Consider the following 144,179-nt stretch of genomic DNA (forward strand, 5'->3'; position numbering starts at 1 on the left):
AAATTCTGATTAAAACCACAATGAGGTAAAACCATGTGCTCATCTATAGGATAGAAGTGAGAAAGATTGAAAGACAGACCACACCAGGGTTAGTTTGGACGTAGAGTAGCCATTGGTGGTAAGGGAAGGAAAATCAGCACAATTATCACGTAAAATCTGGAATTATTTACTAAAACTATATGCACATGTACCCTCTTATCCAGAAAATGTTGCTTTAGGCACACAGCCAGTGGGAATTTTATGCACATGTTCAAAAAAAAAAAAAAAAAGAAAAGAAACAAGAATGTTTATGGCTGTATCTTTCATAATTGTCACATTCAGAAACAACTCAGATGTTATCCACACAGAATAAATAAATTTTAACTTATTTACACAATGGGAAAATGTATAGGAAGGGAAACATGTTGCACAAACCCCACAGACGGCTTTCATTAGTACAATGTTCAACAAAAAGAGCCAGGCCCTCCCTGTCCCCAAACAAAACAGACAATGTTATTCTTTCATTAATTTTAAAACAGATGAAACTAGTTTATGGTGTTAGAAGTTCCTAATAAGTGGGGTCTCTGGGGTGTCGGCAGTGTTTGGTGCTTCCTTAAGTATTGCTTATGTGCACTTACTCTGTGGGTAGTCAGGGGGCTGGATATTTATTGTATATTTCTCTGTATGCATATTGTTCTCCTATGTCAAAAATTGATGAAAAATTAGACTGGAAAGATGGCTGGTTAAGAGCACTGGCTGCTCTTCCAGCTGACCCAGATTCAGTTCCCAACACCCACATGGCAGCCGGCAACCATCAACGACTCCTGCTGCAGGGATCTGATACCCTCTTCTGACCTCCAGCAGCGGCATGAATGCAGCACCCCAACTTACCTGCAGGCAATCAAATAGAAACAGAAATAAATAAATAATGATATACCCTGGTTTCTGAACTTGGCAATCCTGAAGCTGCATGGAGTTTTCCTACAAATTACGTGGCAATTCCATAACATAGACACATTGAAATACTTTTAAAATTAACAGACTTTACTTTTAAACTTCTCTTGGGCTTACTGAAGAATCAAATAGGGAAAATACTTTCATCTGTGCCCTAATCTGTACCACAAATAGACAAGCCCACGCCTCCTTGGCATCTAGCATCATCACAGAGGTATAATTTGTTACAGTTGCTGAGGGACACTGAGACATTACTACCCATTAACAGTCACAGTTGACCCGGGATTTATTCAGTTACATTGGTTACATTTAAATGCCCAAAAGTATAAAATTAGGAAAAACCTCATTTTGGTCAGATCATTTCAATTAAAGCCACAATGAGATACTACCACCTAGGTACCAAAGAGGCAAAAATGACAAAGATCTGCCATCCCAGTATTAGTGTGGCCGATAAAGAACAGACTGCAACCCTTTTACCCTGCTGGCGACAATGTAACCACTACCATGGGAAGCCCAGTCTTGTTACATTCTATGGATCTTAGCAGGTGTTCTGAGTTGATCTTGGTCCTCCTGCTTCATTCAGCATCTACAGTGATTATTCACTCCCACTGATCGGGTTTTTGTTTTGCTTTTGGTTTTTATTGGTTCTTGATGAATTTCACATCATGCACCCCGATTCCAAAAATCTCATGGTGGAAGCTGTAGTGTGTCACAGTGTGTCCCATGGTGTACCCTTTGTCCACACTTGTTTGCTTGCAAATGTTCATTGCAGTGACTGGTTGGTCTGGTATGAGGCCTCTGGCTTCTGCTGCTCTGTAAATACGGGCATCTCACTGGGACTCCTCTCGGATATCCTGTTGTTGCCTTGTGCCGTGAAGATCCTGTAGTTTGGGATCTGTAGGACGAGGCCCTTCATGAATTCCAGCATTTCATGGGTGGGGTAGATGTTGGGAAGGGCCAATCCAAGTCCCTGGATCTGGACCCAAGAGGTATCTGAGCTGGTCAGCCCACTAGCTCTCTCACTCTTACACCCTCAGGGCTGGCTCAACAGCAACCTCTGCAACCAGGGCCAGCTCTAGCCTGCCACCCTGGCAAGGTGCAGGGCATCTCTCCCACGTGATGCAGCTGGGGAGGGGCATGGACAGTTCTCCCATGGTCATGGATCTGGGGCCAGCTCTCCTGCCTGCCATGGGTAGAAAGGGATAAGAAGGAGAGGGATTTCTCCCTAGCCCATGTCACTCCATGACAGGCAAGTGGTAGAGCCAGCTCTCCCTGCCACCCCCTGCCCCCACTCACACCCCTGGAGCCAGCCCATCGAAACCTCTGCCACCAGAGTCAGCTGTACTATGCTGCCCAGGAGGATCAGCTCTCCTGGGGGCTGCAGCTGGTGAGGGGCAGGGCCAGCTCTCCTGGGTGCTGCAGCTGGTGAGGGGCAGGGCCAACTCTCCTGCTCTCATGATCCCAGGGCCAGGGAAGATCCAAGGGGAGGGGAAGAAGGGAACCCTAGTCCTAGCCACCACACAGGGGACAAGAGGTACGGACAGGTCTCCCACATTGCTACAGGACCAGGGACCCTGATGTGGCCTTTGGTGGCAGCACAGGACAGAACCCTGCCATGGTCCCAGATAACATCACCAGCTACTCACATCAGACTGTTCCCCACTACCCTCATATCTCCAGTTTGACCTCTCTTCATTGTGCCCACATCTGTCTGCTTCTCTTCCTTTTCTTCACTACTTACTTTCTCCTCTTAATAGAGCCCCAAGTCACGAGTGTCTGGGGTCATCTCAGGAGTGGTCTCAGAGTGCTGTGCCCCCACTCACGCATTATGGTGCTGGGCAGGGGTCATCTCAGGCATTATCTGCCCCCCATCCTCAGGCCTGCACTGTACTAGACTGTCACCAACCCACACCAGTAGCCCCAATGCAAGGGTTGTCAATCTCAAACTCACTCCCACGTACCTCAGATTCACGCCTGTCTGGAGCAGCCACCTACAGGGGCATTACTGATGGGTTTTTTATCATCTTTATTACCATAGTTCTGTGTCTCCTGGAGATGCTGTGAATTCCTTGTGCCATTCGTGAATGGCATAAGTGAACTAGCAGGTATATGAAAACGTAGGGTCAAATAGTTGAGATGTTCTTTTCCAGGCCTGACATTTCAGAGCTAGCCTACCTTCCACTTGTCTTCGCCAGCTGGAAAGATGTGTTAATGTTCTTGGGAGTGTTTGAGGGAACGCTGGCCATGTGCCATTCTGACCAATCTCCCATATTCAGGCTTCTATGTGAATCATGTGTTGATTCTGAACCGACATGCGCTCAGGAGAAAGATGTGTCAGCTCCTGCCCCATGGCTCAGCCATCTCATGAGGCTCAGCCACTTTTCTCCATGAGCCCTGACTATAGAACCTCTGCACAGAGGGTTGATCTCTGGCTTCTTCCACTGCATTCCTTAAGATGACATCTCAGAGGTGACTAACACCCTGATGGGAAATGCACACAGCTGTTCCTTCCTGCCCAAAAGGAGCGGGTCAGGATGGCTTCTGGTAAACACTTAAGACTATGGGGGAAATTCTAAGACTACATTTTGGTCCTTAAGAGTGAACTTTGTTGGACATGTTCATCCTAAGCACTGACAAGAGAGTCATTAGCTCACGTTTTAGTTACTGAAGATGACAACGTTGGGCACCATCCTTACTTCAAGGGGAAAAGGGCAGTCCAAAGCTGTTATGAGATGAGTGAACCAATATTTTAAACTGAACATATGGAAATTGCATAGCCTCCTTGTGGTTGCCCAGTTCACCATGTTGAGAACCCATCACAACAGCTTTGAGCTGCTTTCGATAATGTCGTTGACTTTACATCAAAGCACTGGGAAGAACTAGATCTATGCTGGGCTTGGTTTTAGTTATAACAAAAACAAAAAAATTATAGGGAACACTAAGAAAATAAAATCACTGAACATTCCAACATCCGTTTTTACACCTGTACTCACAACAAAGACGTTCTCTGATGGCTCTTCTGGGATGTACAACTAAGCAGTATGCATAAAAGCTGAATTTCGTTATGGCAAAATGGATGTGAATGCCTCGCACACGTTAACTCTGCTTTCTCCAGCTCTTCCTTTCGAAGCTCACAGGAGTCTCTCTCTCTCTCTCTCTCTCTCTCTCTCTCTTCTGTATCATTCATGTATGTTCTTAATAGAGGTTCCATCCATCAGGTGGCAAATTTTATTTTAATGTAGAGAATATATAGAATGACCCTTCTTTTCTAAAATATAGTTACCCAACAGGTTTCCATAAGCTGTAGGTTTAAGAGAAGTGGAAATCCCCACTCAGGCCAAGTCAAAGCTGTTCTCTTTCTGAAGGGCCCGTGGTTTCATAAATTTAGGTCATGAGAGCTAAATATATAACTGATGGAAATAGAATGCTCATCTGTGGATTTGTGTCACAAATTTGCGCGCTATTGGGACCCTATCAAAAAGGAGCCCTACTGGACATAGTGATGAACACCTTTAATCCCAGCAGTCAGGAGGCAGACGCAGATCTCTGTGATTTTGAATCTAATCTGAGCTACATACTATGACCTGAGGTCTAAAAAGTAATTCTAAATAAAATAATAAGAATTGGAATAAAAATAAGACAGTTGTTCATTCCATTTACTGAATCCTTTGTGTGATTTGTTTTATTCAGAGTAGATATACTGCCAGGTGCAGCATATGCATGTAATCCCAGCCCTTAGAAGGCAGAGGCAAAAGGGTTGGTGAGTTCAAAGCCAGCCTGGGATACCTAGAAAGAAATGGCTTATATTGAATGAAATACCTAGAATTAACGAATTAATAAGGGAAAACCTGATAAGTAGGTTGTTCTTACATGAAAACCATTCTTGACCATGAACTTCGGGGGTTTTTCTTTCTAGAACAACTAATTCTCTGAGTTAGACTGAGCCCTAATCTATATTGCTGCACAATATCCTAGCATTGTGCCTGTAGACAACAGAGTTGTGTTTTCACTATTCATCACATTTAAAGTCTACAGAAAACTCGTAATGAGTTCTCTGCTGTGTAAAGAGTTTATTTCTACAAATATGCCTACAGTTTTATATGGAAAATGGAATTACAAGGAGGCAGAAGGAGGAGAGGGAGCACCTCTGTTCCTCGGGACTATGAATTCTAGTTGGAACCATCCTCTCCTGTTGCATTTTATCAACGGCCTCCAGTTGGAAAAAGAAAAAAGAAATCTAGCAGTCCCAGAAAGCTACTGAGTTGATCAGTACAAAGCAGATGAGTAGCTGTCTTCGGAATAGTGCTTGCTTATGCTGGCTCACAAACCAGAGGCTCTCTCTAAGCCCCGCTTACGAACAAGCACTTAAAATTACTTCTCTGAAAAAGGTTCTGTCCATAGCTCTAAGCACCCCTTAAAACTACCAAATGTCAGTATGGCTTTTCCAGTTCCCTTACGGCGACGGACCTGCTTCCCCGTGGGCTAGAACAGGCTTCCCACAAACAAAATCAAGGAGTGCCTGTGTCATGCCTTTACCTGAAAATGTCTCGAGGTTACAGTTCTGACCTGTCACCATTCAAAGAGATTAGCAAGTCAAACTTTAAATGAGTTGGCAACAGAGCACCTAAAGAAAACATAACAATCGGTTACACGGTTGTAAAAACTCCAGAATCCAAAGAGCAAGCAGGAGCTTGTTTCTTTACTTTCCTATGGCAAAACGAGGTATGGTCCGCGTGGGAAAGCCAGGTCCTCACTTCTGATCATGATCTGAAGCAGGAGGCTGGGACAGGGTGTGGCTCAGTGGTGCAGCATCTGCCTGATTGGTAGGGGGCCCTGGGTTCCACCCCTCAAATCAAGAAAAGAACTTGACAGGTTAGAAACAAGGGCCTGGTCTTAACAACTGTTACATAAACTCACACTCCATAAGGAGAGTTAACTCAGCTCCTGATACCTGTCTGCAGGAACTATGCCCTCTGTCCCATCACACCCACTAAGGCCTAACCTACTAGATGAAGTTGAAGAAAAATACCTACTAGATGAAGTGGAAGAAAAATACCAGAAAGGAAGTAAAGGAGGTGAACACATGTCCCAGGCCTCCTTTCGGAAGGCTTTTGAATTTACTGTACCCCTTCAAACTTGGGGAACTCCAACCTAAAATGCCCTTTGTTCCCTCCCAGTCAACTCCCTTCCCCTTACTCCCACCTTCCCCAGACCCACCCCAGCTTGATTTTGTGGCTTTTATGTGGCCCTGGCTGTGCTGGAACTTGCTCTGTAGACCAGGCTGGGCTCAAACACCTGCCTCTGCTCCCCTAGTGCTGGGGATCAAAGGTGCCAACAGCCCTCGGCTAATGTTGCTGTATCTCTCCACACTCTTCCTAATGTTACTCTATCTCCTCACACTCTTGCTAATGTTACTATATCTCTCCACACTCTTCCTAATGTTACTCTATCTCCTCACACTCTTCCTAATGTTACTATATCTCCTCACACTCTTCCTAATGTTACTCTATCTCCTCACACTCTTCCTAATGTTACTCTATCTCCTCACACTCTTCCTAATGTTACTCTATCTCCTCACACTCTTCCTAATGTTACTCTATCTCCTCACACTCTTCCTAATGTTACTCTATCTCCTCACACTGTTCCTAATGTTACTATATCTCCTCACACTCTTCCTAATGTTACTATATCTCCTCACACTCTTGCTAATGTTACTCTATCTCCTCACACTCTTGCTAATGTTACTGTATCTCCTCACACTCTTCCTAATGTTACTGTATCTCCTCACACTCTTCCTAATGTTACTCTATCTCCTCACACTCTTGCTAATGTTACTATATCTCCTCACACTCTTCCTAATGTTACTGTATCTCCTCACACTCTTCCTAATGTTACTATATCTCCTCACACTCTTCCTAATGTTACTCTATCTCCTCACACTCTTGCTAATGTTACTATATCTCTCCACACTCTTCCTAATGTTGCTGTTTCTCTCCACACTCTTCCCTTTCTCCTCCCCTTACTCCCACTCACAATGGTTCTTGCAGTAAGCTCAGTGCACGGGTCCTGCAGGCACACTGATGATTCACTGTGTGAGGGGGAGCAGAGAGGAGCTTCGGGTCCCATCTGCAGCCTGTTGACTTTGACTGTCAGAAAGACATCCGTAGAAGTGGGTACGACAAGTCAGAAATGCTAATGACGCATCCTTAGTAGAGACGTTTGTATTGGATAGCGAATATGTGGCTCCTGTAATTAAGAAGACACTATCACAAGCCTTCTGTGGACCACCATGGGAGGTGCTCTCTCTTTGGCTTAGGGGAAAATGGACACAGTGACCTGGAGTCTGTCAAGGCTTGTCGTGTTTGGGACGCTGCTTTCTAAAGCTAGTGTGGGCTGTCTGGGGGAATCGGGACTGAATCACATCTTCAGCCACAGCTACCAGGAGTGCTCACAGAGTGACTGTAAAGTGTCCAAATTATCCAGATAACGAGGGGCAGCCGTCAGTCCAGTTAGTTGTAAAGAGGGTGTGTGGCTTAGGTGTGCCAGAGATAAAGGGTCTATCTACTGACATCCAAGGGTCCAACTCTGCTGATTTTGCTCCTTGAATCTTATTTAGGATACAATTACAAATTACACAAGAGTATTATCAATATTTATACTGAAGTTAATACCATTTGTGTTATAATGAGTTTTTTTTTTTCCATTGTATCTTTTTCTATCTTGGTCTTTGTTACTAAGGCTCTGTTGTATCATTTATGGTCTGATATTCTAACACCTCCAGCAGTGCAGAACCATTCACTTCATTTTACCCTCCACACAAAGAATATAAATAATGAATGGTGTCCTGAGTGTTAATAGACTTTGTTCCTAGAAAGAAGAGTTAATCCAGAATTTTCAGGGTACTTGGGAGCAGACATGGGCAACCCACACAGTGTGTCTGTGCACATTGGTCTTACAGACTGAGAACACAGCATCATAGAGGTCATGGTGGCTGCCTCTCTGCTGTGTCATCCAAACCGTTGTTCTTCATCCATTGTCCTCATTAGCGAAGAACTTAGAAGTAAGCATGACCCATTCCTTAGCTAATGGTGTACAAAGAGAAGTCTGACGTGGGCTTTTGAGAAGGGCTAATGGCTTCTAAGAAGACACAAAGGCATAATGCTGTTGTGCCCTGTGTAAAGAGCATCCTTGTATTGTTCAAATGCTGCATTCTCTGCCCCCATGTCTGGTTGCCATCTGGACATGGCATTGCAATGTTTATTCTGTCTCCTGCCTCACTGCTGTGTGAACATTGCTCCCCATTTATTCTCTGGTTTGTCGGTAAAAGATGATCAGCCAGTGCCTGAGAAAAAGAGAGAATAGGGCTGGCCTTTGACCCCAGCCAGGGGGAGGGAAGAAAGAGGAAGAGAGATAGACAGACAGACAGGGGTGGGGGGAGAAGAAATGATTCACCTTGAGGAAAGGGACCAGGAGCCACCATGAGAATATACCTTGAGCAGAGAGCCGGATCAATACTAAAATGTAAGGATGGGGATTTTGCCTGGGAAGTAGCCAGATTTGTTTAGAGGATTAGATTACTTACTGCTCAGTTATTATGCCATAAATCTTGCTAATAAATTAATAGTCTCTGTCTCATTTATTTGGGAACTAGTCGGGATAAAGAAAAATCATCACTTTTAAAAGTGTTCTACCAGTCCTTTTCTTTTTGAAGACATTATTATGGGATATAATGTGGATCTGCTAAAGCACCACAGCCACAAAGGTATCACTGCAAGAGGAGAATGGCAAATGGAGACATCCAGTGACAACCATACTGTCCTGTAAGTGTGTGTAGGTGCCACTGTGAAGAATAGATGTGAATCCATTCTAAGTGTTACCAGAATCAAAGCCATTCTCTGGAATTGCTCAACTTTTTTAAATAACCTGGAATCTTATGGAAACCAATATTTCCTCAGGGAGAACAGTATCAAGAGTCACCCATGTCAGAACACAAGGCAGACATTCCAGGCACCTTCCAAGTGACTAAGAAGAATCTAAGTATGTTTCCAAAGTCTTAGTTCAAGTATATAGGAAATATTGATTTTAAAAGACTCTCCTCATACTAGTCAGTCAGCTCAGTGATTCAGAGAGCTTGCTACTCTTGCAAAGGACCTCTATTTGGTTCCATACCCACACAAGAAGCTCGAAACCATTCATAAGTCCAGTTCCAGGCGATTCAGTGCCTTCTCTGGGCACCAGGCATACACGTGGTGCACATAAACATACAGGGGCAAAACTCACATACGCATAAAATGAAACAAATAAATTTTTCAAAGAAGTTTTTAGGATTTGATCTTGGGGTTGAGATGGGGCTGTAGTTCTGGTGGCAGAGCGTTTGCCTAGCACGCATGATGCCCTGCAGTCAGTGCCTTGCACCACAGAAACTAAGCGTGTTGGTGCGTGAGCATTACCTTAGTATGTAAAACGTGAGGGCTTGAGGATTAGAAATCCAAGCTCATCCTCAGCTACATAGTGAGGAAGAAATCAACCCAGGCTGCAGGAGACTATACCAAAGACACACTCACACACATCACACTCACACACATCACACTCACACACACTACACTCACACACATCACACACACTACACTCACACACATCACTCTCACACACATCATACTCACACACATCACACACACTACACTCACACACATCACTCTCACACACATCATACTCACACACATCACACGCATCACTCTCACACACATCACACTCACAGACATCACACTCACACACACATACATACATTTATACACACATTTATTCATACATACACTCACACATCACACATACTCACACACATCATACTCACACACATATCACATGCACTTACACACATTATACTCACACACATACACTCATACATACATACACCCACACATATACATATACATATACATATACATATACATATTATACATACACAGAGAGACTTTATTTGGGATAAAAACCAAATATAACAAACTTAAATAAATTGAAATCAAACTAAGTCTATTTGCTAGCTAAAAATAACTAAAGTAGCAATTAATAACAAAAAAATTAGAAAATTTCCAAACATTTCAAAATCAAACAGCTCGTTCATGTGTCAAAGAAAAGGTCACAAGAGAAATCACAAAATATCTTGAACCAAATGAGAACTAGAGCATGCAGTAGAGAAATTTGTGGTGTGCTGCGAAAGCTATACTTAGAGAAAAGTTTACAGCAGCACATGTAATGCTTGTAATGTTAGAAAAATAATTAATATCCAAATCAGGTGGCTACGTCCCCATCCTAAGAAGTAATGCACCTGGGTTAGGGGTGGAAGCTGGACTAGAAGTGTAGTTCAGTGATAAGGAACTTGCTTTGCATGTGCAATCCCAGGCTGACCCCAGACTTTAAAGGAAGAAGGAGAGGGGGATTAGGAAGTAGGTGAAAACCAAGGAGATGACTCAGTGGGTGGCAGCCCTTTCCAGACGAGCCTGGGGAACACAAGTCCAATCCCTGGGGCCCACATAAAGGTTGCAGGTAAGAACCGACTCCACCAAGTTATTCTCTGACTCCACAAGCACTCTGGGGACACGTGGCTGTGTATACACATTGATGCATAGACACATAGTAAAATGTATATTGTTTCTGACACTCAAGGACTGGGAAGATAGGTAGGCAAAGGTACTTGTCACCAATGCTGACAACCTGAGTTTGATCCCAGGAACTCATGGTGGAAGCAGAGAACCAAGAGTTGCCCTCTGACATCCACATACATGATGGCATGCATGCACACATGCGTGCACACGCGCACACACACATGCACGCACGCACACTAAACAAATGAGGGAATCTAATGTTTAAAGAATTTAAAACTCTTAAAAACAAAAATGTAGTAGTAAAACCAAATTGGAAGCATATTCTCTTAGTAAAATAATAAATGTATCAGAAGGCAATGAAATTTGGAGCAAAAACTACAAATAAGCTCAGTGATATTAACAGTTAATTAATTTTTTAAAAGATCATTGGGGGAAAAAGAATGGGCGTGGCCACTGGCAGTTAATGGCTGATGAAGAAGGGGAAGTGTTTCTTCAGTGGTGTAGCCACTGGCTAGTTGCCCATGCTCCAATAATCATTCCCACCACGATATGCAGAAAAACTGTAATTACATCGAGTGTGTCATAAAAAAAAAAAGGAAGATGTGAAGATGGGGGGAGGAGCTTGCAAACCCGTTTTTACTTTTTTATCTCATTCTGTTATTCTTATTTTTGTAATTATGGGGTGGAAACCTAACATTTCACTCATGTTAAGCAAGTGCTGTACTGCAGATGCCCCAGAGTTAAGGTGAGTCTCATTGAACCTGACACAGAACTCACTCTGTACAACAAGCAAGCCCTTTTTCCTAGACTCTCTGTCACAGTCGTGCACAATTTTCTATGCTGCGCCAACCTAATAGGGTGGTTTAGAAGTAATCTGCCAGAGAAATTTTGAATTTTTTTGGGGGGTGGGGGGAATGTGGGCTAAGGGGAACCTAGGATGCTCACTAAGCAGTTTGACAGTCAATTCTGGGAGGAACTCAAAAGATCAGAATGCCCATGGTAGACCATGAGGTTTCAGATGGCAATAGCTAGACTCCATTATGACTAGAGGCTATTTGTGTGACATTAAGGAAAAGGACTTGTCTACATTTTTTCACGCTCTGACACCTTGTGGGAGGTTGAGTTTAAAGGTGCTGGACTAATTAAACTGGTGAGAGAAATTTTGAGGCAGCTCAGCATTTGGCAGTGACGTGTGTATTTATTTACCCAAGTTTACAGTGAAAATTGTTAGCGCTAACAAGAGCAAAGGTTTGGAGGGAGAGATGTGTGAAGCTGAGGCCAAGGAGAGTGTGTGGCTGTCAAAGATTAGTTCATCAGATAGAAGCCATGTTCTTCACACTTGGGACAACAGCAAAGATACTGTCAGAGCATCTTAGAAATAGACTGGACTCGACCTATCACAGGCTCAAAGCCACCAGCAATTCAATTCACTGGAAAGAATTTGCATTGAGGAGTTTCAGGGCCCCTTGTTTTCCAGACTTCTCCATCTAGGTACTGGGAAGCTGAGGCAGTCACGGTCCCTAGGGGGCCTGGCTAACTCCTCAAGGTAGTAACAGACTCTGGCACAAATCAACTCGATTCTGGATTTGTAGGCAGGCAAAACACAAAGTTACGAGGTCATGGAGGCTTCCACCCAGGTTTAGAGGAAAGTGTAGTGTGTAGCTTAAAAAAAAACAACAACCAGCTACGCACCAACAATGGTGGTCTCCCCACCCGCAGTGGCCAGCCTGGAGCAGTTGTTTGCTGCTGCCAAACGGCGCAGGATTTTGGTTTTGCTTTGGTCGTCTACTTTTCTTGCTAGTCTTCTGTCCCCATCTTTGGAATGGAAATGTTTACTCTGTGTCATTGTATCCAGGACAGGTATTTGTATTTCTTTTTGAAGCTTACAGGAACTCAAGGTAAATGTTTGCTTTGTGTCTAAGAGGAGAGTCTGACTGTTGCTGGAGTTGTTAAGCCAGTGAGGGCTCCTAGAGATAGACGGAATGAATTTTGCATTAGAAGATTAAACAGGAGCCTTTTGAAGTTCAGGGGTGAAATGTTACGATTTAAGGGGGTATAATTAGGTATTAAGTTTACAAGGGCTAAACTCGGATGGTTAATTTTAGTCTTTGGCTGGCTTGGATTGAGAGGCTTAGGAGATCAATAAAAGTATCTCTGGATAGGGGCATTTCCAAAGAGGATTAACCGTGGTGAGAAGCCCCACCCTGAATATGAATGACATTATCCCATTGACCAGGGACCCATATGAGCTCAAAGGAAGGAAAAGAGAGTGAACTAGTGAAGATACACTGTGTGTGTGTGTGTGTGTGTGTGTGTGTGTGTGTGTGTGTGTGGTGTGTGTGTGTGTGGTGTGAGTGTGTGTGGTGTGTGTGTGTGGTGTGGTGTGTGTGTGTGTGTGTGTGTGTGTGTGTGTGGTGTGTGTGTGTGTGTGTGTGTGTGGTGTGTGTGTGTGGTGTGGTGTGTGTGTGTGTGTGTGTGTGTGTGTGTGTGTGTGTGTGTGTAGCCTGGGCTACCATGATTTCGATTTTGTCATACTATCCCCCTCTGCCGTTGAGAGGTATGGTCTCACTGCAAACCAGACACAGGAGCAGCTGCCATGGGGGATAACTGCTTCTCACTTAAGGTTTTTTTTTTTCTGCATTCTGTCAGAGACAGAAAGTTTATCACAAGCATCCAGCAAGGCCTGATCTGAGCAAAGTAATGAAATAAAACAAAGAATGTGACTCATACACAAAAGTCCTCAGAATGGTTCTTTGAAGCCGGAAATGATAAAACTTCTATAAGAAATATATCCAAAAAAGTCTTGTGAACTGTGTTAAGTAAGCAAAGATTTCTTATATACCATGACAATTCATAGTGGAAAAAAAATTAGACCATGTTTTCAGAAGACTCTGTTAGGAAAGCTGCAAGCATATTCAGGAGAAGCTAGATATTGACAAGGAATGTATATGCAGAATGTATAAAGAAGTATAAAATTTCAACAACACAGAAACAATCCAGTTTCTAAATAGACAAAATCTCTTGCTGAGTGGCGGTTACCCACACCTTTAATTTCGGCGTTGAGGCCAACTTGACCTCAAAGTGAGTTCAGGACAGCCGGGGCCACACAGAGAAACCCTGTCTGAAAACACAAAACAAACAAATCAAAAACCCTTACAAAGACCTCACCAGAGAACATACGTGAATAGCAAATAATCTTATGGAATGATGATCCACAGCTACTCATGACAGAACTATAAATTAAAATGATAATGAAATACCACTCCACAGTTACTGGAATGGCTAAAATCAAACAGACAATACCAAGAGCTGACAAGGACCTGGGACACCTAGAATTCTCTTACATTGCTCTTGGGGAGAGAAAAGAATGATGAAGAGAAAAGAAGGGATGTAGGGAAAGCATTGGCTTTGCCCTTTGAAGGTTTGCTGGAAAAACATGTCAATAAATCAACAGGAGAAAAGGTACACAAATGTTCCAACTTGCAGAACAGTGAATCGACACGGTGTGATTACACAGAAAGCCAGAGTCCCGTGTGTAATGATCTCATCACCAGAGAAAAGGATGTGTGGAGATATAGGTGATTCCGAAAGATGAGGTGCAAATGGACCCTGAGACAGAAATTAGCTTGTAAAACAATTCTCCTTGGATTTGAATGAGCCTGGGGAACAAGCACTGTCCTGTGACATAGTCCATGCAGGTAAAGTTGTATTCTTAGCCTCTCTTTCTGTAATCCAAAGTGGAACCTTAAGGTGGAAACAGAAAGCGAACACGTCCTTTTGGTTCAATCTGGAGGGTATGATACATAACGAAATATCACTTTCTACACCAAAGCTGTCCTTAATAGGAGAGGTGGTGGCAGGGGTGGGCGAGGCTGGGGGAGAGTTAAGGTCAAGGACCTTGATTCTAAGATATTTTTTTCCTAGTTCACCATGTAAAAACATCAAAGTACCACAATTTGAGATGCCATTTTCTGAATCCCAATAGTACAGTACAAAATTTTGTTTATGTCTTATGTCTAAATATGCATTTGCCTGGTCCATTCACGTCAAAGTACTTATCCAGACAACTGATACAACCCAAAGTCCATGACTATAAGAACATATATGAAAAACGTGTGCCAAACAATGGGAAATTACTCCATCGTAAAGTCGGCCTAATGATGCATACCAGAACATGGATGGCCTTCGGATATTGACAGGAAAGGCTATACACTGTTTAGTTCATGCGAATGGCATTTCTGGAAAAGGCAAAGCCAGCGACTAAAACCAGATTCTTATCTGTCAGGGGCTGGAGACAGGAATGGAATAAAATGGAAGAGAAGTGAATTTGAGGGTGTAAGAGAATTCTGTGCATCTTAAATGTGGTGGTGGTTAGTTACAGAGACAAGCATTTGCAAAAATCCCTAAGGCCTAAGGCTGTAGCTCAATGGGAGAACAGGTAAACACTGGGCCCAATCTCCAGCAACAAAACCAAGCACGTACGCAAACTCCCAGAACATCACTAAGGGTGGATTTCCCTGAATGTCAATGGCTGAGTGGCCCCCAAAAGCATCAGGGTCCTCAAAGTTGGAGACCACTGGCATCATTAGTTCAGGAACTTCTAGATGAGTGTTTTTAACCAGTAGCTCATTCAGTTGATGGGTGTGTACCGCACCGAGCCCTGATTCTCAGCCTGAGTTTATGCGCTGGAGACATGCCCGTAGGGAATATACTGTCAACCACAGGATAGATAATAGGGTGCGGCCTTTGTGTTAATGAAGAGAGTCTTTGTGTGAACACGTCTATGAAGGGCAGGCCCAGCTCCTGAATCATTGCCTACAGCACAGGGGAGTGATCACAGCCTGACTCAGGCTTTTCAGCATTTTGGCCTAAAAGCATAAAAAAATCTAGTAATTAATCCAGCTGTCAAGTAGTTTCCTGCTGTTTTGTTGAACTGTTTTTATTTCTTGTTCCCCAATAAGAATCAAGCAGAACACACATTTCAAACAACTTCTTTACTAAGGCATATCTGAGGTTCTGAGGGCACATCTTCCCCTGCCTGGGCTTTAGGCTCTGACAGGCTCCTGTGACATTTCTGAACAAAGGACATGAGAAGGAGTTGCCTGCCCTGGAGGCTTCACTCCACCAGGGTGGGTGGAGGAACACTGGGGAGTTCAAGACCACCAAGGACTCCCCATCCTGGCAGACACAAGGGTTCTCCTTCTCCCTCAAATAATGAGAGAATCTTTTATCAGACTCTAAATGGCCTTCTTCGAAATCTGTTTTGTGCTTCTATAACAGAATACCAGATCCTGGATAATTTGTAAAGAAAGGGATTTAATCTTGGTGAAAGTCTAAGATTGGGGGACCAGACCCTGGTGGGAGCCTTCTCCTTACTTGGCAGAGCAGATCACATGGGCAAGAGAAAAAGAGAAAAGCCAAGCTTACTCCTAGGCGGAACCTGGTAACCAAAGGTGGCACCGATCTGTTCATGAGGGCGGACTCCCGGTGACGGGATCATCTTTGAAGGCTCTCACCTAGAAACACTTCTCCGAGATTAAGTTTCTAACACATGACCTTAGTGGGACAGGCTCTGACCATAGCAAAAGCAGGCGATTGCTAAGGCGAGCACATCGCGCATTTTTCTTGAGTACATTGGGCTCTTTTGCTCAAAGACCCCGGATGTTAAATAATTAGAAATAAATATCAGGGTATTTGCCGGGTATGTGTCAGAAATAGCATATGGTAGTTTCCAACCACTTAGATGTTGTAGAATTGTTCTATTGCTTAGTTCCTATGTTTTTCAAGGCAGAAAACTGGGCCTTTTTTTTTTTTTTTTTTTTTTTAAGTCTCCCATTTTCAGTGTGATGGGGAGTGAACAAAAGAAGTCTGGAAACAAAAGTAATAAACCCGCTATTGTTTTCATATGCCCTGGAAGGTAAGCTCTAACACGGGGAGGCTGGAGGAAGATAACTTGGCAGGGAATGGAAATTGTTGTGGTTGGCGGTCTCAGTCGGCTTGGAAAAAATTCCAACCTTCTCCCAGCGTCTGGTGACTCCTGCAGCCCCGAAGCCATCACGAAGTGCCATTTAGCCTCGCTGTTACTGCCTCCCACACTGAGCTCCTTTGTAATTAATTATCATCGTGTGTGTGTGTGTGTGTGTGTGTGTGTGTGTGTGTGCGCGCGCGCACGTGCATGAGGATGTCATACATAGGCAGAAGTCAACATAGGCTACCTTCCTGAATGCTTTCCACCTTTTAAAATTACATTATTTAATTAATTTGTTTGTTTGTGTATGCGCGCACGCGCAAGAACATGGGCACAGATATCACGGACAATTTCCGGAAGTAAGTTTTCGCCCCCCTCCCATCATGTGACTCCCAGGGATGAGATTCAGTGCATCAGACACTTCAACCTGCTAAGCCCCGGCTCTAGCCTTTCACTCTGTTTTGAAACAGAGCCTCTCTCTGAACCTCCACCTCACTTACTCAGCTACACTGGCAGGCCGTTTGTTATTATAGTAAAGGAAGCTAAAAGCACAGCTGGGGACAGACAATTCAGGACACACTATAGGCGGGGAAAAGACCTCAAGGGACACTACTGTTCTTGGTGACGGTCTCACATCCTTCTGGTAAGTCAAGCTTCTCCACAGACTGTAACATATGTCCTTATCATAGGTTTTTATAGATGCGTTCTGTTACCCAGAAACCATGGTCGTCAGGGAAGTCCAGACAGGCGGATTGTCATCTAGGCCTAGCAGCAACAATTGCAAAGCACAAGTCATTTTTGTATTATTTTTAATTAGGGGATTAAAATTTTGTATTATTTTTAATTAGTGAATTAAAATCAGTGGATTTGCTGTTCAAAAAAAGAGTCGAATCATCAGATATAATATTGGAGTGGTTTCATAAAGTATATACAAAATCCCTAAAACTATTTTATTCCCCCCACTCCCTTCTTAATACTTTTTACTTTTATACTCCATCCCTTCCCCAGACAGGGACTCTCTGTGTAGCCCTGACTGTCTTGGAACTCACTCTGTAGTCCAGGCTGGCCTCGAACTCACAGAGTTCCACCTCTGCTTCCCAAGTGCTGGTATGTATACCCTTTATTTATAATTTTCTCTTAGAAGCAGTGTGCAAATGAATCCCCAGAGTTTCAGATCTTTGCATGGGAGTGCTAGAAACATCACCAGTGACAGATGCTTTATGGGAGGAAACTGGAGAGGTGGAAGGAATCTGCAGGACGCAGTCATTGAGAGCAAACAAATAAAGGGAAATGTGTGTGCGGGAAGATTTGAGAGGTGCTTCACAAAAGCACTCACCCAGGGCACCATGTCAGAAATGTGTCTGTCACAGACTGCAGAATCTACCTGTTCTCATGCTGCTCAGCTTCAAGGAGTCTGGTTGCATGCTGTCTACCTGCACTGCCTGTGAGCAGGCATCCTTTCTCCTCAGATGTCAGGGTTTGAATAGATTGGGTCAAGGGAGTGGCAGTATTAGGAGGTGTGGCCTTGTGGGAGTAGGTGTGTCACTGTGGGTGTGGGCTTAGGACCCTCACCCTAGCTGCCTGGAAGTCAGTATTCTGCCAGCAGCCTTCCGATGAAGACATAGAACCCTCAGCTCCTCCTGCACCATGCCTGCCTGGATGCTGCCATGTTCTCACCTTGACAATAATGGACTGAACCTCTGAACCTGTAAGCCAGACCCAATTAAATGTTGTCCTTTATAAGACATGGTGTCTGTTCACAGCAGTAAAACCCTAACTAAGACATCAGCCTATTTTAAAGTCATTAGATAATTTCAGAAATAGGACTGTTTATCCAGATGCCTTTTAAGGAACTTGGATTTGACTCCTAGCCAATCAAAAATTAATCAGCGCGAGGCTATAGGGATCCGAGGCTAAGAGCTCTTGCTGCTGCTGTAGAGGATCCAGGGTTGGTTCCCAGTACCCACAAAATGTCTCATGGCCTTCAACAACTCTAGTTCTAGGGGGATCCAACTCCATCTTCTGGCTTCAGAGGGTACCTCATGGGTGCAGTACACCTAGTACAGGCAAAACACTCGAGTGCATAGAATGAAAGTAAATCCATCTTTTTAGAGAATCGATCAATCAGTGACTCACTTGCATGGCTCTGGTTGTAGTCAGGAAAGACGGACACCTTTCCCTCCGGTGTCTTGGTCACTTCTGTTCCCGAAAGCAGACTCTCAACTTCCTCGCTTCAACAAGAATCCTTCATTTTCTGGTTATTCTACACCATTTCTAGTATCAAGAGTTTCACATATGAATATGAACAGAGCAAGTCTTTCTCTTCATGGACCAAAGCAAGTCTCACTCACAGCTTTGTCAAGAGCTGTGAGCTATGAAGCTGGGAGACATAGAGAGTGAATATTGGGTTTTCTTTTTCTTCTCCCCCAATGTACCTAGTGCAGGATCTGTAAGCCTGACATGCCCACACACACACAGACATGTAGAAACATGTGTGCTCACATGTACACATACACTTATTACTTACCCAGAGAGTTCAATGGCCTGATTTTCCATGAAATGTGGAGAATATCAGTAATGCTATAGGATCCAGAGAGTGGAAAGCCCCGCCATGTTTGTGCAATGGTTGCTTAGCATGTTTTATATAGTAGCCATGGTTACATAGTTACCTTAATAAACAGGTTTCTATATACTTAGGGTATCAATAAATCACATCAGTATCATATATAATGTTACCGACTTGGAAAAAAAAACCCACTGTTGGCAAAGTTTTAGTTTTTATTTTAGATTGCCCTTTGTAACCAGTCTGATTTGGTTGATAATGCCTATTCTTCTCCTTTTCAAAACGATGGGTGTGCCAGGCCCGGTGCTGCACACTTTAATCCCAGCACTTGTGAGACAGAGGCAGGTAGAGGAGTCCCATGTTGTCCTGGTCTACACAGCAAGTTGCAGATGAACCAGGTCTGCCTTATGAGACCCTATCTCAACAAAAAAATCATTGATTTACTTATATTTAACAATGTTTAAGGGTTCAGAGGTCAAGTGAAGCAGAGGTTCAGCCATCTTTGAGATATAACCTTTGATTGGAGTACCCAGCTCAGGATTTCTCCCTTCTCTGCCGTACAAACCAGGACATGACCAGTGAGCCTCTCAGCAAGCAGAAGTGATTCCAAGCCTCACAGCCGGAGTTCAAACCCCAAGACCCACAGGAAAGAAGAGAACTGTCTCCCAAAAGTTTGCTCTGACCTCCACAAGCGAACCTTGGCATGTAAACATCTCCAGAAGAGAGAGAGAAAATAAATAAATGTATACGATCGCTACAGGGATTGTGTAAGAGAATGTGTGTAAAATAATTGGCATATAATAGGCCCCGTGAGGAATTAGATTAGATGAGGACCCATTGCTGCTCTTCCCCGAGGGTCCACGATCTGAACTCTTGGAAAGCCCCTGTAAAGACCATACGTTTAAGAACGCTTTCCCATTACCAAAGCCCATCATGGCCCCTGAAGCCCTGTGTGAAGAGGGAACCCTGCTTCCCTTGCCTGCCGTCCCACCCTCCTCTGTACACAGTCTGTCCAGAGTCCACACACAATCTGGCCTCATCCCTGCTCCCCTCACAGTCGTGATTGTCCCCTCCAGAGCCTTGTTCTCTGCCCGGGCTCTAGAATACTCTAGACCTTCCCCTCACCTACGCCATCTCTGTCACAGAGCAATGTCTGTCAATGTCACTTCCTTAGCCCCACTCAAGACTATGGGTACTTCTATGCTTTTTAAAAAATAGTTGTCACGTTTCTAATTATATCATATTGTTTTCTCGACAACCACCCTGCGACACTCACCCCCCCCCACCCAGGTCACGTGTAAAGTCTTACCCACCCCACCCCCACCCCCGCCCGGTGTCTCATGAATGTATCTGTATTGGGATAAAATAGCCCTTAAGTAAGTGATTGATCTTAAAATGGGGACATTGTGATGGGACCTGATCCAATCTGACTGGTGGCCTCCCAAGAAGGAATGAGGGGCCGTGTGATCACTTGGTTTGGAGGATGAGACGGTCTCTACCCCTTTCCCGAGCATCATTCTCCATCATGGGATTCTGCTTTCTTTTAGGTTATCCTCATAGATCAGATCACCTCCTTCAAAGGAGCAATGTCCCTCCCACCAGCCACTCAGCCTCTTCGGTCTCAGGAATTTACCTATACATCAGTCTGCTGCCTGACCCAGCTGTGTGGGGTCTGTCTGGGCTAGGTTGGAAAAAAGAGGTCAAAGGCACACACAGATGGGAGAATCAGGTCTTGAACACACATTCTTCATGGTTCTTCCCAGAGCTCAGAACTCAGGTACCCTGGCCACAGGTCCCTGTGAGCAGAGACGTTACTGGACACAGCTGGGATTCGGGTACCTGATGTTGCCAAGGGAGGGAATTTCTAGGAATCGCTGGGTTATGGTTACTCTTCAGCTGTGAGGGTAGGGAGGAGTTGGGAAGGGTATTTCCTGTGGGCCAGCCCTTTGTTCCCCTTTCCCCACATGTCTATAAATGGTTAATCTACCTGAGCTGGCAGGGGAAGGTTTCTGCCCGTCTATAAAGTTTGGCTCCTGAAGGCAGATTTTTTTTTTTAAATCCAGCAAGTGTCAGATAATTGGAAGGGTGGAGTGAGGCTGCAAACCGCGGCGCACCTTTGTCAGGACTTGTTTTGGAAGCAAAACGCTGAAGGAAACAGGAGGGAGCAAAGAAGCGAACATTTTTGAAAGATCGCTCAGCTTTAACACACCTTGGCTAGGTCTGGATTTAAAAAAAAAAAAAAAAAAAATAGTGCCCTGGCAAACTTCTAGAAGAAAAGCATCCGAAGGAGAAAGAGAGAGGGGTGTCTGCTTGTAGCTGCTTCCAGTTCCTCCAGACTCGAAGCCAGGTGAGTTACAGAAATTCTCTCTCTCTCTCTTTCTCTCTCTTTCTCTCTCTCTCTCACTCACTCACTCACTCTCTCTCTATCTTTCTTCTTCCTTTCTGTTTTTTGCCTCTGAGATTTTGGTTGGAGGCTTGCTTTTCATTGTAAAATGTTTACTGGAGAAAAGATGAAATTCGTGTCTGGTGTTAGGGTCGAACCAGTTCATTGGTCACACATGCATGTTGCTTAGGCTTGGCTTTTTAAAGGAGTACCAAGGACAATCCATGTGAGGCAAAGAGACTGAGAGCCAGTGGGCTCTCCGGGCAAGAACTTTTCTCCATTATTATCACTGTTGCAAAGTGACTCACAGCAAACTGCTCCTGCCCGCTGGCATTCCTACCCTCTCCCTCTTCCCCTGGACAGCGGAATGGCTCAGGGGCAGTTTGAGTGCAGGTGAGTGGGGACCTCCTGGGCACAACCTTGGCTGCCCAGGCCTCTGCTGCCGGAAGGATCACATTAAGCTCTGGGGATTAAAAGACATGGTCGCTCATCCTGTTATACTTCCCCTGAGTTAAGGAAAAGTGAAATCTCTGAAGAGTGTAACGTTTTAGAGTCAAAGTGTAAGGGAGAAAGAGAGGGAAAGAGAGAGAGAGAGAGAGAGAGAGAGAGAGAGAGAGAGAGAGAGAGAGAGAGAGAGAGACAGAGACAGAGAGAGAGAGAGAGAGAGAGAGAGAGAGAGAGAGAGAGAGAGAGCACTGTTTCAATGTTCGTACTCTTTGATGGCCAATTTGGCCTTCTCCCCCCCCCCAAAAAAATCTAAACTCCTTTGAGTTTAGATTTATCAGTTCAGGTCTAAATGGACCACAGTTGAACTGATTGGCACATTATCCCTTCACTTTTGAAGCAGGGCAAGCCTTTGCTATCTCACTTCTCCCTAGAAGCAGTTACTCCACAGTCTAAAGTTTGACACCGTTACAGGAACTTTCTGGAAAATGAGACCTGTTCCTTCCCTCCTCCAAGTTCTTGGAGCTGAGGAACAGGTCTGAGTGGAAACTAACCCAATACTTGTCCATCTGCTGATGGACGCCCTCAGATAATTAGGGGTTCTACCTTGCTCTTAGACCTTGCAAAATACCACACAAATCAGACCAGCGTGTACCGGGTCAGATACAGTGAAACTCTGATTGCAGATACGGTCAGGCCTAACAGGTTACCAAACACAGATGTAACCAATGGAAAGAGGTCTGTTGGCAGTGCTTGGCTTATTTGTCACCATTAGTGGCAGCACCACGATGACCAAGGAGCTGACATAATTATAAGTCAGTGTCTTATCTGTGGCCATGAAACTTTAAGGTGACCAAATGTAGTAGGCAGCAAGCTTGCCTCTGGATGCTGAAGAGATTAAAGCCACAATGTGAGCACCAGGACTCTGGTGTTCCAGGCCCACAACCTGCTTGGCTCCTGTGTGCCGTCAGATAAATGGCCAAGGCATGATTTTTCTCATTCTGCAATGATTTCAGTGTTGCTTGAATGTACTTTAAAATGTACAGCTTATAGAGATTGGGGGTATCAAAAGGCTAAAGAAAGAAATACTTGTGATTCTTTAGCAGAATACAAGAGCATTTATTCCTAAAAGCTAGAGATAAAAACATGTGTCCTCATTATCCTCTCTGTCTCAAGAGTGGGTGTTTTGTGTGTCATTAGATGATAAGGTCAAGGCCACGGGTTGTTGTCACTGACCGTGTTGGTCCTTAGTTGTATGTGCATCAGACCACAGCCCTGTCTGAGCAGTTGTAATTGGATATGACACCATTCAAATAAAATGTAAAGGAGAAAAAAAAAAAACATTAATCAAAGTAGAAAACTGTTTTCAAGTTCTGTCTTCATACATAAGAGAGTCACATGAGGATCATTTGGATATTTCACACACACACACACACACACACACACACACACACACACACACACACAAACATTAGCCATAAACTAAGTATAAAGCAGTTGCTAAGAACAGTGGGTGGGCATGTTCTTACTCATGGGAAGCTAAGAAAGTTTGACCTCATATAAGGATAGAGAAGGATGCTTACTAGAGGCTGAGAAATAGAGGGGGGTGGGGAAGGACAGAGGTGTCTGATGGCTGACAACATATAGTGGGGGAAAAACTGGTTCACCTCTGCCATAGCACAGGGTGCAGGAGGGTTGGGTACAGTAGATTTGGGTGCAGTTGCCAATGATTTGTTATGTATTTTATAAACAGCTAGAGGAAAGGTTTGTAGGTACCAAGACTCTGAGATGGGCCTAAGGAAAGCAAACATTATTTACCTTGACTAGATTATTGCATGTGTACCTATACCTAATAATAACACGTACATTGGCTATATGACTTGAAAATACCTCTGAGAACCAGGCGTGGCAGCACATGCCTTTGATTCCAGCACCCAGGCAGAAGCAGGTGGATCTCTGTGAGTTCAAAGCCGGCACAGATTGCACACAGCAGGCTCCAGGCCAGCAGGGCTACATGAGACCCTTTCAGAAGTAAATAAAAACAAACAAATTTCAGGAAAAAAATAGAGACAGAAACTGGTATAACTTTGGAGTTAAGAATTTAAATGACCCACTCTTTTTTTGCCAGGGATGAAGCAGCCCCAAAATTCTAGGCAGTTAAGAATTATGCTAGTTCACAAAGCTTCCATGAAGTGGTACTTGGGAACTCCAGAGCACAGCCAAGGCTGCCAGGAACGGCAGGCTCAGGCACAAACCTGGCCGAACTCTCTTCTCCCTGATGTTACACTTTTAGGAAACTACAAGCTCTTGGAATGATTCAGACAGAATTCCTCTGAGGAAAAAAATCCTCTGTCCTGGGGGACAAACGTAGCCCAGGTCTGTGTCTGCGCCCCTCGTCCTCCAGGCAATCATGAACTCACAGAAAATCTCTTTTTATCTTTCATTTAAAATAATCCATTCCTGCTGTCTCCAACAGTCAGGCTCGACCCAGAATTGTACCGGTATAACACGCTAAGAGGGTAGTACACACCCACCTTGGGCAGGTTCTACCCAGAATGCACCAGGAAGCCACAAAGTAGCTCTCTCTTTGTGCCTTATGCAAGCTGGGGAAACTATAGTTTTTTGCTATAGAAACTATAGAAACAGAAGATTTGTCGTTACAATTCAGGGGGGCAGATGAACGGCCTAGGTACAGACAAAACAGCTGAATTGCGCAGGGTTAGCTCCTGAAGACAGGATTTCTTCAAGCTACCTCCCACCTGCCTTCATAGCTACCAGTAGAATCAGCCAATCCCACCGGTAGAATCTACTAATCCCACCGGTATCATGGAAATATCAAAAATGATCCATGTATAGTAAGAAGATTCCAACACTAAAATAAACAGTAATCTCAGGGTAAATTTCCGATTGATTGAGTACCATCCAAGATGGCCAACTATGGGCCTAACCAGCATCCATGTGTGTTGAAATATTTAATCTCAGGCTGGAGAGATGGCTCAGTGGTTAAGAGCATTATTGACTGCTCTTCCAGAGGTCCTGAGTTCAATTCCCAGCAACCACATGGTGGCTCACAACCATCTGTAATGGGATCTAGTGCCCTCTTCTGTCTGGTAGATAGCTACAGTGTACGAATCATATATATATAATCAAACCCCTCCTGGTTCATGGCTAATGGTCAGTTTGAAGAACAGTGATGGTGATAGTACCACAGACCTAGCAGAAAACAGCAGCTGTCCCGAGACTATTAATTCTCTTACTAAGGATCTCCAGAAGGACACCCATCCTCACACAGACTGGCATCTGCTGTCTTACTGGCTACTGCCAGACGTCCAGTGTGGTCAGCAGCCAGCTCTTGCCTTTAATGAGGCTAGACTCCCCTATTAGGCTGTTTATGAAGCCATTCCTCTTAGCTCCAGGAAGCATGCCTGTAAAGGCATTCTGTGGCATGTCAGATGCAGCTAGCAATTTTCCCATGATCGTTCATTCCTTGTCTGGAGCTAGGTTTTAAGAAATACCAATGAACAGGGAGTTGGCACATTCATCCAGGCCCTGAAGCTAACAATTGCCAGCCAGTCTTGGCTAATTTCACCAAGTCTCTGAGCTGCTCTCATTTTGTCATGGTCAAAAGGATAGTCACCTCAGGCTACATTATGGCTTGCAGAGATGAGTCTTAGACATGTTTGTCTTTCTGGCTTCCTTCTTTCATTACCTACAGAACAAAAACCTTCCTAAAAAATGTAATCCAAAATAGACCATATTTATTTCCATCCTTAGTTTAAAAGAAATTTAAATAACCTTATGGTTCCTCCTCAGTGTGCACACACACACACACACACACACACACACACACCCCACAAACAAATAAACAAACCAAAACCATGTTGTGGGACTGAAAAGACAGCTCATCCATTAAGGGCACTGGATGCTCTTCCGGGGAGCCCAGGTTTGATTCCCAGCACCCACATGGCAGCTCACAACCATTGTCACTCCCACTTCAGAGGATCCACACCTTCTTCTGGCCTCCACAGGCACCAGGCATGCACGGGGTACACAGATATACAGCCATACATAGAAATTTAAAAGACAAAACCATGTTGTAGGGTCCTCTAACCCCTGTGCCAGAGCAGTAAGGGAACCGGAAGCCATGAGGCAGGGGAAGAGTGTAGGAGAGAACTCAGCAAGGGGCAGAAATGACCCCAGTTCTACAATGCTGACAGCAATACACCAAAGATGAAGCTGGGGAGGAGAACAGAAGCAGAAGGGGAGCACCACAGGGGAAAGTGGTAAGTCCTCCCACAAGCTGAGCACTCTAGCAAGAAGAGCCCAGTCGGGGAATCCTTCCTGTCCATGCCTCTGTGTGAACTTCAGCCCATAGTCTACGGCTACCCCTTGTCTTCCCTGCCTGTTCCACCTGAGCTTAGGAACACAGCAGCCAAGAGCCTTTCCCTCCCACAGTCGGGTAAGAGCATTGTCCTGCTTGTGTCTGACTGAAACTCTCCAGGACTGTTCTGCTATGAGGAGCAAGCACACGTCACACTCTGGGAACTGGACCGATCTAGGCTGGTATAAGTGTGATTTTTATCCATCGAGCACTGTTCTCACATGCAAACTCTCTCTCTCTCTCTCTCTCTCTCTCTCTCTCTCTCTCTCTCTCTCTGTGTGTGTGTGTGTGTGTGTGTGTGTGTGTGTGTGAGGTGGGGGCTAGACTTGCTAAAACCAATGGCTTCTGTTCCTGTAGGTGGCTATGGGATGGATGTGACCAAGAAAAGCAAGAGAGATGGCGCTGAAGTCACCGAGAGAAGTAAGTGTCCGAATTTCTTTTTACACTGTTTTAGCTCACACTGTGCCTGCCACCGCCACTGTGTCTCCGAGTAGAGTCCCAAATAGACTCCACACCCTCTTCCAGGAGCACTCTGCTGTCTTTACTTTCACATGCTTATAATCAAACAAGTTCTGCATTGAGTTCCGGGATGAAAATTGACATTTCTGGGCCCAAGGTTGCGGCTCAATAGAGGACCAATGGCCCAGCATACACCTGCCCAGCACATACCTGCCTAGCACACACCTGCCCAGCATACACCTGCCCAGCACACACCTGCCTAGCACACACCTGCCCAGCACACACCTGCCCAGCACACATCTGCCTAGTATACATCTGCCTAGAACACACCTGCCTGACACACATCTGCCTAGAACACACCTGCCTAGGCTCAGGGTACTATCCTCAGTACCACAGAAAACAAAAGAGACATAAATACAGGAAAGGAGGAAGGGTGGGGGAGGAGGGAAGGAGAGATGAGAGGAGAGAGACAAAAGGATATTTCCCCCTGTTTTAGGGTTACTATGAGCAGGACTTTAATACATGCCTAATCTTCTGTGGTTTAATGACTGCCTAATTATCTGGTGTATGTAGTTCTTATCTACCTAGGGATATAGGGCAATAGAAATCTAAAAATATATTTTCACCTTATAATATGGGACTGACATAATCCTGGTCTCCCCATCCAAATGTACACTTAAACTGGAAGACAGATACACTTACTCTATGGAACTGTCCAAATGATAAATTGAGGGGTGTTTAAACTGTCCCTCCAGCAACTCTAAATTGGGAAACTTTTTTCACTTATCGTGTGATTTCCATTTATTTCCGACAACAACAACAACAAATTCTGGCTCCACAGGCTTGAAAAATAAGTTGTTTTTATGTGTCAAAAGAAATTCCTGGACAATGAGAAGTTACTGGGAGCTCAAGGGCCATTATTCAAATGGCGCTGCCACCTTCCTGCAAAGAACCATCCCCGTATATGTCTTGACCACTGTTTCCACTGCATTCTTAATCCCGTGTCTCCAGAAGGAAGGCAGAACTGACCGGAAGCCTGCCATGTGGGGACAGGGATTGATAGACCGCATGGTGGGAGCAGGTGTCAAACACTGGCTTCACGAGACACACAGTGACCTGAACTGTCTCCTTCCATCCCACATGTCATGTGTGCGTGCACTCCACACAGACACCTCCGTACACATGTGCACATATACAGGAAAAAAATCTCCTTCAAAGACCAGTAAGGGCCTGTTAGTGGCTCAGCCCGAAAAGGCTCTTAACCTGCTGCCTAAATTTGATATCCAGGCCCCATGTGGTAGAAGGAAAAAAACCGAGTCTTACAAAGAATTCTTTGATTTGCCCACACATGCCAACACACACAGTGGCCACAGCCGGATGAGGCCCCAAGTCCAAGAGCTAGAATTGATGGCCACAGTCAGACAAAAAGTTGCCTCTGGTATGACCTTGGGAATCCACCCCAACCTCCTGTTACTTCAGAGGAATGGGGTCCTGCTTCTGAACGGTTTTCCTCGGACACCCGAAGCTGTTAGCATCTCTGTGTGTACTAACCACCACTCAGCATTAGAGAAATACCATCGAGTGTGATCTGAGGAGACACTCCTGAATACCAGCCTCTGGGATACACACATGGCTCATTTCACTGACCTCAAAGGTGATCTATTCAGGCTGCCCTTCCTGTCCACACTCGTGAATGCCCTTGAGGGTTGCAGAATGAATCACAGCACCCTAGAGACACCTCCACCTTCATCAGGGTATATAGAGTGAGGTCAGCCTTGGCTCCAGCTGGCCTAAGAATCTTTGGGAAGGAACAGAGCAGAGATTGACCCTCTTTCATACGCAAAGCTAGGCTTAGCCTGGAGCAATCGGTGGAAGGCCTTAGAGCCAAGACATCTCATTCTTCCAATCAATGGATGACTTCCTTTGGCACCAATAGAAAATGTTATATTCTATGTACATTGAGCCCCATTGCTGTTGCTGTTCATATTTTCAGGTTCCTTGTCATAAAACACAGCTATCTATAAAACCTTTGTTGAGCCTATTGCTTTTAGCCTATGGCAGATACCAGGTCCTGCCATGATTCAGCAATGCCCGCACATCCCATGGCATCTCCTCTCTCCTTTGTCTCTTCCAGTTGTCACGGAAACAATAACAACGAGACTCACATCCTTACCACCAAGTAAGTGGCTCTGAGTTTGTAGATCCCACATGAAGGCCCTAATCTGTGATCGTGAATATGAGAGTTTACTTTCCCATCGAGAATATCTAAACTCTCTGGATTATGTTCCTTTGCAAGTGGCTTTGCTGATGTTGACTTAATACACAACAGCTACCAGCTTGCGCTGTGTGGTGGTTCACGGTTGGGGTGTACAGCAACTGCTTGCCAGTTGTTTAAGGTCACTCCATCACTCCCTCTAATGAGCCCACTTGCTTATTCACAGCCACACCCCATTCTTCTCTGTTCTCCCTGGCTGATAAGAACTATGTTGGCTGTCTATCTCTATGGATTTGCTATTCTGCTCAGTAAAATACTGGAAACCCTAATCTTCTGTGAGCACTCCACCTTAGTTCAGGACTTCCTAAGTACTGGTGGATTCTAATAGCAGAGATCCCAGCCCAATACCACCCCTAGGCATGGTGGGCCTTGGAGTAGGAAGGACCCACCTATCTATGGCATCCAGAGCAGGAGGTAGAAGCAAGCCAAGAGGAGCCCAGAGCCACGCCTGGCTCTTCCTGAACTTCTAATGGCTGTTCTGTCTAGGTCCTGGTTGGGCATTTGCAAGACGCAAGCCCAAACATCATCACTCAGCCGTCTGGGCTAATTTTCCTACCAAATAGCTTTCTGTGCTCCACCAGAAATTCACATTAGGCAGGACATTCACCCCAGACTTCTGTACTGAAAGCAAATAGGAGGAAAGGTCAGCTTGAAATTTGGAGTAAAAAAGAGACCCCAGCCAGCAGGATCCTGGGGAGGAAGAGGGCAGGCTCCCATAGAGCAGAGGACGAAAAGCCCCTCTGGCCCGGCTCCACCTTGAAACTGTCATCTGTTCTTACAGAAGGGAGTACCAGCAATGGATACGCCAAGACAGGCTCTCTGGGTGGAGGAAGTCGGCTAGAGAAGCAAAGCCTGACCCATGGCAGCAGTGGCTACATCAACTCAAGTAGGTGCCTATTGGTCTGAGGGGCAAGGTTATCTCAGAGGTGAGGAACAGCGAGGACCCACCATCTGCAGTCAGCGCATGTGCGGGACCATTACCCTGTCTATCACCGCTCATTCCACACACCCCTAAGAGTTACCCAAAGGACAAGGGAAGGTGAGACTCACCCTCAAACCATCAGCATTAGACCCTTACATAAAATGGGCTCGGCTTTCATTAAGTGTCCAGGACAGGAAACATCCAGGAAGCAGAGTCCCTCTACTTTAGCTACAGCTTTTAGGAAAGGCTGTGCATGTTTAAGGTTTACAATCGGACTACCAGCAAGGCATGAAGGGTGAAGGTTGAGCTGGTCTGCTGAGAGACTCCAATGACATGTAGTCCTGTGCCGCCATATTCCAATGGGTGAGCACCCAACGTGAGCCTATTGTTCCCCGAATGGCAATCTTTCACATGACAGCAAAAGGAAACAGAAGCATAACAAACAAACACGCGCACACACACACACACACACACACACACACACATCACCACCAGCAGCAGCAGCAGGAAGCCACTAAGATGTGGGAGAGAAAATAAAAAGGCAATGGAACATTCAGAAGGGCCCGCCCAGCGGGTTAGAGTCCAGTCCCTTTGAGCAGGGATCAGTGGTCCAGCATCAAGTCATCTCTATGGCATCCTTACCACTTCCACACACCCTGTGTGTATGAGGACATCCTACCTCTCAGTGTCTGCCCCAAAAGGCAGTAGCAGCCATGCTGCCTTCTTTTCTTTTCACAGTGTCCCCTGTAGTCCCCTACCCCTCTCACAAGGTTCTCCCTTGGCATCCAGGGGGTTATCTGGCTAACACTGTTGTGTGTTGGTATGGGTGCCCGGAGGATTTACAAGCCTTCCCACTTGCAGGCGGAAGCATCCGAGGCAATGCCTCCACTTCCAGTTTCAGGAGAGCTCACTCACCTGCCTCTACCCTGCCCAACTCTCCCGGCTCCACCTTTGAAAGGAAAACTCGTATGACCCGCCATGGAACTTACGAAGGTATCTGATCTCTTCCTGGTGTAACTTCGAGCATCCTATGCACATTGGCTTCTTGGCATCTCGTGTGTCTGCACCCCGCCCCGTCAAAGATGACTATGGAGGTGGTGCTACTTAAGCCTTGGCCTCCTAGTGACAGTCACAGATGGAGGGACAGGACAGTTCAGGGAGGGGAAGCCGTGGCATAGAGGACAGACAGTTCAGCACTAAAGCAGGCCCAGATTCTGTGCTCGGTTTAGACTTTAGGCTCTACATAAGGAAACACAGAGGTTTTTGAGTCAAACAGTGGATCATATCTGAGTCCCAGAAAGTTTGTCACTGTGGATAGGTGACAAGCTAAAAGGAAATCCTCAAGAGTGGAGAAAACTCTGGGCTGGGTCTCAGTGGAGAAGAAGAGCTGGGGGTGGGGAGGGGTAAGATAAAAGAGGCAGAGTTGGCAAGCTTTGCCATTGATGAAATGGGAAGGAAATCTGGAAATAGCCATCCCTAGGGTTTCCAATGCAGATTGGGTTCATGGTGGTGCCCACAGTGGAAACAGGAAAAACTCAGGAGGAAGGCCCTGCTTGGGTGAATTCTGCAGAGAGAATTCTCCTGAAACACCTCCAGCTGTGGAGGTTCACACTGATGTAGCTGGCACCCCTACCCACTACAAAGCCTTCTTTATGGAGGTAAGTAGCCATTTGTACTAAGTGGTCCATCTGTTCTCCAGGGAGCTCCAGCGGCAACTCCTCCCCTGAGTATCCACGCAAGGAACTCGGTAAGCCCTCTCCTTATTTTCCAGTGGAATGCTTTAACACTGAGCATGCACACCACACACCACACACCACACACACACACACACACACACACACACACAGCCTGAATGGTGGGATGCAGGGCAGGGATACCATGAGCCAATGGCTTCTTCTAAAGAGTTTGGCTCCTGCCAGCCTGCTTTCCTCTCCACTCTGAAGCATCCTAAGAGTGTCTGCCAGTCATGTTAGCTGACTGTCACCAGCATTTGCTCATGACACCGTTAAAATAGAAAGCTGTTTATACAAGCTTCATGCTAGGACACACAAGCCCCTAAAGCCAAGCAGTAACTGTAGAAATCCCTTTCTCTGTGGGCTTCACGGAGGCCTGCCACCAAGGGGGAGCAGAAGTCTCAGTGCACAAAAGAAGACACAGTCCCTCCTCCATAACTTCCTCCCAGGAGCCACATCGTTCACCTGGGCCACCCTAGGCTCTGTCTTCACTTGACCTTAAGTCTCTGGTCTGCATTCTTAGAATCTCAATGTACAGATGAGTTGGGGTTACACAGTGATTATAATTTTCTGTATTTGCTTACCTTGGGAAAACCAAGGCAGACTTTAATAAACAAATTAAAGATGTATCAGTCTTTGGGTCCATTTGGCAATGTTTTCAGCTGGTCCAAATGCATCACAAACACACACACACACACACACACACACACACACACATACCAGTCTAGATTTAGACACTTTGAAAATATCTCCAAGTGTCAAAAATATTCAACGTGCCAGAAACATGCCTAAGACCATATTTCTCTCTTTCTCAGCCTCTTCTTCAACCAGAGGACGAAGCCAAACACGAGGTGAGTACCACCACTGAATTCAGTTCAACTCACTCTGAGCAGCTAGTCCGTGCCAGCCCGGAGCCAGGAAGCCGAGCCCAGAAGAATGAGCAACGTGTAGCATCCCACTTCAGGAGCCTTGATAGAGCCTTGGCCAACTCCGAGAGCATGGGAAAGGGGTATCTGATAATGACCTAACGGGATCCGGTGACAGTCTGGGCGGTGCAGATGTCACATCTGTCTCACAGCTGCCCCCCCCCCCCTTGTGCTTTGATCACTGTTACTCGGCAAGATGAACAAAAGCCCCTCTTTTCCAAATTACTGCAAAAGATAATTTTGTAAGGTCATCATGTAGAAATGATGGAGGAGAAGCCACCCCAGCAGAGCCCAGAGTGACCACATGAGCCTTGTGTTGGGCGGTGCTGAAGGCAGAGTCCTTTGTGGGCTCAGCGTGTTTGCCTGTTTGCGTGGCCCGGTTCTTCTGCTCCACCGCGTCTCACTATCATCAGGAGCTTAAGTGCGGGCTGCCCCGCCCCCCGCCCCCAGCTTCAGGACGATTGTTAAAAGATGCTCACCCTCCAGCCAAAGCTAATACGGTTAAGCTGCGGGCTTACAGACTCCCTGTTCCGATGGCTAACTGAACATTGGAGGGTTTAAGAGTTCTTTTGCCTGGACCTTAAGTGAGGTGGGAGGCAGAAAGAAGCTGGATGCTGACAACTGTGAAGAGGGTGAAGAATGTCTCAGGGCTTCCTCGCTCAGCCTAGGATGTCGTGAAGTCTCAGGAGCCTAGGGGTGCGCAGTTGGCAAGTGGAGTGGGGAAGGGACTTCCCCTCTGTAGTGACACCCAGGTCCCCTGGTGAAGAGCTGAGAAATCACAAAGTTGCCCAGTGAGTCATGCTGTGCTCAGAACTCAGGGTCCAGGACAAGTGATACAGACTCCTACATTTATACCGTCCCTATCTCTTCTCTCCCCTCGTACAGAGAGCGAAATTCGAGTTCGACTACAGAGTGCGTCGCCATCCACCAGATGTAAGTGGTCGCTGTCCTACCACCATGAGAGTGTCTAAGAAACAGAGAATATCAGACACTGGTGCAGCACAGTATAGAGGGGTTAGGGACTATATTGTGCTCTCGCTCCCCCTCCTCCCCCCTTGCCCTCGCTCTCTCCTGCGCATGCGCGCTCATCAGTCATCATCCATCCTGTGGGTTTCCTGGATGTGGGCCCCTGGGTTAGGATCTTGAGCCAGGCTGCTGAGTCAGCTGTGATCCCTGGTTAGTAGTTCAGAGTCCACTCAACATGGAAAAATCACTCAACATCCATAGCTCAGTGTGAAAGGGGAAAACAGCCCAGGAAGATGGAGACAGAGGCAAGGCCCATAGAAGCCTTCCTATGCTAGGGGGTTGACTGAGGAGAAACTGGACGGCGGGTCAGGATTAGGGTGGGAAGAGAGAGCTAGCTAAAGACGCCCCACGGCAGTTCTCTATGGAATCCCAAAGGGAGGGTTCGATGAGAGACGCTTTGGGAGCCGAAAATGTGGGGTTTAACCTCATTTCCAATGTCAGACATTCACCAGTCTCGCACACTGGATACCATAGATCCCTCTTGCCCTTGTTAGAGGCTCCTTGGCAACATTTTAAAATTATCTTGACTTTTTGGGTGGGATCCAGGGATGAGGCATAAAAGAAGGAAGAGCCTAGGACCCCGAGCGAGGCTGACCCCAGAGCCTGACACCCAGCCACAGGATCTGACCCTTTCTCACCAGAGTCCTTCCAGGCTTAGGAATATTGATCCCAATCGATGGAGCTTTTTGGGGAGAGAGGCAGAGCACACCCCAGCACCTGCTGCCTATCCATCTGCTTGTTCCCTGCTCATTGTCCTTGCCTGATACCTTCCTGCTGGCCACTCCGAAGGGACACAAGGACCTGGTTCTACTAGCAGCTCACCTTGTTACAAATAGAACCATCCAGATAGACCTGAAACTGAAGTGGATATGCATGCAGACGCAGAGAAATGTTCAGGCGTTATAAACCTCAAATCCCTTTGACAATGCCAGGCAATGCCAGGCCGTCCAAGGTACCATATTCAGGAGAAAGACAACTGCTAGGCTAGTTTCTTAAAGAGCCTCGCTCTCTAACAACCAAAACCTGGCCAGCAGTGTCTCCCAGGCACAGTCACCTCTGTGGTGCCCAGTGAGGCGGAATCAGGAAATATCTTCCTGTATTTATGACTCGGTTAAGGTTACAAATGGTCAGGTTTATAACACTAATAAACTGGCAAATTTTAAAGTTATAAAGCTAGTGGAGAGTGTCCCCACATATGAAGCAGAAGGCAGCCTCTTTGATATCAGAGGGCCATCAGTATCTGTTCCCTGATGTTTGGACGTAGGAAAGGGCCTGATGGGAAAATCTGGGCTCATCTGCAGGGACAGAGCTGGATGAGGTGAAGCGTTTGCTTAAGGGAAGCCGGTCGGCAAGTGCAAGTCCCACCAGGAACACCTCCAACACACTCCCCATCCCCAAGAAAGGCACCGTAGAGACCAAAACGGTGACAGCGAGTTCCCACTCAGGTAAGCTCGGCAGCTCCAGCTCCGGTCTGCCACGGAAGTCATGGGGACAATATGGCAGGTGTGCCCTGAAGAACTCTTCAGTTTTGCCCGGATGGGAAAAGTACTGAGCGTCTGCTCTTCCTTACTGTGAAGGACTGGGCGGGGCCTTCTCGTCCACCTGATTGGCTGTCATCTGAGGAGGTGGTACCCAAATCCTTGAGATCCTCCAAGGTTCTGAGAGTGCTAGATGTGTTGGTGAGGGTTTCCCCAAAAGAAGACTGAAAGGAGAGTTTTACTGTTTTCATCATCGGGAACGGTTTATCCCGTGCCTACTGTGTGTCAAGCCTTGAGAGAAGGCTCTGAACAAGAGGATGTCATGGAGGAGAGGAGGGTCGCTGGGAAGCTGAGCAGAGGCTAGGGTCACGTGGGATGAGGAGTTCTCAGCACCCTTATGGAGTGTCTTCCATGAGAGAAATACTTCTCCGGATGACAGAAAGAGAAGTCAGCAGAGCCAAGGACAGAAATGAGAAAAGAACTGACATCTTCTGGGGGTTGGGGGGGGGGGTCTTGGTACTTTGACCTCCCTGTGTGACTTCCCTATAGAGCCAAGCCTCCGAGCATGTTGGCGACGGTCTGGCCAGCCCCCTCTCCCACAAAATAGGCAGAAATGGCGCCATATTTGAAGATCTGTGAACATCCTTGTCAGGGATAAAGTGCCATTGGGTCTGGTTGATGCACAGATATGTCCCAATGAGTATCTAAGCAAGGAAGCTGCTTCGATTGAGTCATTTTTATGCCTCCTTTGTCGGGTATATACCCCACATTTGCTGAGGATGACTAAAGGTAGCTCCTGAGTGAACTACCACTTGACATCATTGAAAATGGCTGGGCAATAAGGGAGCTGTCCCCATTGGTGGAGAGAGGCCACCAAGATGTTGGGGGAAAGAAGCTTAGAAGACATAATGAGTAGACACTGCAGGAAACTAATAATAATCAAACTTGCTTTCTACGCGATCAGATCTTGACTTCAGTCAAACGTAGGATGACTCGGTGCCTCAGGCTGTCCTGAACTGAGGGAGCTCCTGAGATATGGGACCTTCAGCGCTAAACTCAGGGAAGCCCCAGCAGGAAAGAGTTCAAATCGCTCCCAGTGAAGTATGTGTGTGTTTCTGTCCCCAGTGTCAGGAACCTATGATTCGGCAATGCTGGACACCAACCTTCCCCCCCATATGTGGTCTTCCACCTTACCTGCAGGGTCCTCCATGGGGACCTATCACAACAACATAACAACCCAGAGCACATCCCTCCTCAACACCAACGCCTACTCCACAGGATCAGGTAGGTGTGAGCGCAGACGGTTCTTTCTCCCTTGGGGACAGCTGCTGCTGCTGATCCCCCTTGCTGGGTGTCATCCCTACAGCCTCCTGGGAGGGGTTTTTATGGTCAAGTGGCCAAAGCATGTCACACCAGATACCCATTCATTTCAACTTAATCAATTAGACCCTAGTGGGTATTTTTTTCTCCTGAATGACATCCTAGATGGGCTGTCAGGCTAACTACAATGGAAAAAGGGTCAGAAAACCATGTTTCAGTGAGTGTGAATTGATTGTGGGAGTCTTGAACAACTCAATTAATTTTCTGAGACCCCCGCTCTGTAAAATGGAGTCCTTAACAAGAGAGCCATTGACTGGATCCACTTGTCTACGCCAGGTCTGGCCATCCAAAATCATCTTCGGCTAAGACCTAAGGTACCACAGGCTAGTGTCTGGTTCTCTGCATCAAAGAGCCAGAAGTGAATATTAAGGGCTTTTTTTCTTCTAACAACAGAAGTGTAACAGGACACACGAGCCAGATCCCACATTTCCCCTGACATTCCCACAGAGTCTGAGCTTTTGCCTTGCCCTGACCCCTTCTGTCACCTGCTTTCTCTTTCCCACTGTAGTCTTCGGAGTGCCAAATAACATGGCGTCCTGCTCTCCCACCCTGCACCCCGGACTCAGCAGCTGCTCCTCAGGTCAGAGTGTGCCACCCTGTCACTTTGGTTGTCCCCTTATGCTGTGTTGAGAAGAATTTGCTATTTGTGGCTATTTCGTGTGGATGAATGTTTCGCCTGCGGGTATACTTGCTCACCATTACCGGGAAGTGCCTGCGAGGGGCAGTAGAGGGCACTGGATCACCGGTACCTGGAGCATCCTTATGTAGGCACAGAGAACCATACCTGTTAAGGCAATCGAGTCAATCCCCTCAGACATGTCCACAGGCAGGCTCAAGGTAGACAGTCCCTCACTGAGAAGCTTCCCAGGTGACTCTAGGCTGTGCCAAGTAGTTAAGTGGACAGCCACAAGGCATGGAGTTGAAACTGGGGCAAGGATTTAGCAGGGTGTGGTGATGCCTTTAACCCCAGAACCCCAGAGGAGAAGCAGGTAAATATTTGAGTTCAAGACCATATTGATGTGCACAGAGAGTTCTAGACTGGACAGAGATATGCTGTCTCAAGAAGGGGTCTTCAAATAAACCACTTTAAATAAAGCTCAGTGGTCGTTTATATAGTGTGCCACCTGGGCCATTGCCCCTGTGCATCCCTGGGTTAGAGCAGAAGGGGCGTGGTGTTCAGCTTGCCTGCTCCTTAGCTGGAGCAGAAGACACGGAACCCACAGGAAGCACTAAGAGAATCCTGTAAAGCAACAGGAATTAAGTGAGTTTGTGAAGAGTAAGGTTTAAGAAGACTTCCTGAAGGAAGCGGGCTTAAGAACTAGGAAAAGACAGGAAATCAAGCCCCACACTGCTGGAGAGAGTTGACATCATCTCCTTCCTCTGGGCTGGTCCCTGAGCCACCTTCCCAAGGTTGGCCCCTGAGCGACCTTCCCAGGTTGACCAGCTCACTGGTGATTTTTCGCAGCACACGGTGTAAAGAAGATACACTCACTGTCTCGAAAGTGGGTGGGGCAGGGGAGGGTTATGCGATTGAGTCCGAAGGGTTGATAGCGAAGGTAGAGACCTGCCATGTTGGTGTTTCTCAGCTCCAGTGTCTGCATTCAGTTCCAGCGATGTGTAGCAAGTAGCTAGCCTTAGAGAGCTACAGGGACGGGATAGTTTAGGATTTCGAGGGAGGCTAATATTCGGCAGGCCCTACGTGAACTGCTGCTGTGAAGACTCAGGGCTCTTTCTCCGAAACAGTCGTTAATAACATTTCCTCTGGGTGGGAGATGACCCCATTACTAAGAGCAATGAAGACTGAAAGTATTACGGTCTGCCAGTGGCTAAAAGAGTTCTTACAAAAATGATCTGGGGGAAGAGGTTTCCAGGAGGCTTCCAGCACCCAGAGAATAGCCTTATCTATTCTCTGTCTCTCTCACAGTGTTTGGCATGCAGAACAATCTGGCCCCGAGCTCTTCTGTCCTCTCCCACGGCACAACCACCGCCTCCACAGGTTGGTAGCGCAAGTTTGGAGCTCGGAACTGGGAAGTGACAGCCCTTAGACACTGTGACCTACGGCATACTTTCTTACAAACATTAAAAACAAGGCCAAGTGGCCTTTTCCCTCTGAGCCTAGAGACACCAACCTTTATCCTTCACCATCTCAGATATGACTTAAATTCAGGGAGCCTGTAAGCCGAGGCCCTCACCCTGTGACTTCTAGTCCCACGTGTGTCCCAGCCCAGCTGGTCAGGACAGTTGTCTCTTGAGCTCACAGTGCAGAGCCCGCTGCCACTCAAATAAATCTCAGTGGTCGTTTTTATAGTTTTTACGGTCATTTCCTGTGTGCAGCCCTGGGGTTAGAACAGGAGAAGGGGCGTGGTGGTGTTGAGCTTGCCTGCTCCTTAGCTGGAGTAGAAGACACGGAACCCACAGGAAGCACTAAGAGAATCCTGTAAAGCAACAGGAATTAAGTGAGTTTGTGAAGAGTAAGGTCTAAGAGGACTTCCTGAAGGAAATGGGCTTAAGAACTAGGAAAAAACAGGAAATCAAGCCCCACACTGCTGGAGAGAGTTGACATTATCTCCTTCCTCTGGGCTGGTCCCTGAGCCACCTTCCCAGGTTGGCCCCCGAGCCACCTTCCCAGGTTGGTCCCCGAGCCACCTTCCCAGGTTGGCCTGCTCATTGCTGCTTTCTCTATTGCAGCATATGGTGTGAAGAAAAATGTGCCCCAGCCTCCCACTGTCACCAGCACCGGCGTGTCCACCTCTGCCAGTGAGTACTATTACCAGCTTCTAGGGTCCAGGTTGGCACACGGAAGGAAGTGCCTGATATAACACATGGTATCCTGGAAGAGAGGCGAGAACCCTTGGGTGGTTTGGGACCCACAAGCACAACTTATCCCAAAGGTCTCATGGATGTTTCTACAGAGATGAGCGTCCTCTTGGTGTTTTCCCAGGAGCAGGAAGCTCCGCCCCTCACACCCGCCTACTGTCTGTTACACTCCAGATGGCACACTTACCTGGGAACGGTTGCCCTTCTCCTGTTATGTGATATGCCTACACGATAGGTTTATCAGAGGCAGGGAGCCCAAAAGAAGCTGCCAGCACCTCACTGCTGTTTATAGAATCTTTATCACCTGGAGTTCACCCCATGCAATGAGCTATTTCTTCCAGGGCTTAGACCCTGGTGGCTTTCCTCCTAATTAGAGATTCATCCATTCAAAATAAAATTTTACTGACCACCCCATTGTTTAGTATAAGACAGTTGGGTTTTCCAGGTGTCAGGATAGCGAGTGGACAAGACTCATGGGGTGAGCAGGACAATAGCAGGGGGCACGCAGATGAGAAATGCACAGTACGCCAGACAGTTCCAGAGAATGACGTGATTCCTCAGCAAGCAAGTGATGTGGTAGACATGTAGTCCATGTATGAGAGAGTAGAGCTTAGCAAAAGCTTGCCCAGGATCGTAACACAGCTCTATCAAGTTAGTTAAAGTGCCTGGCTGGTGAAGGAGGCCACTACAAAATCAAGAAAGATCCTCTGTCTACAGGTAGGGAGATAGCCCCATAGACTAATCATCCAGCACCATTGATATTGGTCTAACCTCGAGATGGCCAGACCTAGCCAGTAAAATGCTAAGAGACCAGGAGCACCCCCATACACACTGATGAACCTCCTTTCCTTCCCCTTTCTCTTCTGTCCCTGTCTTCCCTCTCCTTCCTGCTGGCATCCTCCCCACCCCCATCCACTCCTGTCCCCGACAGCCTGCACCACCAGTGTCCAAAGTGACGACCACTTGCACAAAGACTGCAAGTTCCTGATTCTGGAGAAAGACAACGTACCAGCTAAGAAGGAGATGGAGCTTCTGATCATGACCAAGGACAGTGGGAAGGTCTTCACCGCCTCCCCTGCCAGCATCTCTTCAAGTAAGCCAGGGCGCAGGGGGAGCGGGTGGCACAGGCTTCCGGAGAAGGGCTTCTGAGGTGCAGGAGGTCCGATGTCCTTACAAGGTGGTTTGAACCGATTTAGTCATCAAATCACAGGGATCCCATCTCGATGGAAAAATACCTGCCTGGACCGGCCTTGAGTACAGAGAAGCCAGGCAAACTTGGGAGCTCCCACGGGGAGTCAGTGAGGAACAGGAGTCTAACCACATCCCACAGTGAGGGAGATTATCCCAGGAAAGTTGGACTAAGCTCTTCCAAGGATAACCTTGGTCTTCCCAGGGAGAGAGGTGGTCTGAGCAGGCAGGGAGGGTGGGGGGAGAACGGACCGCATTGTCACCGCTTCTGCGCACAGCTTCTTTTTCAGAAGACACCCTGAAGAAAGAGAAACAGGCTGCATATGCCGCCGACACCTGCCTAAAGGCAGATGTGAATGGTAAGACAAATCTGACCCAGCCCACCCAGCTTCAACAGAGCCCAGTCTCATTTCTTTGTCTTCTGGGACCGTAATACTCAATGTGGGGTAAACTGGGGAGCACCCAGGAGTGTTAGGAATGTAAAATCCATTCCTCCTCAGCTGGGAGTGGGAATGGGCGTGTGTATGTGTGTGTTACATGTGCATGTGTGTGTGCATGCTTACTGTGTGTGGTGCATGCGTGGCTGTACAGGTGGGAGGTCACATGTGGGGGTTCACTGCATGGGGTTTCATATGTGTGCAGTACACACAGATGTGCTTGTGTGATCTTCCACTCCTCATGTTCAGCTACAAACGTATGTACATGCTTTTAGGAGACCTAAATACTGTGTCCACAAAGAGCAAGGCCACCTCGGCAGGTGAGTAAGAATGGGGGGCCCTGCCATGACAGGATCTGAGGGGCTGGCTATGGTTAGTTGGATAGATGATTGCACACATCAGCTGTTCAGATGTGGCCTCCCAAAGGCCTGAAAGGAAGAAGGATAGAAAGGGAGAGGATAGGCCGAGGGCGGTGGGTAACCACAGAGCCACAAAGATGACCTTTTTGTCAGCCTGTGTGATCCCTGAGGCCCAGAGTACAAATAACAGGACAGGCCCAAGATGGGGCTGTCCCATGTTTGTCCAGCACCCTGCAGTTTCTTCACCTCCTCCCTTGCCTTGGGAGAGAAGGTCATGAAGTTCCCATCTCCCTAAGAGAAGTGCCAGCCTTGCCTTTTAAAATGTGGTTTTAGGTGCATGGTACTAAGTGGAACTCCAAGGTGCCGTGGAAACCACAAGGGTGAGCACGTCAGTGAGGCCTAGTGACCAGAACACGTAGGTTTAGGTTTAATCAGACACAGTCGTCATGACAGATGCTTGTGACACGCTTAACAATGAAGATGTTTTAAACCTTGTGCTGTGGGCTGAGTCCTCCGATGATTTCATTCCATAACCGGTTTTATAAAATGGGTCATCTTTGAACCTCATTTTATAAAGTGTCAAGGTCACACAGCCAAAGCTGGGGTTTTCAGACTTACCCCCCACCTGTGACCTTGTGCTCAGGAAAAGTCGCGCGTAAACTCAAATCCTCCTCCCCACATGATGTCACCAATTTTAAGATGGGCAGGAGCCTCCTGAATTCAACTCAATCTTCCTGTTTCTTCCACAGAAAACCACGGCTATGACCGAGGTGGAGGTAGCGGCAAAGGCAAAAGCGGAGGCGCCGGTGGCGGCGGCGGTGGCGCCGGTGGCGGTGGTGGGACGTGGGGGGCTGGACCAGCCTGGTGCCCCTGCGGCTCCTGCTGCAGCTGGTGGAAGTGGCTGCTGGGCCTGTTGCTCACCTGGCTGCTGCTGCTGGGTCTGCTCTTCGGTCTCATTGCTCTGGGTAGGTGTCAAGGCCACCAAACCCGAAGTCCCCAGCCCCTCTACCACTCCTAGGGACAGGAAGCCACAAGCATTCCTGAGTGTGGGAGCCACGTGGCTGGAGCGTAGTGCAAACCCAGTACAGACAGGAAACAGCCCCTCCAGGCACCTGCCCCAAGTCTTGAGATCAGAATGCAGAACACTGGGAAGTCTAAGGCCCTGGTTCCACCCCAGGCTCCTGCACTGGTGGCCTTAAATAAGGCCACACTGACCCCATGGTCTTTCTACCCGAGCATTTAACCTCTTCCTGGCTATCAGTCTTCCCACCTCCCAGAGGAAGGAGAACAAAGTTTGTTTGTACTTGGTTCCGGTGGTGACAGGGCCGGGGTTCCTTGAGGTTCAGAAGGATTTTGGGCCCTATGAGCCACAAGAATTGTCTCTGCATATGGACTGCTGAAATATGTACCCAGGGGTGTGAAGAAGGCCCCCCAGACCCAGGGCCCCAGGGCAAGTGCCAGACTCAGTTCTCGGTGATGGACCATGTGTGTCCCTCACAGCGGAGGAGGTAAGGAAGCTGAAGGCCCGGGTGGAGGAGCTGGAAAAGAGCAGGGTGCTCTATCATGACGTCAAGACGGACAGAAGCAGCAGGGACCGCCTCCAGGGTGAGGCACCCAACCTGGGACCTGGATTAGACAAGGCTGAACTGGGCGGCCACAGCCAGGAGGCCATCTGGCTGTTTGTAAGGAACAAGCTGATGACAGAACAGGAGAATGGTAAGTGCGGGCCAGGAACAAGGCCAGTGAGCCCAGAGCACTGGGTCTGGGGACACTATTCAGCCTCTTTCCCCTTCCCATTCTATATCCCTCCATTCATCTAAGAGACAAGAGGCAGCTGGGTGGGATCCCATTTCTCAGGGGGGAAAACTGACTCCAGGAGAGAATTGTTCAAGATCATTGGAACAAAAAGGGGGTGGGGGTTATATTTCTAATGGGTGGCTCCCACCTCTTCCCACCACCCATCCTGGGGTATGTGTGTGTATGTATGTGTGTGTATGTGTCTCAAGATTTGCTCTTTCTTGTAGGAAATCTCAGAGGAAGTCCTGGTCCAAAAGGTATTGGATTGGCCCTCCCTTTCCCGTTCTTATTCCTGGAAGGGAGGCATGTTCCCCTGGGATTGGAATTTTTTTCCTTTGTCCAAATGGAAGAGTGTGGGTACCACCTGTCTGTCTGTCTGTCGGAAGGCTCTGCAGTCAGTCAGATATCACAGCGGGGTCGGAAGCTTGGGCACCACATAGAAGAAGCCTAGTGGTCTGTGCCTGGGTGTCTCACATGTAGCCAAATGGCCGTGGCCCACGGGTATAAAAGTGGTTCTTAGTTATTACCCGGTCTCACAGTATTGTCTTTCTGCTTTTAGGCGACACAGGGAGTCAAGGGCCTAAAGGTAAGTATTCCAAAGATATTTTCCTTAAACACTGGAAGGTAAGGGATTAAAGCAAACAGAAAGCCCCTCAGGCTGAGGAAGGTGAATTAACCAGCAATAATCCATGCATGCTGGGAGAGGAGGTTCCCAATCCCATCTTCCCTTGCTGACACAAAGCAGCTTCTCTTACCTAATTTCACTGGGAGTCTTAGCAACTCTGGTATGGGAAGGAATTACCCGAAGACTCTGGGCCCTTCCCAGAGTCTCTGATTAAGTGGCTGTGGATGGGCCCAGGAACCTCTGTCTTTATCACTCCAAGGGATTCTGCACTCAGGGGTGCCTTCCCTCGGAAGCACCATTCCAGGAGACAGGTCCACCTCTGTCCTCGGCTCTGTTTGACCTGGGCTCCTCCGTTGCCAGCCCTTCCTTCCTGTTTGTCCCCCTCATGGCTCCCACACACCTCCAACTTCAGCACATACCCTGGCTCCCTACCTAAATCCACCTCCCAAGGCCTACAAGCCCACACTCCTGACCCTCCTTAGGATGGGAGCTTGGTGGTTCTGGAGTGCCCAGCCTGATGTGTCAGGTAAAGTGCAGGACTCCTGAATGCATCTGAACTCTAGAAGAACCTCCAACTTTCACTATAATTAGGTCCCAGACAATTTATGGAGCCTAAGGATGGGGGGGGGCGGTATCTGTGGTTTTAGCAATTTGAATGGAACTGGACATAGCCATTCCCAAGAGCCCCATGTGAATTCTGCTAGTGGCTCCTTGTGGAACCAGGCCAGACTCTCCATCTGACATCTCATTTCCTTTGTCCCCACAGGAGACCGAGGCCTTCCTGGGACCCCAGGTGTGTAACCTGCAGTGATCTCTGGTCCTGTTGGTTTGGGTGTGTTCAGTCCTAGCTGCCAACTTCAGGAGGAAGCACAAGCTGAGATCTTTTATATCCACAGGTACCCCTGGGCCCCTGGGCCACCCTGGCCCGGAAGGACCAAAGGGACAAAAAGGCAGCATTGGTAAGAGCCCTCTTTTCTCAGCATTATCTTCCTCCTCGCTCTTTTCTTAAGCATGTACTCAGTAGACCCTGTTTTAGAAGGCGGCAACGGTAACAACAACTGAGAAAGTCAGAGAGTGAAGCAGGAAATTTGAAAAAGGAGAGGGTGCGGAGGCACATACCTAGGGACACGTTCAGAACAGAGCCAAAGCCCCAAAGGGTGGATAAAGGGGGCTGGAAACTAAAGAGGCAAAAGGGTGGCCAAGGGCAGCAAAGCCACATGCAGCATCAAGGCAGGCGCAAAGATGGCTTTGCCTCCTGGTGAACCGAGAGGGAACTTACAGATTTGGGGCAAAGGCGGGATGCCAGGTACCTACCAGGTCACTCTCGTCCTGGGTTGAGCAAAGCTGCGGAGGAAGAGAAACAACATGGGCCTGGAGGAGTCTCTGGGCCACCTTTCTGTGAGGAGGGGCTGTCTGTATGGCATGGAACGCTAACCGTGAGGTTGACCGTCCTCACCTTTAGGAGATCCTGGCATGGAAGGACCCATAGGCCAGAGAGGACTAGCAGGCCCCATGGGACCTCGTGGTGAACCTGGGCCTCCTGGGTCTGGAGAGAAAGGAGACAGAGGTAAGAGGTGGTACCTACAGCAAGAGGATTAGCTACACCCCTCCTCCCTGTTCCGGCAGCATTGGCTGAGCACTTGCAGAGGTGGATTGTGGGGAAGGTCCGTGCTACACCCTGTAGGAGCCAGTTACTAGTGATGAAGTGTGGCCAGGCTGCCCGGGTCTGACCCAGGGCTAAGAAACAGTCTGTGATTTGGGTGGCTTACCCAGATAGAGAGGACAAGTGACCTTCCCAGAGCGGGTGAGGAACAGAGCCAGGTCAAAGAGGGGAGCAAAAAGCCACAGAGCAGGAAGTACAGCCAGGTGTGGGGTGAGACTGAGGCCTTCCAGCCTCTGGGGAGCAAAAAGCAGAATGTCTGAGTCAGAGAAGCCTAGAGCTTCAGGGAGCTGGGGAAGTTTTGAACTCAGCTCCTTAACCATAAGACTGACATTATGGGAAATTGAGAAAGACACCAAGTGCACTGGACCATTGACAGAGCAGGAAGCCTCCCTTCCAAACTCATGCCAAGGCAGGAGTTTCTCAGCAGGTGTCTGCCATTTCTCCTCAGGGATCGCTGGAGAACAAGGTCCTCGCGGCCTTCCCGGTGTCCCAGGTTCTGCGGGTCTCAGAGGTACGTCATAAAGACCAACCCAAGTTTTTCAGGGAGGGGCCACATTCAGAAAAGCAGGTCCTGGGCTTCCCAGAAGTGCTGGTGGGTAGCCCCAGATCTGTACAAGAAGGCTACAAGTGTCCCTCCACAGAGGAGTTCAGGTTGTCAAGACTGGGCGGTATAGCTGGGTGTGAGACAGATCACTGTTTCTGCTCAGTGACACATTATGTGTTGTCTGACGAGAAACCAGGCGATTTCTGCCTTGACTCGGACACAAATACACACACAACGAAGCGAGTGCTTGATTCCCAGCAGCAGCCTCCCTTCTCCTCCTATGATGTAGATACAATGTCTTAGAACAAGCAATGGTCTATGGACCCTGCCAAGCTGTGGCCTCCCCACAAGGGTCATGCCTGGACCCTCTAGTATACTGTCCTAGTGAGGCCGCATACGGCCCTTAGAATGAGCTCCTTGAACTTTCACCTGCCCTTGACCTGGGGTCAGTTGTCCCAGACAGTGCTTGGCCTTCTGATGTTTGTCTCTCTCCTGTTTCTCAGGTCCCAGTGGCTCTCCTGGTCCCCAGGGTCCCCCAGGTCAGTGTGCTGCTGCTTATAAATATACCCTGCTTCTGTGGTAGAGAAAGGGGTGATAAAGGGAAAACAAAACATTTTGAAAGCAAATGGCATGATCATACGAACGCTTTCTGGACATACAAAACAGAGATCTGCAGTGTAGTCTGTGGCTGAGTTTACGTGCCTTAGTAGGTCCTGTCCAAATCACTGCTGGACTGGTGTCAGGTCTGAGACTTCCCAACAGCTTCACCAACAGGAAGCTCCCACCCTTACTCTGTCTTGTCCCACATGTGCCAATTAACCCTTCCTCCCATCCTGTTACCCTGAGAGTTTGGGCTATAGCCAGTGTCTCTGTCAGGATCCTTTGAGGCATTCTAATAATGCCTGAGCCTAGTGACTGGCAGGGACCAGTGTGGGCCAGCAGAAGCCTGGGGAGCTGAGGGTGTCCTTGGGGAGCAGTGCCTGACTTCTGCTTCACGGTGTATGTGCATCCGTGTATATGTGCTGCCCAGTCTCCAGCTCTCTCAGAGTATCCAGGCCCAAGTGTACATGTGTGTCCGTCCCTTCCGAAGATGGGACACTGACCTAATTATATGTTACCCTCTGTTGGGCAGGCTCTGTGGGTCCCCAAGGGCTCCGAGGTGAAGTGGGACTTCCTGGTGTCAAAGGTAAGCGAGGGAAGGAGCAGGAGATAAAAAGCATTCTGTGGAGATCTCTCATTCAAGGAGAAGGTCCAGGGACTCAGGGTTCCTTCCGAGAGGGTCTCACGGACATGACCACAAGCCACCAAAGACAGGGAGGTGGAACCAGTATGGGGTGGGAAGCTGTCTTCAGAGATGCTGGCCCATCCCCTACAGGACTTTCTGCACTAAGGTACCTGTCTCCCTTTCAGGTGACAAAGGACTCGTGGGACCACCAGGACCCAAAGGTATACAGTTCCCACTGTTGCTCAGTCTTCTCCATGGTCCGTTCTGCTGCTAGGAGCCCAGACACAACCTGTGTACAGGGTCCAGGAGCACATATGGGTCTGGGGCTGAGAGGTCTAAGTTCATTCTTCCCCGACCTCTCAGAGAGGGAAACTGAGGCCCAAAGAAGGGAAGCAAAGTACCCACATCATGCATTGTTGAGTGGTCTTCACGGTGGTGAGGAGGCGCATTCGGAGGTGTCTGCCTTCTGTGTGCCCAGGACACCACAGCAGAGGTGGTGGGGGAATCAGGTTATAGGTGGATCATGGGTGGACCCCGCTCTTCCAGCATCATCCGTGAACTGACTCTCCGGCACCCTGCGGCAGAGCTGTGTCAGGAAGCTTTCCTTGCTCATAACTGATGGTTTTCCCCTGCCCCCTACCCCATGTTTCTTTTAGGTGACCAGGGTGAGAAAGGACCCAGAGGCCTCACAGGTCAGTCCTACCCAGGAATTTAACCCTTTCGTGACCTTTTAAGACCTAGCAGAGGGACAAATACGGAAGGACAGAATTTCTGTCTCAGAACCATCAAAGTAACTTCTTCTACTCTAAGCAAAACTCCGACAAAAATGAAATACATCGGGGATGGAGGCTAAGCGGGCGTCTAAATGCGATCCGTTTAGCTACAAACCGTGTCTGTTTGGTGCAAAGGTTATGGCTGTCTTTGATCCTTTGGGGGGAATCTGACAGGGAAGATTAAGAATCAGTTTCCAAAGCAGCGTGAAGTGTCAAGTGTACAGCACTCAGCCCCTCTGCCGCTCACATCCAGCCGCATGGCTTGGCCAGAAGGGACAGTGCTTTGACCATAAAGGAAGCCGGACTCATGCGTGTGCCCCTCAGATCAGCCATGGCTTCTGGGTCAGTCCGAACCTACTGCTGACGGGGAAGAGGTGGTTCTGACCTTAGTGGCAAAGCTTCATCCTCTCGGCTCCCCTGGGCGAGGCTGAAGCGGGAGCATGCGCACCACCAGTGGTGGGGGCATGCGAGCTTGTTAGCCTCCAGCAGCAGGTCCTTTGTTCTTTGCAGGGGAGCCTGGCATTCGAGGTTTACCTGGAGCTGTGGGTGAACCCGGAGCCAAAGGCGCAATGGGTAAGTGTCCCATGGTTTGGGCTGAGCATCCCTCCAGGTGCTCTCTAGCTGCAGGATTCTGGGAATTTCTCATTGCTCTGGAATAGGCGTTGCCCTCCTTCCCTGGCTACTTCCTGTCCACCAAGGACGTACAAGGTTTGAGGTTCCATAGAACCTCCAATAGACCCCTAAAAGATAGCTTCAAAGCCAGATTCAGGCCACCATCTTTTGACTAGCCATTACTGAAATCTAGACAGGGAAGCTTCAGGGAGCCTGCTGGCCTCAGCCTTGAGTCCCATAGAAGCTCATCTCTCCCCACCCCACCTCCGCAATGGGGATATGGCACTTTCACTACCATTCACTCACTAAGCATTAGTAAGTGCTCACTGTATGCTGGTCAGTAAACTGCTAGAACGTGGCATATTTCATCTCTGCAAGTTACGACAAAGCTTGTGAGTGGCGTCAGGGCCTAGGATACAACCTGAGAAGAGATGGTTTACAGCCCGGAGTACAGAAAGAAGAAGGGGCATTTCAGATGTTCCTCAAAACTTAGAAAGTGTTTAATCACAGCCAGTTTGGAAAACTGACCTCGCAGAGGTGCCGATGAGGGAGGTCCTAGAGGGCCCCACGTTGGAAGGAAGTTAGGAATATGCTTAGGGGACAGATGACAATAACCAGAAGGACCTTCACTTCTGGGTCCTCAGATGAATGAGGCAGACACTGCTCTGATGGTGCACTGGGGACAGGGTGTCCTGGACCATTCCCAGCAGAGAAATGCACCTTGGAAGAAGCTGCGAGGAGACTGTATTGGGGTGTATCACAAAGACAAGGCTCCTGAGGTTGGCAGCCATGGGCAGAGAGCGACATGAGCCTTCCGTCTAGGAGACCATGTGCTCTAAGCCTACGGGGACAGGAGAGAGCACTGAACAGATTTTACCTTTCTGCTTTGCCAGGTCCCGCTGGCCCTGATGGACAGCAAGGTTTGAGAGGTTAGTCACCATGCTGTGGTCTTTGTGGTCTCCAGCTGCCCTTGCTTTGCCCGCACATGCATGCCTGGGCCCTCCATCCCAATGACAAAGGAGCAGGCAGCAGTCTTGGTCACAGAGCTTCCTCTGTGCCAGCAAGCCGCTGAGGAAAACTCACTGGATCAGGGGCACTTTCCCAAGGAGGAGCTAGCCCGTATCTTATGCTCTCTGCAGGTGAGCAAGGCCTGACCGGAATGCCTGGAACCCGGGGCCCACCAGGACCCGCTGGAGACCCAGGAAAGCCAGGTAATGGAACAGGGAAGGGACACTGCGGTCCTGTGTGTGTGCCCGACTCAGGAATGTTCCCGTGGGTATGCACACCGGAGGTGGTAGGTACCGGATGCTGCCTTGTGTGTGTGTGAGCCTTATCCCCTTAACCCACAGCAGCTCAGCACAGAACTCTGACCCCAAGTTGACATCTCAAAAGGATTAACAGATTAAAGTAAGCAAGGAGTTCTAGAAAGGGGCATGAATGTCTTAAAATTGTACACTTGAACTCAAGCTCAGTATCTTGCCTGTCTCCTCCCTGGGGCCGTGCCCAGGCCTTCACTGGTACCCACCGGTCAGAGAGGCGAGGCCTTGTTAGCATCTCCACTGAGGGCCAAACAAGGGCAGGATTCTCAGGTCTGTGGGAAGAACAAGTCAAAACTAGACACGGCGACCATTCACCCAGGAACCCTGACTCCTCAGCCCGTGCTAGGCGAAGTGTAGTGGAGGGAGCAGTGGCAGCATTCCGCACCATGTGTGTTTGTGCACACACATGGGGAAGGGTGCTTTCTGAGCTCCTGGCTCGCCTTATGTCCCTGAAGCATCTATGAACTAAAATGGACTCAAGACCATCGCCCGTTGGAGCATCGGGTCATAGAGTTGCTCTCTTTCCAGAGATGGGAGGACTCCGGGTCAGGCCACTGTGGGGGCATATCCTCCTGTAACCTCTGACCCCTTCACTGCCACGCCCACCAGCTCTGCAGACAAGGTTGTGTTGTGTTGTGGCTCCTTGGAGCAGTCCTTAACCCTTCAACTTCTGGCCCTATGTCTTCTGCAGGTCTCACTGGACCCCAAGGACCTCAGGGTGAGTCATGTAGTCCCTCCCAGATGCCCTCTCCTCCCAGATGCTATGGCCAGTGCCTTTCTAGTTACATGAGCCTGTCCTTTCCTCTCCCATCTCCAGCAAAGCAGGCTCAGGTTCCATCACAGTGAGTGCCCCAAGAAGCACCAAAGGGGGAAACCTCACCCTACCCCCCTGCATAGAACAATGTAGGTGACATTCTGATATCGGGAATGTCAGATCCTGTTTTGCCCTGCTCTGTCTCTGGTGCAGGAACACCAAGGAAGGACGCTGAAGGCTAGGAATTCTCTTAGCCAGCAGATGTGGATTCCCCTGTAGCATGAAGGGGGTGTGTGCTCCCTTGCACACCACTGGCTCCCAGAGCTCCCTCTTGGATGGTGGCTTCGTCAAAGCCCATTGGCAAAACCTCTTCGGGTTTAAGAAATGTTTACCACACCCAACCCCTCACTTTCTCTAGTCAGACAAAGGCAGTGAAACCGAGCCCAGGCTACGCAAAGGCCAGCAACTGCTGCTATCCTGGACACAGCGAGTCCCACAGCAGTTAACAGGGAGAAGGACAGTGATAGCTTTGTAACCCAGGGTGACAGGAATCCCCCAGAGCCTCTGTCTGCCTCAAGCCAACCCTGTTGGGCCTCCATTTCTTAGAGACAGACAGGGTTCTGGATGAGAGCTCCACTCCCATAGCAGGTGATTTCAGGCAAGACCTGAGTGAAAACTGCCGCTTCTGCCAGACAGCCAGTGTGGCATCGATGCATCTGCCAGAGGGAAGAGAGGGAGGGGCAGGCATCCAGAACTGCAGGACCTTAATCATCCTGACTGACTTTTGTTTAATCACATCAGGACTTCCTGGTAGCCCTGGCCGACCGGGGACTAGAGGTACGTGATTTCTCCCAATAAGTTTTTTTCTTCTTCTTCTCACCAGCCATTTTTACAGCTGGGAGGGGCTGGCAGGCAGAAGGTCTGCTCTGACCAGAGCCTGGACCAACAGTGGCATCTAGTGGCTCCAAAGGTTGGCTGAGAGGTGGGAGCACTAAGACCCCGAGTCTTTCAGGCCCATTTGCTCTAGGCTCAGAACTGACACTCATTTTCCACGTCCCCAGGTCCTTGTGGCAGGAAGATGGGAAAGTGTCTTAGTCAGGGTTTCTATTCCTGCACAAAACATCATGACCAAGAAGCAAGTGGGGAGGAAAGGGTTTATTCAGTTTACACGTCCACATTGCTGCTTATCAACAAAGGAAGTCAGGACTGGAACTCAAGCAGGTCAGGAGACAGGAGCTGCTGCAGAGGCCATGGAGGGATGTCACTTACTGGCTTGCTTCCCCTGGCTTGCTCAGACTGCTTTCTTATAGAACCCAGGTCTACCAGCCCAGGGATGGCACCACCCACAATGGGCTGGGCCCTCCCCCTTGATCACTAGTTGAGAAAATGCCTTACAGCTGGATCTCATGGAGGCATTTGTCAACTGAGGCTCCTTTCTCTGTGATAACTCCAGCCTATGCCAAGCTGGCACAAAACCAGCCAGTACAGAAAGGAAGCTTGCTTGCCCCCAAGCTTTCCAACCCCCTGTTTGCCTTTAAAATACTCCTGTCCCCAAGGCTCCGTTCCCCACTAACCTGAGGCCACCTGAGACTAGATCCACCCTTTGTCCTTTGTCCTATCCCACTTGTGACTGAGGACAACAGGGATGAGGAAAGTTCTCTCTAGGAAAAGGCAAGTCAAAAGATCACAAAAGGGTCTGGTTGAGGCAATGCAATGTCCCATAGGCACAGAGTAACACCCTAGTTCAGCCCATCAGACCCTAGCCCTGAGCAAACCTAGGAGTGCAGAGTGCTCCGGGACACACACTCTTTTCTGTCCTTCCTCCTCATGTTCCTGAGCCTTGGCATTCTGACCATCACAAACACCCCCAAGCGGGACCCTAGGGGAGGAAAAAAAAAAGGTTTTAAAACTATTATTTTTAATGAGCAGTTGAGCCGAAAAGATCTTTGAGGATAAATGGTTACAGCCGTAATATAGGACAGACAAGTCCCTACTTCCCAGGCCTGTAGATCTCTGGTGGCTTCAGTCAGGCCTCACAGGTTTGAGGATAGCTCAAAGTATTCCTCGGGGACCTCGGGCTCTCCGGAAGGAGATTTACTATGGAGGCCTGGTTGTCTATTGAGTGTATTCTCACAGAACGTCCTCCTGACTTGGCCTTGAAGCCCTGCTCTGGAAACATGAGCAAATCCCACCCTTTTGTTCTCCCTGAGAAGAAACTAAAGCCACCCTTCTTCTGTGGTGCTTGATTGTCCACACACCTTAGAGCCCATGGAGAATTCCTGGTCAATGGAGCATCTTTGTTAGTTCTGGGAATAGAGCTCAAGCATGCTAGGCAGGCCCTTTCACTGAGTCTGGCTCCCAGCCCCCGGATGCACCGCCTTCTCTACCCCGTTGCTGGCCCCAAGCCCATCCATCATGGATTGTTAGTCAAGGGGTGCTGGAGTGGATATGTTTGGGGACACATGACTCCTGCGTCCTCTTCCTGGAAGTCCTCCACTCACACATTCATTTCTGTTCCTCAAGACTAATGACACAGAAGAGCCGTGACCTCAGAATTGCCCAGATTTGCCAATTGCCAAAGCTCTTTTCCTGGTGTCCTGTCCCATCACCCAGGGAATCACACATGGTGTCGTGACTTTTATTTACTCTCTGATCTTCAGATAATATTCTTGCCTACGGCCATCACAGGAAGAAAAGACAGTGTAGGGCTGAGAATGAGTCTCAGGTTAGCCTCATGGAAGAGCAGATTCTTCCATAGCCTTCCAGGAGACCCCTTCTCTGAGAGATGACCGATGCTCTGGGCCCTGAGTCTAAGTTGAGAGATGAAACGCTCAGTGTAGTGTAGGCTCCCTTCAATATTAAAATCCCATTAGTTCAAGGGCACGAGGACCACAGATGTCCTCAAAGGCAACCGGAAAGTCTGAAAATGATTCAAGCCAGTGATTAACCCTCTTGCCCGCTCCTTTTGTCCTCCCCAGGTGAACCTGGCGCTCCAGGCAGAGTCATGACCTCAGGTAGGCAGCCTAGAAGGGTTCTTCCCTGAGTTCTATTTGCCTGTCCTTTGTGGGCAATCTGCCTGAATGCCAGCAGGTGGCGGGGGGGGGGGTGCTTAGGGAGGGACAAAGGTGAGCACACACCACCATGTTGTGGCTCCTTGACCTGTAGGTCAGCACAGGGAAGGAAGGGTGTCAGAGGGATGAGAAGCAGAGAGCCCTGTCTTGTTGGTTTGCAGCCTACTGGGGTCCTGGCACCTCTGAAGGTGACCTGTATTTCATGTTTCCTTTGTTTCCAGAGGGGTCATCAGCAATCACTGTGCCCGGACCTCCCGGACCTCCTGGTGCCATGGGACCCCCAGGACCTCCAGGGACTCCAGGTCAGTCTGTTCTCCTGCTCTGCCCCCAGTCAGCAGCAGGCTGTGGATACAACAGATTCTAGTCGCATTGGTTCCAATCCTGACGCTGAGGGCAGGGACGGCGGAGAGAGAGCGGGAGCCCGTGCTCCTAACAGAGGAGCCGATCAGCATCTGCAGATGAGAAGCTGAGAGCCAGAGTTGGGTCAGTTACTCATCTAAGGTCACACAGCCCACGGAGGGCAGGGGAGGGCTTCCATCAAGACTGTTCTGTCTCCAGAACTGGAGCAGTTAGAATGAAGGCTCCGGAATTCTGTTTCTTAGAAAGACAATACAGCAGGTGTCTGCGGCCACCCAAATGCCAGTGTGCCACGAGGCGGAAGTGCCGCCAGGGCTGCAGAACTCTGTGGGAAAGCTGTGAGGCGGTAAAAGAGCCTCACAGTCAGGGTTATGTGTAGGCTCTGTGGGAACAGCTGCCTTCTCACAGATGTGAACAAAACCGAAAAACGCACTGAACTTAAACAAAGCACAGTGCTTAGATGTTAAAATTGTGAGTCTCCCCCATTCTCCCAGAATGCCTGTTATCTTGTTCTATGTTTTAATTATTTAAAATATTTACATTCAAAATAGTACACGATTTATACCCAATGCAAGTGTACCCCGCTCCTATGTGAGCATGTTCCAGTGAGTATTGGTTATTTAAGGGACCTAGATGCCCCCAACCAGTAAAGAAAGTGTCAAAAGAGGCAGCCATGCCCACCACAGGGTCCCCTTCCTGTCAGCCTTACAGGACTGGCCTCTGGTTGCTAATCAATAGATCCTAATGTAGCCAGCTAGTGCCCTGTGTCCCCAGGTACCTGCCCTTTCCTCTGCTTTGAGGGAGGGGCTGTGATTTAACCTTTTCTATAACCGTTCCCAGGTCCGGCTGGCCCGGCTGGTCTCCCAGGACAACAAGGTATGTCTCACTCTGTAAAATCACAGGCTATGGGTGAGGCTGGGGTGGGGTAAGGGTGGTGTTTAAGTCCCTGGATTATAGATGAAGGGGGGTGGGGTGGGGGAAAGAAATAGCAGGGCCTCCTGGACTCTTCATAGTGGGCCTCTCTTCACCACAAACCTCGCAAAGCCTCCACCTCCTTTTATCTCTCATCATACTTCTGAGAGGGTCAGGGCTTCTCAAGACAGGAGGCTCTGTAGTGTTCTGTACAAGGTTAAACAAACCACCATTTTCATAGGCCTTGGGCTTCAGACACCAGACTCTGATAATAACATTAATGTCTAGTGATTTGTCCAAGTATCAGGATATCAGTTGTCTTAGGGTTTCTATTCCTGCACAAACATCATGACCAAGAAGCAAGTTGGGGAGGAAAGGGTTTATTCAGCTTACATTTACATATTGCTGTTCATCACCAAAGGAAGTCAGGACTGGAACTCAAGCAGGTCAGGAAACAGGAGCTGATGCAGAGGCCATGGAGGGATGTTACTTACTGGCTTTCTTCCCCCTGGTTTGCTCAGCCTGCGTTCTTCTAAAACCCAGGTCTACCAGCCCAGGGATGGCACCACCCACAATGGACTGGGCCCTCCCCGCCTTGATCAGTAGTTGAGAAAATGCCTTACAGCTGGATCTCATGGAGGCATTTCCTTAAGGGAGGCTCCTTTCTCTGTGATAACTCCAGCTTGTGTCAAGTGACACAAAACCAGCCAGTACAACAGTGGTGTTTGAAAAACTGATCTAAGTCACCATGGGCTTTGGCCAAAGGCAGAAGTAGCAGCCATTGTTGCCGTGGCCCTGCTTTCTCCCCACATCAGTCTGTCTTTCCTCCTTCAGCTGGAATGCAGCCTCTCTTTCTCTAGGTCCCGCCCTTTCTTGCCCCGCCCTGAATCTGGCCCGCCCCAGAGAAATCTGCTGAAGCAGTGTGCACACTAACTCTGTGTCCTTCCCACAGGGCCACGAGGGGAGCCAGGACTTGCTGGTGACTCGTTCTTAAGCAGTGGCAGCTCCATCTCCGAGGTCCTCTCTGCCCGTGAGTGCAAACACTATCTATCCAGGAGGGAACAGAAGAGATGACAGTATTGTCAGGGCCTGGGCAGCTGCACCAGTGAGTCATGGAGAAGTGTCCCTGCAGAATGTTCTCTGCTCCATAGTGGGAGCTGGTGAGAACACATTGGGAGTGTGACTGGCAGGAGTCATCACAGTCACAGGAGCTCTGACTCTTGCGACCTCCTGTCCAAAAAGAGCCCACAGTTGGGCCTCCCACCTCAATGTTTGGGCTGTCAGCAGTAAAGATGGCGACCAACTCCAGCAGTGTGAAGCCAGTGCATTAGGGGGTTCAGCATTTGGTGGCATCTTGCTTGGTCTGAGCCATCCCAGCATCCCTGGTATACGGTGGAAGAAGCAGAGATTGAGAGAGGGTGAAAAGTTGCCTGAAGGAGCCAGCTAGATACGCGGAAGTGGGGATGAACTCTGGCTGGCTGACACAGATGTCCAACTTCTTACCCATCACTCCATACACCCGTGCTGTCAGCTGTCAGCCCCGCCCACTCTGCTTCAGAATGGCAGCATCTCAGCAGATGGGGGACCTAGGAGATGTTGTGCAGCTGGGGCACCGACTGCAGCCCAGAGACTAGCCATCTGGTAAAGGATTAGGAGCTTGGTGACAAACCCAGCCACAGCCTTCTGTTTCTATTTGCTTCTCTCTACAGAGGGCGTCGACTTCCGAGGTCCCCCTGGCCCACCTGGCCCACGAGGGCCACCAGGTAAGAACTCGTCGATCTTTAGAAGGTGGGGAGACATGAGGCACGTCATGAGGAAGCTCAGACCTCAGGGGACATACAGCCTCTTGAGGCCAGCACTTTCTCTTCCTTCTGCAGGGCCTTCCATCCCAGGCCCACCAGGACCCAGAGGCCCACCAGGTGAGAGCTCAAGTCCTTACTAGGAGGGGAAAAAGACAGGGGAGGTGGGAGACAAAGAGACCCAGAGCCCAGGTCCTTCTGGGCTGGCTTGCAGGAAGAGCATTCCTGACTTGCCCCCTGGTGGGCCTCTTGACTCACCTGCTGGCATGACTGAATCCTGGGTTTCTTTTCCTTAGGGGAAGGTGTGCCAGGCCCACCCGGCCCACCAGGATCCTTCCTGGCTGACTCAGGTAACACTGGGGACATGCAGCCACACCTACTCCTACCTCAGACCTAGCATGACTGTGATTCTGCATGGATCTTCTCTGAGGGGAGAATGAATACAGAACCACCACCCCCCCCCCCCCCTGCTACCTGCCACTAGTGGGGAAAATATTCGAGTCAGCCCAACTACACTGGCTGGAAGAAAGACAGCTAGCTCTGTCCCCGGGAAGTGACCCGAGAGGCCTGGTCACTACACTTGGGGATTTGATGAAGCTGGAAGGATGCAGGCACACAAACAGGGCACGGATGCTAACAAAGAAATGGGTGGAGTAAGAAAGTGTTGGCCAGAGCTCGTCCCCTGTGGAAGATTGTCCACCCGTTCACGCACCCACCCACCCATCATCTGCATTGTCGCTTTTCCTTCCATTCATTTACATGCTCAGCCCTTTGACCATGCAGACGTCCCCACATCCTTACAGGTCCATACGCACTGTGCCCAGTTCTGTGCTGGCTGCGGCTTCCTCAAAAGCAGCACATCACCACACCCTCACTGTTTCCTTCCTTGCAGAAACCTTCTTCTCTGGCCCCCCAGGTCCACCTGGCCCCCCAGGTCCCAAGGGAGACCAAGGTAAGAACAGTGTCTTGGGGAGCCCAGAAGCCAACATGTGTCCTCTGCCCATCTGCCTCATGGCCAAAGAAAGAGGAGGAGGGTGGTCAGGCAGGAGCTCAGCAGCCTGCAACATAGGGTAGGAGGAGCAGGAGAGAGGCAGAGGGGTCAGGGACTCTGCCAACAGTGTCCACCTGATTGGCTGTATGGGATGAGATGCCCCAGGTTCTGTCTGGAGCCCCCATGCCCTCTCACAGTGGCCAGTGGAAATCAGATTAGCTACTGGTGGGTGTCCTTGTGCAAGGCCCTCCAGGCTTCAGAGGACATCAGTGTACATCAAAATACAACTGGGGTAGGAGGTGATATAGCAAGAGGTGACCCTAAAGAACTCTGAGCTTGTGCAAAGTGTATCTGGTCCACACAAGTAGATCAAAGAATGACTGTGGGTAGTTAAACATGTACAAGTGTGTGTGTGTGTGTGTATGGCAGGGTGCATGCACGTGCACATATGTGCTCAAAGAGGGATGTAGGCACAGCAATTCTGGCTAAGAAGGCTCCCCAAAGATGGTATCTTTGCAAGCAAGACTGTAGACATGGAATGACCGTACCCACTAAGGCTGCTAAACTTCACTTGGGAGCTGCCCGGAGAAGGAGGTACACACAACACAGGGTTTCTTGATCTGGATTGCAGGTGACCCTGGTGTCCCAGGTACTCCTGGCATCTCTGGTGGTCTTTCTCACGGTAAGAACTAAAGGAGACCAAGTTTCCTCTTCCATCTGGCTCCAATGCGGACAGTGATCCTTCCTTTCTGATTCTCACGTTAGCTCCGTGGCTCCTCAGAGGATCCAGGCAAGCTAGAGCTAGCTACCTTTAAGGAAGCCACAAGCTTGTGGGGATGGAAGGAGAGGCACATGCAAATCCAACGTCAGCGGATTGTGCCTGGGGACTGAAGAAGAGGACGGAGCCCCTGGGAGGGCGGCATAGGTGGGGAGCAGACCGCAGGAGGACAGGAAGGGGCTGGACATCTGGCCTGGGCCAGCACCCAGCTCCGCCCCCTTGCAGATATGCCCCTTCTGCTTGCCACCATCCTAGTTCCTGTATGGACAAAGCCTCGAACCAGGCAGGGACACAAAGCCCCAGTCTGACCTAGAGTGAAGGAGCTGAGGCAGGAAACGTCCTCTTCCTTCCAGGGGCTTCATCGAGCACTATGTACATGCAGGGCCCCCCTGGGCCTCCAGGGCCCCCCGGGCCTCCAGGCTCTCTCAGCAGCTCTGGCCAGGACATCCAGAACTACATCGCAGAGTACATGCAAAGTGAGTGCTTGAGGGAGGTGGAAAAGGGGTGTTGGGGTGGTCATCTGTGTGGCCAGGCCCAGGTCAGAGAGCTCACCAACATACCTGTCCATTCATATGCCTCATCTTCACCCTACCTGGAAGTTTACATGCACACATATGCACATGAACATATTTTCAACTGTGTTCAGGCCCCTCCCACACCTGCACATAGGTGATCTGTTCAACGGATGGAGTCTTGTCAGTCCATACCTCATGGACAGCACAGGCTCGGGCGCTGTGTGGACCAGGACGGGCTCTCTCTCCTCCTCCTGTCATCACAGGTTAGTCCGATGATCTCTCAGCAGCCGGCCTGACTGGTTCATTCCTTGTTGGCAGGTGACAACATCAGGACTTACCTCTCAGGGGTTCAGGGTCCGCCGGGCCCACCAGGTCCCCCAGGACCTGCCATCACCATCACAGGGGAGACTTTCGACTACTCCCAACTGGCAAGCCAGGTCGTGAGCTACTTGCGGTGTAAGTGTGTCACGCTTCTTGGGCTCTGTTGTCCTCTTAATGAGTCCCCCTTGCGCCCCGAAGCTCATCTCTTTTAATTCACTAATTGTTCCAACTGCCTCCTGAATATGTATAACCTTTGATTCTACACTCATCATGGCTGGGCCACTGTGCCCAGCCTCAGCAGACCCTGGGTCAGACTGGGAACAGAGGCATGGCAAGGACACCACCATGTTGCCCAAGTACGGGCCCATCCCTGTTCACAAAAAGGGACCCTCCTTACCTAGTAGGAGTCAGGCTAAAGCATATTCTGGAACATGGCACTCGCTATGAAAAGCCAACATCTATTGTTGGCCCCTTCTGGCCTTCTGACCGCCCTAAACTGCTCCATTCATTCATCTCACCCATGAAGGTCATGACTAGCTGACTTGGCCTTTCAGTGTCTGGAGGCAGAGGGTCTGCTCCAAGACCAAGGAGGTCAGCCAAGGTCTTCTTCCCACAGCATCCGGTTATGGTGTTGGTTTGTCCTCTGCCTCCTCCTCAGAAGATATCTTGGCCATGCTGAGACGTGAGTATCCCACAGTGGGCAAAGAGTGGGGCCTCTTTGCTCTTTTCTGTCCTCGGGAGGGCACATGTATCCCTGAGTGAGCTGTGTAAGGGCTTGCTGCAAGAGGAAGTCCTCTGTGACAAGGAGCCACTTACAAATTGTTCTGTCTTGTGTGCTGAGTCACAAAGGCATCAAAAATGGGAGAGGGAATCCCCCAGCTTCCCCCACTACAGGCCCCTAGAGGCAGGCTGACCTCCCCTGACCAGCGAGTGCCCACCAAGAATCAGAAATTCCCAGCTGTTATTGTGAACCAGGCAGGTAGACCCAACTGGGCTTTTAGATTGACCCATAAGGCATCCTCTCCTTTCCAGGGAATGATGTGTGGCAGTACCTACGCCAGCACCTGGTGGGTCCTCCTGGTCCTCCAGGGCCACCAGGAGTCAGTGGAGATGGGTCCCTCCTGTCTTTGGACTATGGAGAGCTAAGCAGACACATTCTCAACTACATGTCAAGTGAGTGATCAGGAGGGCATGGAGTAAAGACACGGGCATCCAATACCACTGAGATGGCCCCACTGACCACCCCCACCCCTGCCCACCAGCTGCGCTGACTCCTCCAGAGCTGCTCACAGAAAGAGCAAGCCTGAGACTCTGCTCGGTGCCCTCCTCATTGGGTGCTACTGCCTGTTACATCTGCATCTCTCTCCTTTCTATCTCCCTTCCCTCAACCATCCTCTCCCTTCTTCAGACCCCACACCTTTCCAAATCACTACCTACCCTCCTCCCTGACATTTGTATCCGTCCTCCCCTGCCCCACTTGAGTCTCCAACCACTTGGGACCTTGTCCCCCAGGTACCGGGATCAGCTTTGGGCATCCTGGCCCACCGGGACCCCCTGGCCTGCCAGGAACATCCTATGAGGAACTGCTGACCATGCTCCGAGGTAAGGCCAAGCAGAAACATCCATCAAAAGGTTTGGGATGGAAACTGAAACCTTGGCTCAGACTGTGTCTGACGACTTGCCTGTTGATGTCCCAGGGTCCGACTACAGAGACATCATTGGACCTCCAGGGCCCCCAGGGCCCCCCGGGATACCAGGCAGCGCATGGTCCAGCATCAGTGTGGAGGACCTCTCATCGTACTTGCACAGTAGGACACTAGAGAACAGCCTTTGAGGGCATCCTCAGTCCTTTCTAGGGCTGCCACGGAGAACTGAACCCCCAGTGGAGCATGCACCAGGAGGGCCCTAGGGCCCTGGATAGGGCCACATGGCTGTGAGGAGCCATGAGGCTTGGTATGGGAAGAAATGGGAGCCCTTGCAGAGCTCCTAAGCCATGCGATGTCACTTAACAAGGACATAATGTGTCTTGCATTATGTTCTAACGCCTGGTGGTGATGAAGGTCTAGAACAGATGTGGGGTGAGGGGTGGAGGTGCCCCTTAAAAGCAGCCATTCCCAAATGGTGCCTAAAAGGGACCACCTAGGCCTTGCCCACTCTCCTCTACTCCACCATCCACCCCCCATCTCTTGCATCTAATCCATGGGGGGCCCAATGTAGGCCATGGAGGCTGAGAATCTAGCCTTTTCTACCCAGGGTCCTGACCTTCCTCTTTCCCTCCCCTCACACAGCTGCTGGTCTGTCCTCCCTCGCCGGTCCCCCAGGCCCCCCAGGTCCCCCAGGTCCTCGAGGGCCCCCAGGCGTCTCAGCAGCTCTGTCCACTTATGCAGCTGAAAACAGTGACAACTTCCGCAGCGAGCTGATTAGCTACCTCACAAGTAAGTACCTTGATGTTAGTCTCCTGTGCCCTCCCCCTAGGCCTTCAAGACTCCTATGCAGTCCAGACAAACCAGTCTCTTTGCTCACCAGCTTCCTTCTGTACATGTTCAAGGGCCTCAAAGTTCACTCTAAGGGGTGTGAAAACTCCAGAAGACCCCTAGCTCTCAACTCCTGTCCTTCACAGTCTGGGGTAATGCATCTTCTTTCTCCACAGGTCCTGATGTTCGTAGCTTCATTGTTGGCCCTCCAGGGCCCCCAGGGCCACAAGGACCACCTGGAGATAGTCGTTTAAGGGAAAATTACAACTGGGGTAGCAGCTCCTCAGCCAGAAGGGGCTCTTCCTACAGCTCTTCCATGGGCACAGGGGGAACCAATGGAGGCTCCCTGGGCGAAGGTGGAGCCTTTGGCGCAGGAGATGGGGGCCCCTACGGTACTGACATCGGCCCAGGTGGAGGCTATGGGGCAGCTGCAGGTGATGGTATATATGGTGCCAATGGTGAATCGTTCCGGGCTGGCTTCACTGGAGACCTAGATTACAACAAGCTGGCAGTGCGGGTGTCGGAGAGCATGCAGCGTAAGTCAGAGCCTGTGGGCTTTGGGGTGGGGAATGGGGGAGGGGGTACACCTCAGCATCCAGGCTTCACAGGCTGGCCCTCGTTTTTTTATGTACGTGGACTGTGTAGATAGCCACTCTGGAATCAGATGGGCGGGGACTGAGAAAGGACCCCCTATCCTAATTCTACACCATTTCAGTGCAAGGGACCCCAGTACTGACTGACACCTGAGCTGTGGAGAGCAGGGCACACAGCAAAGGGCTTCTTATACTCTGCTCAGAGGAAGTCTGACAGGAGCAGCTTTCTGACAGGCCTTTGTGGAAATTGTTAGCCAAGAGGTCCTTTCTCCCTTTAGCTACCAACACATCACGTAGTCCAACTTTCCCTGAGGACGATCACAGCAGGTCAGACCAGTCTGGTGAACAGAAAAGGAAGCTGCAGGGCTTTTTCCCTAGGGCGGTTCCATCTAGTTTAGCTGCTCTGCGTGAGGCAGTCTGAGGATACTGCCCCTCTGCTGTCAAGTGGTACCCTGCTTCCGACATTCGCACCCTGGTATTCTGCAGGTCAGGGTCTGCTGCAAGGGATGGCCTACACTGTCCAGGGCCCACCAGGGCCCCAAGGCCCTCCAGGCATCAGCAGGGTGTTCTCTGCCTACAGCAACGTGACACAAGACCTCATGGACTTCTTCCGAAGTAAGCATATCTCCATGGCTTTCCCAGCGCTAGCCTGCTGCTTGGTCTCACATGGGGCCTGACAAATACCAACCTGACAACCCCCTCCTCGGAGCCGAGAAGCCACAACCGCTGAAGCCTAGTTCTGGCTCCCTGTGCAAGTCCAGATGCCCCCACAACCTGTGTTGCTTTGAACCAACCCTTGACCTCCCAAGCCTCAGGCAATTAGTCTAAGGCTAGATTCTTTCCCTCCCTGCAGCATACGGCACTGTCCCCGGACCACCTGGGCAGAAGGGAGACGTGGGAACCCCAGGTCCCAAAGGTGAGTGACAAGAGGGTCACAGGAGCAGTTGTCACGCTACATCTTACTGAGGACTTTTGCCTGTGCTACCCCTGCGAGTCTGTACCCGATAACTAGTGTCATACATACCCTCTCTGTCCTTCTAGGTGACAGGGGCCCTGCTGGTCCACAAGGTCCTCCAGGGCCACCCGGCCCCCGAGGGAACAAAGGAGAGAAAGGAGACAAAGGTAAGCACCAGTGTGTGGCTTCTGCGGTTCTGTGGAGTGGAGGTCATTCGATTCTGGGCTAGCCTAAGAAAGTCAAGCAAAAACGAATGCAGAAAACGGTGTTGCCATGGCTGAGGAAAAGGGAGACCGGAGCTGTTGCTGCCGAGTGAGGAAGAGCCTGGTGACAAACTAGGGAGATCACTTGAAGGGGAAAAATAGGTTTTTCCTTTTTCTTTTCTTTCTTTTTTTTAATGCAGAGGATTAAAAAGCCACCTTTTAGCAACCACTGTTGGTATCACTGGTCCTACTAAGGGCACAGGCCATGAGGTGTTTAACTCCTACTCCTCTTTGGACTTTCAGGTGACCAGGTCTATACTGGGAGGAGGAAGAGAAGCATTGCCACCAAGCCATAAGCTGCACTTGGCAGAGCCATTGAGTTCCTGGACCAGCTCTTGGGCATAGGCCTATGTCCTGCTGAGACCAAGTCACCCAGCAACTTGTTTTACTCCGAACGAAATATATACACACAGAAAATTCAAAGACACACAATCCGAAACAGTTCCACTAGTTGGGTGGACCTTCGGCATAGCTGCAATGTTAAATCTGAGGCTTAACTTCTCTGCTTTATAGATCTGAGCTCCCTGGCTTCCTTAACACTTAGCTCAGGCTCCTGCCAGGCCTCAGAAGCCTGTTACATACATGTTGGCTGGGGGATCTTGGAGCTTTGCCTAAAAAACAAGCCCAGAAAATGGAAAATGGGATGGGGGCCTTTTAGGTGACGTGTGATTGGTTCTGTGACAAAGGCTGCTGTCAGCTCCTTCCTCCCCTGTCTACTCTGCACTCTCCAGTCACAAAAGTGACTCTTGGAACTAAAGAAACTCAGACGTTCGCTTCCTCAGGAGGCGACACTTCAGACAGTCACCATGGTACAGATGCCAATCACCTTCCCACTGGCTTACAAGCTTGACTGGCTGTACCTGTGGCTGTGTCCACAGGTGTGTTCCTGAAGTAACAATTATGACACCACAGTAGACCACAGCAAATGGGACAAGATGGGCAGTGGGCAAGGAAGGAAGAAAAGAGGGGGATACAGAATTCCTGATGCTGGGGGAAAATGGCTCCCACACCCCCATTTTGCACTTAGGAAATGGCATAAAAGACTGGGTACAGTTGGTTTTTAAGCACTTTTCACTAAACCATTTTATTTCTAAAACCATTTGTATGTAATCTGTAAGATGAAAAATCATTTCAATTGTAAAATTTTCAATTAAAAGGTTTTTTTTTCTTTTTTAATGTATGTTTAATCATGTGAGAACGTTAGTTTGGGGGATGAATCTGGGTTTAACAGGTCTGATTCTAACACTTTATCATGAATGGAAGGGGGCACTGGTTGTAGTTTAGACCCAGCCTTTAGCATTTTATCACTGAGCTCTCTAAAGGCAGACTTCTCAAAGCTACGACCTCAACTGGACACACCAGACAAAGCACTTTGTTTTCCCTAAGTTCCTTGAAATCTAAGCACATATACAACAAATGAACAAACTTCTTTGCAATTAATGAATGACTAGAAGCCAAATACATAGATGAAGATGTCTGTCTACTAAGGAAAACATACACGAAAATGCCCCAAGAAAATGCACAGTAAAACCGGAAGAGTCTGCCCCCAGCAACGGCAACTTGTTCATTCGTTACAAGCTGTGACTCTCAGTCACTGGGTAACTAAGCTTGGGTTTATGGAAACCTACTTCCACATCTCCGCTCTTCCAAGACAGGACTGACTTTCCTATGTTCTCCCCTGAGTTCCTTACACATCATCCCAGAGAATACACACAATTTGGATCCACTCCCACAAGCAGCTGCGAGCAGAACCAATGCATGAGCTGAGCTTCAGAATGCCGCACAGTCTTTTGGCTGTTATATCCTGATGGCCAACCAGCATGAGAATATTTGCAAATGATTTCATATGGACTTCACAACTTCAGATTACTTGCTTTCCCACCCACAGGGAAAAGAACCCACTGTGTTTAATAATAAATACGTGCAACTTTTAACTTTTAAAGAATTTATCAAGTTCATAATGAAGCCCTGAGAAACAGCACTTTTTACTTTGGAGCTCAAGTACTGCTTATTAATAATCCCTGTTACAAGGACGCCATCTGAACGTCTTCATGGAGTTGTGCACCCAGAAGAAATAAATGAAAGGAAGTCCAACTGTGCTACCTTCTCCAGACAAAATCCAAACAGAGGACAGCAGACATGAGCCATGCCTTCAGCTGGAGAACAGTGAATCTGAGCCGCTCCCATCACCGGGGAGAGACGGGAATGAGCTCGACGGCACAGAACACTGAGACTACAAAATGGCGCCAGGAGCTCCCGCCAGCCGAGCGGCACCCAGGCCAAGCCGGCGTCTACTGAGTGGTGCTGCCTGTATCAAGTGTAGCGTGTGGTTCTTCATCGATTTGAAACAAATAATGTATCCCAGGGAGAAGAAAAGGAAAGAAAGGCACATACACACCTACATGTCAACATAAACATTTTAAACATCTACAGGAAGAGTTTACAGGTCGGACGGTACTTACCAGCAAGGCAAAAGTTAGTTTGTCAGTAATGGGGGTGGGGGGAGAAGGAGAATATATCAGAGACAGCCAGTATCAATGATAAATATGGAAGGTCAGAAGACTGGAAAGAAGAAAAGTTTAAAAATATAACTAGAACCAAAAGGGGGGGAAAAGCTGTACAGTGTCTCAAGCAGGACAATCTCATTTTTAAAATTTTAATTAAAAAAATAATGATTCCCAAAAATAGATTAAGAAATAATTTTATTGTTTGACAATCCCATGATTGAAAAGGCATGTTTCTAATCCCAAATAGACAAGAAGCATAATGAGAAACAAAATTCTCTTTGAAAACGTAGCTTGTGAACTTATTATACTGAAAGAAGCACATTTTTAAGCTACAGCCAACATTTGAAACTGGTGACACACTCTACTCCAGGCTTTGTAGCAGAAATTTTAAAGCGTCACTAACACCATGTCAGCCAAAGAACAGCAGAGGCACTGACTGCTGCCTGTGACTTGACCTGTATCCTACACGGCGTATCCCAGAGGACCAGAGGCTGTCAGAGCAGATGCTCCCTTCTTCCACAGCAGTTCTAGGTGTTTTGTTCTGCAATGTTTCTAGCTATTAATCTGGCCAAATTTGGCTTTTTAGAAGAGTCTTTGTCATTGAATAAGCACAGTGTAGAATGGGGAAAGTATGAAGGTTTGGGGGACCGGAAAGAACAAAAATATCACTTCTGAGACTTGCTGATGCTCAAGAAGTCAGAGAGCCTCCATGAGGGCCTCATGTGCCTGAGAGCGTGTGCTTAAGAAAACACTGCTTAGAGGTAGGTCCGGTTCTGCTTCCTACTTAGTTCCAACCATGTCCTGTCATGTGAGAACCTTCCAATACTGTCAGCAACCTAAAAACACTCCACATCTCCTCCTTACGCACAGAAAGAAGTAAGAAAGAGCTTAATGTGACTCCACCTAAAACAACAGCTAATTCAGTGACCCACAGCCTGAGCTTCAGCATGGTTAGGGAGGAAGCCCTGTACTAGGGTTCTAGGAGCTGGACCTGCAGAGGTGGGGAGGAAGTGTGGCGCGTCCACAGCATGCAGGGATGGGGAGGTGAGTGTTAACAATTTCTTTTATGCACTGCATGGCACATTCTGCCACAGCAACCCATGAACCAAATCACTGTGTGAATGAATGCCTTTGCCCCTCAGCCCCTCCCCACCCATACTTCATGCAGGAAAGAACAATCACTATTATCTACTTGGTATAAGGCCTTAGAAGGAGTAGGCAAGTTTGTTTAGAAACAGCACATTCTGTTACAAAACACTTCCTATGCACAAGCTGAAGTGCTGTGCATAGTGTGAGTGTGTACCACTCACAGTCCCTGCACACAGGAAGGCAGCCATGCTTGAAAGAAAACTCCAAGCAGGAGCAGGGAATCTAGAGGGCAGGCTTCAGGGAGACACCCTTTACCCTCCCTCCCAGATACAATGCTCTGAATGTCAAAGAATAGAAAGGGCAGATATTCAGACCAAATCATGTCTGAGTTACCTGAATAAAACTGAAAAGAAAACCTGCTGACTGAAGAACTGACTTGTAAAAATTCAAAGGAGAAAGTGGTATGAGAGCCTTCCTCCCTCTCCCTCTTCAAACAAATCATTAAACACACTGGGCAACATAAAACCATCTTTTATCATAACAATATAAACAATTTCCATCATCTTCCTGAATATTACTTTATAAAGATATATATTTAAAGGCTTTCAAACAGTTTTCAACCCAGCATCTGAAAATAAAGCATTAACAGTTCTGTAGATAGTAACACATTCATGTGATAAGTGTATGAATTTACAACCATACATTATATATATGTATATATATATATTTATATAAAAAACAAAGTTGGCTGAAAGTTAAGGCTACCTACAAGGTTGTCCAGAAAAATTATGCTTGTCAAAATAATTATAAAATTAAAATTACACATGCATTTTTAAATCATCTAAACCAGATAAAGCTCAGCATCCAAAGTTTCAAATGAAGTGCAAGAAAGCACTATAGACATCTACAGCTTCTTACATGAATGCTGCTCTCACATTACACTGAGACTTCTACTTTTCACCAACCTCAAAATATAACTGAATACTGGTAACAATTTGGTACCCGGCACTCTTAGAAGAGAACAGGTTGCCAATGGCAGGCAGCGAGCATCATTCACAAATGTGCTGTTTATAACACTGTTGACCTGACATGTGGCTGAGATTCTGAACTTCAAAAGGAATTAAGAGCAAACATTTTCATCAACAATCACATGTACCAGCAACCACATGATAAAGACTTTAGGCTTTTTCTACTAAAAGTAATTAATTTAAACACGGAACAAAATAAAACCAAAATGCACTTGAATAACCTCATGGAAACAACCCAGTGTCACTTGGGGTGTGTGCCTGATATGAGTGAAAGTCCTTTGTGGACAAACTTTCTAAGACGAGTACTGTGGCTGTGACTATAGTCAGGGCACAGAGCTGGCCCAAGCTCTCGGTGGTGGGCAGAACTTGCTGAACTATAGGTTATTACTCAGACATTTTGAAACTAGTTCTTCCATCTTTCCAAACTTTGTATGTTTGTTTTAGGATGACATTTTCTACTGAATGGTAATATAAGCAAGTTTTTAAACCAGTGATGTTCAGTGAGAAGGGTACTTTGCCTGTTCATCAATAGGAAAACCCCATTTTACATATTTTTAAAATTTAGTATTTTAGGCACTATCTTAATAAAATTAGCACCTTAATAATTAGCTCCTACCCACACAGGCTAATGTTTGTGACAAATTACTGAAATAACTTTTCTCTTTTAAAAGATTTTGATCCTGTTTATAGTGATAAAAAATATAACTATGTACTGAATTAATAATGTATCTCTGTAACTCATGGTTTTTCTTTTTACCAAAAGAAAATTATTCCAATTCTGCAGCAGAATCCTATCTATAGAATTCAGCAGCACTGAAAAATTAGGTAAAACAATTTTTATTAATACTTAGTGATGTAACAGATATATTTTCCATAACTTTAAACATTATGTCTCTGGCAGTTTTCAGTAACAGTGTCTAAGGAATACAATATTTAAGGTCAATATACAAAATCACCTTAGGGAATTACTGCAAGATGCTATGTTGCCAACATGGCTAGCATCTATCTTAGTTCGTTTGCCCTTCACCTTTGTTTAACAATAAAATCCAAGGAAGAAAGTTTAAAAACCACCAAGAAGATGAAACAGGTGATTGTCTTTGTAGCTATACATACTGTGGAAGATGAAGAGAATACAATGACATACTTAGAAGCCAAATCCAGATGAGGACGCTTGCTGATGCTATGACCCAGTGGAATGTAAGGTGGGAATAGGGTAGAATTTGGAGATCCGGCTCTGCGCTGATGGATTAAGACATTCAGACTCCCCAGTCATTTTAAAGAACACTTCCTGTTCCTGCAGTTTCCTGGCAAACTCTTCTTCCAGTGTCTTAAGAGGAAAAAAACAATTATGCACTGTTTACATTGTACACAGAATTTATTCTGAAAACCAAGATTAAGCCACTGCCCAGGGTCTGGAGCAATGGCTCAGTGTCTCTTGCAAGAACCAGTTCAGGTCCTAGCGCCTACACTGGGTGGCTCACAACCGCCTGTAACTCCAGCTCCAGAGATCTAATGGTCTCCATAGGCACCTGCACCTAGATACAAATGCATATGCTTAACTTTTTAATCTTAAAATACCCAAAACTGAAAACAGAAACAAAAATAAAGTTCTGGCCCCAAACATTTTATTCAATACTTAAGACCACATACTTTGCAACAGCCCCAGGTTCAGGACTCAGACCAGTTCTGTGCTACGGAAAACAACTTATCCTGCTGGCATGCCACGTGAGCATCACGTGTAAGCAAGCAGCCAGTGAGACCTTTTAGAAAGTGTTACCTGCTTTTTGTGTCAGTTACTGACATGCATATCTTTCTTCCACATTCAACTACAAGCTGCATAAAACTAAGGTCTAAACTATATCCATCCTACATCCCCACAATGCACAGGTTTTTTGAGTGGTGATAGGTCACAAGAGCAGAGGCCTCCAAACGGGATTACTAGTCTTATTTTATTTTATTTTTACTGTATCTGCATTTATTTTATGCTGAATTTATTCCCGTGCCATGAGTTTGTTTCTTCAGTTTCTTCTGGAATACCTTTTTTTTTTTCTGTACAATCGCCTCTTCTGGCTTTCGAACAACCTGTTCCTTCTCAGTGAGGATCATCTCAATGGAGCAGAGGAAGCTCATGTGTGGGTTAATCTGGCCATGTGCTCTTGTGAGCTCTTCAGCGCATCTTAGGTGCCTTGTTTCTCCTGGATGTGCTCAGTGACTAGAGAATCTACATCTAAACTCTTTCACATCACTCTCTGCATTCTTAAGCATGGGCAGTGAAAATTCAGCACTCTTTTGGCCACTGTCCCTGTGCCCAGCCCCACTGTTTGGTCTGGGCACACCTAATGACTCACACCACTGGAATGGCACACATTGCTTCTTTAAAGTGACACCCTCTCATATACTTGGTGGCTTTGTGGATATGCATACCCTTAATGGCCTGGGCAGTTTCCCAGGTGTTCTTAAAGTGAACCTGAAGGTTTGAACCTCTGGATTTGCATGATTTTGTGGGGTTTTCTGGGTCAAGAGAGTAGTGAACTATCTTCAAAGTTTACCTCTGGCCTGTGGAAGAGCAGGATTACTATTCTTAAGGGGCAAGGAGAAAGCTCTTCCCTGAAGAAGAAGTGCGCCTTACCAAAACCTGGCCATGCCTGAATTCCAGACATGGACTTCTCAAGCCCTTATCTTCTGGTATTTTGTTATAGTGAACTGAATGAACAGATTCAGTGACTGCAAGGAAAAGTGCTATCACTTAGGTTGAAACAAAGTACAAGAAGGTTCCCCAAAGAGGTAGAGCATGAGCTCAGCCATAAAGCAATGGTTAGAACTGACAGACAAGACAGGCCGCAGCAGTGACACAAGCACACAAGGTGTAGAAAGAAGTCTTCCCATGCTGCAGCACACAGTGAGAAAGCTTACAGCACTGTATCCGTGCGAAGGCTTGGAAGTCACACTGAAGGAACTGAAGATGTATCAACACCTCTTCAGCTGCTCATGAGGATAAGTACCCTTCTGACAGCAGGCACATAAGAATAAGAAGAGGAACTAAGGTCAGAACCTGTGTGGACATGGATGAGTGAGTGCGGCAACAGAAGAGAGACTACGGACTGGAAAGGAGTCACAGTTAACATCTTGTTGAATGCCGAGTGCCACAGATTTCTAACCATGTGAGGCAGGTTTCTGATCTGGATGTCACTTATGAGAGAGGATGTAGAGAGCACACTTCCTGTTGGTAAGGCTACGGAAGGGAAGAAAGGTGAGATGGATACTGAGCTCAGTCTGGTGTCTGTCACCTTCAACAGCTGTGCACTGACCACTTAGAATGTGCCAACAACCCTAACGGTAAGGGTCAGTGAGCAGAGATAAACTCCCTGTTCCAAAGGGACTTATATTCTCAAGAAATTCAACAACAGAGAAACAGATCTGGTGGCAAAGAACATAATACAGAAAACCAAATAAATAAGCCACGACACAGAAAGCTGAGGTGGGAATCAAATAAGGGCCTCACACACAGAGTGGGAATGAGATGGAGAAGTAGGGCACCTAGAATACAAGGAAATGAGAGGGCAAAGTTCACACTGGTAACAAAAACCAGTGAGCTGCATGCAGTGGGCATGCCTACATCTCAGTACTGCCGAACCTAACTCAGGAGAACTGAAAGTTTGTGGCCAGCATGAGACACAAGCAAACCCTAGCTCAAAACAGTAATAGCACCAATGAGCAGTCCTGGCAATATAAGCCCCTGTGGACTCAAGTCCTGAGATACTAGTAGACACACCTCACTCCTTCAGCTGGTTTCCTATCTTCTTTCGGAGACTGGGTTTCATGAAGCACAGGCTAACCTTGAATTCATTCTGTAACTAAGAATGACCCTGAACGTCTGATCCTCTCGCCTCTACTTACCAAGTGGTGCATGTCTAAACACTGAGCACCATGACAGGCAAGTACCTCAACTGAGCCACATCCCCAGCCCTTAACTTTCTTAATAACCTTGATTAGGAGACAGCATCATCCTCATAAAATAGGGAAAATAGCCTACAAATAAATATTAAGTGTCAAAATTATACAGAATAACCAGTGAGAAGCCATACCTACATGCCTTTGTGATTTTATACCCTCCATCAATACATACTAATTTTTAAAAGTTTCAAGATGTCTTCTGTACAATGTCAGTTTTGAACTGTGGTTAAAACAAAGCCTGACACCTCTAGAAAATCTCTGGCACACAGTAAAAGCTAAGTACACTCTCACATGTGTGAAGTCACTGAGATGTACACCAGGCTGAAAGCCCACAAGAAAAGCAATGTCACAAGGATGGGAGTAGAGTGACAGCCAGACACAGTGGTTAGCCAGTACCATCAGGTCACCGGCGGAGGTAGTTACAAACAAGGGGATGGAAGAAAAGGAGAAACAAGCCATTCTTCTGTCTCACATCTTAAATTTAGTTCAAGGACCGTGTTACTGTGGCTCCAGCTGACACCCACAGACTGTGGTCTCTGTTTTCTCCTCCCTAATGCTCTAGACCCTGTGCTGTCTATAAGAACTATCTGTAATTTTCCACAAAAATAATATTTTTGCTCATTCTATTTTCTCTACTCATCCCACTCCCTTCCAGCCTACCCACCTGCCTCACAGTTCCCATCTCACCCAGCTTCTCCCTCTTCAGCCTCCTCACAGACCTCAGCTCCTCTCCTGTGCTCACAGACCTCAGCTCCTCTCCTGTGCTCACAGGCTCTGCTCCCCTGCAAACTGTCCTTTTTCTTTTCTTTTTAAGATTTATTTATTTTATGTAATGAATATACACTGTAGCTGTATTCAGATAAACCAGAAGAGGGCATCAGATCTCATTACAGATGGTTGTGAGCCACCATGTGGTTGCTGGGAATTCAACTGAGAACCTCTGGAAGAGCAGTACATGCTCTTAACCTTTGAGCCATCTTTCCAGCCTGCCTGCATCCTGGTCTAACCCACGCCTCAACAATGATCTCAACTTGCACTCATTGTTCATGAGATCCTAAACTCTGGGAAGAGTATACTGTCTTCATTTCTGTATCCATCCTTGGCGCTGTGCCTGACAGGGAGAAGTAAAGACCCAGTAACAGACAGTGTTGCACGGAGCACACAGGGCACCGGAAGCACAGCTTCCCAGTTACCTTCTTCCTGGGCCTCAGCTTCTCTCTCCACTCCTTTAGCTCTTGGCTGTGCTCCTCATCTAACTCCTTCAGTTTCTGAGTCTCGTGTTCCACCAACAGGTGGCATTTTTCATTCTGAAAATAAAGTTGGTATTAATTTTTTTTTTCCAGATGAATGAAGCAATTTTTTTTTTCTCCCTGAGAAAGGGCTTCTCTGTGTAGCCTGCTTCTGCTTCCCAAGTACTGGGAGCACTTTTAAACAGATACAATTTTCTTTCAAAGTAGCAAATTATTTGCTAACATCATGCTATTATGGAAGTTCAAATTCTCCTTTAAAAACTAAGTGCCAAAAGTTGTGAAATAGTCTGTTTTATAAGTGTATAAATACCTTCATTGTTTTTGAAACTTTTCTATCTTCTTGCAAAAATACTAAATATCATATAAAGTTGTTAACGTATAAAAAGGCTTAAGTAAAAATAGTTTAGGCCTTTGCTTATCTAGTTAGTAAAAATTTTGAAATTGGTAAGTATTCTACTCTAGTAAATTAACCAATATACAGATATCAAAATTACTTCTTTCTCTGGAAATGTAAGCATTCCAGGCACTCACTCCATGGACTATGTATGCACACAATATGAACTCCAAAAATAGTCCAAAGATTAAATCACTGTGTTACTACTAAACAAATATGTCCAAATGTTTACCTTTTTCATAAAAACAAAAACAAAACAAACAAAACAAAAAACAGCTGTATCCTTTTAAACAGGAAAAAAATAAATTCAGAATCTCAAACATGCCATCACTTAATACTAGGAGGCATAGTTAAAGACATTTTCAAAGACTATTTCACGGGTTTTAATTCAGCTTCATTGTTTACATTTATCTTGGTCATATGAAATAAAAACAAGGGTCTACGGCACTGCCCAGCTTTTCTTGCGGGTCTATACGGGCAGCACAAGCTTCTGATTCTAGCCTTTTCATAGCCAGCATGTTTGAACTTTATTTTCTCCACATTAGCCGTCAATTAGCCACATGCACACCCGGACCCTACATGTCCTGTTGTCAGGCTCCTGAACCTAACCTGCAGCTGGTGCAGTTCTCGGACGTTGGCTTCACACTGCAACTGAAGATCCCGCATTTGACTCTCATGTTTTTGGTGCTGAGCCATTCTCTCATTTTTCTGTCTCTTTTCTTCTTGTGCAGCAAACTATAAATAAGAAAAACAAAAACAATAATTTAGTTAAGAAGCAGTGTAATCTCTACATATTCTAGAGTGACAATTTAAGGAATTTTTACAAAGCCTGAAATACAGAACAGGAAAGCTATGACTCTACCCTGCAGCCTGTATGACAGGTAAAGGGAGAGGGACAGCCTTCTGACTTCAAGCCTCTGCGTTCCAACTGCTTAATGTCTCCAGGCAGAAGGTCATCAGTGGCTGTGCAAGTGTCACGGGCAGACATGTTTCTGACTGTAAAAGCTGTCCCCACGCTCTAAGACCTGTCACAAGAGAACACGCTTTGCTCTCTGTGGCCCCAAGTGGGAAGACTAGTTGGGTATATAACATGTACCCTGTCCATCCCAGGAACTTAAAACAACAATCACAAGTTGAGACTAAACAACCAAGCCCAATTATGAGGAACCTTGAAAAGTCATTCAAATGTGTTAAACCCTAAAAAAGAAAATCATCTTTTTTAAAATACCTGTTTAATTTTTTCACGGTCCTGGTCTGGTGTGGCTGTTGAGTTAATCCTCAAACTTTTTTTAAACATGGCCATTCGTGTCTTGGCTTCACTTCTTTGAATCTTAGGCAGTCTAGCTCGTTCCTGAGTCTGTCTGTTTTTCAATTCTTCAATAAGTCGCTGATTATAACGCTGCATTTGTTCTGTTTCCTGGGGATTTAAACAGATGTAAGCAGTGCAGCTATAACTTAACTCTCAGAACCCACACGCATTTATTACTGTCACTCTTCCTCGCTGCATAATGAGCAACAAAATACTGGGCAAAAATAATTCATAAGAAAAGCTATTAGATGACAGCAGTGTTACAGCAAAACTTTTCCCAATTTCAGGAAAGACATGGTTTGAATATGCTTGGCCCAGGGAGTGGCACTATTAGGAGTTTTGATGGAGTGGGTGTGGCTTTGTTGGAGGAAGTGTGTCACTGTGGGCGTGGGCTTTGGAAGACCCTCACCCTAGCTACCTGGAAGTCAGTCTTCTAGTTGCCTTTGGAACAAGATGTAGAACTCAAACCTCTTGAGTCTGTAAGCCAGCCCCAATTAAATGTTGTCTTTATAAGAGTTGCATGGGTCATGGTGTCTGTTCACAGCAGTAAAACTCTAACTAAAACAACATGTTATTAAGATACTTAAATCCCAACTGTAATCAGGGAGGGAAATACAAAATGAAGATTGTAATTTATAAGGTCTTTAAACCATTGTATAATCAACAAAAAAGTTATCAAAATAAAGCATAATCAATTACTCAAAACTCAATGGAATTTAGGGTAAAAGGTAGAAATAAAGCCAAGAATCCATCCTCTAAGAAATTGAACTTCACAGTGAAATAACTTTTAAAGTAAAATGCAAAAAAAAAAAAAAAAAACCAAAACAAACAAACAAAAGAAGTTCCCTTTCGTTCACCTTCTCATGGCGTTTAAGCAGCTGATGTCTCTGCATAAAATACTGATCTTTAAGTTGCTGTTTAAGCAGCTGGTGTTTTTCTTGTAAATGTCGCTCTTCAAGCTCCCAAATCGCAGCTTCTCGAGCTATAAGGAAGTAGTTTTCAAAATGTTACTCAGTTCTTTTAACTAATGCTCATCATTTTAGTATTTAATGTATTTTAGATATACTAACTTATACACAAATTGATATTCTAAGGTATAAAGAAAATAGTACCAATATAAATAGCATGTATTATCACTTTTTATTTAGTCTTAATGTCCTAAACTAAGGATGTCCTACTAAGAATGCCAAAATCCTACTTTAAAAAGAAAAAAAACTAAACTAATCTGTTAGGAGGAACAAGGACTTAAAATCCCATCCTATCACCCCCCCATGTGTATATATATATATGTGTGTGTGTATATGCTTACATAAGTAATTATAAGGCATAGTGAGTGTGTAAAATTATTCAAATAAATTTCTAGACTATCCAGAAGAAAATTATTTTTTGTTGGGTTGTTTGCTTTTTGCTTGTTTATTTGTTTGTTTGTAGGGTATTTGTTTTTGAAGTACTGAGATGAGCCAGGCCCTTAAATTCAGGGCACCATGTATGCACTACGTTCATATGCAGGGCACCATGTATGCACCACGTTCATATGCAGGGCACCATGTATGCACTACGTTCATATGCAGGGCACCATGTATGCACCACGTTCATATGCAGGGCACCATGTATGCACCACGTTCATATGCAGGGCACCATGTATGCACTACGTTCATATGCAGGGCACCATGTATGCACCACGTTCATATGCAGGGCACCATGTATGCACCACGTTCATATGCAGGGCACCATGTATGCACCACGTTCATATGCAGGGCACCATGTATGCACAGTATCCATATGCTACCACTGAGCTGCATCCCAGTCTGTGTTTTGAGAACACACTTACAGGCACTTCTACTCATTTCCTGAGAACTTCTCACGTATAACTTTATGTTTCCTTTTGCCACGCAAGCCTTTGCAGGGTTTCTGAGGCACTGTCGTGTGCACACACTGTGGACTCTCACATACCTCTCATGAGCTGCTGCTTGTTATTCAGGCACTCTCTCTCAATATTGGCCAACTCTGCCTTCTGCTGCTGGATGATCTTTTTCAGAGAGCCATCTAACTCTTGCTGTTGCTTCTGAACAAATTCTTGTTCCTAATAGACATGGTTAACCATCTGTTAATACAGTTACTGAATTAAACATTCAACTATCAATGTAGTAGTTATGTATTCTGGTATCTATATATTAGTGGTTAATAACGTTTCTTTCTTTCTCTTTTGAGGAAAGGTAATGAAGACTGACCCAGGCCTTGCACATGCCAGGCAAATACTCCGGCACTGAAATATATATATATATATTCTTCACTTAGAAATCTTTTAAGAGTATAGATATAACACAAATGTATTAGCTATCCAACACTAATCTAGAAAGTACTAGAATATACAACATTCTAAATTCACTATGAAAATGATACACATAAAAAGTACACATCCCATTCATAATTAAAATGCTCTATTTCATTAACAGCTTTGGGAAAATACCAACTTCCAGTTTCTGAAGCTGAATGTTTGCTATACTATAGTATAACTAGAACAAGAGTACATAAGGAGCTCCTTTTAAAAATAGAGGCAACAAAGAAACACAGATCATCACAATCTTTAACCCTATTTTTCTAAGAACTAAAACAAGGAAGAAATTCCACACCAGCACAAACAGAGGAAGACGGTGCTTTATCACCTATCCTGTGTCTGAAAGGAGAAGATTGAAGACTTAGTGAGAAACAATGCACAGCTGGGGAGATATAAAGTAGAGGTAGAAGAGTAAGAGACACCTTATGGATTCTACCGAAACATGAGACTAATTCCCTTAATAAATAGCTACTGAATGTCTACCATTTGCCAAATTTATACTTTAAAAAAAAAGGATATGTGCCCCTTTGGCAGTAATAGAACATGGTGTTTAGTACCAAGAATATACAAATAAAAAAATGTGGGTTTACACATTTTAGGACTGACACAATACTTAATCAATCCATAATCCTTTTCTCTTGTGCACCCAGGAAACAATCAAGTCCCAGCTCTGTTTCAGAACTATTCTTTGGTACTCTGGGTCACCACAGCCTGACCCTTAAGGCTCACAGGCAGGCAAGCTCCTCGGAGAGCTGGCTGATGGCACTGCCTCTGGAGCTGGTCATTTCAGGCTGTCGTGAGGGAGTACTGTGGAGCTACAAATGTTACCGCCATTTCATCTGTAGTGTCATGTGTGTTTTACTATAAATCTAAACACACAGTAGCACAAAGACACACAAGGGAACTGTCTCTACAAAACAATTAGCTACTTGACTACAGCAACTTCTATAGCTACCACAGCCTAAAAGCTTCTATTTATTTAATTATGTAGAATAGAGTCTTCTGGGTTTTATGAAAGGGACGTAAGATCTGTGTGCCACCTAAAAGGCAGTTATAACAAACAACAAAGCTATTCAAGCACCTCTTTTTCCTAGAGTAGTTTCTTCCAACTTCTGCTGCAAATGTCTATGTGCAAACCTGCTCGGTTTGCATTTAACCCAAAGGTACAGTAAGGAGTTTCTTTTGGTTAAGATTTTTATCACTGGTAAAAGATCACTGGTTAAAATTTATATATCTGCATCAACAGCTTAACTAGTGTATATGTCAACTTTACATTAGACTCAGAAGTCAGATATCCAACCATAGACCCGTGCAATAAACATGTGAAAACAAAAAGGTGATTAAGGGCTTCCAAGTACATGTCAGCCGTGTACAAAGACCACACTGTAAGTTCACGTCAGCTGTGATCATGCTGTAAGTACATGTCAACTTCTCTACAGTTTGTGGCCATGCTGCTGGACTCAAGATGTAGATTACACAAGGTGGGAGTGCAATTCAAAGAACTTTCTTGAGATACATGTGAGGCAGTGCTAGGTACAAGTTGACTCAGTACATGCTAGACTCTGTGCCAGGTACAATGTAATTAAAATCAATTTTTTTAAAAAAAAAGCCTTCAAAGTTCTCCAAGCTATTGGTCCCACATGCCAATAATCTTGAATCATTAGTCTCTTATGGCAGTGCCATATTTTTAAATTTTTATTTTTAGATTTATTTATGTGTATATGTACTTTGCCTACAAGTACACACATGCACAACGGACATTCTTGGTACCCACAGAGGTCAGTAGAGACATTTGGATCCTCTAGAACAGGAGTTACAGATGATCTGGGCTGTCATTTGGAGACTAGGCAACAGATACTGATGCTCTGAAAGAGCAGCAAGTGCTCCTAACTAGTAAGCCATCTCTCTAGCCCAAGCGGCAAACTTTTGAAGGCCCAAAATGAAGCACAGGAAAATCAAAACTGGGGACAAAGGTTCAGAAACCAAGCTTCACAATAAACTACTGACTGGAAGGACTGGGAAATGAAAAATCATTGTTAAGATGGCCGTTCAGAGCGGGCAAAACATGTCCTGTGCTGCCCCAGAAGACAAAATAAGGACCAACAAGTCCAAACCAGGGTAAGCAGTACTAAAGTACCATGTGCTTGCTGACCAGAGTTAGCAAGAAAATCAGGTTGACTCACAGCTGACTAAGCAAGCAGACAATACAGACACTAGATAAATATTTTTTTAATAAATTAAAATTTAAATAAATTTTAAAAGCTAAAAATATTACCTAAAAAAGATCCTTAGAGAGAAATTAATATACTTCTTTACTTCAAATAAATGTATTCAAATTTAAAATTATTGCCCATTCATTAAACTTATCAACTTCAAAATACATTTGTAGTGCAATTTGTAACTAAAAATTGCTCTTTGGAACAGGAACTAAGAGAAATTTCCCATTCTAAAATGTCTGCCATTAAAAATGCATACGAGCTTAATAAGTAGAAGTCACAAGAACCAACAAAAGAACCCAAACTAAGAAAGCCAAAGTCATTTCTAGCAACAGCCTAATAAACCATAAAGTCAATGGCCTTTAAAAGTACAAGCGCAAATTCTGATCAGTAATTTTGTATCAGTTAACCAATTGTAAGTATTGAAACTACAACTTTGTACCTAAAAACTATCAGAAAAAATTTACGACAAATTAAACTATTTGTATGAAATTTAATCACTTACTCAACAAATGTATTCAGAAATGGTAATGATCAGAAAAGAAATTATCAATCATAATTTCTTGCTTTAAAAAGTATCTGCCAATTATTTTCTGAAATTTAATTTGGGAATGAAGAAACAGTAATGGCTGAAATCAAGCTGCATTCTATCCACTCCAGTTGTATATTGCAAACAAAAAGTGGCATAATATATTGGCTAGCCTATCCTATGGCAACTGTGAGAAAGAATACAGTTTGGAATTTCAGATTTAATTTCAAACTACAGTAAGAATAACAGTACCAACATTGATACTTTATATTAACATATTAATATTTATATATTAATAAATAACACCAATAATATTTATTATTATTGAGAATTTGAATAAATGGAGACAAGTTACACAGGAGTAAAACCACTACTCTTACCATGGCTTTTCTGACCATATCCATAGTTAAGGCATCAAAATTATATACATAATCAAAAATGTCACTTCACACAAAGATAAAAATCTAATCACAGCATTCAATTTCTCACATGTGCAAAGTTTATAAAATTCTATCAGAAAAATACTTTACTTTTCTTAAAAATCATGACAATTCCGAGTTAAAAGTCTGTGGTGGGAAGGCAGAAAACAGAGCCCTCCAGTGCAAGTGTTCTGCATCCAGCTCTGCTGCTGATGCCATAGACCATTCGTCTGCAGCAGATCGCTAGTGTGCCCACCTTCTGCATCTGGATAAAGGACACTCCATCCCCCTATGAGGATGGTGCCAGAGAGAACCGGATGGGAACTCTCAGCATCACTGTTGACACAGTTTGTGCCAGACTACTATTACTGTTATTACTAGCATTCACTTCCAGTGTTCTAAATTTCTGTCAATGAAGTTAATGATGAAAGGCACATGTGAGTCAAAGAAAGCACAAGTAAGGGAAGGCACCTCCCACAGCACTCGGACTTACGTCCTGCATTTGGGCGTTGAACACTGCACAAGATGACAACTGAAAAGACTGAATCATGACCTGAGCAACACCCTGTGGATCAGAATACAATGACCTCCCAGGTGAGAATACAGATACCTGAATGGTTTTGTGTAAACGGAGAGAATAATTGGACAAATGTTGACCTTTAGGCCTAGGTCAAGTCAATTAACAAAGGGACCTATTCCCCATCTATAGAATAAAAGATGAGAACTAGGTTAGTCGTTTCCAAACGCTAATGTGCTACTCATTGTAAATCAGTAGACCTCCCTTTTAAAAGCTTGTCCACATAGATGACTGATTTAAAGACAGAAAGACAGGCAAATGATAGAGATAGAGACATAGTTAATAGAGAGATGCTAGAAGAAACAATAGATAAATCATAGATACATAGATGGTTGGTAGATAGATAGATAGATAGATAGATAGATAGATAGATAGATAGATAGACAGACAGACAGACAGGTAGATAGATAGATAGGCAGGCTTATAAATCAGGTTGTAAGTGGTGTTCTTAGACCTGTAAGCCAAAAAAAAAAAAAAACCCCACAAATAAATGAAATATGAAAATAAAAGAAACAAAGGGAGGGAAGGAGAGAGGAAGAGAGAAAAGAAAAGGGGAGGGGAAGGTTGGGACAAGGAACAGACAAAATCCTCTTTAGTCCACATAGAAGCATCTCCTGAGCCCTGCAGCCCTTGCTTTGAGTGAAAGATCCTATGGAACTATGAAAGCCTGTGGACTCTGTCAAATGAGTACTAACTCCATGGCTACAGAGCCCAAAAGTCTAAAACAGACTACAAAATTACCAGGTTTTAATAAACTTATTAAAGAAATAAATACTTTTGAAATGCTACATTCTAAACACTAAATTTATTGAAAGAATATACCAATTATTTTGTCTTTCATGAGAAAACATAAACTAGCCTCCCAAATTACATGAAAAGTCATTTTGGAAGGGTAAACTAAAGTAAAAGTATAGGATCGCTCAATTCATTCGACAATAAATTCTTATTCTCAATTCTTATGATTGATATACTTACGGAAATAAAACCATCTGTTTTGTCCTTTTTAAAGCAAAACTATATCATTCTTACTTATCTAGCTTGAGATCTAAACTAACCAGAAGTACATGTGTAGCTGGCAAAGACTCCCTTTTCACTTTGTTCACAAAGCAGATGAGTGGGCAGCCTGTGTGCTGTGTGACAATTCACTGTATGAACCTGGAGCTGGGGTTGTCTGGGCAGGAATCATGGTTTTACCACTTCCCAGACCCAGTGCATGTGTCATTCCACCTTCCAGGGCTTCTTCCCTCACCTCTAAGACAGGGGAACGCTCACTATTCTGAGACTGTGGCATCAGAGTTAAGTGTCAGGTACACAACAACTCCTATGTCTGTCACTGTACCCTTCAACTAGTCACCATACACCAGGACAAGACAAAGTGACTCAATAGCTTATAGCTAGAAAAATATTGGTTATATTCGCCTGAATTTATTAAAATTATAAATTCTAAGGTCATAGTTCCCTTTTGTCCATAGTATTAAAATAGTATCAGCTCTAAAATGACAACAGGCAAATGGTAGGTTTAAATATCCTTATTGCAAACGCACATGTGCACACATACACAAACAGACACACACACACACACACACACACACACACACACGCCCACATTCTCACACACACACTCACACACATACACACAAACACTCATATACATACACACACTCACACACATACACACACTCAAACTTGGTCAGTCATGCACAGTTTAGCAGCAGTCTATGCCATGGTCTCTAATGGATTTTTGTTACTTATGTGTTTCTTTCTAGGGTCCTATAAAGTCCAAAACTTTAAAAATAATTTGTTATCACATAAAACCACATTAAAAGGATAATATTTTGAGGTAACATAGAAATTCTGTTAAAATATTCATTTATTTGGCTAATTCATCCATCTTGTAAAAAAAAATATACTGTTCACTTAACTGTTAGATTCTAAACCAAAAATAAATATACTAAAAATTCTTTTAAAGTTGAGTATGTTATTGAACTTTTAAAAAGTAGCAAATGTTTAGTCTACCATTTAATAATAAAATTTATCATTTTTATTCTAAATGGCATTCTAATAGTCATTCCTTTTCTCAGCGTAGGTTTATATATTACCCTCCAATTCTCTCCTAAAGGTCTTCTAACAAGCACTGGAAACACTACTTAAAAACAAGCGTTTCCATCATCATGATAAAATCAGTAACAGTAACCATTACCCTAATGCATTCATTTCTTTTATCTGTAATCAACTTTAAACAGTTTAGTTACTTTCATATTAGCAATTTAAAGGTCATCAAGTATAAACTTAAAAAAAAAGATCCCACGAACTGACAGATGGGGAAAAGTTCAACATTAAATAATAATTACAGTTAAAATCTCCTCTTTCAACCACGGTTTGCTGAGCCAAGAGAAAAGGCTGCTTTCTGGTTTTAGTAGCATGAAGCTGCTGCTGTTACCTGAGCATGCTGGCTCTGTGCAAGCTCCTCTTTCCTGCGTTTCATGAGCTCTTTTCTTAGCTCTTTGGGTGCTTTCTCCACTTCATTTATAACCTACAGTATATAAGCATGCAGGAGGTGGGGAAATGATACTTTCTCCACAGAACACATGTGTACGTGAGCAGAAAGCTACAGATCAAGATTAACGTTGTTGAAAAGATTCCTTTCACCATGCATTTGCAGAAGCATTAGTTGGTAGGAGAGAAGAAAATACAGAGCATGCTCAATCTTGGTGCAGAAAGAGACAGTATAGCAAACAAAGGTCACTCCTTGCCTGACTGTCCGTTGGTATTAAGGACTGCTCACAGCACTGCGGCTGAGATAACAGTGACAGACTCAGAGATTACAAACATACCTACCCTTATGTGTGGGACTCTAAGCACATGAAAAGCTAATGCCTTTTATAAAGTGCAAACTGTACAACTGACTTGACGATACCAAAGGAAGATCCACTCCATGACACCAGGGTAGGAAAGGGAAGAAGCAAGTGGGACTTCAAATGCACGAGAGAAAAAAATCAATGGACATTATATCTTTCCATAGAATATACCATTTCATACATGGTATGGCAAAAGGAATATAGCAGACAACTTTTTGTAGGATTAGATAACATTCTCCTTGGTGAAAACTAAAGCTAAGATGGTCAGCTTTAAAATCAGTAACATAAGGAATCTTAAAGTTTAGTAAACTATAACTTGTTACACTAAACAAAATATATTTAAAATGAAGCATATTTTTTAATTCATTCTTTTGATCAAAAGCCTAAATGTAAATTTCACCCACCAGAAGCTTCAGAGTCCAGCTCTGAAAAACAAGCATGTGTTATGTAAAAGCACCAAAGAGCCCAGACTCCAAATCACCATGCGCCACTGGCACCCAAGAAAGAGGCTGATTTTGATTTAACAGTGTCCTTAAAGTGCCCAGCAATAATTCTTCATGAAACCAAATCACCAATTAAAGCAAGAGACTCCCAAATTGCAAGAAGTTTAGCAATAAAGAAAAAATACACAATAAGATTATTCAATATAAACACAATTTCAAACATAACTAGTTAACATTCCAAATTCAAAATAGTAACAGTAACTACAAACTTACTCATCTAGAATTAAATCTTTTAATTTAATGTGATACAAAGATTAGCCTCTCAACAAATGATCCAGAATTTTTTTTTAATTAACAAAGATTTTTATCATGGTATTTGAAGCAACTCCATTTGAAACGTAACAATAAAAATCTTTTAGAAATGCTAACTACAGCAGATAAAGCTACATACTATGCACATGTGACCTAAGGAAAGCACCAAGTACTTCGCTGTTAATGATCAGTTCTTGTTCAGTTTCCTTCTTAATTAAATGCTAAAGTCAGATGCTAAAATCTTGGTAACCGAGATGTGTAACAAAAGTGAAAATGCATTTCCTGGTTTGGTTGAAATATTTTCTTCCAACCCTAATAAAATGACCATAATTATTTTCCCCTGGGGTTGTTTATATCTTGAAAATGTAAATCCTTCACCTGCACTGAAGATGTAAAACAGATCATAAACTTATCACTGAAAATTTGCTTGGATGTATTTTATTTTAATCTAGGAGCAAAAGGATGATATGTGGAAAGCCTTGTTACTAGCTGAAAATAATCAGCTACAAAACATAGAAGCAGCTCAGGAAATCCAAAACCTTTTTATAATCACATAACTTTTTCCTAAAGGTTTAAGAGACACTTTTTTGAATATCAAGCTATTCAGTTTTTGCTTGGCGAAATGTCTTTTTTAAAAAAAAAAAAAAAAGGATCAATAAACCTAATGGAGAAAAATTCTAATGTCAAGTAAATTGTAAATGATAATTCTAGCTGCTACCAGTAAATACCAATAAGGTTAAGTTCTCTTGAAAAGATATTTCCAAAGAAGGCCCTAAATATTGCATTAATAAGGGGATAGCAGAATGAAATACAGCTTGGACTGTATTTGAAGACTTAAAGTTAAGACAGACATGAGCCCTCTTTTATTCTTGTGTTCTTGGTAGCAAAATGAGGATAATATCTGACTTCACTGCCAGCCTGTCTCTGTTTGGAAGAGAGGACAAAGGAACTAATAAATGAGTACTGTTCAGTCACTGCTGTTATTTCTAACTCCTCAGTCTGTGATTTGCATTTTAAAAAGCAGCTGTGGTAGGTAACAGTGGCTACCCTTACCTCCTTCTTGCGGTTTCTTAGCATATTCTGGAACTTGGACAGCTCCTTCTCCTGCTCTCCTTTGATACGCTTAGCTTCATCTCTCAGGCGGTTTGTGTGCTCTTGTTCTAGTCGTTCAATTGTCTGTTTCTGCTGCTTCTCTAGATTCTCAATTTCTTGGTCATATTGTCGCTTCTTACTCTGTAAAACAATGCAGTCACATTAAGTCATCAAATATTCAAGTATTATACGATTTTGAAAATAGAAAGAAATACTGATTATAAAGTATACAGGAAAGGAGGAAGGGAGGGAGGGGGGAGGGAAGGGGGGGAGGGAAGGAGGGAGGGAGGGAGGGAAGGAATGAACTAAGGAAGTTGCAGCCAGGCAGGGTGGCACACGCCTGCAATTCTGGCGCCTGAAAAATGGTGGCAGGAATGGAACACTATATACTAAGACACTGTCTCACAAATAAAGACAAAACATTTGCAAAAATCTATGCAAAAAAAAAGACATAATTTCTAAAATTATGAAAAACAGAATAAAAGGACCACAAAAGCACTGGGTGAAAATATCTCTCATTATTTTCTCAGGACCCTATTGCGGTGACCAAACATAAAATCAACAGTGCAACACACCACAGTCCTCAACACTTATTACAAGACTGCAAAGGATTATAATTTAAACTTCAATATTATTCTAAATGATATTTTTTCTTCTAATATACATTAAGCTAGATGTTTAACCTATGTTACTGAGATTTTGTACCACATTCCTAAATGCCCTTCCCAACTGTGGACACGAGTAAGAACCAAAGGCCTCAGCAGCAAGTGCACAGCACGTCACAGCAGCAGTTTCAAGGCCATGCGGGCCTAACTATATAAGCCAGTGAAGAAAGTAAACTTTGAAAAGCCACAAACTAGTTCTAAACTCAGCTGAAACCAGGCTGCCTTAACTTTAGAATCCAGACTTGGACAGTGTCTGGATGGTGAAGGTGTAGGCAACAGCTTTGAGTGGAACTCCATTTGCCCAAGAATAAGCTAACAACTGGTAAGTAGGACTTCACAAAACTAAAAAGCTTCTGATTAGCTAAAGAAACAGTCAGCTGAACAGTAGGGGCACAGAATGGGAGGGAACCCTTGCTGGCTCTGACTCTGACAGAGGATTAATATCCAGAATACACAACTCAAAAACAACCAACAACCCATTCAAAACTGAGGCCTGAGGCCTGAACAAAGACTTCGCAAAGAAATAAGTGATTAAGAAATAGTTCAATATATGTTCACTGTCCCTAGCAATTGGAGAATTACAAATCAAAAAAAAAAAAAAAAAAGTCCTTGAGTTTTTTATCTTCCCCCAGTCAGGATGGCAAAGACCAATGGAATAACTGACAGCAAATGCTGGAAGGGATGGTATACTACAAATTAATGAGAAAACAGGGAATAAAGATCCCTTTCTAGAAGTTTTCGTTTTCTAAAAACACCTCAGAAACAGAGGCCTGAATAATCCATCACAAAAGCAGAAAAATCTTCTACTCAGATATCAGTATCTGCAGCTACTCCAGGAGTGTCTCAAATATACTAGGCCTCATTCCCTGACACTACAACACAGAACCTAAAGCCTCACCAGCATCTCCTGCTCAAAGCGCCTGAAGATCTGCTCACGCTGCTGCTGCAGTTTCCCATTGAGCTGCTGCTGGGCTCTCTGCTCTTCCTTCTGAAGAAACCGTAGCTCTCGAAGTTCCTGACGCCTGAAAGAAGCAAATAACAAATTGGAGTAATACTTGAAATAAAAGCTTTAACTGTAGGATTTTAACCAAAAACTTTCAAATAATCTAAAATTAACCACGAATTTACTGGTTTCTCTATTCTTCAGTTTCCAGAAACAGCAAAGAGGTTAAAACTCATGTTAATTATATATTGGTTCTCTACTTACCTGAGAAACCGCAGTTCCTCGGTTTTAGAGTCACTGTCTGTAACTATCTTCGATGTTGTTACACTCACTTCTACACCATCAACAATAAATTTGCGTGTTTTCTTCAATGTTTTCTTCTGTCTTCTTGTCTCCTGAGTGAAATTTCACTTGGGGTTAGGCTTTGTATAAATATCACCCTTGAAAGATATTTTCCTCTTTAAAAATGAAAATGTCTCAACGGCCATAAATACTGCTCATATAAAGCAGTAGGAATCATCTGTGCAACAACTATATCATCTTATTCCTAAACTGAAAGCTCACATTCAACTTTGAAGATGAAAGAAAAAAATGTTTAGGTGAAATTGGACGTTCTGGTCATGTGCATACAGAACTTCCATGACACTTCATAATTAGGCAAAACAATAATAAAAATTTTATATAAATAAATAGGATGACTTCTACATATTAACCCTTTCATCTTTCATTCTGTGGGTTCTCACCCCTACAGGAAGACAATTACTTTGTTTACTGGGGGAGGAGGGTATAGTAAGCACTCAGGTGTCTGATGAGAGGTTGGGGAGATCCATATAAGACTCTGGGTAGAAACAAGAAACACAGGGAGGGAATGAAAGAAAAAACTGTGAAAGGAGAAGGGGAAGAGAAAGGGGAAAGGAGGAGACCAAAAGGGAAATGGGAGAGAAAAGGAGTGCCAAAAACAGAAAGTGAAAGAAAAGGCACGAAATTGAAAATGTGTAAGAATTCAAGTCTGCCTCCAGCACCTTCCAGCCACCTCTCACTTCTCCACCCTCCAGTTCCAGGGCCTCATGTTCCCTCCAAACCTGGACTATGGCAGCAGCCCTAACACTGACATGATTTAAATATATGTACATGTGTGTGCACACATGTGCACACGCACGCACTCACACCCTTCCTTAACCTATAAATTTCACATTTCTCCAGCTTCTACAATAAGGTATAAGCAACCAGCATTCCCTTAATTCTCACATCAGTAGCTACAGTGGAAGAGAACCAACTAAATATTCTGACCCTCAGGAGCCTTGCTAAACTTGCTAAAACTACATTCATATATGTGCAAAAAATGAGTAGGCTCTACCAAGAAGTCTAAAGATTACTCCCAGAATATCTCTCTCCAGTTCTTTCTGACTGCCTTATGACCCCTAAAGAATTAGTAGGGTTATTATTACACCGATATAATAGTGTTTTAAGGTACCAATAAACTAGAAATTGCCAAAATAACAAAGCAAAGCCAAACAAGGCCCCAGACACACTTACCTGCAGAGACACTGACCCACTGTCTTTAGTTTTGCTGAGGAAGCTAGAGATGGACAAGTTTAGGTCACTGCTGCTGTTCTCCACAGTGGACCCAGTCCCTGAGTCCGTGTCATTTCCCTTTTCATTTTCATGCTCTGGTGGCAGTATGGTCTCAGGTTTTGGCAAAGCACCCATTTCTCCTTTATTTCCTGTGTTTTCAGAGTTAATATTAATACTTGGTATTAAGACAGGGTGAGGCTCACTGGGCTGTGATGCTGCAGGAGCTTGGGGAAGTTTCTGTGCATTTTCTTTTCTCTCCAAATCGACCTCAGTAGCAGTTGCCTCACCTTCACTCCCTAGAGCCTGTTCCTCAGCACCAGTAACTACAAGTCTCTCTAGTTCCTCAATGCTATTTGACTCGCTGACTTGCTCAACTTCATCTGTCTCTGGTTCCTCCATGGTTGCCCGGGTGGTCTCCAAAGTGCTAGTTAACTGTCCCTCACCTTCACACACAGGAGACTGTTGCTCTAGCTGTTTATCCTCAATTCTCTCTCCACTAGGAGGCTCTTCCTCAGCACCACCAGCTTCAGGGCCCTCTGTGGGCTTCTCCCTTAGTGTCTGGCTAGGTTCCAGGGCTTCTTCCCCAGCCCCACTCTGTGCAGCCTGACTGTGCTCAGCAGCCTTCTGAGTATCATCTAGAGCCTCATTTGTTCCCACTTCACTGCTTCTATCATTGATTACAACTTCTTGAGTTTTATCATCTTTTCCCAATTTCTCTTGCATTTCTTCCTTTGTAAACCCAACAACTTCATTGTCAACTGCCTGAAAATCTACCTCTTTTTCTCCAGTCTCTTGAGAAACTAAGTTCATTGTTTGAATATGTATATCTTTAATTTCCTCAGACTGTTTATTCTCAAGTATCTCTTGATCTTCTTTATTTCTGTCTTCCTCTGGTTTCAGACAATCAGTGTTCCTTTCTAAAGTTACTATATTATTCTCATTTCTTTCACTGACTGAATTAACATCCACAGTTTGCTGGTCTTCTGCATCTGACAGAGCTTCCAGCTTGGGCCTTTTCTTCTCTCTGCCATTCTCATGGATTCCTACAGTCTGGTCGTCTAGTTCAGCCACAGTCTCTAAGTTAACATCATTTGCACGCTCATTAATACACTCCACAGCCTTCTCAGGTCTGTCAGTAGCGGTCAGTTTCTCATTAAGAAGTTTGTTGCTAAATTTATCACCAGAAGTACTGTGTTCAATTCTTTCTGACACAGATTCCAAAATACAAGCATTTTGTGAAAGTTTATCTTCTTCAGAGCTGGCAATGCTGAGGTCAGAGGAGGCACGTTTATTTGCAGGTATTGGCTACAAAAGATTTTATACATCATCAGTACAACAAAGCTCAAGATGGTCATCCAATAATATCTATAATATCCAATAATATCTATACCCAGATGATATTTTAATAGCTATATTCTATAAAATGTTAGGTTATAAAAATAACTTTGAAAAGTGACCATCTTCAATGATGAGCATGATGAAAATAAGTGACAAAGAAAACCTTGTTACGAGTGTCACTTCTTTTAACTGAAGGTTTTGCACTACACCCTCAGATCAAAACCTGCCTCTGAAATTCTCCTAACGAGACTCCAAATGTCACTGACCAGAGCATTCTCTGTTTCCTCATCATCATCTTCCTCTTTGCCATCTTCAACTTCTTCTGTTACTTCAGCCTTTGCCTCAGCAATCAATTCTCGGACTGGCTTGTTGGAATCAACGGTAACAAAGGGATGCTGTTGACCGTTAAAAAAAAAAGCATGCTCAATGATAACTGAAATGCATAAAGATCCTTCTGTGTTAAAAACTATAAAATATGAATATAAAAAATATATACAACTTCAAATATTATACCCGGAACAAAAATGGAGAGGGGAGTGAGCAAAATTAAAGATTGTGTGAGCTTGATTTTATTTTGTTTTTATTTTTTAATTTAGTTTTTATTTTTTAAAAACACTATTATTTTTTAGTGTATATATACATGAGGAAGTCAGAGTTTCAAGTCAGTTTTCTCTACCATGTGGTCCTAGAGAGCAAACTCAGTTTGCAAGCCTGGTTGCAGGTACCTGTACTGAGCCATTTTGCAGACCTCTGTGTTTTGTTTTGTTTTAAGTTTAGGGATCATTTCCTTAAAAGTAACTAAAAGAGGCCAGTGAGATGGCTCTGTGGGTTAACATGCTGGCTGCCAAACTAACAACCTGCATTCAAGCATCAGCACACACACTGGAAGGACAAGAATTCCTGAAAGCCACCCTGTGACCACCAAACATACACCATGGCATGGAAAAGCAACTATGAATGCGCATGTACACCCACAGTTTCATTACATTCATATCTACATAAATCTGTCAAAGTATTAGTAACAACTTAAAAAACCCTTTACATTTCTGTTAAAAGTATCTACAAATACTTGTTTTGCTTTTTGAAATGATCCTAATGTCAAGTAAAAGAGGTTTCCCTCATCTCTGTGCTCTCAGCTTATAACAATGTCTGTGTGGTGGCTACTCCTAGTTGTCAGTAACTGGGATTAGCTAAAATCCAAACTGCTAGGTAGACTTGAGAGGAATTTTTCTTGATCAAACCATTTGAAATGGGCCTACCCTTAATTCCACCTTCTACAATGGGAAGATCACCTTAAATCTGAACCACACCTTCTACTGGCAGCCTATTTAAAGGACATGGAAAAAGAAAGTTTACTTTACTCTGCCTGCTCCCTTTCACACTTGCTGGCAAATCCACTCTTTCCCTGGTGTCAGAGCCTACTTCTTTGGAATTCCATCACATACTGAAGACCAGCTGAAACATCCAGCCTTATGAACTGTACTACTAGATTCTTAAACCTTCCAACAGGAGACATCCATTGTTGCAATAGTCACATCATAACCTGTAAGTCACTCTAATAAAGCCTGTTTGTATAGCTAGAGATCAATTCTACTCTCCATTGGTTCTGTCTCTAGGGAACCCTACCGAATGCAGTCTGTTATGGGCTAAGATCTCCAAATTCAGGAACAATAAAATATTGGGAAGTGTGTTTATAAAGGGAAATAGAGATATACTTGTTAAAACAGAGCAAGGCAATTTTTCCCACACCCTATCCCAAGATAAAGAGGTCAGCTTAATACACTACCACATTGGCATTACACAACATACATCCTTACAGCAACTGCCCAAGATTTGTTATTCTGCTTATCTCTAATAATAAGAGATACTATAATGATACACTTTTATTTCAAATATAAGGAACAGGACCTACTTTAAAACAAAATCAAATTTATCTATCCATCTTCCATTTGTGTGTGTGTGTGTGTGTGTGTGTGTGTGTGTGTGTGTGTGTGTGTAAAATGTGTGATGTGTGTTGATGGTGTTCACTTATGTGCAGTTCACATGTGCATCATGCAAAGGCCAGGACAACTTCGGGTGTCATTCTTCCTTGGGCACCATTCACTTTCTTGTTCTTTCTTTATTTCTTTTTTCGAGACAGGATCTCTCACTAACCCTGGATAGCCAACATACCATGGAATGGCCCTACCTCTGCTTCCTCAGCACTGGGATTAAAAGCATGTGCCACTCACTACACCTGGCTTTTGAACATGGATTCTGGTGATACAGTACAGGTCCCTGTTTGGTCAGTAAGCACGTTACTGAATAACCCATCTTCTCAGTCCCCACATTTTAAAGCCAATACTATTAACTGTACCCTTAACTCTTGACATAAGAGGAACAGAAAAGATTCATGAGCTCGCTGCCTCAGCATATAAGGTGCTAGCTTTCAGTCACAGGAGACAACATGCAAATAGCTACAACAATAAAAAGAATGTAATTACACAGGAGAGACAATTTACACACTAAATGCCTGCTAATGATGACAACACATGTGCTCCTAAGCAATGTACACAGCTACATAATGGTTTTCTGCAGAGCACCCAAGTGGAAAGGGAGAACAATGTTATCACAATATCCTCATCTCACCTGTAACAACTGAGACGTCGTCCACCGAGCATCCACATTCTTTTCCAAGCATTTCTTTAGAAAGTCCTTAAAATTTGAAGACCTGCAGAATAAAATATCAACAATGGAATTTTTACTTAAATCAAACAAAATTCCTTATTAAATTATGTTTAGTTTCATTATATTTAGTATAGATTTGTATTAATTTAATAAGGTAAGAAAACTAGTAAGAGTAAGATTATGAAACATATTCTGTAAATATGTTAGATATATATCAACAGGTCACACAGGTAATCACTGAGATGCAGCTGTATTCTCACAAGTCATCAAAATGTAGCAAAAATTGTTTCACTAGGTTCAACAAATACATATCAACTATATATGGGCTTCACTGTCCACAGAACAGAAAATGTCTTTAACATAGAACCCCATCAATCAGTTATTATAATGGTTTTCATGAGCCTTAAGTCATTCTCCGGTGTTTTTATTTTTACTTTATGTATAGATGTGAGCAACTGCATTCCATATACCAAATATGTGCCTAGTACTTACAGAGGCCAGAAGAGGGCATCAAATCCCCTGGAATCTGAATTACAGCCAGCTGTGAGCCACCAAGTGAGTGCTGAGACTGAACCTAGACCCTCTGCAGGAGTAGCAATGCTCTTAATGGCTGAGCAATCTCCCCGGGTCCTTCAGGCTTAGAAACAGACCCACATCAGTTTCCTCACGGACAGTCTTTGTGCCACATTCTTAAAGACCCTAAGCAAACTAGAACAGAACATCGAGTTTTGGTTCTTCAATTTTTTTCTTTAAAATCGCTTACCATTTTGATGGCTGTGCTAATGTTGGGGGCTCAGATTTTGCTATTTTCAACAGCACTCGCATTGGATTTAACTCATGATGAGGTGGCTCTATCTCAGCCATTTCTATTAAAGTAATACCCAGGGACCAAACATCAGCTTTGTAGTCATAGGGTCTGTCCTTTGATGTCTCACACATAACTACTTCAGGAGCCATCCTATAAAGAAAGGAAAATGAAAGTTAAGATGTTTAAATAATAGTCATTACAAACTATAGTCAGGATAATGACTATGTGTGGACAAAGTAATTACTGCAGACACAACTAACAGAATAAATTCATAAAAATGAATACCTACCAATATGGTGTGCCAATAAATGAATCCCTCCTTTGAATTGTCCTGGTATTTTTAGCTGATACTCCAAAATCCGCTTGAAATAAATAATCATACAATAATGTTAATGACAGCTTTTAAGCATGATGAACTGTATTCAATGGAGTTAGAGGGGAGCATTTCAAGTCTTTAGTAAGGTCTTCCTTATTAAAGGTAAGCATAACAGAAAGCATTATCTCTGCCATTCTAATTCTTTTTTTAAATTTCTGTGTGTACTGTGTGTGCATATGTGTCTGCATGTAGGGTGTCTGCATACATGCTCATGGAGGCCAGAGGTCAATGTCAGGTATCTTCCCCTCTTCCTCCTCACCCTACTTTTGGAAATATTACTTCTTTATGAGCTTAGAGCTCACCATTTTGGCAAAACCAGCCTGGCCAGGGAGCACTAGGATTCTTCAAGGGTTCCAAGCATCCATCACCAAGCCCAACTTTTCTATGGGTTCTTGAGATCCAACATCAGGACCTCATATACCACACTAGGCACTTTACCCACTGAGCCATCTCAACCACTCAAATCTTAACCACCTTCTTTCTCATGTCTTTCAAAAATTTGCTAAATTTCTCATCACAAATACACTGATCACCATCTAGATACATTCAAATGATAGTGACAGTGATAAATTTCTCAGAACTGAATACAAAAAATAGTCACTCTAAATTAAAACAAGTATATACCTCAAAACAAATGCCAATGTCTCATGCTACAACTGAATCAATGGAGATACTTTCCTGTAGTGTGAAAAAACAGAAATTATACCAAAGTAACCTTTATGACAGCATTCTATCTCATCAGCACCATCATTAATCTGCACTACAAAAGTTGAGCACAGTGGTGGACACCTTGACCACAGTATGTCAGAGGTCCAGGCAACAAGATCAGGAGGCTAAAGTTACTCTAGGCTATACAGTAAGATTATCTAAAAATAAACAAACTTACAAAAAATTTAAAATCTTAATTACAAAGAAAACATGGGAAGCTTTATGGTTTCTGACTTAAGTTATAAAGAACAGTGCCATTGTAATTTTGTCAGAACTTCAGCCTACGTTTTTAGCTTAGAACTCAGAACCAACCAAGTATCTTAAAAATTGAAATAAAACGTTTTTATTTTTTTTGCTTTTGTCCCAAATAATCAAACAACTAAAGAGAATCTCTTCTTACAAAATTGTTAACTTACAGCAATAAAGAATGAATTAATTGATTGTAAATTTATCAAAAATAAATTTAAAATGGCATAATTCATTTTGAAGCCTCAATTAAAGAAAAAATATCTGGGTATCAAGGACAAATAAGCTTGAGGTGCTAGTCTTGGTGGGGCGCTTTCCTGGCACATGTGAGACATGGACTCAATACCCTGTAGTGAGAAAAGAACCCTGAACAAAGTAGACATCGCCTGACACCTGCTAATAAAGAACCACGTGTTCTCTCAAACGTGAATGGCATCAGGCTCCTTACCAAGCCTTTGCTTCATCCGCTCACTCACCAACTGAAGGAAATACATTCAGAAACTGCAATCACCACCACAGGATCAGCAGATGCAGCTGCAAGGAAAGCTACAGGTCTGGTGGCCAGATCCAGGGTCTGTATTTCACTCCTACCTCCACATGGAGTCTTTTAAGAAACATTTTCCTAACCATCCAGTCACTGGGAATTTAAAACCACGTGTGTACAGTGTGTCTGTTTGCATGCTGTGGACTATGAAGAAGTCATAAACCATAGTGACAATCTTTTCTTGGCCTCCAAGCAATCAAATACTCTTAGTTGGAGCAATGTTAACTTGATGAGAATGTGTAGAGAAGAAATGTGTAATTTATAGATGTCAAAGAAAAGTCAAAGTTTACATATGAGCAAATTCAAACTCTTGGGGATAAATAAGGGAAAACTGAGCCATAGAGAGACACAATGAGTGGTGATACAAGTCAACACAAGTGTGAAAGGGAGGGTGGGAACTGAGGTCAGACGAGCACATAGGCCTGGCCAGGTCTAATGTCTTCACCCGAGTCAGTATTTCAAAGCTCTTGTCTAAAAACTTAAACAGCTCTCCTTGTACATTTCTGTGTCTCTTTATGGTACAATAAGGATAAGTTAGCACACCCATGTCAGTGCTCCATCACGTGTGTGACAATGTACACACCCATGTCAGTGCTCCATCACGTGTGACAATGTACACACCCATGTCAGTGCTCCATCACATGTGTGACAATGTACACACCCATGTCAGTGCTCCATCACGTGTGACAATGTACACACCCATGTCAGTGCTCCATCACGTGTGTGACAATGTACACACCCATGTCAGTGCTCCATCACGTGTGACAATGTTGAATAAGACAGGTAGAATCAATGAAATCAACATCAACATGGCTTTTGAATAATTTTACTTTTTCCAAAAAAATAAATTTAGATAGCATTGGTTGAAATTGTCCAGTTTTTGTAAAAGGCCGTATCTTCTACTTGTATGTATGTGTGAGCTTAACTACCCCAACTAAAAATCTACATCTAATTCTGTATCTAATTTATATCTAATAAATGGCATTCCCCATTTATTCTTTTGGTATAAAAGACAAAACTAAATGCCAATCCTTTAACTTACTTTACTTTCAAACCTGAGGTTACCTGCTGGTTTACGAAGTGTACACCGGTAAAATAAAGTAAGAAGCCAGCATGGGGTGTTAGTGATGGAGCACTTGCTTAAACACACAGCTTTGGGTAGAACAATGTGGAACATCGTTAGATACGTTGTTGTAAAGATAAAATTGAGTTTAGTATTACATCATGTTCTAAATATAAAGCATTACAAGTGTTCAATATTTAAAAACTTACAGGAGGAAATCTTAACTAGTGTTTTACAAATTCATGCTTCTAAAAAGGAACACAACCTCTTTTACTTTCGAAGCATCACTGGGCATGTATACTTCAGGATGCTAGTGTTTACGGGAGCAGCTGGGAGTCTCCCCTGGTTTACACGTCTGGGTTGGCCAAAACAGCATCGTCATCCAAGCCACTGTCAGTTTCACAGAGCAAATTCAGATGTTTACATAACTCACCTAATTTAATGTCTCCATCTAAGGTAAAGAGAATATTGCCAGCTTTTAGATCTCTGTGGATGATTTTGTTGTCATGTAGGTAGTTCAACGCCTCTAATGTCTGCTTGCAAACTACTTGGATTTGGGACTCAGTTAATGGTCTCTCAAGTTCTATTAAGGAGAAAGGTAAAAAAAAAGTTTTTATTTTCATACAATGAAAATATACAGCTAATTAAATATTTCTCAGTGCATTTCCCCACTGTAATCATTCAAAGATGATCTGAAGTCATTTAATGTAAAAGAGCTAAATCTACAAAAATTATTTTCCTGACATATTTATCTAAAATATAATTAAGTTGATTTTCTTAATGTACTGAATTCTAAAATTACATTTATATAGCTATGGTTGAAATTCGAGGACAATTTAAGAATCAAACATAAAAAGATATTTACCAAGCATCACAGCATCTACTGCTCCCCCTGCACAGAATTCAATGAGGATCTGCACACAAATAAAAACATGTGTAATTAGGCCAAGTTTCAGAACTTAGCAAGAACAGACAAATGAAAAGCCACTGATTAATCTAGGCTATAGAAATAGTTCAGTGTCAAACATGAAGGACTTTTTGTCATCACCTATCAGTCTTTAGTGATGTTCCTCTCAGAATTCACAAGGAGAACATGTTATAGAAGTGTGCCTCCTTTTTTGTCTTCTTTCTTATTTTTGAGTCAGGTTTCCCTATGGTCCAGGCTAGACGCAAATCTGCAATCCCCCTATATCTACCACCAAAAACGTGTAGGCCTGTTTCACTACAACCAGTTATGCCCATTTTTATAAATAACAAATTTTAGCATCCTTTATTTTCTAAAATTAGCAAATATATATTGTTTGATCACTGTAATATTATTTATGCATTTAAAAGATCTTATTACTAAAATGTCTCAATACCTTCATTTTTCAATTAACTACAAAGTTAAGTAACAAATATATTGTCTATCATTCAATAAATAAATCCTGAAAAAAGCAGGCTTAAAGATTTATTTTATTTTTAGGTATGCATACATGTATGTACCTATGCCTGGATATATGAACAAAGGCCAGAGAAGAGTGTTGGATCCCCAGAAAACAGTTACAAGCAGTCAGAAACTACCTAACACAGATGCTGAGAACCAAACTTGGGCCCTCTGCAAGAACAGTGCATGCTCTTAAGCACTGAGCCATCTCTCAAGCCCTTTCCTCTAAGTTAAAAAAAAAAAAAAAAAAAGACACACAGATTCAAACTCACTGTCATGTACCCATCCTTTACTGCTAATAGCAGTTATATGATTATTTTATTTATATTAATGGCTCCTGTGACATTGTCCCTCATAGTAAACTAAATTTTTATTTTGTAATCGTATCAATATCTATTTCTTAAAATGTTTATGAGTTTTTATTTTGTAATATTAAGAAATATTCTGATAGAACCCTGAACAAGTATTTTATAAGACATCATACCAATAATAAGTATACTTTTAAAAAATATTTTAGCAAACTGTATAATTTCATGTTTTCCCTCTTGTTAAAAGTTTTTTGTTTTGATTTTGTTTTTTGAGACAGGATCTCTCTCTATAACCCTGCTGTCCTAGAACTAACTATGCAGACCAAGCTGGCCTCCAACTCACTGAAATCCAAATGTTCTGCCTCCTGAGTGCTGGAATTAAGGTGTGCACTACTATACCAGGCTACTATACTTTTTTAATAAATGTTTACTAACAACAATTTATTTTCAAAATTACATGATCTGAAAAATAATTTGAAAGCTAAATTCCTTATTTATCCTCTGGAGAACTAAACAAGCTCAAAAGTGAACTAACCCAGCTAAGCTCCGAACTAGCAGCAGCTAGATCCAAAAGTCTTTTGATTTCAAGCCAAATCTTTATTCTAAGAAAAACATCTAAAAGTCTATTTTATCATAAGCTTCCTTGGTAGGCTGGAAGGATGGTGCAATGGTAAAGAGCACTCACTGGGTGCTCTTCCAGAGAACCTAGGCTTGCTTTCTAGCATATATGAAAGTTCACAACTATCTGTAACTCTAGTCCAAGAAATCTGACGTCCTCTTCTGACTACCACAGGAACCAGGCATGTATATGGTCAATAGACATATATGCAGACAAAACACCCACATACATAAATCAATTATTTTTTTATTGTTTTTTTAAAAAATGCTGTTGATAAAACTAGGCTGATATAGTTATTATAGTAAATATTAAACTTTTACTGCTTAAACTACTTGTGCCTATTTTCTTAAAAATGAGCAAAATGTATGTAATTATAACCACTTCATCAAGATGTGAAGTTGAGCCTAACATTTAGCATTACTCATAGCTTATAGTATTATATGATTCATTAAAACTTTAGAATAAAAATTATAAATCTCACACACACACACACACACACACACACAAAACCTTCCCTTTAATCCCAGCATTTATGAGACAGAGGCAAGTGGAGTTTGAGACCAGCCTGATCTATAGAGGAAGTTCCAAGATGGCCAGGATACACACAGAGAAACATGTCTCAAAAAGAGAAAGAGAGAAGAAAAAAATCTCTCCAAAAATATTTAAAGTACTTAAATTAAAATTACATAACAGACATTCTGGAAATGTTAATATTCTTGACCAAGCTCTCCCACCTAGATCCAGTGTCCAATACTTATAATAAAATGCTATGATTTGAAATCTAAAGCTAAACATCCACTGAAACTTGCTAATAACTCTCACTGGCAGATCAACCTTCAATCAATACATATAACTAAATAGAAGAGGTAACACACAGAATGAGCTTCCACAACCTCTTTCGGACAACCCACTCATCTGGCTTCTGTGTAGAGGAATGAAAGCTACATACCCAAAGATTGTTCTCATAGTAGAAGGCATCTAGAAGCTTGACTATGTTCGGGTGATCACAAGATGCTAATATGTCAATCTCAACCATATAATCTTCAAGTTCTTCTTCAGATTTGGTGTCAATCACCTTTGCAGCAGCCAAAACATTGGTCTCTTTATTCTGGGCCTAAAAAATAAAGTATCAGAAATGTCTGTCACACTTTAAATGCTTGCTTTTATATTTTAATGTTTTCTTTAAAAAGAAACTGTTTAGGTTCTCATCAACACCAAGCAGCAGCCAGCACCCCACCCCGCCTCACCCCACCCCACCCCAGTCTACACCAGGCTGGTACATGAGGCGGCCAGTCAGCCTACATTAACATGCCACTATGGTTTTGTGCACAGCACACATTAATGCTCAGTCTTGGTGCTAACAAATGTGTAACAAACTATAGTCGCTTAGGAAACGGACACATTGAATTCCAAAGTGGCTGTGACATTTTGTGTCCCTACAAGTAAAGATACTGCTCCACATCCCAACGCTTTCCATGTGATTTCCAAGTCTCTTGGGTGTATTTCAAATTATAATTCACAACAGACATATGTGGGACATCTTTTTGGTGTTTATTTGTTCTCTGTATATTCTCTTCGGTAAGGTAGCTGCTCATATTTTATTTTGTTTTGCTTAATTTCTAATTATTGAGTTTTAGAGTTTTCTAACTTTTACCTCATGTTTTCTACAAACAGTTTCTCCCAGCCTTTGGTTTCTCATTCTCTTACACACTATTTTTAAAAGGTAACTTAAGCATAAATATTAATCATGCAGACTGGGTGAGGTAGCGCTCACCTGCAATTCTAGCATTTGGGAGGCAGAGATAGATAGAGATAGAAGAATCAACATTAGTTTGAGGCCAATTTGGTCTACACAGAATTCCAAGCCAGCCAGAGCTACAAAACAAGATCCTGCCTCAAAAAAAAAAAAAAAAAAAAAAAAAAAAAAAAAATCCCACTTTCTCTGCAGAGTTAGAGCTAAGTGCTTCCAAGCTTTACAAGGAAGAGGACAGCACACACAGCCCCAGTGGCTTTAGGGGCTCAGATTCTGCAGCTGCCACTTTTAAGCTATGTTGCTTATAGCAAATGTTTAGTTTCCTCATCAGTGAATTTTACCTACACTTCACAGTTTTTGAGAACTAAGTTAATATACACTAACTATATATAATATAGGCATTTAATATAATATCTTACATATATATTAAGAATTCAAACGTATTAGCTATTAATAGTAGAATTTCATCCTTAAAACAACTCCATGATATTTTATTACCCCTACTTCGAAGAAGAATAAACAAATAGGTGTGAAAGAGAATGTCCCCCATAGGCTCACAGGGAGCAGAATTATTAGGATGAAGTTTGTCACTAGGATGTGCTTTAAGGTTTCAAATGCTCAAGTCAGACCCAGCATTGCTTCTCCCTTTTTCAGCACTCCCATCTGCCTACATGCTGCCATGCTTCCCCCACCCCCATGACAATACTGGACTATACTTCTGCACTGTAAGCCAGCCCCAGTTAAATGTTCTTACTGAGAGCTGCCAAGTCATGGCGTCCCTTCACAGAAATGGAAACTCAAACTAAGACACTAGTTCACAGGCTTCCTTGGGTACACAGCTTAGCAAGAAGTAGTGACAGGATTAAGTCCAGATGTTTCAGATTTTCACATTAATTATTATTTTCTAAAAGTACTCCAAATACATCACAAGGGTTACTTTCAACTATAGGCCTTGAAAAATATCACACAAAAAATTCTCACCATCCCCATTCCTGAAAACAGAGTTTTCAGTATTTAAGGCAAGCAAGAAAGATGCCTTTTCTCTGTACACCAAAGGAAACATCTTTTTCTTTTCTTTTAATTTTTTAAAAAGTACTGTTTTTATGTGTGTGCTTCTATAAATTTGTATGCACTCGTGTGCAGGAACGCATGGAGGTCAGAAGAGGACACTGGATTCCCTGGAGCTGAAGGTACAGGTTAAGAGCCATTATATGGATGCTGATCCCATTATATGGGAACTGAACCTGGATCATCTAATAAGAACAGTAAGCAATATTAACCACTAAAGCCATCTCTCTAGTCCCATTTTATTCTTAATAGAATGTTTTTAACAGAAGCCATAACCCAGAGAATCACATACAGGCAGACCTTGTTTAAAATAACAAAAAACAAAAACCACTGTCTTTGTAATTGTACATCATTGTCCAGCTTCCCTCAGCTGCAGCTGACAACCTAAAACCTGAAGCTTATGTATGTTAACACTGGGTTAATGTTATCACTGGGCCCTGGTTCCTTTAGGAGGTATGTATGAAAAACCTGTGTGAAGTTTGTATGCTTTTCTCCTAATAATACATCTTAGATCAACTTGATTCTCAGACCCAGTCAGGATTCTAAAGTACAGGTTCAGTTCCAACAGCTTACATCCTTTAGGTTTTTAGTTCTTCCTTTCTTTTCCTTAGTCCATTTTGCTGTTTTCTATTTTCCTCTCCTGTAGCTGAATAATTTCTTATTTCCAATGTTTCCAAATTAAAGGTTTGAGTAAGTAGTAGGAGCCAAGATCTGGGCTTGCTGTTGTTATAGTTGTTTTACTTTTTAATTACATCTTAAATACTTTGTGTGTGTTAACAGTGAATATTACCATGTGTACATATGGAGGTCTCTCCTAGCATGTAGGTCTCAGGATTCAAACTTGGGTACCAGGCTTTGTAAGAAGTGTCTAATCTTGGGGTTCACCCAACTCAAGATCACTTTTTTTTAAAGGTTAGGAATCAGACCTTAAAATACTGATTAGGTTTTATGTTTTAATATTATGTGTTATTGTGTTATCAAAACTGCATTATTACCTTTAAAAAATATGTAATTTTTAAAAACTACTAACAGTCACTTCTTGTCCCTTCTGCTAAGACCACATGTGAAAACTACTAACAAGTACCGAATGAGTAAATAAATGCATGTTCAGATCCTACTCTTTACAAGCTGGGCATGGTGTGCACGCCCTTAATCCTGGCACTTCGAAGGAAAATACAGGAGCATTTTCTCTGATTTCAAGGCAAGCCTGGTCTACATAGAGTTCTAGAACAGACAGAGCTGTATAGTGATGTCATCTCAACAAACAAACCCCCAAGACCCCACTTTTTACACATATGTCTATATTGAGAATTCAAATAAGAGAAACAGCAGAAGTCAGAAGTCAGGCCCCGCACCATGTTCACTGCTATGCAGCCTGTGAGCTGGTGAGCTGTCTACCAATGCACGGAAGTCGTAATCTGAAGCTTAAGGTATTTTTAGTTAGTTGTGTCTTGTCTTATTTAATACAGAGTTTGGGATTGAACCCACAGCCTTGAAGATACTAAATACATGCTCTATTAGCCCTACATAAAAGACTTAATGAAGTAACTAAACAAATATTAATAAAAGAACAGGATAACAAGTAGTAAAAATTAATTTAAAATATGGCTTCTCTTGATAAAAGGTTTCAAGGATCAACCACGTCTAAAGTCATTATATCTATATTTACGTAACTTAACAATATAGTATGGCTACTTTACATAAATAGAGAACTGTGGGAAAACATAATTCACCTGAGTTCTCTGTACTGATTTTATGTTCTAAATCAAGGAGGGTAAAAATTAGACTCTTGTACACTACTTTTTTTACAGTAGTTGCATTTCCTGGGTGGTGAGAAATTTTTAAATCCTATTTTATTTCTACAGTTCTACATTTCCTGAGACTACTTAATATTTTTTATAACAAGCAAATTTTAATAAGAATCTCAGCTGAAAATTTAAAACACCTAAAAGAGAGAGAGAGAGAGAGAGAGAGAGAGAGAGAGAGAGAAATTTAAATGCTCTACAAAGAAAATCAAGCTGATTCCAGCCCCATGAAGGTGTGAATCTAAAGAGAAACCCCAAACATGATAAATATAAAATAAATTGAAAAAAAAATTGAAAGACAAAGATGAAACTCAATCCCTAACACTGATTCTGTTAATTTGGCCATTCTGATTCTGGGGGTTCAAAGGCAAAGGGTACTTTTTTTCCACTATCCAACAAGTGCTTAGACCCCAACTGTCCTGAGCATAAGGACACTTAAAATGTCTACCAACTCTCAGATTACATCACTGTCCTGAGTACTTCACAGATTGCCGACTCTGAGCCACCTGAACATAGTAAAGGCAACACTGAGAGATAAAATATGGAAAACTGAGACATCAAGGATAGCAAGATATTTATTTAAAAATAAAATAAAGGTATGCTACCTTCTAGAATTAATTTAAGAAAAATAAATGCTTTCAACATTTAAGACTCTTTGTTGCAGGCTGGAGAGATGGCTCAGTGGTTAAATGATAAATCTTTTTTAAAAAATGCTTATAAAAGACTCTTAGTTGCATTTACAACTGCACTGTAAAAAAAAATCTCAAAATTAATCAAGAAGACAAAAAAGCTATACAAGTGAAAACAACCAAACACTACTGAAAAAAATACATTAAAAAACATGGAAACAATGTATGCTCATGGATTAAATACATGTTGATATTGTTGACAGATTGCTATACATTTGATATAAACTCTATCAAAATCTCAAGGTTTTTTTCAGAAATAAAAAAGGCTATCCTAAAATATGGAATTTCAAATAACTCTAAATAGCCAAAACAATCTTATAAAAGAAAAACAAGTAATTCCTTATTATTACTTACTACAAAGCTACAGTAATCAAAATAGGCATGGGTATGAAGACAGAGCGATTAATGGAATCTCAGAGAAAAGCCTGGCATGTGTGGTCATGATCTTCAACAAGGGTGTAACAGATGGGGAAAGAACAGGCAGCTGTTTCTATAAATCATGCTAGGAAAATTAGTATCCATGGGCAAAAGAAACAGGTTGGTACCTTATCCAGTATCACATACAAATTTCAAACCTTTAAAAAATCTAAAGGAACACCTAAAACTATAAAACTGAGAATACATTAAGGGGGGCCAAGGAGACGATTCAACATATAAAAGTCCCTGCTGCCAAGACCAGAGTTGATCCCCTGGACCTATAAAGTAGAAAAAGACTATTCCTGAGAGCAGTCTTCTGACCTCCACATGTCTCATAGTGCACACTCGAGCACACACACACACACACACACACACAAAATAAGGTAAAATGCAACTGTTTTTAAGAACACACACACAAAAAAAATAAGTAAAATGTAATTGTTTTCTAAGAATACATGAGATGAAATACTTAATATTTGAAAATTACTCCTTGGCTGTGACACTAACTGCTCAGCAGTTAAGAACACATACTGTTCTTACAAAGAACACAAGTTCAGTATCCACATGATTCAGGCAGCTCACAACAGTTCAAGTGATTCAACACCAGGGATATCTGTACTTTTATGCACATACCCCACAAACATGATTAAAATAAATTGTTTAAAATTAAAACATAATTCAGAATGAGCAAAGAAGAACTGAGGAAAGGCTCAGTCAGTAAAGTGCTTGCCATACAAGCATGAGGACCTGAGTTCAGATCCCAGCACCCATATAGAAGCAGTGCTGGGGGCAGACAGAGGAGACCCCAGGGAATTTCAGGACAGAAAATCTAAATCGAGACCAGAAGTTCCCAAACTTCCTAATGCTGCCACCCTTTAACATTGTTCTTCATGTTATGTTGACCCCCAACCATAAAAAAATTTTTTTGATCCTTCGTAACTGTAATTTTGCTACACTTTGAATCAGACTGTAAATATCTGTGTTTTCTGATGGTGTTAGGCAACCCCTGTGAAAGAATCAGTCAACACAAGCCTAAGGGATCACAACCTACAGATTGAAACCTGCTGATCTAGACAAATCAGTAAGCAAGCAGCAGGGTTCAATGAGACACCATTTCTTACAAAGTATGGTGGAAAGCTACTGAAGAGACACCAAACACAGACTTCTGGCCTACACTCACACTTATACACTCACATGAAGTCGTGTGCATCCAAATACATACACCATGTGTACATAGATATAATATATGTATGATAAATAAGCAAAAGACACAAGATTCCTTCAAAAAAGATATGGGAAAAGCCAATAAGTATATGGTACACGCTGAGCACCACTAATTGGAAAAATGCAGAGAAACTACAACAAATACTACCTCACTCATTAGAGTGGCTAACTCTTAAAAGGAACAATATTGGAAGAAAAAAATGTGGAGAAGGCTGAACGACTGTACACATCTGGGAGAGTGTAAAATTATACAGCTGACTGTAAGAATCAGCATAGCAGGGAGAGATGCCTCAGTGGTTTAAAGCACTGACTGCTCTTCCAGAGGCCCTGAGTTCAATTCCCAGCACCCACATGGAGGCTCACAACCATCTGTAATGAGATCTGATGCCCTCTTCTGGTGTGTCTGAAGACAGCTACAGTGTACTCATATATAATAAATAAATAAATCTTAAATAAAAAAGAATCAGCATAGCAGCTTTTCAAAAAGCTAAAATAAAATAATAACTGGTCCAACACTCCCACAAGTTTCAAGAAGGTAAGCATACACTTTTCTTCATAGAAGCATTATTTACAATAGCTAAAATGTAGAAATGACCCAAAATCCAATCCACAAAGAATTGGCTAAATCAAATAGATGAATATATGCAGAGGAATATTATTTAGATTTTCAAAAGTGGAAATGAATTTTTGTTATGTTGTTTATTTTGGGAATTTTGTTTGTTTGTTTTCAAAACAGTATTCCTCTATATAGCCCTAGCTGTCCTGAAATTATCAATTGAAAGATTAAGCAGGCCTTCAATTTAGAGATCTGCCTGCCTCTTTCTCCTTAGTACCTGGATTCAAGGCATGCACGATCACTACTTGGCAAAAAAAAATAAAATAGTAGAAATTCTGAAATGACTGAACCTAACTAAAAACAAGGCAAGTAAAAGACGCCAATCACAAAATTATATATACTATATGATGTAATTAAAGCAATCAAAATCATAATGGCTGCTGAGGGCTGGAGAAAGAATAAAAGTTATTGTCTTTAAACAGTAAGAATTTTTGTTTTACAAAGTGAAGAGCTAGGTAGCCAGGTAGGAGTGGTGAACATTTTTGTCATATTTAGGCCCACTGAAGAGTACATATAAAGAACAGTCAAGGTATACCAGACACAGTGATACATGCCAGTAATCCCAGCATTAGGAAGGGTTAGCAAGAAGAACTGAAAGGTCAAGAACAGCCAGATATATAGGGTAAGAGCCATACCAGACTGGGCTACATAGCAAGATTCTGTCTCAAAGTCTATTGTTACACAACGCCCCCCCTGGAAAGAAATATTCCAGATCCAATAGGTAAAAGTAGAGAGGTAAAGATGATAAATACTATATATATCCTACTACAGTGAAACAATAGGAAAAAGCTGGGCATTATAGTACATAACTATAACCACAGCACTTAGGAGGTTAAAACACATGAGCTCCAAGTTCAAGACCAGCCTGTACTACTTTACAAGAGTCCCAAAGGGGAAAAAAAAAATCATTTAAAAATGTAAATAATCTGTATAACCATTCTACAGTATTTTCATAGTAAACTTCTGTAGAAGTTAAGTCCCAGTTCTTCCTCCCAGTCCTATGTTCCCAGAGATAAGACTCAAACTCAAAATATATTTACAAATACCTTGGCCATATAGCTAGGCTCTTCTTTGACTATATCATAACTAAAGATAACCCCTGTATTTTAACTTACAGTCTGCCACGTGACTGGTTACCTGAGCTCGGGTAATACGCATACACCTCATTACATTTTCCCAACTCAATCTGCCACCTGGCTCATTCCCAGAATTCTTTCTCTTCCCAGATGTCCCATCTCTATTTTCTGCCTAAGCCATAGGCCATGGGCTTTTTTATTGGCAGGTGATGCATCCATACCACATACAAGAGATTTTTTACACACAGGCTGAATGCAACTGATACAGATGAACAGAAAACCCGTGGAGACTTCCTGGAGACCACAGCGGCAGGATAAGGCTCTAACAGGTTCTCCCAAGATTTATCACGCTATTCTTTCATATGCCATGAATAAAGATTTATATTACAGCTTGGTTATATGATCAAACTAACTCATAAAAAAAGATAGTTGTCTTTCTTCTTTTTTTTTTTAAAGATTTATTTATTAGATTTATATGAGTACACTGCAGCTGTTTTCACAGACACCAGAAGAGAGCATCAGATCCCATCACAGATGGTTGTGAGCCACCATGTGGTTGCTGGGAATTGAACTCAGGACCTCTAGAAGAGCAGTCAGTGCTCTTAACCGCTGAGCCATCTCTCCAGCCCCAATAGTTGTCTTTCATGTGCTCAAATAAGAAACAAAATTTCACCTTTAACTAATCTATACACATTGCACATTCCATACAGTATGTTAATATAGACATATATATTACCTCTAAAAGCCCACAATTTTCAAGCATGCATATATATATATATATATATATATATATATATATATATAGAGAGAGAGAGAGAGAGAGAGAGAGAGAGAGAGAGAGATAGGGATATAGAGAGAAGGTGGGAGGGAGAGGAGGAGACGAGATGGGAAGAAAGGGGGTACTAGTGAGGCCAGACGAAGAGAAGAAAACAGATGGGGGAAGAAGGAAGGATGAGAGAGGGAGTACTAATCCAAATAACTTCCCATAGAAAGCACTCCTACTAATATCCCAGCACTAATTTATAGGAAAATGTGAGGAAATACTGATAAATTGGCAAAGTCAACTTATATTGTAGATTAAAAGAAGAAAGGCTAAATACTGTTTTACTCCTTGTATGTGAACTAAGTAATTATAGCCACATAGAAAACACAACGCTAACAAGAAAATGGAGGGGTACAAAGTACATTGTCTTGTTTCTGACATTCTTCTTTTCATAATCTTGAGATTAATTATTTACTTAAAACCTTCTAAAATCTAGTTTTAGGAAAAATAAATTTAGCACGTTAGATTAGTATCATCCATTAAAAACTATGATTCTTACAATGAAAAAGCAACATTTATATAGTAGTAGCAGCATCTTACATCCAAGCAGCTGTGGACCTTGGCAAAAGAACTGTTTCTCTTACTGACTTAGAAAATTGCTGGGTAAAAGCACTCTGTGTGTGTGTACACTTAAATAAACTTGTACGTGAGAGTGCTCGAGCACGAGCACGCACACAAACACACACACAGTAGATACCCTCACTGCAGTTCCTCAGGTGCTCATCTTTTGAGACAGGGGCTCTCCCGGGTCTGGAAATCACGAATAAGCTAAGACAGCTGTTGAAGGATTTATCTACCTGCACCTTTCCAGCTCTGGGATCACAAGTGTCCCAGCTGTCTGACACAGGTATGCAGTGGAAACTTCTAGTTTCTTTGGAAAGTCAGTTATGTCAAGTGATGTTTTGCTGGGGCGCACAGGTAAAAGGATGTCTTGCTAAAGCAGACATGGGAAAGGATGTTTTCCGGAAGCAGACACAGGTGAAAGCTGTTCTGATACAGCAAACACATGAAAGAACCCTTAATGAATAAGTATAAATGTGACCCCACAGAGAGTGGGAGATGAGCACTGGGCATTGGCTTGGTTTGCTACTCTTGCTGTTCTTCACTAATGACACACAAGTACTAGTTCACCTTACATAGCACTGTTGATCTCCACTAGTGGTGATGCCAGAGAGAAACTTACCCAAGAACTGCTCATGAGGCTCCTGCAGCAGTTTGTCACTTCCACAGCCTCACCTCAGGCTGGTTGGTGTTCCTGCCTGGTATCTGCCTGCAGAAAGATCTGGACTGTAGCTGCTGGTTCCTGTGTGGTGTCTGTCTGCCTAGAGGTGGTCTGCAGCTGCTGAGTCACATTTGGTGTTTGCCACAGGACTAAACTGCTGCCAAAGAAGATCAAGCTCGCCCCCAAAGAATTACTGCTGAACAGGTCCACTTCCCCCATATCCTTTTCTCTTCTACTACCTCTGCTGGGTGGAAGGCTAGAGGAGAGGTTGAATCCTTATTAAAAATAGGTTGCAAAAAACTGATGCCTACACAGGTGCTCAAGAGATTGAACTCTGGTCCTTACAAGCACTTTATTGTCCGAGTTAAAATTCATATACAGGAAATTTAATTCCCAAATTCACACATTAATGATATCTGGAGATGTGACTTAAGGAAGCACCGGGATCATGAGGGCTCCGCCACAGTCAAGCTTCAAATCTGTCATAATCAAGAAGTTCCCCTGTGAGCTGGAGAGATGGCTCAGTGATTGGGAGCATAGAGGTTCTGTGTTCAAACCTCTTCCAGAGGTTCTGAGTTCAATTCCCAACAACCATCTGTAATGATATCGGATGCCCTCTTCTGGTGTGTCAGCTACAGTGTACTCATAAATAAATCTTAGGAGGAGGAGGAGGAGAAGTAGTTGTTGTTGTTCCCTTGCACACACTTTGTAGTCAGAAACTGCTTCAATAAGCAGAGTCCACTGATGGGTTAATAGATTACTGGAAAAAATAGTTAGGCTATTAGGGAAATCTTGACACATTTACTGTCTCCATATGATGTTTCTTGCCATAAAAGCTCTCACCAGACGTTAAGCAGATGTTGTGCCAAGCTCTTAGATGATACTAACTCCAGGATCATAAACCAAATAATACTCTATTCTTTATACTCAATAGGTTATAGTAATCAGAAATTTACCAAAATACTTCTGGTATCCTCCTGGTGGAAGTGCAAATTCACAGAAGTACTTATAAACAAGAAATCCATTCCCAGATACACATCCAACACAAATGAAAGAAGGTGCATGTTCACACACATAAACACACACACACAGTTTGGTGTTAGGTAAATAACAAGTTGCTAAAGTGGAAGGGAAATGGGAGTAAGAGTTAGCAGTTTAGGAAGATGGGGAGCAAGAACAAGCAAAGGGAGGGAGGGCAAAGCAAAACTAGGCATGTGTGAAATGCCACTGGGAAACCTACTTTGTAAGCTAGTCGAAAAACGAAATTAAAAATAATAACCTCTAGAAAGCCAGGAATGGCCCACTATGTCAGTAATCCCAGAATCTGGGGGAAGAAGTAGAACTCAAAGCATATTGTGCTAAATACACAAGACCCCCATCTTAACAGAAAACATGTAGGCCTAAGCAAACGGTAGCTCCAGATGGTAAGTAAATACTAAACAGACCACAGGAATAAACTAGGGGCTAACAATATGGAATTCATGTTCTGGATTTGTTCAAGGTAAATGTCAACTCAATTCTAAATTACTGTCAGCCACAAAAAATTACATCACCAAGCCTGTAATTCCAGCATTTAGGAGCTAAGGAGCCTAGGCTACGTTGACAGTTCAAGGCCAACCAGAGATATACAGCAAGACCTGTTTAAAAAAAAAAAAAAAAAGCCAAGACACTGCTTATGGACAGCTGGATGTGTGAATTCAAATCTAGAGAGCAATATCTGAGCAGACATAAACTACATTTAAGTGGTAATTAGAGCATGGGACAAAATAGGTTCTCATAATCAAAGGAGAAAAGGAATCTAAGAGTGACAGCATGTCTAATCCCAATACTCAGGAGGCAGAAGCAGAGGGTTGCTATAAATTCAAAGCCAGCCTCATCAGCATAGGGAGTTCCAGACCACCCAGGGTACAGAGGGAGAAGGGGAGTTTGGAGGGGGGGATGACACTCCCAAATCCTAAAAAACTCAACACTTAATATGAACTAGCAAATAAATAAATAAATAAATAAATAAATAAATAAATAAAATATGAGCTAGCAAAGGATCCAGGAAAGTAAACATGGAACAGGAAAATAAAAGCCAACAGAAAGCTTTACACAGGAAAGAGTGGCCAGGTGTGTCACAGGATCCAGAGAACTCAAGAAGGATAGTTAAGTAGCCACTGAATTTAGAGACAGTGAATCTAAAACCCAGAGAGAAGCTATTGAGGCAGGGGCAGAAACTGCCAAATAAATAATATAGGAAAATGCCACAGATGTCAAGCATGTGAGCCGTGCACTGGAAGGACTAAGTCCAGCAAGACGGGTGGGAAGTGGGGGGGTGGGGGGGGAAGAGCACATATTTGTCTCACATCATCATAAAAAGAAAGTAAATCCTTGAAGCTATGAAGAGAAAAGGATCACAAGGAATCAGGAAACAAACTGACATCAGGTTTTCAGCATCAACACTTGAAGCCAAAAGAAATAAATGGAATAAAATCAGAAAAATTCTCATTCTTAAAAATTTTAGGAAAACCTGTGTTTTGAAATGGAATTCCACATGCTACTCACAACATTATAAAAAGAAGTTATTCAGGCAAGGTCTAAAAATATACTTCCTATAGATTCTTTCTCAGAAGGCTACTAAAGGTTTTACACAAAATCAAGAAAGAAATCCAAACACAAGGATGCTTGTAAGTTGTTTGTGCTTCCAAGAAATCCAAGAAAAAAATAGACCCCATTTCTGAGGATAGAGATTAAAATACAGCAAGACATGACAATTTTCTCAACACTGACGCATAAACTCAATAACATCAAAAACAGTACAATGGTATGTGGGGTTTTTGTTGGCTTTTTCTTTTGTTGTTTGTTTTGAACTTCAATCAAGGTATTTCTAAAACAAACATGAAGTGTGAAGGGCCAGGAATATACTAGAGACTTGAAAAGAATAAAGGGCTGTCATACCCTAATACCAACTTTAATGCTTTTCTAATTAAGATAGTGGGATAGTGAGATAGGAAGAGACTGATAAATTAAAAGCTGCAGAAAGACAGTTTTAAAGTAGAGAAACACTTCAGAGCAGTCGGTCCTTAAGGGAGAGATCCCAATTAGCAGGAGGTCACAGCACACAGGACTGGATCCCTACCTAACGCCATCCACACACAGAAACTTAGTCTATGCAAGCCATGGACTTGTTACAGGTGAAGCGCTAAAGCTTTGGAAGATAAAGTAGAATATCTTCATAATACTGGTTTAGGAAAGAGTGCCTTAAAACGAACATTAGCTTGAAAAGAAAAGACTGAAAAATTGTACTCTTCTGACTTGAAGAAGTCTCTCAGCAAAGAGACTATAATTACAATAGAAAGATAAGGCACAGAATGAGAAGGTATTTACCATAACCAGAAAATGGTTAAAATGATATACACGGACATATTTGGCATATACAACAAATGTGTATACTACATTTAGATGCAAAGTGGTATTAATAAGAAAATGAACAAAAGAATGGAATACAAAAAAATTTAAACTACAACAAACATAAAAAGCACTTATTAATACTCAGATGGTCAACAATGCTAAAAATACCAAATACTGACAAGAATGAAGATCAAAGACATCTTTACACAGCCAGCAAGAATGTAAAATAGTTTACTTAGTTTGACAGCATCTGGTAAAATGAAAGTCATACTTATCCAGAAACACAGTCATGCCACTCCTAGATTAAGTCTTAGTGCAGTATCCTAGTGTTTTATGTCAGTGTCAAAACTCAGAAACAACCACCATGCCTACTAGCAGTAAATGTCACAGGAGTGCAGTAGAACCCTGTAACAGACACTGCGCAACAATGAAAATGAGCTAACCACAGTGACAGATAATAACCAAGGTCATATAACAAACAAACAATAACGATTCTGAAAGACACAGCATACACTTAATATGATTCTATTTTTATAATGCTCCAACACTTACAAACTAAATTGAGAGTTTGAGGTGCAACAGAATTCCTTGACCCAGATGTTGTCAATGTAAACTTATTTTATTATCAGCTAAACACACATATAAGAATGATACATTTCACTACTTTCTAAAAGGCATAGGCCTGTGGGTTGAGACACAGCACACAGCCAAGACTTTCAACTACTTTAATAGAATAGTTTCTAGACTTGCTACTCAATACAGAGTTTTACGTTATCTTTTTGTTTTTGATTAAATGAAGGATATTACACATCCTCGTTTATATTTAACCACACTACAGTAAAGAGAAAACAGTGGTGATTTTTTTCAAGCATGCAAGTAACTGTGAGAGCCGTACAGATCTGACCTGGGAGTGCAGCTATATAATGGGAAGCTGGTTTTGAAGCTAAGTACACAACACAATTGCCTAGCTACAATTTAACCTTTTAGTAGTCATCAATTTCTATAAGCAAATGGAAGCCGGAATCAAGTTTGAAAATAGTTGTCTACTGCACACTACCAAAAATATTAAGGTATGGTAGCATCCACCACACAAAAACAAGTCTAGTTTCCCTCACGTAAATTTACACCTTCCAGAGAATTCTGGAAAATAAACAATTTTTGGAAAAGGAAAAATAAGGCCAAAAAGTCAGATACGCTGAAATGTAAATTTTTGTTCAAAACAAAACTTCCTGCCTGACTGCTCAAAAACAGATACAAAGATTTGTGTTAGTCAATACCATTGTAAAGCAATCTCTAAGCGCCCAGCAATTATGCTAGACCCTTGGTACTGTTGAGCTACACAGTGTCTCAAAATTTTTAGGAAATTTCAACTAACCGCAATAGGATTATACATCACCTTCTGCAGAGTAAAATTGTTCATCTGCCCTAGACACCAAGTCAGTAACTTTTGGGTCCCTTTTCCCTCTCCCATCCTGTATTTTGCTTCTACAGCCTCTACTGGCAATAACAGGCATTTGTACCATTTACTGAACCCCTTATGCTTTCTACATATTTATACTGCAGAAACTGAGTAGGCCTTCTAATGAGGGGACTCAGTCACTGAATAAATAGGTACCTTGCCCAAGGTCAGACTACTGGGTGGGGAGCTATTTAAGAAAAACTCTGACAGAAGCCCATGCTCTTGATCCTATGCTGGTCTTCACACCATGAAAACTGTTCCTGATCACCGACCACCTCACTATGAGATTCCAGGTCCCCTGTGAGTTAATCCTTGCCTTTCTTCAGTAACTGCATACTCACAGGACATTAAGACACGGATGAAGAAACATTTAAGGAAACCTATGGCTTTACAACTAAGTATATCGAAGTTGAAAGCGGTGGTTATTTTGGTCATGACTATGATGGTCAGTACTAAACAAGTCTCCCCCAGAAAGATTTTCCTACCACACATCTTATACAGTAAGCATTTGCTGAAGCCATACTATATGCCGACATCCAATAGCATTCAACTGAAGGTAACACTCTTTCATTTCAACAAATACGTGAGGAAATGCATGTACTGAGGAAGGGATTCAGATGTGAAACTTCGGGCCTTAATTTTATTATATAAACATAAGGGTGTCAGTTCTAATATGTGACAAGTGCTACAGTAACCATGTGAACAAGATGTTCTGGAAACACAGAGCAGTTAAAGTGTGTCTTTCAGACTGGATAAAAAAACGACTGGGATTTTGACAGACTGTATTCAAGGCCCGTATTACAAGTGTGCTATGAAGTCTTGAATTTATGTTTTCACTTCTAGGCAACCTGTGGGTCCTTCCCCTAAACTGTGGCTCACAAAAACCTCACCCTTCAGGAAGTAAATAGTCCAATGACATCATTCATGTACTTCCAAGGACAGTGTGAACAGTTAACATCCACACCTCTGTGTGGAAACATCGAACCTTTATTGAAATAAATACTCATGTAGTTTCTTGGTTCCTTGAGCACCGGTACTGTCTTCTACTAGCCAATCCTTATCATATTTCAAAACTAGGATGAGATGCAGATCTTCTTCTGGAAATTTTGTCAGAAATTCCATCCCATGTGGCCAAGCAATCAACTCAAGAACAAAACTCCAAGTTGGCAATCATCTTTTGCTCCTTTTATTTGAACTATAGATAGATGTCCCCATCTCCAAAAAGTTACCTGTTTTCGTGCACACATGCAAACGCCATTAGTGAGCAAACATTAGCACAGGAAAAGCTAACGAGTTTCCGACGTTAAGACTTGAAGGCCACAACCGCCCGCTCCTCCCATTAAATTGCACTCATTTCTTTCGGAAGTTTGACAGGGTGGACTGCAGAACCCTCACTACCGAAACTGCATCCGGCCCCACGGTAGTCACTACCTCCCAAGCCAGTGCTTGGATGCTGAGCTGAAGGTTCAACATACAAAGCCAAGGAGCGGGCAACACACGGGAAGGGCTGTGGGGGTGAAGTCCTCGTGCCACTCGGGACAGGCGGGCGTTTCATCTCCTAAACCAACTTCCCGTTTTCTCCCTCTTACCTTATACACTTTCCCAAAGGCTCCGTCGCCCAGTTCTCCGATAATCTCCCAAAACTCTTCGGGGTTCAGGTCCCTCTTCACGTGTTCGTACTGTTTCTTCTTCTTCTCGCTCCCCAACTTGAAGATCTTACGGAAATTGAAGAAGGACATTTTTTCCAGCCCAACAGAGCCCCCTTGCACTCAAAGGGCTAGAAACAATAAAAAAGGCAAAGTTTGTGGCGCGTCGTCCTCCCGCGCGAGCCCGGGGTCCGGGCCGCTCCCGCCGGGCGCTCCCCGGAGAAGGCGGGGCGCCGACCGGGCTCCGGCCCCGGAGGGGGGCGCGCGGCCGCTGCGAGCCGGGACGGGCCGAGCGGCGCGGTGGGCACCTCGCTCGCGGACCCCCGGAGGCTGCACCTGCCCCGGCGCTCGTCCCCGCCCAGCACCGGGTCGCACCGGTCCGAGCGGCTCGGACGCCCGCGGCCCGCGGCGCCTTAGGCCCGTGTCACCGTGCGTCTCCCGGGGCGGCGGCCGCTCCGGGCCCGGGAAGCTGCCGGCGCCCGCCAGGCGCGCAGCGGTGAAGCCGAGCTCTCCCTCCGGGACCCCGCGTCTATTCCGAAGCGTCCGCTCCCGCTGCGCGACGCCCGCGCGTCCCCTCGGCTCTGGGGCGCCGCCGCCTCGCTCGTCGCCTCTGCCCACACAGCCTCGGCCCGCAGCGCGCACGGACGCCGACGCCGACTCGCGGCGCGCCCGAGCTCCGCGGCCGCGCGCGCGCGCGCTCGCCCGCCCGGTGACGCGCCCCGCTCACCGCGCGCTCGCGAGGGCGTACCCTCTGGCCCCGCGCACGCGCGTTGGGTCCGCAGGGCCGGCGGCTGGGCGGCTCGCTGGCGCCTGCGGCAGGAGGTGTGGTGGATGCTTGAGCGCTTCCATCCGCCGCCGAGTGTCTCACGTTGACCTCGCCTAGCCGGAGCAGGGTGGCTGCACAGCGTCGCTAGCGAGGTCTCCTTAGGCGCGACCCTGTTGATTGCGGTGGCGGATGTTGCCTCATTCTGCACAGGGGGAGGCGGGAAGGCAGGCTATGCTTGTTGGTGCCTGAGAGTGGACTGTTTCCGCTTCAGGACCCGTGCAAGAGTCCAGTGAGAGGGAGAGCCGGGAGCCTGGGCTTTGAGCCACAGTTCAGTGACTTTGAATAGAGCATCAGATGATCCCCATAGTCCTTACTGGAAGGTTGTGGCATAGATCAAAAGAGACAATAAAAGGAAACCCTTTGCACGGGGCCTGCACCAGCAAGTACTCAATCTTAGCTCTGCGCAGTATGAGGGTAGTGTAGACGTCGGTAGTAAAAAGATTGTTTAAAGGGTAGGTGTGGTGGAACCCTGGGGAAGGTGCCAAAGGAAGATCACGAGTTCGAGACCAGCCTGAGCTACATAAAAGTAAAAAGGAAATTGTTTAAACTTGATTCTGGAGTGGCGACACTCCCCTAAGGATAACCTCTGGGTCACGGCGACTGCCAGAAAACTGGTGCCGCCCTTCCGGAGTCTCACCTGAGCTAATCCAGCCGGGGATTCCAGATTTGCTGGGGCTTTGTGGGTGTTACCTGGAGTCTGTCAAACAATTTACCTTCCCCTCCTCCACCTGACAGAAGCCCTTTCCGGTCAGAGGCGGGGTCACCCACCAAGGTGTCCAAGTGCTGGGCCACATTCCAGGGTAGGAGTAGAAAGTAGACCAGGAAATGAGTGAATGAACCACAAGAAAACGTTTTCAAATTAAACTAGTAGACCAGACAAACGATGAAGCCTATGAATACAAAGGGGAAAATAGTAAGCGCTTAAATTTGGGGCTGGAGGGGTAGCGCAGCTGTTAAGAGCTTTTGCTCTAAACTACGTTTTGGTTTTTTTTTCAAGATATTTTATGTATAATTGATATACACTGGATGGCATACGTTAAAAATATACACTCATGTATTTAAAGTTACACACACCATGAAAATGACCTAGTCTGTTTGAGTACTATTTATGGAGAAAAGGAAGAAAGGTATAAAGAATAAAAGAAAAAGTACTACTACAATTCCACCAGCCAGACATAATCACTGGTAAGATTTTCTTGTATTTTCAAACAGGATTTTTTTTCATGGATTAATTTTACATTTTTATATTAATTAGATTATACACTGTATAAAGATGTGTGTCTAGCACCTGTAGGGTCTAGTATAACCTGTATTGTGCTGTTCCATAAAGACATGTTTGGATCGTTTACAATATTTCAGACACCTTTGTACACTAATCCGAATGGGGCTATTTCCTTAGTGCAAAGCACCCGGAGCAGGTTCAGGTGAAAGGATAGAGCTCTTCTTCTTGTTCAGAATAGGAGAGGCTTTCTTGGCTTCCCAGGAAATTACATACATCCATGTTAAATCTTAAGAAATAAAAGTTAGACATGACGACTTATACCTGTAATTCCAGCATTCCTGAGGCTGAGGCAGGAGGCTCACAATGAATTCCAGGCCATCTATGACATATAGTGGGTTCTAGTTTCAGCCTGACCCACAGTGTAAGAGTCCACCTCAAAAAGAAAATACAGAAATTATAATCTAAGAAGCCATCTATACTTCCCTCCTTTTGAATTCTTCCTTGGTCGGATTCATTCCTGTTAAAAAGCTAAAGCTGGGCTAGGGAGATAGTGCCGTGGGGAAAGTACTGTTCACATGTTTGAGGACCTGGGTTCAGCCATGTAAAAGCCAAGCAGAGCACCTTTATAACCCCAATGCAGGGGGTTGCAGGGACAGACTGGTCCCAGGGACTCTCTGGCCAGCCTAGCCTAGACCTCAAACGCCAGGTTGAATGAGATAAACTATCTCAAAAAACTAAGGTAGGGAGTAAGAGAAGAAAACATCTGACACTGGCCTCTGCCTCCACATGCATACTCACGCACACAGCTATGACTGTAATAGTAGATATATTCAGTATATCCCTGACACAGACTATAGCTATGACTTCGTGAATATGTACCTATGTCCAAACTCTTCCTTAGCTACGAGCAGATTTATAAGGGCCAATCATACTTCAATAAAGTGCTTTCTAAAAAAAAAAAAAAAAAAAAAAAATACAAACAAACCAAAAAACGGCCAGAATGGTAGAGAAGATGGCCGGAAGACAAGGAGGAAGAACAAAGCCCAGGGAGGTAAATCTCATCTGTAGCTCCTCTAATAAAGGTGTCTGTTGCTCTGTGTTTAAAACGCAAAAACACTAAGCAAAGGAAAATTTCAGGTTATCTTAACAACCATAAATAGTCTCATAAGTTATTTTTTCCATATATTATGAAAAAAAAAAAATAAGTGGACCTCTTAAGAAAATGTTTTAAAATTAAGTAATAGGCATGGCCAAAAGATGCTAAGCCTATGGGCACGAAGTAACTTGAAGTGGAGATTGTAAAAAGCTCTAAAATTGGGGACTGGAAAGATGGCTTGGCAGTTGAGAGCGTTCATTGTTTGGAGAAGACCCAGGTCCAGTTGCCAGCACTTACCTAGTAATGCCCAATGTTCCATAGGTCCAGTTCCAGGAGATTTGACAAGTCTTCTGACCTCTATCAGCACAAAGCAGGCTCAAGGTATACGGCACATACAGTCAAAACACTCACCATATACAAAATAAACCTGATTTTTAGGAAGTTCTAAAATGCCATTGCAAAGCCAAAAGTGATTTTTAAAAACCATACTTCTAATCTTCGACTCAGGAGGTTGAGGCAGGATGACTAAGAATCCAAGATCAGCCAGGGTTAATTAGTGGAATCCTGACACCACCACCACCATCACACAAAAGCCTTCAAAACATAACAGGGCCAGTGCACATATGAACTCGGAGACTAGGCACAGAGCTTCCTTGTCTCTGCACCAGTTGGAGTCCCAGAGCAGAAAGGAGAAGTGGACCTATGCCCCCATCTGTACCCCAAAACCAATCTCCAACTGATCCACCAGCAAATGAAAATGTAGTTCCTCCAAGGGAGTCTCAGAGAAGAAACAGACTTCTCATAGGGGTAGACCACGTGCCCGGCAATAGATGACCAATGAAAAATGGTGGTATCTTTAGAGGTTCCCGAACTCATTATGTCTGTCAGGTTGGGGTTTTTTATTTTTTAGGCTGGGGGCAATGCTTTCTTATTGTTTTTATTCTGCTTTATTTATATTTTTCTTCTCTCTTTTTACCCTTCAGGTCCTCTCTGTATATATTATGGTTTCTAGTTTAGTGTATTTTATAGGACCACTAAACATACAAATGAGTAAGTCTCTTTCTTATGTCTTCTCTTGGGCTCTTCCCTTCTGTTTGTTTTGTCCAACCCCCCATATGTTAGTTTTGGTTTATCATATTATATTTTATTTTATCTTATTGTTATCCTATAGAAGCCTGTTTGTTTCCTAACGGCAGACAGAAAGGGGTGAATCCAGGTGGGAGGGAAGAGGGGAGGAGCTGGGGGCAGTAGAGGGCGGGGAAACTGTTATCAGGATATATTATGTAAGAAAAAAAATCAATTTCCAATAAAAGAAAAAAATTTTAAAGTTTAAAAGGAAAAAGAAGTTTATTTAACATATAGTAAGTGCTCAGTAGACAGCAGACCCTAAGTAGTTTATATATATATATATCATCTTTAAACACTGTTATTAATCAATCTCTCTGCTTTCAGGGGCTGGCTAGAGTCCCATGTCTACTTAGGTCATAATTTATTGAACACCTCCCCGTTGGTGGCATTCAGGTGGTTCCCAGTGTTTGTCAGCATAAATACTCGTACAGTAGCGGGCAGATATAAGCATTGTTGTGTGTTCTTCTGATTGCTTTCCCTGAAGATACAGTCCAAAAAGTAGAATTGATAAAACTACGTTAAAGTGATTGCCTCAACTGCCAAACTAGCCTTGGGAAGAATGGCTTGTTTTGTGCAGTGTGGATTTACTGATACAAATCTGATTGATGAATTATAAGCCTCAAGAGTTTTGATTTTACAGGGTTGCTGGGAATGTGAGCAGAGTCCACAGCAGGCCACTGCTGGGACAGAAATTAGAAACTTAGTCTGCAGAGTCTGGCTGGTTGAGATGAAAATACCTGGCAAGGGGCTGGAGAGATCACTCAGTGGTTAAGAACTGTCTTCCAGAGGTCCTGAGTTCAATTCCCATCAACCACAGGGTGGCTCACAACCATCTGGAACCCAATGTTCTCTTTGGGTATGTCTGACAGCTACAGTGTACTCATATAAATAAAAGATTTTTTTAAAAAAAGGAAAGAAAAAAACTTTAAAAAAAAAAAAAGAAAGAAAGAAAGAAAAAGAAAATACCCCATAAATGCCATGTGGCTCCATGATGCCAGCCATAGGGAGGGTTGGTGGTTCTTTAGTGGGAATTGTGACAATAACCGCAGGGGGCGATTGAAGGGAATGTGAACAGAGTTCATGACAGAGAGTAACAGGAGGGCGGCCACTGTCAGGGACAGTGAGTAGCTGGGGGTAGTGTGGCGTGGCTCACTGGAACCTATTGCCACTTTTATAATATTGACTGCTATACCCTATTGATGAGATGAACAAGTCTGACCTACTTTGGAGATGTGTTCATAGAGCTAAATAATAGTTTAGACATTTCCACCTCGAAGTTGTAGGGCCACGGGAATTATCTGGTGGCTCTGGATGAGATGCCATTCAGGATGATCCAGATTTTCTGTTAATAAACTAGTCTATCTACATGTTTGTTATTTATAATCAAAGTCTGACTTTCCTGAATTTTCGGAACTTAAGTAAAGTTTAACCAGTCATCAGGTATTCACTCAGTATAAAATTTTGAGCTCCATTTTAACCTCACTGAGGAGACTAGTAATTTACCCAATAACTCTGATAAGAAGGATGTCATTAAAAATAGACACTTAGCATACACTGAGTGCTTCCTACACAGCTGGCCCTTGCTAAGTGGTTTGTGGCCGTCACCTCATTTTAACCCCATACCAAAGCTGATAGGTAGTTGCTAAAATAATCTCTGTGTTAAAGGGAGAGAAACTGGAACCGAGCACTCACTTCTCATGGATACTAATGGCAACTGCGTTTGAGTGCGGGTCTCGAAAAACCTAACTACCTAACATTTAGCTACTCCACAGAGCTACTCTCCCTGGCCTCGCTATGCTTTGTGATAACTTTCTCTGACTATTATTGTCAGTCTGCTTTCTCCTTCCTTACCTCACAAAGACAAGCTCCGCTCACAGCCTCAACTTTGTCCGCTCCCAAGCACGTAAACTTGTGAGCGTGCATCCACGGTCACTTCCGTGTTTATGTGCGTACAACCGCAGCATGAGTATGTAAAAGTATGTATGTGTAGTAATGTGTGTATATGTGTATTGTATAAATATATACAGATGTGCGAGTAGCTGTGGGGGGGGGTTGCACAGGAACATTGTAAGTCAGCACGTGTGTCAGGATGCATATATGTTTCTGTGTTCAGAGTAGAAGCTCTTTGAGAGTAGGGACTGGGCCAACAATCTCATCCTTGAACTCCTTAAGTCTAGCCCAGTGTCTTCCGATTGCATAAACTTTTCTTGAATGAATGTGTTAAGGTGATTTTATATATATATAGAAAGTACACATTCATTCCTTTCCACTTGCACAATTCTAATTTAGACAGTAAGTTTACCAAGTCAGTTGACATTTCAGAGGTAGCAAAGTCTTCTGAGGTATTCTGTGGTATAAATACATTTTTCCATCTTTGGGTATTCTATTTCTGGAAAGGAATTTTACAAGTGTTTTGTTTTGTTTTTTTTTTTTAAAGATACCTGCAACTACGGCAATTAATCTCCTTAAACAGATTTGTGTGTGTGTCGTTCAGAGTATTCCAAATGGGAAATTCGGTCATTTTCTCTGTTTTAAACATGAAAGAGAAGTAAACAATCACCTGCTTTAAACATTTTCTGTTAAAAAAAGAAAGAAAGAGAGATAGAAAGGAACAGATTCTAAAAATATCCTTAGCTCCAATTCGTCTCTCTGCGTCACAGGGAATTGTTATATACCCACCCCCTTCTGGTTCCTCCTCACTTCTGCTAAAATGAATCATGAACATGAGGCAGTGTAATGAGATAGAGTAACACGTGAAAGCCTTGGAAAACACAGAAAATGAAAGCAATTTATAAGTGGCACCCAAATTCTGTTTAAAAACCTAGACCCACCTCATCCTGAACACTTTTGAATGCAGACTGAGTACCAGGATGCTTGTGATGGTTTGTTTATGTTTAGCTCAGGGAGTGGCACTATTGGAGGTGTGGCCTTGTTGGAGTAGGTATGTCACTGAGGGTGTGGGCTTTAAGACCCTCATTCTAGCTGCCTGGAAGTCAGTCTTCCACTAGCAGCCTTCAGATGAAGATGTAGAACTCTCAGCTCCTCCTGCACCATGCCTGCCTGGATGCTGCCAGGCTCCTGTCTTGATGATAATGGACTGAACCTCTGAACCTGTAAGCCAACCTCAATTAAGTGTTGTCCTTATAAGAGTTGCCTTGGTCATGGTGTCTGTTCACGGCAGTAAAACCCTAACTAAGACAATGCTCAATATTGAATTTTCCTTATTCTGACATTGGCCAAGTGAGAGTAATCCAGGAGTAGAAGCCACTAGCAACCATCCTTCCAGGGCCACTGAAAGTTGCTATGATGCTGGGTATGTAGCTCAGTAGTAGAGCATTTACCTACTATGATAAGCCTCAGGATGTTTTGTTTCGTTTAAGATTTATGCTATTTTATGTTATCTTAGATGAGCAGTTGTTTGAGTCACAGGTATATGTGTGCTTGTCCCGGTCTCTGTAGAGGTCAGAAGAGAACATCTGATCCTCTAGAACAGGACTTATGGATGGCTGTGAGCCAGCATGGAGGTTCTGAGAACTGAACCTGGATCTTTTGCAAGAACAAGTGCTCCTAACTGCTGAGCCACCTCTCCAGCCCCATCTCTCCTTTGTATGTACTGTATTTGTTCTGTGTTCTGTGTTAGATGTGACAGTTCAATCGTTCTCTTAAAATTATTTGCCCTCAAAGCCATACAAAGGTCAAGAAGGGGGATTATACATGGGAAGAGTTGGGAGTGAAGCTTGGGATGAAAGTGAAAAGTAAAAAATTCATTGTATGAAACTCTGGAAAAAATTCATTTTAAAAATTACTTTGGAGGCAGGGCCTAATAATGTAGCCCCAGCTAACCTGGTCATGATGTAGACCAGACAGGCCTCAAACTCACAGAGATCCTCCTGCCTCTACCTCCCAAGTGCTGGGGCTAAAGAAATGCACCAGTACAAAACACAGTGTAACGGCACGTGTGACCATGCTTACCTAATAAAAATAGCTTTAAAGTACTTGTCCTGTTGCTGAGCTGCTCTGAGCCACCAGGCAAGGTCACACCCTCCTCTCTTAGGGACTGTACATTGCACCTTCAGCACACGTGGCTTCCGGGGGCTGAAGCAGCTCAGAAGGACAGGACAGCATCACTGCTGAGGTCAGATCTTCTGTGGCATCACCACAGTAAATACACGATCTCTGAGGGCTTTTGTGGCCATACAATTTTATCTCCATCCTGCCCACATGTTTGATTGCTTTCTGTGTTAGTAAAGTGACCGCGTTCCATTTTTTTATGACATAATTATGACTGGCCACTGAATAAGTGCAGTGATAAGTTCCAGAAAGAAGTACAGCTGGTAAAATTCACATACACACACACACACACACACACAAATCCCATCCTCCCACTGAAAAGTATTTTGGGGTAGCCCTTAAGCCATTTACATAATGAGATGGGCAATTTTTTGCATGGGAAATTTACATAGCGAGACTGGGCTCTGAGGGAAGAGAGGGAGATGTTTTAAAAGTAGTATGGAAGTCTATCTTCCAGAAGACGTACTCAGGTTTTTTCTACATGTTATCATAACAGTTTCCTCCTAGATTAAATAAGTCCTTCCTTCAGGAATGCTCCTTAAACCAGAAGGTAAACAATTCAAAACAGCTTCAGGAAGTCCCTGAAACTAACCAGATTCACTAGGCCCCACCCTCCCTTCTATTGAAACAATAAAAGCTGGGAAACGCCCCCCCCCCCCAGGTGATAAAGGTACAGATGCCTGGAAGAGGTTGAAACTAACTCACAGGCCTTGCAGTGTTCCAGGTTCCCACCTTTGTGAGCTGTCACCCATGCTGGGTGGGCTTTGATGATGCAGCTGTCTTTGAGTCATTTCTCCTCCTGTAAGGGACTCTTCATCCATCTTCCTGTAAGTGACCCCAATACAGGTCATTGGTTCACCAAGTTAGACTTGGTGGTGTCTGTGGTGAGTAGATTTGTATTGTCTCCCTAGGGCAAGTTTTGTCACACAACACCATGGTTAAGCTAGAGCTTTCTAAATCTTTCCTGCTACAGTACACTCCTCCCCTCTCCTGTTCCAGTTGCCTAGGACCCAGTACCTCCTGTACAATTCTGATTCACAAAACTGCTACAGCAATTACAAAGCACAGTCTGAGCCTTGATGACTGGCACAGTCTCAAGACAGTGCCTCGGTGTCTGGCAAATCACAGACTTTTCTATCTCCATGGTACGTGTTTCGTGTTGCTATGTGAAGCAGCTAACCAACTCCGTAAAATGGACATCACTAACTATAACGAGTCAAATGGCTTGTGAGTAAAGATCTAGTTGACTTAAAAACTATATATTTCAAAACCGACTATTTCCAAATCCCCATTTATTCATTCACCCAAACAGATAATCAGTTTTTCATGGTGTGCCAGACAGGGTCATCCAAAATCAAAATAAACCAAAAAGTTCTTACATTCACATGAAACTTACATGCCGGTGATTACACAGGATTTTACTGACTCTCCCCTAGGTGGGGGGATGGTTTCCCATGCTTTCAACATCCCTTTGAACATCTGGTAACTTCTAGAGCCGGTTTTGGTTGTCATGGCTAGGAGACAGGGAACTACCAGCATCTGCTGGGTACAGGCCAGGGATGTTGCTAACCTGTCTACGAGCACAGAATAAACAGCTCAAGAGAGTGTTAGTGTTTGAAGATGGTAGCTACCCCTGAAGGACCAGTGACTGCAAGAGGACCTAAGAAGGTTCCTTGGTGCCAACTGAACACATGAGATTAATATGTAAAAAGTCACAGAACCGTACGTTTGTGTTTTCTACATATTTTAGCGTATAGTCCCCACAGTCTTCGAAAGTCCTACCAGAAAGGAAGTAGGGTCTATGTGCCCTCCTCTTGCAGCTTGGATCTACGACTGTTTAACCAACAGGAAGCAGCAGGCACAATGATGCGTGGGTTTCCAGAGCCAGGACTTCTGAGGTTAGCAGTTCCGAGCCAGTAAAACGACTCAGGAGATGAAGATGCTCATTGCCGAGCCTGAAAACCTGACTTCGTTCCCCAGAACCCACACGGTGGAAGGAGAGAACCACCTCCCGCCAATTATCCTCTGACCTCCACATGCATGCTAAGGCACGTGTGATTGAACACATACACATTCACACATAGTAAATCAATGTTCAAAGAAAAATTAACAGTTCCAGCTCCTGGTACTTAAGGGAGACACCCACTGCCATACCTGGTGAACCCCAAGAAGCCCTTCGAGAAATCCACATGGAGGCCCATTTCCTGGGTCATGACTGAACCCCCCAGACGGCTCCCATCACCTTGCCAGCCAGGGGAATGTGCGAATCTAAAGTGGATCTTCCAGCTGCTACACAAACTTCCCTTCCTGACACCTCTGTGCAGGAAAGATACAAACATCTGCTGGGCTATGCCCAAATTACTGGTTGAAGAGCTAAATTAACTACTGCTGCTAAGTTAAGCCACTAGATCTTCAGGAAGTTTGGTAGGCAACAGTGTGCAACCGGAAGCATGTTAAGTTAAAAACATTTTCTTGTTCTTTTTTTTTTCTTGTTGTGTTTTAATTGTTATTATTTTATTCAGTTGGCCTCGAGTTCATGATCCTCCTCCCACTTTCAGCAAATCCTACCCGTGTGAGTCACCACGACCACCATTAAAAACATTTTTTAAAGGAACTCTAAGTGCTGGAGAGATGGCTCAGCAGTTAACCTGAGTTCAGTTCCCATAATCCACATCAAGTGGCTCACAACTCCCTAAATATACACTAATGTAAAGTTCTGTGTCTCTCTGGGTTAAATCCTCAGACTTGGGGTAGTCAGGGAAAAGTACATATTTGTGCAGGTTTTATTTTGTTTAAGTTATACCCCTACTCTAAGAACTTTTAAAACTTCTACTTACTTTTAAGGATAAATATTGCCCAGACACATGATATAACGTTAGATTACCTTTACAAATAATCACAGATTCCTTTAACATATGACTGCCATTTAGAATTACTTATCAAATTCCTCTTCCTTAAAAACTCAGCAAAAAGGGCTGGAGAGATGGCTCAGAGGTTAAGAGCACTGACTTTTTTCACAGGTCCGGAGTTCAATTCCCAGCAGCCACATGGTGGCTCACAACCATCTGTAATGAGATCTGATGCCCTCTTCTGGTGTGTCTGAAGTTAGTGATAGTGTATTCATATAAAATAAACAAAAAAATTCTTTTTAAAAACTCAGCAAAAAGAAGCCAAGGAGACAGCTTGGTTAGTAAACAAACTTCTTCCATAAAGTGCAGGTGTGTGTGCGTACACACACACACATACACACACACACACACACACACACACACACACACACACGGGGGGGGGGGAGTGGGAGGTGAATATGATCAGCAGACGTTATATGAACTATGGAATTCTCAAAAACTTAAACTATTGTATTTAAAAGCCATGTTCCTTGAGCACAGCAAGATTAGAGGAAGGAAACCACAGGGTCCAAGCATAGCTTTGGGAAGGCTAAGGCACACCTCTGGGTGCCTCAGTTATGGTCACTCTTCGGCCCCTCAGACCCTCTTGATAGAACCTTCCTTCAAAATGTCCTTCTCCATCCAGTTTTACGTTTGTTTGCAAGACGGTCTTGTGTAACACAGGTTGGCCTCAAACTTGCTGTGTAGTCAAGGATTGCACGGAATTCCTTCTCCCCCCTCATTCACCTCCGGGGAGCTGAGACTACAGATGACCCGGTACTCCCTTCTCAGTGCTCCCCTCTGGTGCTCCCCTCTCACCTCAGCCTTGTTTCCTCCACTCTCCCTGGTTCCTGGGACACCTTGGTTTCCCCCCCAGGTCTGACCCGCGGTGACCCGGACCTGATAACTGGATCCGGCTTTAGATCTCTTTGAACCTTTGCGTCCAAAGTATGCTGATTCTAATCTCCCCCAGTAACCAGCTGTAGTAGGAATTCTGGTTTCTAGATTTCCCTTCAATTTATAGAATAAGCATTTGCTTGGCTTCTGTAGGCCTTGCAAAACCACACCATGAAGGGGATCCAAGTGGGCCTGAAATTCATCTGTCTGTCAGGCTGAACGGCCAGAGTCCCGCGACGACCCAGACAGTCCCCTTTTGCTGGCTTTCACAGGGTTAACGTCCTGCTCCAGGCATCCCAGAACATCCAGGATGCAGGGCTTCTCCTGTTCCAGGACGGCCTTACCTGTGGCCAGTTTTACTGAGTAATTCGCACGTTTCTTCTCTATCCTCCAGATTTGACTGACGGCCTGTTCTGACTGGCTTTTTCTTCTGAGCCAGAGCCCATCCCTCCCATTCAACCGTAAACGCGCCCTGCGGGCTGTGGTAGGAGGCTCATTTCATTCTGCCCCACCTGGACTTTGTAGCCTGTTACTAGCAGTCGCTAGGCACGCCCAAATACCAGACTGAATTTAAATCCTATCGCTCTGTAGTTCAATGTGAAAAACAGTCTTTTTTAAAAGCCTATGGATGCGTTTGTTTTGTTTTTCTGAAAGGCAGGTTAACCTGGGAACTCCTCTGTATTGAAGTGTAACACTGAATCCCTGAGCCTTCTGCCTCCACCTCTTCAGTGCTGTGTCACACTTGATTGCTTTGTTGTTGCTGAGGCAGTCTCTCTAGGTAGCTCTGACAGCCCTGGTACTCATACTGTAGACCAGGCTGGCCTAGAACTCAGAAGCCTGGCTCTGCCTCCCAAGAGTTTGGATTAAAGATGTATGCTGTCACTGCCCAATTTAAAGAGACAGCCTAAAATAATTCTGACACATATATCTTGCCTTTACACATGTGCGAGTGTGTATATACATATGTGTGTGCACGTTAATGTGTAGGCACGTGTAGGTCAGAGATCAATCAACTTCCACCATTTTCCGAGACAAGATCTCCAACTGAATCTGAGTTCACTAATTTGAGCACATATTTCACCAAAGATAATATATAGAGAAGGCACATATATTCAAATATCCTCCAGGGCAAGTTAAACCCGATATGAAACACTATTACCCATCTACCATAGTGACAGAGTTTTAAAATACACTCCCCAGTACGTATTAGCGAAGGAAGCAGAAGAAGTGGACCAACTCTTCCCCACTGCTGGGTAGAGTAGCAGGTAGCAGCCTGACAGTTTCATAGAAAACTAAATATATGTGCACCATATGCTCCTGTTATTCCACTTCTACTTGTGCTGAAGAGGAGAGATGTACGGCCATATGAAGGTTTGCCTCTGAATGTTCATATTAGCTGGAAAGACCCCTGCTAGTCACCAACAAGACATGGATAAAGAATGCCAGACGGTGGTGGCACATGCCCTTAAACCCCGCATTCAGGAGGAAGAGGTTTCTGAATTTAAGGCTAGCTTGGTCTACAAAGAGAGATCCAAGACATCCATGGCTAGCCATTGCTACATAGTGAGACCCTGTCTTGAAAAACCAAAAAAAAAAAGGCAAAATTTTAAAAAAGTTGTGGTATGCTCATAAAAAGGAGTACTACTTGGCAATGCAAAAGAATGAGTTATAGAACCCCACAATAATATAAATGATTCTCAAAAGATTATTGTGCATGAAAAAGCCAGACCCTCCTGCCTAAAAGAGTCCAGCCTGTTCGTACAGGAAATGAAGATTAAAATACAAGGCAGAGTGAGTAAAAGCAGAGACTGGTGTTGACTAGAGAGGAGGGGGAAATGAAGACTTCCCAGAGGTGTGTGGGAAGCTTGGAGTGACAATAATGTCTGGTGATTGTGGTGACAGATTGGCAGAGGTCAAGGCATCCATCGCGATACATCTCAACTGTGTGTAACCTCGGAGTTAATTCTACCTCAACGGAAATGAAAGGTACTTTCTAACATTGTCTTCTTAGCAGTAAAAGCAATCATAATTCTCTTGTATCTGGCTCACAGTCCACTGACAGGTTTAACCCGAATGGCTTCTACTGCCCTAGGATGGCCACTTACAATCCCCAGTCTTTCTGTTGCTGTTGGGATTTGTTTGCTCTGTTCTGAAACGTGTTCTGTCTCTGAAGGTGGTCTTGTTTTTGTAATACTCCTACCTCGGCTTCTTAAATTCTGGGTGCACAGGTATGAATGCATTACTATAGTCTGCTAGGCAATCACTGTTCTTTGAAATGGACAAATACAATAGACACCTTTTTTCCCTTGTTATGAGATAAGACACCATGAAAACATCTTGAAAAGAAGTCCCCTGTTTCTGAGTCTAACCAACACCGACAAACCACTTTATTAGTTCTTATAACTTTAGCTGCACAGATAGTTCACTGACCTGCAGACGTTTCTCTTCTGATCAGAATTCTCTGAGCTTTTCACCCGCATGAGCAGTGACTCTCTTCCAAGTCCTGCGCTCCCACTGAGCCTCTGCTTTACCATCCTGATCCTAATCCTGGCTTGTGCATTTCAAATGTTAGCTGGTTCTTGGAACAGCAAGAATTAGGGAATTATTAGGGGATAAAGACTGCTTTGAAACCAAGTATTGCTGCCGCCTAGCACCAGAACCAATCCTGCTGAACCAGCAGCCTCAGAAGTCCTTGTTCCCTTTCCTTTGTCTGCCTCTCAAGCTGTGTGATCTGGTTTCCCTAAGGGAGGCTGTGTTCCATTCTGTTTTGATAGTATCCTGATCATCCAGATCCGCCCAGTCTCAATGCGGTAGGCTGCTGCAAAGCCACCCAGCTGTGTTCTTTCCAAACCACTCACCTCTTTCTTGAGCTAGCAAGGCGAACTGGCTCAATTATTAATATAAAAAGCACTGTAAGACAGTGTGCTTCCTTGCTTCAGGGGGGACAGCAGATTTTATTAAAGACTGAGGTTTCTGCAAGGAACAATTCAATAGCCTCTTAATTCCCAAGAGCTTGAGGCAAATTAACCAGAGGATTTTAAAACCCCTTTACCAAGAATTTTTAACAATGAATGAAAGCATGGTTTAAAAACTGAACTCACGTGCACGCGCGCGCGCACACACACACACACACACACACACACACACACACACAAGAACAAAACAAAACACAGTGAAATTTCTGGTACAGGTGATATTGTTGTCTTTTTTTTAATTGTCTTAGCACAAATTAAGCTAAGAAAGATCTGCAGATTGTTCTGTTATCGAGGTTTTTTTTTTTTTTTTTTTTTTTTTTTATCGGCATTGGGGATTGAACCCAGGACCTTGACTAGTGTTCTAATACCAAGGCACACTCGTAGCTTAAGGCTAGTGATGAAATGACATTGGTCAGTACTTTAATATGGGCAGCCAAGGCCAAGTGAAAGCAAGGTCAAATCCCAGAGCTGTTCTTAGCTGTATTTGGTGGTTCTGAAAGCTGTAAGAGAAATTATGATAAATTTAAATCGTCATTAGCCTAAAGGGGGGGGGGTGTTGTTACAGAAATGGTGCGCCAGTCTGTTCCACTTTAGAACTCTTCAAAACTGCCAAGTGAGGACTCACTTTCTAGGCTACATCCACTTCCTTGAACAAGTTCCGAATAGCTGAATGATGCCAAGGTCTATCAAGGACCTGGGAATCTCAGTGGGGTTTGCTGAGGCCTTCCTGTGTTGAGACTGTTCTGTGCTGAGACACAGTCTCTGCCCAATCCTGTTTTCCTCCTTCCCCTTTCTACAGAGATGAAACCCAGAAGCACTAACCAATACCCTACAGCCCATTCATTCCTTTATCCCAAAACCGTCTTCTCCAAACTTTTAGTGAGAGGTCAGAATCCTGCTCCCCTGAGACTGTTTCCTCAACAAATAATTACTATCACCTAGATATCTTTCAGAACCATCCCATAAATCTTCATCTTCCGAAACATTTACATATCCTTTGATCTCCCCCCTTCCTTCTTACACCCCCCACCCCGCTGCCACTTCCCTCTCTGCCTAAGCATTACTTTTTATATAAACAAGAGTTGTATTACCACTGTGACCAAACATGTTCCAAGAGCTTAGGGGAGAAAGGGTCCGTTTCACTTGTGATTTGGGGAGAGACGATCTGTGGTGGTTTGGAAGGCATGGTCATGCGAAGCTTCTTGCTCTGGTCTCAGTAGACCAGGCAGCATGAATGGGAAAATATTCACAGAAACTGAACTCGCTCTGCCCTCTTCCTTTTCTTCACAACAGGACCTCAGCCTATGGGACAGCGCCTCCCACATTCAGGGTAGGACGTCCCCACCCCCACTGGAAACACATTCACTGATGCCCTGGGAGTTTCTTAAACCAATCAAATTGACCCAACTTAACTATCACCAGAGTATAATAGACAAGTTGCCCAACTATTGGATTGGTTTCATCTGGATATATTCTACAGAAATTGCTTTTCCTGTTAGCATATGCAGGATCTACTCAATGCAGCTCCAATTGCTCCACTATCCCATAATTATAGCATACTTTTAACTAGTCTTTCCTGTGTGAGTATGTCAGTATTATTTGGATTTTCCCCTTTCACAAATACTAATCTCAAAGAACTAATCCTCAGCTACTCTTTGCCTAGTTGTATATTATAACCATAAGACAAATTCATAAGGTAGAATATAGAATTCTTGGAACTATAACAATTTAGTTTTTAAAGTATTGCCAAATAATTTTCTCCCCCCTCCCCCCAAAGCAGTACAGGTTTAAACTCCAAAGACTGCCAAAGCCAATAAAAGGAAATCTCTCTTTTTTTATAGCCTCATCAGCTTCAGACATAACAAAACGTTTTCATCTTTGCCAATACCAGGTAGAAAATATTACTTTTTAGGGTTTCCATACACCCATGGAGCCTTCGTATGTAAAAATGTCAAAGTGAAAGAATTGTAAAATCTTCCCCTGATCCTGGACTGCTGCAGTTGTCTAGACAGATAGTCTTGTCAGAACATGGGGTCTGCCATTCAGAATGCTGTTTACCGAGCTTCTTCAATAACAGGTAAATATGGGTGTTTTAGTTCTTTCTTTGTTTCTTTCTCTCTTTCTCTGTTTCTCTGTTTCTTTCTTTCTTTCCTTCTTCCTTCTTTTGAGACACAGTCTCATTATGTTATAGAACAGGCTGGCCTTAAACTCACAGAGATCTGCCTACCTCAGCCTCCCAAGTACATGCCATCACACCTGGCTACCTTGTCTTTCACATCGTTGCTTCAAGTAACACTCCATATAAAAAAGAAAATGTCACTGTTTCTCCATAGGGGGCCAGTTGTCTGCATCCCAGTGGGAAATCCTGGGCTTCACCTACTGTCCTAGACTTTGATCATCTCCTGTACCGCACTGGCTGCTGTCTGCACATGAGACTATTTATTCCTTACGGCGGGCTCTTTGCCATAGGTATAGCAGTTTGTCTAGAGCGGGTGGAGTTCTGACATCTACAGAACAAATATCCCCAATATGGGACCTTAGAATATTGACGTTATATTGTATGTCCTATTCGTTGGCCACCTGGGCTCCTCCTTTTCAGTCACTTTTGGAGTCACTCAGGAGCCCCTGGTCATCCGACCACCCAACCAGAGCTAGAGTCCAAGATGGCGTCTTCACACGTGTGGTAGCCGAAGCGGGGTGTCCATGGGGTTCGTGCTGTCTATAATATAGATTGACCTCCGCTGCGTGAAGCATCTCGGTGTCTTAAGATGCTGAAAATATTAGCTGCAAAGTCTTTCAAGGTCTAGGCTCCCCGCTTAGCTTCACTTCTGCCTCGTGAGTCAACGACTGTCGCGTGGATAACCCAGAGTCCACAGATGGAAAACTGGACTCTGTGTATTATCATCAGAACAGCGAAGTCACAGCGAAGACTAGAGAGACGGCGTTCGCTGCGGCTGACGCAGGACAGGCTGGACGTCCTTTTACCGATCCTCCTGCTAAACCTTCCCCAGCCCCGTGAGTGCAGGCTGACGACCGCACTGAAGGAGGTGAACGCCTGCGTCAAGAACATGTAGAAATACTCAAAGCAAAGGGGAGAAAGTAGCACTCACCATAAAGCACCCGAAAATGACCAGTGTGGGTTAGGTGTGTATACTCAACCTTTGCTCTAGAATATTGACAGCAAGACTATACACACTCTCTTGCCGGGCACCGGGCTGTCCGCTTTACGTAAATTGTCTCACTGTCGTAATGCTATGAAACACGTGCATTATTATATTTTTATACTGTTTTCAGTTTAGAGATGGGGAAGTTGAAGCTTACAGACCTTAATGAACCGGTTTGGTGTTTTGTATAGACGCGCACGTCTGCAGCAGTTTCTTGTTTAAATGCTTGTTTCTTACATAATCTTATAGCACGAACATTTCCTTATTTGTTTGCAGCTGAACTGGCTGAATCAATACAGAAGTTCAACAACAACCTTACGGTATTTGGGATTCTGGGTCCTGGCTGTGCTTGCTTCTTAGGCCTGTCAGGTGGTTGCAATTAGAACAAAGTAATGAAGTCTATGCCCTTCACTGCAAAGTACTGGCTTTGACATTTTAATCTTTTGTAAGAGCCTCAAGGCTTGCTTTTGGCAGTGCTGGTTGATGCAGAATATAGCATCTGATCTTTTTTATTTTTTATTTTAATGCTATGACACATTTCCTAAAAGCTCAGCAGCGTGAGAGCAAAGTTGGAGCGCATCCGTCTCCCGGAGCCAGGGTGGGAAAGGCAGGCATCAGTCCACACGGAGACCTGGAGTCTCTCTGGGCAGAAGGCGTTTGGTGGCTTGTTGCACAACCAGCTCTAAGTGTTCTTGATCACTTGGTTTTCGACGAATGAACACATCTCTGCAGCGACACGGGCCTTACACTTCCATCTTTAATCTCCCAATGTTGTGTGTTTTCTTGGGTAAGAATTGGCAGAGTTTGTACCATGTGGGAGGGAGAGAGGGAAGCGGCAGCCTGGAGCGTCTGAGAAGAGAAATGCAGCAAAAGTCCTTCTGGGCGTGAAACCTTAGACTGATAACACGGGAGACGGGGAAATGGCGGGTACCGTATGAGAAGCAACGTGATGTTCAAAATCGCATCACGATGTGATCTTTTTTTCCCATTGCTTTGTAAATCCGGCGCTCATTTATTCTAGTTTATGACTCACCTCAATTTCTAGCCGCCAAGAATAAAAGATTCGGCAGACTTCCCTGGAAGAGTTTTTAGGAAATCTAAAGTCCTCTAATCCACGGATTGAAATCGGGCTGGGAGTTCTCATTTCCAGCCAGTCACCAAATGAGAAAGATAAACTCAGGAACAAAGCAGTTCACTAATAAAGAAAAGACATTCATGGGGGCCTACTGCTGGGTTCTGCGCAGATATCACACTGTGTTTTCAACTTAGGAAGACATTCCGAGAAGAGGAAGTTAGACTGAGCTGCACTGTGGACATCTGTGGGTCCACCTCTGGAAGTGTGGAACCCTGGGTCCCTAGATTTCTTTCTAATAACAATACCAAGTGCCAAATTGGCTGGAGGTTAAATGCTATTAAACTTTAACCAAGCCCATGGTAGCTTGGTGAATAAGTCACTCTCCTGTGCCAGGTGCAGGAGATTAGAAATAGCTGCCCAGAATGCTGAGGTTGGCGGTTGAAGCTCAGAAGTGGAGTTGCTGAGATAATACAGTGGATTTTTGCCACTAACAGACAACGCAGGGGATGTCAATGTGCAGACCTCAGCATTGCTATTCCTATTAAGATGTGAGAAAAATTCAATAAATAAAAGGGGGCTGGAGAGGTGGCTCAACGGTTAAGAGCACTGACTGCTCTTCCGGAGGTCCCAAGTTCAATTCCCAGCACCCACATGGTGGCTCCCAACCATCTGTAATGGGATCTCTCTTCTGGTGTGTCTGAAGACAATGACAGTGTACCCACATACATTAAATTAATAAATCTTAAAAAAGATGTAAGAGAATATTATACTACATGAAGTACCTCTTTAATATTAATTCTTCCTCCATAACCGTCTAACATTTATTTGTTGCATATCAACTGCCTTTCAAGAAATATTCTAGGGACTGGGCACACAACAGCAAAGAAATACACAAACCTGTGTGTCCACACTCCAACTAACATTTGAGTCCAGTAGCTCCCGGATGGCATTTCATTTAAACTCCATACTGGTCACTGGGTGATGGTGGTGCTTGCCTTTAATCCTAGAACTCAGGAGGAAGACTCAGGCAAATCCCCAAGTTCAAAGCCAGCCTGGTCTACAAGGCAAGTTTGAGGATAACCAGGCTATACAGAGAAACCCTGTCTCAAAAAAATTTTTTTTAATTAAAAGAACAAAAAAACTTTCATAATGGTCTAACAGAGCACGCAAGATGGATGGAAATATGTACATAATATTACATATTGATGATGGCTTGAATATGCTTTCTTTGCCTAAATCTAGCTATTAGCAACAAAGAGAAAAATCAAATGACCAGTGACCATAGAACAAAAAATAATACTTAAAAGCACCTTTAAAGTCAAGACTGAGAATCGCCATTTTTGTGCATTGTAGTACAGAATGAACTAGGGAAAAAATCCAAAGACCATTATCATCACTAAAAAATACAGATGATCTGCAAATTCAAAGCGCTCCACAGACACAATCAATAAGGGTACAATTTTTTCCAGGTTATACCTGGACAGCACATCACTGACATAAATGTGTAATAGCAGACAGTGTTCATTCAGGACCACAGTCAAAGAGACACAAAGGCAATTTCAAATGGAACGCTAGCTCAGTTTGTTTGTGGAATGGACCGAGCACAGCAGCAAGTTCTGCCACGATCAAGATGAGAGATGCATCCAGATGTCGGGACGGGCAGCAAACCGGGACAGGCAACTAACCCGATGCAGCAACCGATGAGGAGGAACACCAAACAGCACTTCTAAACCTGTAGGTTACAACCCCCTTGAGGGGTCAGACCACCCTTTCACAGATAGTCTGCATCACAGGCATTTACATTATGGCTCATAACTAGCAACATAGTAGGTATGAAGTAGCAACAAAAGTAATTGTACTGTTGAGGGTCACCCCAACATTAGGAACTGTATTAGAGGGTTGCAGGGTGGGAGCCACTGCTGTAAAGAAACCCCAATGAATGCATCATCGATATCGGCAAAGTCTCACTATCGATAGAACAGACAAACTAGAAACAAGTTTATCTTGGGAAATTGGCTAGTGCATGGGGCAGTCTTTTCAGCCACCCCCATGCTAGTACAGTTAAAATAAAAAGCACAAAAGGCCTTTAAAACAGTCAAAAGATATACAAGAGAGTATCTTTATGACCCGGAAATAAAGAATTCTTACACGGAAGCTAAGAACAAAGCTGGTCAGTTGAAACTTCCGTTAAACAGAAACAATTAAAGCAGGACCATAGCCAGTGTTTGAAGGAAGTATCTACAGCAAGTATAATTACTAAAAATATTGATTTCTAAAGAACAAAAAGTATTCATTCCTTCAAAACACAGGCATGAGTCTGGGAGTGTTGTTCAGTGGTTAGCGAGCTTTGCTCATCTTTTTCAGTAGAGGGAGCGTGACTGAGACAGGGTCTCATGTCACCCAGGCTGACCTTGAATTTACTTATACAGCTGCAGATGGTCTTGAACTCCCATCCCCCTGCCTCCACCTCTCAAGTGCTGGACTTACAGAGCTGTGTTATCATTCTCTTTCTGCCCTTGATATTGTAATAAGAAATAAACATGAAGATAAAACCCAGAAAGAGAAACTCTTCCTAAGGCCGCAATGGGCAACGCACACAAACAAGCTGCGTCGGACAACTCTGTCTGTATAACTGTGACAGAAGACTTAAGCTAAATATGATTGTTGAAGTAAAACCGGTTTATACAGGTTAAGCCACAAATAAAAACTTCACGCAGCTAGTTTAAGGAAACCACTCAAACACTTGCCCAGTCCCAAACTTGACACATCTCAGTGGACATCTGGGGCAGGGTGGCCATACCGAAGCAATGGAGTGTCACTTAGGAGCTTCACTTCCAATACCAATTACATTTGTATTCACTTGACCTGTCTTAGTCAGGGTTTCTATTCCTGCACACACATCACGACCAAGAAGCAAGTTGGGGAGGAAAGGGTTTGTTCAGCTTACACTTCCACATGCTCTTTATCACTAAAGGAAGTCAGGACTGAAACTCAAGCAGGTCAGGAAGCAGGAGCTGATGCAGAGGCCACGGAGGGATGTCACTTACTGGCTTGCTTCCCCTGGCTTGCTCAGCCTGCTTTCTTATAGAACCCAGGTCCACCGGCCCAGGGATGGCACCACCCACAATGGGCGGGACCAGGGATGGCACCACCCACAATGGACTGGGCCCTTCCTCCTTGATCACTAGTTGAGAAAATGCCTTACAGCTGGATCTCATGGAGGCATTTCCTCAACTGAGGCTCCTTTCTCTGTGATAACTCCAGCTTGTGTTAGGTTGACACAAAACCAGCCAGTACCTGACCCATCAGGAAAAAAGAAAAAAGCTGACAGAGTTGTAACTAGAAAAAGAAATAGCTTTTTAACCTCTATGACCCACGGTTCCTTTTGCCTCCCTCCTTTGGTCGTCTTTGTAGATTTATTACACCCACAGCTCTTTACACACACACATGCATACACTGTAGGCTAGTGTCCACATATGAAGAATGCGTTTGTTATGCGTTTGGCTAATATTATACTTAATTAAAATCATAATTTCCCTGTCCATTTATTTTCCTGCAAATCTCAAAGTTTTCTTTTTATTTATTTCCTTCGGGACATGCACTACATTTTCATTCATTCCTTGGTGGAGAGGCGCCTCCATTCCTCCTGTGTTGGTTCCTGCTCTGGAAAGTGTTCAATGCCTTTGGTTATCAGGGAAGTGAAAATTAAAGGTGCATACAGACAACATCTTACTCTGTCAGAGGCCATCAGCAAGAAAGCTGCCGATTTTCCTGCAAATTTCCTGCAAACCTATGTTGGTTCCATTTCCTTGCTATACAATGGATGTGTAGATAGAGTAGCTCTGGGATCGATTATGGAGCCTGGGGGGGTGTGCCCAGGAGTGGAACAGCTGGGTTATATGGTCGAACTATTTTTAACTTTTCGAGAAACTTCCAAACTGATTTCCATAATAGCATTGTTAAATTACTCCCTCACCAACAATAAATAAGGATTCCTCTTTCCCCACATTTGTTGGCGGATTTCTTGCTGATGACCTCTGATGGGGTGGGATGTTTGTCTCAAGGTAGCTTTAACTTTCCTTTCCCTGATAACCAAGGACATTGAACACTTTCTACAGCAGTTAATTGGCTCTTTGTGTTCTTTTTGGACATTTTCTTTTTCTGTTCACTTCAAGATAAAGTGGTTTAGAGGTCTTAATCCACATTCTTAGGTACCACTCACTGGTTTGGGACCTGATAAGACAAACTGCCCTGCTTGTAAACACTTGGTGGGGTATAGCCTTTTTCTTTATCACTGAAGAAAAGGAGAGAGAAACTAGGCTCTTGCTTTTATAAGAAAAAAAACAATGAATCCGTAAATGGATAGATCCATCCAGTAGCTCAGAACCCTGAAAACCTATCACCTTCCAAAGACCCACTTTCAAACATCTCTAAGCCTTCATTCAGTACTGCAGCTGTGGGGCACATTTCAGACTAAGCCAACTTGGGCACTTGCAGATAAAAAGCACACAAATCACAAACAAGCATTTGAAAAGCTGCTTCACAACACCGAGGGTCAACCACACGCAAGCTAAAACAATGGTTTACAGACCATTACACTCACTGAGAAAGAAGGTGAAACCCAATGCTCACAAAGATAAACAGCAAGGGAGATTCCCAAACACTAACCCATAAAACCATCAGTTACTCAGGGTTATAGGCTGCTAATGGGGGATCCAGTGTCTCTGGGCTTTGCTGTTTCAAAGCATGGTTTCCAGGACCTATGCATCAGGGAAGGGTAATAAAAATGATCCAGCCATTCTTCTAGGCTTACCCTACAAATAAGACATACCGCACTGTTTAAGGCCGGTTGGTGGAACTTGTGCCTTGGTAGCAGTCTCACCACAGGGGAGGCTGGGAAGTTCAGTCTTTCAGTGTTCCCAGGAAAGAAAAAGAAAATGGGATTTAATGAACGCAGCACTTTTCCTGCCATACTTGGTAAATATTAAAATAGCATAATTATGGGCGGAGGATATAGGCGCTAATTTTGTTAATCTTTACAGTAGCTTGTGTGTCCAAATTTCTCATGCTTCTTTTTTTTTTTTTTTTCTTTTTGAGTCAGGATCTCAATGAAACTAAGGAAAGCCTTGAACTGATATATAGTAGAGGTGACCTTGGACTCCTGATCTTCCAGCCTCCACCTGCCAAGGGCTAAAATCAGACTGGCACCATACGGGCCTGAATTCCTTACACTTTCCAAAAGGGAAGGAAATGGAAAGAGATTAAATGCTCTGTTGTAGGTCGTGATTAACTGAGAAATCAAACTGTCCCTAGAAACTCTCTTCCTGGAAGAGGTAAATCCCCCACAAAGGGGTTAGAGGGTAAAACGACCCTTATAAGGAAAACCCTTCACTTAAGCTTATTAATAATATCTCCCATCACCTACCCCCCTCCCCGCTGTCCTGAAACTCGCTCTATAGACCAGGCTGGCCTGAAACTCAGAGATCCATCTGCCTCTGCCTCTCTGCCTCCCTGTATCCCTGCCTCTGCCTCCTGAAAGCTGGGACTAGAGGCATGCACCACCAACACCAGTCCAGAGGAAAGCATTTCTTACAGGAGTCTTCTCTGTTTCTGAGTGTGAAGCTATATGTTTTCCTTAAACTTTTTGCAGAACACATACATGTGGCAGTTTGAATCATAACTATCCCCAGTAAACTCGTGCATCTGAATACATCGTGGAGACTTCAGGCTGTGAAGCTTTGCTGCAGGAAGCATGTCCCAGGGCACGGGTTACGAGCGCTTATGGCCTCTTCTTTCCTGTGCGTGGATGGAACTGAGATCGCTCAGCTTCCTGTCCCTGCCTTGCCTCCCACCATGATGGACTGACTCATCTGCCTAGATCTGCTAAGTCAATACTTATACACAAAAGATTCCTTTGTGTATAAGTAGCTTTGTTCATGGTACTTTATCACAGCCACAGAAAAGAAATAATAACATAATATGGGGGAAACAAAATTTACTTTGAAATTTAAAACAGAAACAGGCAGGAAAAAAAAAATGGCCCGGTGAGCAAAGGCTCTTGCCACCCACCATAATGAGCTTTTTCTTTGAACCTACCTGGTAGAAGGAAGGACTGACACCCCCAAATAGTTACCCCCCCACACACACAAGTAAACACTTTTAAAAAGAAACAGTCAAATCCAGGTCATCTCAGATGTATTTACTGACTTTGAATTATATTCCTGCCAGTGAGAACAGCACAGTCAAATGGTAGAAGAGACAGATGCATAGGAAGGTTATCCTAATACCAGGGAACACGGAACAGATAGTGCACAGAGTGTGCCTGACCATTATAGCCAGGTAACATAAATCACTGAACATTTCTGCATGGGAAGGGGGTGTGGTCCTGGTTCCCAGAGAGTTGTAAAATGTGCACTGGGAGCCTACAATGTCAGCTTCCATCGACAGAGCTGAACTTCTGGAGACTTGTTTCAGGAAATACCTCACGTTAAACTTTACTGTGAACTCCACCCGGGTCAGCCTTAGAAAATGGCAGCCTTCTTGGACTTCGTGACTTTAAATAGAAGTTCTTTGCTCTTCTACACACACACACACACACACACACACACACACGAGAGAGAGAGAGAGAGAGAGAGAGAGAGAGAGAGAGAGGGAGGGAGAGAGAGGGAGGGAGAAAGAGAGACAGAGAGACAGAGAGACAGAGAGAGAGAGAGAGAGAGAGAGAGAGAGAGAGAGAGAGAGAGAGAGAATTCCCTGTGGAGAGAAGAATTGGTCTGCTTGTTAATAGCAGAGTCCTATGCTTCCTCAATGGAGCACATAGGTTGATAATTCTCAATATATGTCAAATTATGGAGGCTGATAGCCAAAAATACCTACCATATTTTCTAGACTCTTTGACCAAGAACACAATTGTTTTTAATAATCTCCCTACTCGTAATTTCCCCAGTATAAATGTATAAATTTCCACTACATATACAGGTATGCTTTGTCAATGAGCTCCGTAGTCTTGATCACTCACTTATTCAACAACAAACTCTGAGTTAGGAGGAATGGGATGAGGAACTTCTCGGAATGAAGCTTAGTGTAGAGGGTTTGCCTAGGAAGATTCTGGGATTGGTCCCTAGCACTTGGGAAAAAAAGGGGGGGATGGGGAAAGGAGGGGAAGAAAAGGGCAGAGGAGATGGAAGGGATGGAGTGGAGGGAAGTGGAGGGGAGGAGAGGGAAGAACAAAAAGAAACAGGAAAATATGTGCATGTAAGCTAGTCATACATACATGCATGCAGGACCGTATACCATTCATGTGTGCATACAAGCCTCATGTATTTCTTAGCCCTGTCCGTTGAGATCCCCAGAAGCCGCAACACCCCAGTAGCAGCAAATACACCTATGCCCAAATCTTGGTTCCCGTGACCATTTTTCCAGTGAAAGAAACCAGGACTTCTTGAAGAACTGGCTGGCCAACTTGAGATTTTCTTGCAATGTCAGAAGGTAAAGGCAAGGTACGAAAATTAAAACAAGGAAGATAACAAAAGAACCCAGGGAAAATGCTTCCAGGAAGAGACAGGGAGTATAACTCTGGTAGAGCGTTTGCCTAGAGTGTGTAAGGTTCTAGGTCCAACAGCGAGCAATACACATGCAAACAGCTCCCGACAGTCAGAGCTGGAAAAACTGAATATCCATGAATTTGTGCTAATACAAATAACAATTAAGTCAGTAAATTAGTGGGCAAGGAGAGATGAACCTCACATAGAGAACTCGTGCAGGGAGGACAATTGGGTATGATGATGTGTGCTTGGAATCTCTGAGCTCACACCAGAGGTCAAGTCATATGATCAAGAGTTCATGGCCAGCCTCGGGTACACAGTGAGTTTGAAGCCAGTCTGGGATGCTTGAAATTGTGCCTCCAAGTAAGATATCACAATAACAAAAAGGGTGGTTTTTTTAAATCACACAAATATGATAAAGGTTAACACAAGGTTTAGGTGTCAGACATCTGAATATTTACTGTAATGTTCTCCAATATTGCTGTGCTTGAGAATATACATAATTAAAGGAAAAAGTACATTGGTATAATTAAAAGAATCCATCTTGCGTTTTCCTTTTGGTGCTGTGGTTTTTCTTTTTTAACATTTACTTATGGAGCCTGGTTATATATGCAAAGTTAGAGAAAAAACAGTAAAGTCCCACTGAGACATTTCTTTTCTGGTCATTATTGCTATTAATTTTTTCCTCGTGGTCACAATATTTTGCCAAATGGAAAGGTGTCTTGCTATATGGAAGGGTGTTTGAAATTTATATTCTTTGGGTTAGAGGGATGGCTCAGAGGTTAGGAGTACACACAGTGAGCTGAGCTCCATTCCCAACACCCATACCTGTAACTCCAGCTCCAGTGGGTCTGGCGCCCTCTTCTGGCCCCCACAGACACCTGCA

General features: G+C 44.1%; 2 protein-coding genes across 2 annotated transcripts; one reads left to right on the forward strand and one right to left on the reverse strand.

Annotated features, from left to right (window-relative positions):
* Positions 1–21,254: 21,254 nt before the first annotated feature.
* COL17A1 (collagen type XVII alpha 1 chain) lies at positions 21,255–64,704 on the forward strand. Its single transcript, XM_080910754.1, has 54 exons — positions 21,255–21,413; positions 26,632–26,694; positions 28,868–28,912; positions 29,790–29,894; positions 30,792–30,923; positions 31,630–31,677; positions 32,479–32,514; positions 33,475–33,522; positions 34,917–35,060; positions 36,219–36,377; positions 36,982–37,053; positions 38,398–38,469; positions 39,162–39,230; positions 40,222–40,383; positions 40,757–40,837; positions 41,191–41,235; positions 42,024–42,239; positions 42,775–42,990; positions 43,299–43,328; positions 43,631–43,657; positions 44,463–44,489; positions 44,593–44,655; positions 45,159–45,263; positions 45,808–45,870; positions 46,407–46,442; positions 47,036–47,089; positions 47,314–47,349; positions 47,785–47,820; positions 48,412–48,474; positions 49,407–49,442; positions 49,653–49,724; positions 50,524–50,550; positions 51,388–51,423; positions 53,565–53,600; positions 53,879–53,959; positions 54,855–54,890; positions 55,879–55,956; positions 56,636–56,689; positions 56,804–56,845; positions 57,022–57,075; positions 57,618–57,677; positions 58,348–58,398; positions 58,848–58,970; positions 59,328–59,465; positions 59,947–60,012; positions 60,363–60,503; positions 60,843–60,932; positions 61,028–61,138; positions 61,619–61,765; positions 61,981–62,340; positions 62,884–63,012; positions 63,251–63,313; positions 63,439–63,519; positions 63,859–64,704. The coding sequence occupies exons 2-54, from the start codon at positions 26,643–26,645 to the stop codon at positions 63,909–63,911; spliced, it is 4,407 nt and encodes a 1,468-aa protein (XP_080766880.1). The 5' UTR covers positions 21,255–21,413; positions 26,632–26,642; the 3' UTR covers positions 63,912–64,704.
* A 3,022-nt stretch (positions 64,705–67,726) lies between these two features.
* On the reverse strand, positions 67,727–117,018 carry SLK (STE20 like kinase). The gene is made up of 18 exons (XM_080912029.1): positions 116,351–117,018; positions 100,166–100,330; positions 97,729–97,777; positions 97,297–97,446; positions 94,216–94,288; positions 93,882–94,076; positions 93,080–93,161; positions 90,718–90,846; positions 89,075–90,418; positions 87,803–87,933; positions 87,494–87,617; positions 85,892–86,071; positions 77,100–77,229; positions 76,004–76,128; positions 75,066–75,254; positions 74,447–74,572; positions 73,387–73,500; positions 67,727–69,566 (listed from the first exon to the last, which is right to left on the reverse strand). The coding sequence occupies exons 1-18, from the start codon at positions 116,498–116,500 to the stop codon at positions 69,420–69,422; spliced, it is 3,603 nt and encodes a 1,200-aa protein (XP_080768155.1). The 5' UTR covers positions 116,501–117,018; the 3' UTR covers positions 67,727–69,419.
* Positions 117,019–144,179: the final 27,161 nt, after the last annotated feature.

Source organism: Micromys minutus (genome assembly GCF_963924665.1).
Source record: "Micromys minutus genome assembly, chromosome: 2".
NCBI classification, from domain to species: Eukaryota; Metazoa; Chordata; class Mammalia; order Rodentia; family Muridae; genus Micromys; species Micromys minutus.

Excerpts from the sequence above, each read along its gene's own strand:
- COL17A1 (XM_080910754.1), top strand. The coding sequence starts at position 26,643 with ATGGATGTGACCAAGAAAAGCAAGAGAGATGGCGCTGAAGTCACCGAG. Across the intron at positions 28,913-29,789 it reads ACTCACATCCTTACCACCAA|AAGGGAGTACCAGCAATGGA; the intron begins GTAAGTGGCTCT and ends CTGTTCTTACAG. Across the intron at positions 56,690-56,803 it reads TGGCCCACGAGGGCCACCAG|GGCCTTCCATCCCAGGCCCA; the intron begins GTAAGAACTCGT and ends TTCCTTCTGCAG.
- SLK (XM_080912029.1), bottom strand. The coding sequence starts at position 116,500 with ATGTCCTTCTTCAATTTCCGTAAGATCTTCAAGTTGGGGAGCGAGAAG. Across the intron at positions 97,778-100,165 it reads ACTATGAGAACAATCTTTGG|ATCCTCATTGAATTCTGTGC; the intron begins GTATGTAGCTTT and ends ATTTGTGTGCAG. Across the intron at positions 87,618-87,802 it reads GAGGAACTGCGGTTTCTCAG|GCGTCAGGAACTTCGAGAGC; the intron begins GTAAGTAGAGAA and ends TGCTTCTTTCAG.